We start from the raw sequence: 130,447 nt of genomic DNA, 5'->3' as shown, positions 1-130,447 counted from the left end.
CACCTGGGCGGTTTTAGTATTGAGTAGTCTTTGCTCGTTCAAATGACGACCGCGGACTTGCCCCGGGTACTGTATGAACACATGAACCGTCTTGAGAAGCAAGGGCGCAGAAAAGGAAAGGAGGGCATGAAAAGACAAAATGTGTGCTTGTTAAAAGCAATAGAGGACTTTGTAAAAAAAAAAATGTTCTCTCTGATAATCCCACCGAGAAGATAGCACATTTTGATGAAATGCAGAACATACGGAGTTAGCTACAGCTCAATTTAAGTACAAGATCTGTGTCACCAATCTATGGACTTTTAACTGAAGAGAAAGGAAATATTATTGACGACGCAGACTTTATTCTAACGACCTGCAATATGTTCGTTTTAAATGGATCATTTAATGTAAACTTTCTAAAGTATACCGTATTTTTATGCAAAAGGTAATTTGCTAGGACCCACGAGAGCCCTGATTCGTTCTCGTGACTTCCGGGTCCCGATTCAGTTGCTCGGTCGTTGTCGTGATGGACTGACGTGCCTGATCCGGGACTCGAACTCGTGACTTTGCGTTGCCATGGTTGATGGCGCTTCTGGTATCTCATTTGCATCCAAGCACGCTACCGACTGCGCCGTGACAGACCCGCCCACCCTCCGTACTTACGAGTTTCCTCTTATAGTAACCAAACGGAATATTCAAAATTTAATTTTGGAAAAAAGTATACGGTACTATACTTGGTGGGTCTCGAACCAGGGTACCAGTGTCTGACTGTATGCGAGACAGCATCGTTACCACGGAGCTACGCCAGCTTCGTTGATACGTAATGATCGGATGGGAACTTTCAACCTTGCCACGGAGAGGGCCAGCTTGGATGAACATGTGTGTATCTGCTATCCCATTCGATAAACCAGGTGCCGCATTTATCATGAACGGTAAAATTCATGATGTACAGGAACCCATGCGTGTTTCAGAACCCGACACGGAGCTAGGAGTTTGTTTCATACTCAAATTGATTTTGGCTTTACCCAAGATATTAAAGAGTACAATGGGATCAAAGGCGGTTCACAACAGGCGTGTTTTAATTTTTGCGAGATCTTAAGAAGAGAGGGGAAAAAAACATTCAAATGTTTACTAACTGGTGCAATTTCCATATAAGCAATTGCAGCGATGGAAATTTAAAATAAAACATATTTTGCAAACAATTCCACCGAGGAGATATCATTTTTCTGCTGAACACGGTTAACAGGTGGTATGACGTGCTGTTATACCGGAAAAGCTACTGATTTAATTCAAGTTCGTTGGCTTTCATTGATAGGCCTGCTCGGAACGTTCCTAGTTAGATGACTTCAGATACTTTTTTATTTTTTATTTTGTTTTGCACTGAGATAACGTTTGCTTTCGCCTTTGACGATATACAGTGCGACGAGGTTTACAGCTGTTCACACCTGGGCGGTTTTAGTATTGAGTAGTCTTTACTCGTTCAAATGACGACCGCGGACTTGCCCCGGGTACTGTATGAACACATGAACCGTCTTGAGAAGCAAGGGCGCAGAAAAGGAAAGGAGGGCATGAAAAGACAAAATGTGTGCTTGTTAAAAGCAATAGAGGACTTTGTAAAAAAAAAAATGTTCTCTCTGATAATCCCACCGAGAAGATAGCACATTTTGATGAAATGCAGAACATACGGAGTTAGCTACAGCTCAATTTAAGTACAAGATCTGTGTCACCAATCTATGGACTTTTAACTGAAGAGAAAGGAAATATTATTGACGACGCAGACTTTATTCTAACGACCTGCAATATGTTCGTTTTAAATGGATCATTTAATGTAAACTTTCTAAAGTATACCGTATTTTTATGCAAAAGGTAATTTGCTAGGACCCACGAGAGCCCTGATTCGTTCTCGTGACTTCCGGGTCCCGATTCAGTTGCTCGGTCGTTGTCGTGATGGACTGACGTGCCTGATCCGGGACTCGAACTCGTGACTTTGCGTTGCCATGGTTGATGGCGCTTCTGGTATCTCATTTGCATCCAAGCACGCTACCGACTGCGCCGTGACAGACCCGCCCACCCTCCGTACTTACGAGTTTCCTCTTATAGTAACCAAACGGAATTTTCAAAATTTAATTTTGGAAAAAAGTATACGGTACTATACTTGGTGGGTCTCGAACCAGGGTACCAGTGTCTGACTGTATGCGAGACAGCATCGTTACCACGGAGCCACGCCAGCTTCGTTGATACGTAATGATCGGATGGGAACTTTCAACCTTGCCACGGAGAGGGCCAGCTTGGATGAACATGTGTGTATCTGCTATCTCATTCGATAAACCAGGTGCCGCATTTATCATGAACGGTAAAATTCATGATGTACAGGAACCCATGCGTGTTTCAGAACCCGACACGGAGCTAGGAGTTTGTTTCATACTCAAATTGATTTTGGCTTTACCCAAGATATTAAAGAATACAATGGGATCAAAGGCGGTTCACAACAGACGTGTTTTAATTTTTGCGAGATCTTAAGAAGAGAGGGGAAAAAACATTCAAATGTTTAATAACTGGTGCAATTTCCATATAAGCAATTGCAGCGATGGAAATTTAAAATAAAACATATTTTGCAAACAATTCCACCGAGGAGATATCATTTTTCTGCTGAACACGGTTAACAGGTGGTATGACGTGCTGTTATACCGGAAAAGCTACTGATTCAATTCAAGTTCGTTGGCTTTCATTGATAGGCCTGCTCGGAACGTTCCTAGTTAGATGACTTCAGATACTTTTTTATTTTTTATTTTGTTTTGCACTGAGATAACGTTTGCTTTCGCCTTTGACGATATACAGTGCGACGAGGTTTACAGCTGTTCACACCTGGGCGGTTTTAGTATTGAGTAGTCTTTACTCGTTCAAATGACGACCGCGGACTTGCCCCGGGTACTGTATGAACACATGAACCGTCTTGAGAAGCAAGGGCGCAGAAAAGGAAAGGTAGGCAAGAAAAGACAAAATGTAAAAAAAAAAAAAAAAATGTTCTCTCTGATAATCCCACCGAGAAGATAGCACATTTTGATGAAATGCAGAACATACGGAGTTAGCTACAGCTCAATTTAAGTACAAGATCTGTGTCACCAATCTATGGACTTTTAACTGAAGAGAAAGGAAATATTATTGACGACGCAGACTTTATTCTAACGACATACAAGATACACTTTTATTTTTATTTTGTTTTGCACTGAGATAACGTTTGCTGTCGCCTTTGACGATATACAGTGCGATGAGGTCCACAGCTGTTCACACCTGGGCGGTTTTAGTATTGAGTAGTCTTTACTCTTTCAAATGACGACTGCGGACTTGCCCCGGGTACTGTATGAACACATGAACAGTCTTGAGAAGCAAGGGCGCAAGAAAGGAAAGGAGGGGCATGAGAAGACAGAATGTGTGCTTGTTAAAAGCAATAGAGGATGGACTACAAAAGGAAATTTGCTAGGACCCACGAGAGCCCTGATTCGTTCTCGTGACTTCCGGGTCCCGATTCAGTTGCTCGGTCGTTGTCGTGATGGACTGACGTGCCTCATCCAGGACTCGAACTCGTGACTTTGCGTTGCATAATTTTGGAAAAATATATACGGTACTGTACTTGGTGGGTCTCGAACCACGGTACCAGAGATGGAAATTTTGAATAAAACATATTTTGCAAATAATTCCACCGAGAAGATAACATTCTTCTGCTGAACACGGTTAACAGGTGGTATGACGTGCTGTTATACCGGAAAAGCTACTGATTCAATTCAAGTTCGTTGGCTTTCATTGATAGGCCTGCTCGGAACGTTCCTAGTTAGATGACTTCAGTTACTTATTTATTTTTAATTTGTTTTGCACTGAGATAACGTTTGCTTTCGCCTTTGACGATATACAGTGCGACGAGGTCCACAGCTGTTCACACCTGGGCGGTTTTAGTATTGAGTAGTCTTTACTCGTTCAAATGACGACCGCGGACTTGCCCCGGGTACTGTATGAACACATGAACAGTCTTGAGAAGCAAGGGCGCAGAAAAGGAAAGGAAGGCATGAAAAGACAAAATGTGTGCTTGTTAAAAGCAATAGAGGCTTTTGTAAAAAAAATAAAAATGTTCTCTTTGATAATCCCACCGAGAAGATAGCACATTTTGATGAAATGCAGAACATACGGAGTTAGCTACAGCTCAATTTAAGTACAAGATCTGTGTCACCAATCTATGGACTTTTAACTGAAGAGAAAGGAAATATTATTGACGACGCAGACTTTATTCTAACGACCTGCAATATGTTCGTTTTAAATGGATCATTTAATGTAAACTTTCTAAAGTATACCGTATTTTTATGCAAAAGGTAATTTGCTAGGACCCACGAGAGCCCTGATTCGTTCTCGTGACTTCCGGGTCCCGATTCAGTTGCTCGGTCGTTGTCGTGATGGACTGACGTGCCTGATCCGGGACTCGAACTCGTGACTTTGCGTTGCCATGGTTGATGGCGCTTCTGGTATCTCATTTGCATCCAAGCACGCTACCGACTGCGCCGTGACAGACCCGCCCACCCTCCGTACTTACGAGTTTCCTCTTATAGTAACCAAACGGAATATTCAAAATTTAATTTTGGAAAAAAGTATACGGTACTATACTTGGTGGGTCTCGAACCAGGGTACCAGTGTCTGACTGTATGCGAGACAGCATCGTTACCACGGAGCCACGCCAGCTTCGTTGATACGTAATGATCGGATGGGAACTTTCAACCTTGCCACGGAGAGGGCCAGCTTGGATGAACGTGTGTATCTGCTATCCCAATCGATAAACCAGGTGCCGCATATATCACGAACGGTAAAATTTATGATGTACAGGAACCCATGCGTGTTTCAGAACCCGACACGGAGGTAGAAGATTGTTTTATGTTAAGATTGATTTGGGTTTTACCCAAGATATTAAAAAGTACAATAGGATCAAAGGCGGTTCACAACTGGAGTGCTTTAGTTTTTGCGAGATCTTAAGAAGAGAGGGGAAAAACATTCAAATGTTTGATAACTGGTGCAATTTCCATATAAGCAATTACAGCGATGGAAATTTTGAATAAAACATATTTTGCAAATAATTCCACCGAGAAGATAACATTTTTCTGCTGAACTCGGTTAACAGGTGGTATGACGTGCTGTTATACCGGAAAAGCTACTGATTCAATTCAAGTTCGTTGGCTTTCATTGATAGTCCTGCTAGGGACGTTCCTAGTTAGATGACTTCAGATACACTTTTATTTTTATTTTGTTTTGCACTGAGATAACGTTTGCTGTCGCCTTTGACGATATACAGTGCGATGAGGTCCACAGCTGTTCACACCTGGGCGGTTTTAGTATTGAGTAGTCTTTACTCTTTCAAATGACGACTGCAGACTTGCCCCGGGTACTGTATGAACACATGAACAGTCTTGAGAAGCAAGGGCGCAAGAAAGGAAAGGAGGGGCATGAGAAGACAAAATGTGTGCTTGTTAAAAGCAATAGAGGATGGACTACAAAAGGAAATTTGCTAGGACCCACGAGAGCCCTGATTCGTTCTCGTGACTTCCGGGTCCCGATTCAGTTGCTCGGTCGTTGTCGTGATGGACTGACGTGCCTCATCCGGGACTCGAACTCGTGACTTTGCGTTGCATAATTTTGGAAAAATATATACGGTACTATACTTGGTGGGTCTCGAACCACGGTACCAGAGATGGAAATTTTGAATAAAACATATTTTGCAAATAATTCCACCGAGAAGATAACATTCTTCTGCTGAACACGGTTAACAGGTGGTATGACGTGCTGTTATACCGGAAAAGCTACTGATTCAATTCAAGTTCGTTGGCTTTCATTGATAGGCCTGCTCGGAACGTTCCTAGTTAGATGACTTCAGTTACTTATTTATTTTTATTTTGTTTTGCACTGAGATAACGTTTGCTTTCGCCTTTGACGATATACAGTGCGACGAGGTCCACAGCTGTTCACACCTGGGCGGTTTTAGTATTGAGTAGTCTTTACTCGTTCAAATGACGACCGCGGACTTGCCCCGGGTACTGTATGAACACATGAACAGTCTTGAGAAGCAAGGGCGCAGAAAAGGAAAGGAAGGCATGAAAAGACAAAATGTGTGCTTGTTAAAAGCAATAGAGGCTTTTGTAAAAAAAAATAAAAAGGTTCTCTTTGATAATCCCACCGAGAAGATAGCACATTTTGATGAAATGCAGAACATACGGAGTTAGCTACAGCTCAATTTAAGTACAAGATCTGTGGCACCAATCTATGGACTTTTAGCTAAAGAGAAAGGAAATATTATTGACGACGCAGACTTTATTCTAACGACCAGCAATATGTTCGTTTTAAATCGATCATTTAATGTAAACTTTCTAAAGTATACCGTATTTTTATGCAAAAGGTATTTTGCTAGGACCCACGAGAGCGCCCTGATAACTACAACGTCTAATCGTGTTTTTAAATTTTGTTTAAACCGGCGCCCCTAGTTTCGTTCACAATGGAAGATTAGATGGAAACTTTCAACATTGTCACGGATAATTCGTATTTCATCCCACGTAACCCCAGTCCTCGATCATGGACGTTGAAGTTCATGATGTAGGCTACAAGAAGCCGCGTTTGAGAACGCGTTTGAGAAGTTTAATTTTGGCTTCCCTATGATATTAAAGAGCCCTACAACTGGATGAAAGGCGGTTTATAACAGCCGTGGTTTAGTTTAAGCGAGTCCCCTTAGGGTCTTAATTAGTTAATTAATTAAGAGGGAATTAAAAATGTTAAAAATCAAATGTTTAATTACTGGTTTGATTTCCATTTAAGCAAATGAAACGATGGAAATTTTGAGTAAAACATATTTGGCAAATAATTCCGCCGAGAAGATAACGTTTTTCTGCTGAAGACGGTTAACTGGTGGTATGACTTGCTGTTATACCGGGAAAGGCTACTTAATCAATTCAAGTTTGATCGCTTTCATAGATAGGCTTGCTTGGAACGTTCCTAGTAGGCCTAAGAAGACTTCAGATGTTTTTATTTTCATTTTGTTTTGCACTGAGGTTTCTGTTTCTGACCATTTACTGCCTTACATACATTCTTTCGGGTAATTGATAAATCTTTAGTGTTCAGTGACTAAATTGATTAACATTTACACACGTCATCTTACAGTGGCGTCTTAATTGCGATTTTAGGGTAAAAAGGAAAAAGTCGGTTTCTAAAATTTCTCTTGTGCCTGAGCACCCACGATCCCCGTTTCAACGCTGAATTAATGACACCATTTAGTACTCCAAATCCCTGCCAGCAACTTTTCTAAAAATCTTAGTTCAGATTTTATTGTTGATAAAACAAAATAATGCATTTGTTTAATAAAAGTCTGTTATTAGGGTCTCATAACTCTGAAAAAAAAAAAAAAAGCACAATTAAACCAATAAAACGTCATGGGATTGTAGCCTATACACTCGTGGTCAATTTTTGTGATAAAATCTTGTTTAGGGATGAATTTACGTCGTTTGTTATCTCACCTCAGAATATAAAAGTGTTAAATTGACCATTAACACTTTGAGTTCCCCATGCGTATACATTGCAACAAGAAATATAAACGCCTATATTCTATATTTACTAGATTTTTATTGTTTAAAATCAGCACAAAGATAGATGCATTATTGAATAATTAGATGCAGGAAAACCTCATTCCGGTGTCTGGATGATAATTAAGTGTTACAAAACCCTTAAATTCAAATCAGTTGCATAGTTGAGCAACTGCTGGTCAAGATTTGGTTGTCTGAGAGGGAAAAGCGGTTGCAAAATAAACAACCCAACCCTTAATGTCAAGCTCCGAATTTTCCTCATGGTAAAGTGGAGATAGTCAATTTGTGGGTAATATGTACATTTGTGTTCTCAATTCTAAAGCTGGAGTTAGAAAACGGCAATTGTCTTGTAAGAGACCTGCCATTGAAAACTTATTATCATCACTTTACCATGTGCACACATAAAGAAAATAAGATGAAGAACACAACTGTCATCAAATGGGCTTTATTTCAACAAGATAATCCCAATGTTGTAAGTATTACAACATTCTGATTACATGTGATAAAACTGAATAATGAAACTACATGTAACCTCAAATTCTCCATAATACAATCTATTACACTCAACTACAGATATTGATTTCTAAATAAAGCAACAGGATATGGTCGCCCTCTTGCAGGATGCTCTTCCTCGTTTTCTTTTTTGACTACCTGTAATTTGTGTGATGGCTCAGTACTACTTTTGACGCATCAATATGATGAACATAGGATTGATACATTGTATACTTGGACTTCCTCTGTGAAATTATTATGAGCTACTTGTTCACATAAAATTACCTTAGAGCTAGCCAACGAAAATGCGGCAAGTCATTGACTGCGGGTGTAAATTGAAGATTCTAACATTGTATTTCAATGGGCTGGATTAAACGTGATTAAAACTAATAAAAAGTCCACAGGTAATTACAAAAGCATTTTATTTCAACAGCTTTGACATAGATGAACAATAAAATGTAAAAAACTGTTTGAAAAGTGAAAGTTACAGAAAGTTACAGGGTGGGGGTAATACGTTCCTCTCCAATATGAATTCCTTCATGGCTAACACACTGATAATTTCATGTGAACGTCCCACCACTGTCCCCACATCATTCATTAAATTTCTCCAATGTGTGAAGTCTTTCTCTTCTGGTTAGTAAGTTTTCTGCAATCTTCTCCAACTTCCAAGAAGTTGAGGAATCTGTACTCAGTAGCCTAGGCTGCACCTATCGTCTTATTGGTTTAAGTGTCATTATATTGTGATGAAACACTTCGTGTCATTAACATTAATAGTGTTACCTATATATGTAGATCTAACATGAAGAAGGCCCATCTAATTTGATTTTCAAACATTTATAACAGTTGAAAAAACTCCACACAACACTAAGAAAGTAGAAAGCGGATGTTGAAACTAGGTCATTTTGAGGAATTGTGGGAATGCGTGCACATGGCCGATCGGCGTGATTTTAAATAAATCAGTCATATTTTTCTCTCCTGATCAGCTTGGTTTTTGAATTTCCAAGCCCAGAATTTTAAGGGGTATGTAAGAAAATGGATCTGTTCTTGTAGCATGCGTCTTTATAGAATGCTTGTCTTAAAACGTCGTGAATGCACTCTAGTTATTTTTGCCGGGAAATTTTTCCTCTCATTTCCATTAACGATAGCGTTAGAAAAGAAAAGAGACTATCCTTTGCTCGTTTAATAGAAAAAACAGAGACATGAAATGAAATAGAATTATCATAAATCACCAAAATTCACGACAGTGGTTTAACAAATTGATTTCGTTGTTATATTTTTTATAATCTGGGTTAAACGATTGTTTAAAAATAACCCCCTTTGTCTGTAGAATTTTATCTACTAGTTTATAATGTATACTCTACGGAATCCCCTAATTTTCACGTAAAAGAAAACTTATTAGCAATGTTATGGTGATGCATTTTTTAATCTCTTATATCTCAAATTGTAGATTTACATTTATGTATTTTAGATCTTTAGAGTCGGAAGGTACAAGCATGGGAGACAGTGATGAAGAATACGACAGAAGACGTGGTCGTGATAAATTTCGCCGTGAAAGAGATGATTATGCAGGAAGGAGGGAGGAAAGGAGGAGAGAGCCATGGGATGACTCTAGGTGAGCAGGGTTTCTATGAGCTCAGGCTTTGGGGGTGTCTTAATTTGCAGGGATATCAAGGAGATTTTTCAACTGTCGGTGCTTTTCCGACTTTTTGGGAGCCAGAAGTACCCTTGGTAAAAGAGGCACCCTGGGCCCCATGCCATATTTATGCTAAATGGCCGTCAAATCCCTGTAAAGACAAGTTTTCTGGTCCTTTGATGTTTTCATTCAAGTGAACTTTATTTAAAAAAAAAGAAACATGCCAAATTTTTCAGACTTCTTTTACTAAAAGACAGTCTCATCCCTGATTATCTCCATACCTTGTTTTACAATCCACAGGAACAGAGACAGTTGGAGCAGCAGAAATCGTGAGAGAAGTCGAGATATGTACAGGGATTATGAGCGCGGAAGACGGGATCGATACTCCCCTTCCCGTCATGATGTCAGCCCCCCCATGAAGAGGATGAGAAGAGATTGGTGGGTATTTTATACTTTGAGAATGATGACAAGGTTTGAGGCAACAAGTAATGGCTTTGTCAACAGGCTATGAAATATCAATATCAATTATTTTGTAAATTTTCTGTCACCAGCTGATATTATAACACTCTAATGTAAGTTTGGATGTATATCTGATAACTGTCTGCAATGCCTTCACTTGTTGCTTGTGTCATCAGTTGATAACTTTGTTTTTCTCATTTAAAGAACCCTCAAACATTACATGTCTGTCTATTTTCAGGGACGATGCCCCCTATGGCTATGACATGCCTTATGGAGGTGGCGGAGGAGGAGGTGGGGGTGGGGGAGGACCCCCGGGCCCGCCCCATGGCTGGGGTCCAGGACCTGGTGATATGCCCCCTCCACAGCAACATTATCCAGGTCATAGGTAACTACTGCCTGGATTCATACCTGGGGCCATGAAGTCTGGAAACTCTGGCTAATATTTAGTCATGCTTTAAGGGTGCTAGAATAGTTTCAGATAATACTTTGGTAAGAAAAAGACATTGACTGAACAGAAAACGGTGTCCATTGAAAAGAATATATGTCTCTCATGGAAAACTTCAACCAAATGGGTTGCATTTTGTAATGAAGTATTATTATTAAGTATTATTATTATTATAAATGATCAATGGTCATTATTCTACTTCCAGAGGTCAGGAGCCGGACTTTCCGACCCAGCCTCCCATGATGACCTTCAAGCAATTTCTAGGTCAGCAAGACGACACCATTAGTGACCAGGATGCTGTGAAAAAATACAACGAATATAAAATTGATTTCTCTCGTCAGCAGATCAATGATTTCTTCCTTCAACATAAAGAGGAAGAGTGGTAGGTGGAATTAGTTTGGGAAATTTTTAAATAATGTGTTGTTGTTTTTTTTATCTTTTTTTTATCATGGAGTTATATGTTGCATGTAGTAGTTGTGAAATCTTGTTTAGTTTATGTTTGCATAAGCAAAAATACGAAATGCATAATCAAGGATTATACAAAATTCAAATGTTAAAAAAAAATTTTTTTGGGGGGGGGGGAGAGGGGCTTAGTGCCCCTTTATTTCAATTTCTCAAATAATTTATTTTTCAATAATTTTTTTTATTATTCACAGATATTATAGATATTTATATACATTTTTCTTGTATATTTATGTCCAAAGTGCTCCTAAAATAATTGTTGAATTTTCACAATTTTATCAGTAATTTTGCGTTCCTTATATAAATTGATGTCAGGGGTACAGTGAGACAGCTTGATGGCAGATGTTTGTGTGGTAGCCTTTCATATCCATTATACTTCTCTTTTAACAAATAAATTTTGATATTATCTTTGAGGATTTTGAATAAATTCATCTGTCTTTTTACATTAGTAACTTTATAGTAACTGAATTTGTCAATATGCAAATTCCATAACAAAATGGTGAAAATTTTCTATTCTTCAATTACAAGATGCTGAAAAATTATCATTTAATAATTCTGATAGAAATTTCAGATACGGTACATAAGCATGCTACCCTGATTTTCTGTCTTAAAAGCTGTCTTCTTGTCCCATGAGTGTCTAATCCAAATTTCTTCACCCACCAGCTCATCCACGACAAAGAAATGGCAAGAAATTTTATACCTTCGTAAATATTTCGCGCCAAAGACCTTCGCCAAAGACAAGCTCTTCGTTGGATTGCCAAGACTCGCGTTTATTTGTACCTTAGCTAGCTAGCAATCATCCTTCTGCATGCTTTTAATGCAGTAGCTGCCAAAGTGTTAGGTAGATAAATAGGTCAAATCATTTAAATCGCGTGGAGTTTTATAACGCTGCTTCGATGGAGGACTGGACGTAGGTATGGTAAGATAGTAAGGTTTGGATGGGTGACAGTGCATCTGCATAAGTGCATCATGGTTACTACTGGAGAACGATTTTTTTTTTGTTGAAATATGTGAATTGTGTGTAAAATTTCACTGCTTTAGCAATTTTGACTCCAAGTTTAAAGTGATGAAATAAAGCAAGTGATGTTGTTCCATAAAATACAGATATTCAGAAGTTTGTGAAATGACTTGAAGAAAAAGGAAAGAAAAGATTGAGAGGGATTTTGAATTAATAATTGGCATTTACTAGAAATTGTTTAACTTAAGTATTGCATGATTAAAAAAAATTGTTGGTAAACAGGTGGTTTCTGCCAGTCCAAAAATTGTTCACTATGTCTGTGTACACAGATGTGACCACCATTTAATAGTGTCCCTCACCCTTATAAACTCATCAGTGGCTCTCTCTGGTTGTCTTTGAAGGTTCAAGGCCAAGTACCACCCCGAGGAGTGCGACAAGAGGCGCGAGGAGATGATGGGGGCGCTGAAGTTTCGCGCGAGAGTTTTTACACAGCTGATGGAGATGGGCAAGGTGGACAGTTGTAGCGTGGATATCGAGAAGACGGATAATTTGGTGAAGTTGTTGGATGCAGGTGAGTTGTGTCTTCACTGGGGTAGGGGTATTATAATTTGGGAAATTTCCACTGTATTAAATACACAATTGTATATTCAGTTATCACAGCTATCACAATTTTCACAGCCAATTCCTTGTGTCTCACCTAACACAATTCAATATTACAGCCATAATACTGCTGGAAGGAGGCAATGAGCAGGACCTCAAGGTACTGGAGATGCCTGCAGAGAAACTGGAGGAGGGAAGGAGAAGCAGACCTAACTCAGAGTCACAGACACCAGATAAAGGGTGGGTACAAGTGGGTTTGGACACTAAATATGGTGGGTATAGTTGAGTTTGTCGGTTAGGCAAGGAGGATTCTGCACCATTCCCTGAATGCATTGCTGAAGTAGTATAGGGGCAGGTAAAAAGAATTTAGTTTAAAAACTTGTTTAACTAAGGTTATCTTTTAAAGCATCTTTGTTTATACACTAAGTTGTCTATATTGTAACCTTAGTATGATCTTGACCTTTAAATGACCTTGAACTTTTAAAAACAGGGCATCTGATGATAGCAGCAGAAGGGAAGATCGCCAAAAGTCAGATAACGTAAGTTTGCTTTTTATTTTTGATCAAAATATTTTGTTCCTCCCTGTACTATGTTTTGATATATATTTGATGGAAAAAAATCTTTGCTTTGGAAAATTTTTTTACAAAATTTCTAGTAATGTCAAGTTGTTTTTCTGGTATTATCTATGAGTAGCATACAGGTCTGATGTATACTGTTTTTATTTTTTCTTTAATAAAGCAGGAACCTGTTAAACTAAATATAAATCCAGAACAAGAAGAATTACAGAAAAAGGCTGAGGAATTCTCCAAGCAGAAGGACAAGGAAGAAGGGGAGGTAATAAAGAAAAACCATTTTGGAAAAATACTTGTTTAGCATTATTATTGTACAGCCATGATAATGTTTCACAAATCAAAATGAAGCATCATGATATGAATACCTTTTCAGGCACAATTAAATTCAACATGACAGTATCTTGTCTGAGAAATAAAACAAAATGTTTGTTAAATCATTAATAAAGCATCTTTGACAAAAAAAAAACGAATACCACAAATCTTAGAAATGCTTTCAAATTAAGAATTGTTACAATGCGCCAGTCTTTCCTTCCTCCAGAGTGAGAAGAGGGACAAGAAAAAGAAACGCCATCGTGACAAGACGGAATACAGCTACGAAAGTGGCTCAGAATCTGAGAGTGGATCTGACTCTGAGTCAGAGCCAGCGCCCCCTGGGGTTGATGATGAACCAGCACCCCCAGGGACAGGAGAGCAGGCCCCTGGGACGGACACCAAAGAGGAGAAACAGGGAGAGGAGAAAGGAGGTGGGCAGGGTTTTTATATTATCTATATTTTATGTACAATAATGCAATTTTGAAAGAAAATTCTGGACTCCTTGCATTTATGAATAACTGATATCTGTGGCTATGGTCCTTTTCACTCAAAGTGGTGTCTGCTAGATTGGACTGTTGGTATAAATTGTAACGATGGTGATGATGTTGATGATGTGCAATTTAAACAGTTTTTGATTTTTTAACCCAGTCTCAGAATCTGGGGTTGAAGAAGGAGAAGAGAAAGAAGAGGCAGACACCAGACCTAGACCTCTGCACCAAACTCTGTCAATATTCCTGAGAAATCTGGCCCCTACAATTACCAAGCAGGAAGTTGAAGCAGTGAGTGGTTAACTTTTTATAATTTCTACAAATAAATAAACAAGATCATAGTTATATACATATCCGTGTGTGTGTGTGTGTGTGTGTGTGCGTGCGCACGCGATAGAGCAAGAGAGAGACGGCAAGAGAGCTGCTCTGCATATCCCTTCCTTTCAGATATGCATCATGTGCAAGCATTGCACAAGGATCAAAACACAACCTGTGAACAAATTATCAGCCCTCACAATTAGTAATAATAAAAGCAGTACCTGTGACCTCTATACTGTCCCCTTACTTCTTCCAGATGTGCAAGCGTTACCCAGGGTTTATGAGAGTGGCGCTTCAAGACCCACAGCCAGAGAGGCGCTGGTTCAGGAGGGGCTGGGTGACATTTGAACGCAATGTCAACATTAAGGATATCTGCTGGAATCTTAATAATATAAGGGTAAGGGGAAGATAGTTCTTTACTCTGCCAGGAATTGAGAGATTTTTGCCATGCATAAAAGATGATTTAATTTGGCTACAAAAATGCAAATTTTTCCTTTTTTCATTAAACAAAAATTTTTTTTAGTAATTTCTTGGGAGAAACAGAGATGGGGATGCATTGTTTGTTTTACTTCATGTCAGATATATTTGAAAATAATAGATCTACAACAATTTCCAAATTTGTTTAGATAAAAGTGTCATCTTATTAAATATCTTGAGGAAGTTCAGACCAAGTTGAATTTTTTTTCTTACAGCTCCGTGACTGTGAAATGGGTGCTATAGTGAATCGCGACATTAAGCAGCGTATCCGCCCAATCAACGGCATCACGTGTCATCGCGCAATAATGAGACAAGATATCAAAAACACCGCCAAGATCATCCAGGTCCTGGACAGGAAGTGGGGGCTCTGGGAGGACGGAGACGAGAAGGGAGACAAAGAGAAAGAGGTATCGTAATAACTCAATCTTTAACAATGGGGAAAAATTGTGAATTTCACATATTGTATTTTTCTTTTTAAGGTTCACCTAATCTGTTCCCCATTCTCAGTTATTTGCCGTCAGGTTAGTCCAAGCCTGGTCTTTCTTGTTTTGAAAAAAAAAGAGAAAACATTGCATTTAATTGGACCACTGTGGATTTATCTAGAAATTCCAGATTTGTGGTCTTAATGTTCAGAGCAGTTTTAGGGATCTGAAGCTCTTTTTTGCAACAGGTTATTACTTGGGTGTTGTATTTGTACCCCCCATCCCCCCCCCCCCCCGCCCCCCCCCCCCCCCCCCCCCCCACACACACACACACACACACACACACACACACCACTCCCATATAGAGCTGCATTTATATTTTCAGGATTTTTTTTATTACAGAAGTCCACTCTGTATAAAGCTCTTTATAAAGAATGTCTCATGGTTTTCAGAGTTTTGGGTTAGTATCCAAAAACCCAGTGTTGAAGAACATAACAGACTACTTGGTAGAGGAGGGGAGTTACGAGGAGGAGGAGTTACTGGGAGAGGAGGCACTGGAGGAGAAGAAAGATGGCCAGAACGGGGAGATCACTCCAGAGAGAGATGAAAAAGTGATGAAGGTCAGTTTGCCGGGGAAAGCTTTGCCTTCTTGGCTGAAAAAAATCTTTTTACTTCTGAAGCAGCAAAGCAGGTCATTAGTTAGTTGATGAAGTCCCCTTGCAAACTGAGTTGACTGCTGCTGCAGGTTTATTAGATCTGAAGCTTGAGCATGTTTATTCAGCGTTAAATTGCAATGGCAAAAATATTCAGATGATCTTCAACATAAACATTTTGAGATAATTTTACTTGGTAACTTAGGCTAAAATATACTGTTGAAATGATAAAGTGACTTATTGCAAACAAAATTTTGTAAACAAAATTAAAAAAAATAGTTTTTTTCTATTTTTTTTTTCTTTCCTGATCCTTTAACTGCATACTTTAGGTACTGGACAAGATGATACTCTACCTGCGTATTGTGTTCTCTGTTGACTACTACAGCGGTGCAGAATATCCTCAGGAAGATGAGATGCCACATCGTTGTGGGATCATGCATGCACGCGCAGCTATCCCCATTAATAAGCTGACTCAGTCTGACAGTAAGTAGAGATGGATATCTTATTTAATCTTGCACATTTAATTTCTTTTATCTAATGTGTGCTTGGTCTCTAAAATAGTAAGTGCAATGCAGCAGACTCTTGATCCAAACTTTTTTTTTATTAATTTTGTTTTTATTCATCCAGCTCTCTGCTTAATGCATTTTGGACTAAAGTTGCATTGTGAAATCGTTGTGAAAGGGAGAATGGTCACTGTTATCATTTACAATAAGGAGCAGCAAAATAGATGTCACTGAGTGCAAGACAAGCCATTCTTCAACTATTTTGTCAGTCAACTGCTTATCAATTTGCAGTCCATTTACTGTATGCTGATCTTCATTGCAGGTGATTTATTCACTGTTAATATTATCTAAGTTGATTTACCTGCCAATCATTTTCAATGCATTTGATTCACTGAGTGTCAACTGCTTTTTCCAGTCAGTGAGTGGGTGAACAACTTTGAGCAGAAAATCAAGCACCTGTTGGAGATGAAAGGACAGCTAGAGGAGGAGGAGGCAGGGAAACTGGGAAAGAAAGACCCAGATATATATCCTTTACTCTTTACTACTTTACTTGGGTCAGAAAAGTTTTAGACAGATGTCATATTAGGAATTGTGAACTCCTCTCAAAGAGGCAGGGAAACAAAGAAAGACCCTGATGTATATGTTTTGCTGTGTTGTACTAAACATGGGTGAGAGTTTTTAGGATGATGCCTGATTTCATGATTTTCAGCCCTCATTTTGATTTTTTTTTTTTCATTTTTGAAGTGGTCTAAATCCAATGAGAAATTGCAAGTTATATCATCAGGCTTTACAGTTTCTACAACTTTCATCCATGTTAACATGTTGTTGTCACAGAATTATTTAAACAATATTTTGGATTATTTCAACCTGAAGTAGGTGATATGAAAGGATGTAACGGGGTTCTTTGTGCTCTGCACAGATAGCTTATCATAGTTATTGTAGTTCAAGAATGCTAATTGAATGTTGACTGGCATCTAAAAGCTCATTTGTGAATTATCTTAAGATGTTAGTCTCATCCTAGAATCAAGTTAATTCCACTTTCCATAAACTATTAAGTCACATATGGACATGTGACTTCTCCTGGTGTTGAAAATTCAGAAAGTGACCAGTAGGGATATAGTTTTTTGACTGAGAAAACTCTCTATAAGTCTACTAAATAACTGCAAGTACAAATACTTATCATCAAGTATTGGGTATAGAATGTGCACCAAGAAAAAAGGCATTTGATGATATTTTGTTTTATTACTGTAACATAGAAACAATTAAACAAGATGTGCATGCAACATTTGGCAGACATGAGACCTCAGATGTAAATACCATAGAATAAATAATTAGTCACAATGATAAGTGAAATGTTATGCAACCAGTTGTACATTTGACAAACTTTCTGGAGAAAAGACTAACTACCATTAAGATTGACACAGTATGAGATTTTGAAATGAAACATTGTATAACAGTATTATTACTGAAATCAAACCTCTGAACAAGATTCATTTTACATGCTTAGGCAGATAAATGTACAGATAGTTCCAATTTTGCACACACTGATACAAAAATATTTACAATATTAACATAATTAGTCACAAGTTTACATTTAATATTCTTTTGAAGTACACCATTTACTTTGTAAGGGGTTCTATGGCTATTAACAGAGGTTGTTATTTGGCAAGTAAAATATCACATTCTGACTACAAACAGTCCTAGTTCATGATTAGAATGAAGTGTCTTAGGCAGTCTTGTATTCTGATAGTACATACAGTTTCAGTTCAAGAGAAGTATGAGGTTTGTTTGGCAACTGTAAAGTTGTGATCATACGAACAGTTCTAGATTGTGACAAGTTCATGATAAGTTTGCTGCCCTTTTAGCAAGTCTTGCCCTCTGGTTCTCAAACCACCGTGTAACTTGAGTGACAGTCAGGCCCGTCGTGACAGACAGTTCCATAATAACCTTGTGACTAGGAAATAGGTTGTATCCATTCTCAGACAGCCATTTTCGAAGTGGGCTTGTGAAAAAGCTTTGGTTACTTGGGCGTGGAACGTATGGAGCTGGACGACATTTTCCTTTGGGTTTCCGCTGAGTCAGTGTGACTGTGGAGGACACGACTGTGCTACCACAAGATGGAGGAGATGTGGTCATGGGACTTGTAAAATTGTCGCAATTTTCACGATTGTTCGGAACAGGTGCTTTGTAGGTCTCTGGTATAGATGGCGCTTCAGGTGAAATGGGGCTTTCGTAGCTGCGTGCAAAGTCTGCGTCACAAGTGACAGTCAGAAGATTTGAGTGTTCCGTGTCTGTCCTCTGAGAGACGAACTGTTCTAGAAGCTGTAGACTCTTCTGCACACGCTCCACCAGCTGGTATTCAATCGTATCGTAATGATGATTGATAGCTTGTTTAACAGGGTCGGAGCCGGCACTGGTGACGGATGCTAGAGCCTGACGACGTTCCCCATCCAGCTGATGTCGTTGATCCAGATACACACTGCGTAAGTCTCTCACCTGATCCCTGGCTTTGAACTGGAGACGCATGAACTGCAGCTCTAGAAACGACGCTCGTGTTTTGATGGGGACTTGTGTCGGACGGGGGAGGCTGCAGAGAAGGCTGGAGGGCATGTTGGTGGAGTAACACTCTTGTTGCAGCAAGTTGTATAAAGCCATGTAGTCTGCCCCAGTGCCTACGCTTACTCCTGGTGCCTCTCGGGTAAGTGACGGATAAGAGAAATGCCCGACGGACTGCTCGGTGCTTGGTGAACTAGGCGTCATGGAGGAATCTGTTTGACGGCAGGAATAGAGACCTGGCGCATGGTCCGATGTAACCTGGAAGAATGAGGTGAAAGGATGCATTAATATATGAGCTGGGAATACATTATGCACAAAAATAACTTCTTTGCGGTTTACAGTCATAGGTGCAAATTGAATACAATAGGTTTTGATTACTTGGAAAAGGAAGTAACAGAAAGTGAGACCCGCTGTGACTTGTTAATGAATAAGGATACTGGGTCTATTTTTTTTCATTAAGGGCAACTATGGCTGCTTTGATTTGAAAAATTATTTTTGAATGAGCATGAAAAAACCCACATCTACTATTACTGTCTTTCAGAAAATATTTTTTGTATGAAAATGAACATGATCTAGAAGAGACAACAGAATTTGAATCGCAGTGACTCTCTATTGTACTATTAACCAAAAGTATTTATATCAGATGTTTTCATAAAATTGTTTTGCTTCAAGTTGAAATAACGATCATGTAATAGTTTATTTAAGGGGCAGCTCTATGAAAAACCATAAGACATAGATGATGATATGATACAACTGTCACTGGCAAAGATGACTTTTTTCAACTTTCTATGGATTTCCAACTAATTGGATATTTCCAACAGTGGATTTCCGAAATTTTGGTAGCCAAGAAGTCTCATCCCTGAACTGGAGATGTGACACTGTAACATCGTACATACCTCTGAGTTGTCACAAACAGGTGTCTTCAGCTTGCTCTCCATTTGGGGAAGTTGACACTATTTTTGGCAATTGACACTTCTTAGCAGTTGAGACTGGCACTGCTGGCACCTTGTACTTGATGGCAGTGTATCTTGATTCCACAACAATAACTTCTTGGTTCCTGACACAGAGGCTGACACTTGAGGCTGGCAGGTTGACACCAGAAATGTCACACATGCCATGGGGCTTCCCCTTTTATAACATGCCAACAACCTGCCAGCTGCCACTTTGTCTCCACACCTATGATTGGCCACCCTGTCAAGTTGACTTTGGACTGTTACCAGTGATTGGTTGATTGGATTTTAATACAAAGTTGGCAGGAGTGTTTGCGACACAGTTGATTAGCACCTAACTTAGTTGTTAACAAGTTCCAGGTAAAAAGTTCACCCATCCAGTTAAGAGGGGGATCAGGTATTGTTTACCTGTAGCCAGGTAGCCTAGGTAAATTGTCTTGATTGCAATCAAGAGTGACTATAATTGCTCACCTGAGTTTTGCACAGATAGGTGTGGTACACCCAGCCCAGGTAACCAGCTTAATACTGCAATTAAGAGTGTCACCTATTGTTTACCTAGGTACAGGTAACCCTGGATGGACAACCCTTGATTGCAATCAGGAGTGTCATTAAAATTTTGCCAGTCCCTTGGTCCTGATGGAAAACAGTGATATGGATAAGGTGGAGGGATGAGGAATGGAGATTATTGTCCTAATGCCAAGAGTTGTTTGTCACTGATTTGAGTAAAAGTGGTGTTTGTTTGTGTCACTGTTCTGGTAACATTGGTGCCTGGAGTTGTGCTTTGTTTACACTTTTAAAATGGAACTCAAAAATATTTATTTATATATTTATTTATTTACATACATTGTAATTGTCAGACATTGACACTGCAATTGTCTGTTTTTATTTTGATCAGTCAGATCTTACAACTATTGCATAGATTGTTACACCTAGTGAATACAGTTTTGAAAGACTTCAAGAAATGTTGGAAATTTTGTCTGGGTTGTTTTACACTGTCTGGAAACACTGTCTCGTTAGCTTCCTGCCATGGTCTAACCTGACTGTGAACTTCCGGAATGAATTCATATATTTCATAATTTCTTTAACATATTAAGTTAATGAATGTCAAAGGGTTAGGTGTGCAAATTTTGTCGGAAGTAATTAACACTTTATGTAATGGGCCTGCATCGATTTCAACTTGTTTTGCAGACACTGTAAGAAAAAAAAAAATTCCATTCAACTGATGTCAGTAAAATATTTAGAAAGATAAACTGGCAGTAGTGTCACCCTCCAATTAAAATATAAACTTCAGATTAGTACAATTTTTTTGCAAAATATTTTTTGACTTTCTGCACGAAATTGTAAATGCCCAGAAACATATGTATCCCTGTCTTCACATCTTGCAAAATGACTTGTCTTCGTAAGCCAGACCTAAAAATGATTTTGAATAATAATAATATTCAAATTCAGATAAAAGTTTAACTTAAAATCCATTAGATTAGGGTGTTCCGTAATGTATTGTGTAAATAATAATGAGAATTGATATACCTTGGTGAGGCCAGTGTAATGTGACAAAGAGTCCCCCATGATAGAGAGTCCAGTTCCCATTCATTTGGACAGTAAGCCTTGTCTTAGATTTTGACCCATTTAGGTGAGGCTTACCCTAAGGTGGAGGGTGGACCCTCTACTCCAGGGACCCTCGGTTTCATCACACTAGCACTCTCCAAGTTCTTTCCTACTTTTATACTAAACATTTAAATAACCAAAAGTTAAAAAAGAGAGACTAAATAACCTTAACAATTGTCACAGAGGTGGAAAAATTTGTGAACGCCAACACTCAGGAGCTTGGAAAGGACAAGTGGTTATGTCCATTGAGTGGGAAGAAATTTAAAGGCCCCGAATTTGTACGGAAACATATCCTAAACAAACATGGGGAGAAGATTGATGAAGTAAAACAAGAGGTTAGAAAAGAGACGGAAAAAGAAAAACAAATTTAATTTTTTCGTGAGAGAAGTATTTTGAGAGATTTAGTTGTTGAAAAAGAAGAAAAAGGGAAAACCTTTAAAAGTTTTTTCAAAGAAGCAAATAAAAACCTTTCAGAATTGAAGGTTTATTCTTCAGCTCTTTTATTAAAAGGCTGTATTTTTCTACTTCTTAATTTAAAGATTGTATTTGTTAACTCTTGTTAATTAAAAGTTTGTACTGTTCAACTCTGCTTGAATTATTGACTGCATTCTTCAACTTGTCTTGATTCATAGGTTGCATTCTTCAACAACTATCTTCTGGACACCAAGCGTCCCCAGCTACCGGAACATCCCGCCAATCGTCAGGGCGGCATGCCGATGCCCCCAGGGCGTGACAACTACAACATGCCACCAGGGGGCGGGTATGGGCCACCTCAGCAGGGGGTCATGGCCTACAATCAGCCCAGACCCCCCATGATGGGATACCAAGGTAAAGGACGTGATCGTAAGTTTTGGATTTGGTGACATCCCCTCCCCCCACCCCCAGTGTTATGACAAGAGATGAACCTCTTCTGGATTAATCTGAAAATCTGGATGTTGAGGTGTTTTGTCTGAGGTTCCAGAACTTTAACACATAGACCTTTGTGCTATCATGTGCATTTTCTTTTATATATTTCGTTTTCACTTTTATAACTTGCATGATACTATCAGCAAAAGACTTAAATGTTTTCTTGTGCTCGCTTAGATTTTTTTTTTTTTTTTTTTGCAGATTCCTTTTTTTTTTTTTTTTTTCGTCAGAATGGTATATACAGACTGCTTTTACCCAGCTAATAGTTTGTTTTTTAGGAAACAAATAATGTCTTCTAAGGGAAAATTATGTGAAAGTTATACCCAAATAAATAAATGTCTCAGGTTTTATATCTCTAGTTGTGGTAATACTGGAATTGTTGTGAGAGACAGAGAGAGAGAACATAGATTCAGTTCTTAAGTTTCTGTGTTTTTAAAGATGTCCAATGATGCTACTGTAGCTGCTGTTTGTGGTAACTGATACCAATCTATAGTCCTGTAGTAAAATGCCCTTCTGTATTGAAATAATAATTTTGCTTATTTATCTTCAGGAGGTCCCCCGCCCCAGTATCAGTCCCCTAACTATGGAGGGAGGAGAGAGGAGCCATACAGACAGGATCCTTACAGGAGACCTCAGTTATCAGCAAGGTCAAGGTGAGGTTAAGGTCACTTCATATTGATGAATGGAGAAAAGGAAGAGACTTACCAGATGTCACGTGTTTTAGTTTTTGGAGCCAGCATGGGAAATATTTATATATTTGCAATATTCAGTTTAATTTTAAGTGGTAAGTGAGTAAAACTTGCAAAAAATTTGAGTAAAAATATAATTTTATTGAAAGTTCTGTTTTTGAGGTGCTGATGTATATATCTGTAATCTTGGTATTTTTCAGACTGGGAGATAGACCTCAGGGGCGCAGCAACTATTCTAGGTAAGTTTGATTGGTTAAAATGTTTTATTCTTTGCATATATAAAATCTTTGGCAGCTTGATTAACTGAAGGAAATGAGGAATCCCAGGAGTCATTTTAAAAATGGCTGAGCTGATTTTGTTTACGACTGTCTATTGTGGTATATTTGGGAGGAAAAATTGATGAGGTGATATCGAGTTCCCAGTTGGGGGGGGGGGGGGGGGGGGGGGGGGGTGTGGAGAGGACAGTGGCTGTATGGGATGGATGGAGGGGGAGTTATGACATTTTTTTAAGTTCCCTTTTACAAATATTAATATGTCTCCTGATTTTTTTCCACTGGTCTCAAACAAAAGTAGTTTGTGCGAGGGACCCTTGTTAGTGTAATGTTTCATTGTGCGAATATGTGACACTTATTTAAAAAAAAATATTATCTTGTAGACCCAATGATCGACAAGTGGGACTGTCAAGGTAAAGCTGGCCTTGTTCTACCCCCAGTATTATACCAATGTTATTATTTTTTTTTTTAAATTTTATTTGATTTTTATTTAATCGTGTATTTTTTTTTTTTTTTTAATTTTATTTGATTTTTGTGTTTTCTCCTGTTATATGGTATATAGAAAAAGCTTAGCTAATACTTGGATTGATTGTGTTAAGTGTGCGTATTAACAGCCAAAGTTTTACATGTTTATTTATTTATTTATTTTGATAGAGGCACCTAACATGGCACTCAGAAAATAAATATCTGAATTAAGTCTTGTCTTAGATGAATATTATGACAACAAGGTTGGTGAAAAGGGGCATGCATTATGATAAAAGTTTTAGATTTTTGTAAGAGATGAAAAGGTTTTGATTTTGCATATTTAGTGTATCCAAAAGAATGAAAAGTGTACTTTAATTTAGTTCATACAAAATGTATCAATTGAAAGACTAAGTGGATTTAAAGCAGAAGGATTAATGATAATAACAATATTATTAAAATTGTATAAATGCTCATAGTTTTATGAGAGTCCAGTAGAATTTATCTTGAAAATTGGCAAAATGGATATTTTAGAATTATAAATGGCAATTTCTGGAATGGGGCAACACATTCAATTTGCATTCATAAAGCCATATAACTACATATTACCATCTTACTTTGCTAAATTGAGGGACATTTGACTTCTTAAAACTGTTAATTACCCAAATCAGTTGCAACAATTGTTACCATATAGGAGGACTACTTAAAAGTTTACAAAGTGTAGAACTTAGTTTAATGTTTGTGAAGCAATGTTTAGTCAGCTCATGTACCATCATCAGCTACACCATGAAAATGAGATATGGAAACCCAGAAACAAGGGAGCTTCATATAAACATTTGTAAATTTGACTGGGAACCTCTTTCTATATAGAAATGTATGTGCTGAAACACAAAATCAATTAGTTTAATGGTTATGTTGAATATGAGTGGACCATGCAGGACATTGTTAGATGTGTTGATGTTAATGCTGTAATATTCATAATTACGTGTGGTAGTTAGGTAGACCACCACAGGAGGAAAAGTGACCCAAGCAACAGTGCCACAGCTTATAAACAAGTGAAAAAGCAATTTTGTAGAATTCAAGCTTCTTTAAATGTGTTCAGCAATTTGTTACAAAATATAGGTGCTTGCATGGCATTAATTTATTTGTAATTATAGGTGGTATAATTTTCCCCCAAAATAGCACTTGTTTGGCTTGGAATAGAACCATATGAATGCACTTTTTTGTGTCGGATACTGAGTGTTATTTTATGAAGAGTAATTGCCTGTCAGAATTTTGGACCCCCTCCTACCCTTCTCCACCCTTACATCAAATTGGCGTCACATAAGATTATTTGCAGACTTTTTAGCAACCAGATATCAACATTTTTAACTTCTATTTTAATCTCTAATGGTATCAAACATTAGTTTTTTTTCTTCTTCTTTTATTCTGATGACTTCAAATACATTAATAAAAGAATTATATATTTTAATTTATACAGGTCTTATTATTTAAAATGTTAAATTTTTTAATCGCTGTTTAATAAAAGAACTATAGATTTTAATTTATACAGGTCTTATTATTTAAAATGTTAAATTTTTAAATCACTGTTGTATTTTGTATCATTTTTGTAGGTCAATTTACAGTATTCATATACAAGATACATGTAATTACCACACTTCTAAACAATTACCACTTATTATATTTTAGATCCAGAGAATCCAGGAGTATCATAGAGTACAGAGACTTGGATGCCCCTGATGATGTTGACATCTTCTAGTTGAATAGACTGTAGGGGGCAGTAGCAGACCGAGTATTGAATTTGGAGACCAAGAAAAGCCGAAAGTTAATACTTCTATGTCTTCTCAGGCACAGAAAAAAACTGGAGTATTACAGTTTATAGTATGTGAGAGCTTTGATGATTTTGAGGTTGTTGTTGTTGTACTAGGAAGTTGAACTAAACTTTCGAAAGGAGGATTAGAGTGGATGGAACTCTTCATTTTCTTGGATTTTAAGAGTACATCAGTAGAAATACAAACAAGAAGTCAAGTAGTCACTTAAATGTTATATTTTTTGTATGTAAGAAGTGAATATTAAGTGGGGTTTATTATGACCCTAGTGCATGCTCTCCCCCCCCCCCCAAACCCCCCCCCCCCCCCCCCCCCCAATTCCCAGTTTACCTTGATCAGTTTTGCCATCTTCAGTGTGATTAACAGGAGATATTTTTATCTTTTTTAAAAGGATTTTTACTTTCATTTGTTAGAAGAATAGTCAGTTATTTGCAGATTTTGTTGAAAATGTGTAAAAACTCTGTTTCAGTAAAGGCTGTCAGAAAGGTGGTCTGGTCTGTTTTCATTTGGGACACTTTCCCTGGAGAACTTTACCCTGAAGATTGGTGTATACTTTAAGGCCCAAATTCTAGTCCATGTTGAGTGAATATATATATCAGTTATTGTCCAATTTAGTGAAATATTGCACCTGTTTTATTACAAAAAAAAAAGTTTAGGACCAGTGCCAACTTTATTTAACAGGATTCCTATGAATTTTTATAATCAAAATCTTGTCTGAAAGTACCAATTTTCAGGTTTAAGTTTTTTAAGGATGACAGTGGCCTCTCCAATCCAAATAAATTTACACCTTTTTTATTTTGTCTGTCATAAAGGTAAATGTGTATATATGTAAACTTGTTGGTATCCAAAGTGGGGAATTGTACTTCTGTGGGTAATAATAGTAGATAATTAAAAAAATGAAAGGATCATTTTGTATATCAGGGATATTTTTGTGCTATCTTTGTGTATAAAACAAAGTTTAATAGATTTCCCTTAAGACAGTGTTGTTGATAATTCTGAATTCTTTTACATACTAGTGAAATTAATGAATACTGAAATAATGAATCTTAATAGAGAAATTTATGTTTGAATTTTATGTATAGTTGCTTAATATTCCATTCATTGGTTAAGATTGGGAGGAAATTAGTGCAGGCAGTTAACAGTTGAATTATGTGTTATTATTGTGAATTAAATAGATTCTGTGAATGTTTATCTGGAATATATTTGATGATTCATACAGTTAAATTGGCAAAGATGTTGCCCTCTAGAATAATTATTGCATAAGGTATGGTCATAGTTAAATGCACATTAATAACTTTTTCCTTCCCACTGACCAAGTTTCATTGAAAAGTTTGTATAATTATGACATTTCTAAAATTCGTTTTGTTACCTCTCAGCTGTTTTAATTATGTAGATATTTTTTTAACATTGCCGTATTGTCATTGTATGAACACGGAATAATAAACTTTAAAAAATTGGTAAACCATTTTTTTTTTGGTCAACTTTATATTTTTTACAAAGAAGAGACACAGTGTCTACTCTTTGTATTGTGTTCAGTATTTGCATATCAAAAAAAAACAAAAAAAAAACAAAGAGATAATTAAGACCACCATGGAATTCCTGGCATTTTGGAAGGAAATGCTAACATTGGGTATTTTGAGTTTTTGTCTTAAAAGATCCGCGTTAGGAAACAATAGCTTTGTAGGGCATTCAAACAAATAACTCTGATTTAATACAAAGAGAAATTTCTATAGAAAATCTATCACAGAAATCAAGAAATTTAGACGAAAGAAAGAGTCTTATTACTAAATGTTCTTGTTTTAAAAGGCATAAATGAAACCGCCATTAAATATAATACTCGATTCAAAATATTTCCCATGATTTTGCAAAATATAATTATCGTGAAAATATTAAATTAAATTGCCTTACAACTACCTAATAAAATATGGAATTTGAGCACCAAAAGTCACTGGCATGAACGCTATATTTTTGATAAAATTACTTTTCACTTAAAAGAAGTTTCAGAACTGTGATCAGCGTACATTTTAGTTTTCTTCCCCATGTCTTCATTTTCGTATAGTTTCTCGGATGTACTGAAGATGTCGACACCGTCGTCGTTGGCGCCATATTTGACGTAAGGCGTGCTAGGACTGGGACGTATGACTTCTGCGACTTGAAACCAGTGCGGACGGAACTTGATCAACAGGATATTCGCAATCACTACTAGAAGCATAAATCCCAGCCACTGAAATACAAGATAAATACACCCATAAAAACTTCCATAATGACTAAATAAAAGTAATAAACAAAAAGGGCAGACTTTATAATTAGGCCCTATGCATGCTTGTAACGTGAATAGGCCTAAGAGTGTGTGCGCGCGCATGCCTGTGTAAGATGATTACAAAATAATCACACCTGCTAAAAGGCTTTAAAATCTTCAACTGATTAACAGTTTGATGAATTAATTAATTTATTAAATGGACCTTTTCGAATTCGAAAACAGTTTAGATGTTTGGGACCCCTCTCAGCGTCACTCCAGTTGTAAACAAGCGTAAATGACAAGTTTTTACTACGTAACCAGTGACGTCACTTCATGAATGTATTTTCCATATCCGAAAAGAACCAAAAAATGGACGTCGCCGCTGCTTATACGTAGGCCTACCTGTACTATCGTGAGCATAAAGCTCTCCGCGCCAAACTCGTACCAACGCTGATCCTTCTCTTCTTCAAACACGATGAGGTCAATGGCCCACCATACCAGAAGCACCACGGCCTCCAGAGGCGCTATAAACCTGCGATTGAAGAAAATTGGTTTCAAGACATACCATGCGCGTCTGGACTTTTTTTTAGCAATAAATAAATAAATAAATAAATAAATAAATAAAAGATATTAAAATCTGGTAGATTTCAACAAATTAACATGTATAATCAAATATAACCTAGTCAAAGCCGTCCAGAAAGTTACGATCTATAAATCCGTCGAGTTCTCAATGTATAATTTTTACCGCCACGAATGAAAGTCGCCAATCTCCATCTTCAGTACAAGGATGTCTCAAAAACTTATATCAAGGAGTTATAACAGATATAACTCCTTGATAAGAGCGAGAAAAGGAAACGGGATAAAATTTAAAACAGAAATAACATTTTTTGTGGCTATGTAAAGGTCTAAATGTTTTGTGTTTCAGTCCTACGCGTACAGCCATGTACATACAGATATACTACTAAGAAAATGCATTGCAAATATATCACCTACTTGACTATCCAATGCCACAACTTCGGCAGATACCAGTCGTCTAGTGAAAAATTATTGAACACAGTTTGGCGATATGTATTGGCGCCGTAGAAGATAACAAGGCCCTGTAACATCAGACCGTTGATGAGCAGCGCGAACCCCCAGACGAAATCCTGAAGTAAAAGTGTTCAAAGGGTTATGTCTGGAGTATGTTGACGCCGAGAAAAGCTTGATTCGTAATCCATAATGAACAAGTTAATAGTTATGATACTGATAAAAATGATATGTGTTTAAATGAGAAAAATGCGTATAAAATGTTTAGCAATCAAGATAATATTAAAAAACTGACCACTTTACCCAAATGTGCAATAGCAAACTTCAAGCCAACAGTAAATTGTCTCTCTTCCGTATACTTAACCAAAAGTGTGAAAGGGCAACTTATGTTGATAAAATAACAAATTATGACACCTTGTCAACCCTTGCTAAACTACGTCTTAGTGACCATAAACTCCACATCGAAACTGGGCGGCACACCAGGCCAAAAACTGAAAGGTGCGACAGAATCTGTCGCCTGTGCACCCAAGGGGTAATTGAAGATGAATACCATTTTATATTCCAATGCCCAATGTACAAAACAGACCGAGTCACTTTTTTAAGTAAAACCTCAATCCTAAAAGCTGATCCCAGGTCACCAGACAGTCATTTATGCCATGTATTTAACAGTGCCAAAAAAGATACTCTAGTGTCCCTCTCCAACTTTATAATCAAATCATTCAAGAAAAGAAGTGAAGTGGTTGCTCTGCTTGGTAACTCTTAGCATATCCCTTAAAATGTCAGTGTATGGTCCCACTGTTGTGAGAAGTGACTCGGCAGTGGGACTGAACATGGCACAATATTTATATCTGTGTCACTTATTTACTTATCTGTCTTATGTAATTGTCATTAGTCGTAATTATCCATGTCATCAAACTGGCCTTAAACAGCTATGTAACCTTGGTTTTAAGTTTAAACATATTCTTTTTGTGTAACATGTTTATAGTATGTTTATGGTAAATTTAAAATCACACCAAGGTTTATCGCATTGCTTAGATAGAATATTTTATGAGTAATTTTACTGATACGTATGTCCATTATATAAAGATGGTAATGCACTAACTGTATTGTATCATCATTAGTATATCAAATTGTACAAGGTCATGACAATCTATGTACCAGTACAGAAATAAATTGAAAAAAAATTAAATGCAAAAAGATAACAGGCTTTGATTTTTTTTGGCTGTGTTAGTCAGAAATTATCCTAATTCGTCCATTATTATCCCTTAAGTGCCAAAAATCATAAAATAATACTATTTGAACTGTTGTCACACAACTGACATGTGGGCACACCTCACTTAATAAGCCTACTGAGATAAAACGACGAAATTCTTAAGAAGCTCTCACTTGCCTGGTTTGATAGAAAATCAAGACTAAAAGCCGACGGAAGCCCGATAAGAAATACCAACAATAGCGATATGGGACTGCCGAATTTCCTCTTAACTGAAGGTAGTAAGATGAGAAAATGGTTAGTGCAACATCTAAATAACTTAAAACTAAATTAAAATTTTAGAATATTACTTAAATAATGTGGTTACTGGAAAATCAGTGAGATGCAATATAAACACAACTTCCTGAGGTAATTAATGGAAAAAAAATCATGAACCGTTTTAGAAACGTGTTTTTTTTTTCTAAACAACAATGAAATGTTTTCATGGCGATCTCAAAAATATTACGATAAAATGTTTTGCCATACACATGTCTAAGACAGTCTTTAACGTACGTCCAAAATCCTCCATGGTTTGCGCAAGAAGTTCAACGTTGGATATTAAAGACGACAATCCAGCAAATGACAGGCACAAAAAGAAGAGAACGCAAAGCACGCGCCCAAACTCGTCCCCCGCAGCCTGGAACAACACCGGGACCCTAGGAAATCAAGAATCAGATTGGAATTATGGTGGGACTTGGGTTTTCACCGTTTTTTTTATAAAGTCAGAAAAGAAGAAAGCCAATTTTAAAGAAACTTTTTTATATTCATTTACGAGGTGTGATGTTTCGTTCCTCCACCAAACAAAGTTGATGTTTTACATGAAAAATAGGAAAAACGTCAAGTTCCTTTTCCCCAGATTGGAAATGCCCATCTACATATCACGGTAAAAAACGATGCAAAGCTGTTTTAAGCTTTTTTGTATTCTTAATAATTTGAATGAGTTTCCATTTTAAAACCAACCATTTATATCATATTATAGTTGAGGCAACAAAAATTGCTATATTGCAGAAGTATCAGATTCTTTGAACGGTTCTGTAGATGGCATATCGTTTTTAAGTGAAAAGTTGAAATTTCCAGGAAAACTATTTTACTACATGAACGTCGAAAGCTCCTTATACGCCTTTAAGTAGATACCAAATAAAAGTAACCCCCGTGCTTCCTGGTCCACTATCTTTTAAAATGTTGACGACATCTTCTTGGGTGATGGTTGGCTGAAGTGCAACTAGGGACGAGAAGGCAGTGGATATGATTGTCATCCCGCAGATTAGACTGAAATTACAAGCCATTGGTTTGTTAAGATGCAAATAAAATGAGATCTAAAACGTCCATATTGAGCATGAAAATAAAAAATATATATTTAATAATAATAATAATATGAAAAAAATAGTAATAATAATTAGATATTTTGACATTTTTACAAAGCAGTGACATTTACAATTTCCCCCCGTTTGTCAAGATTTGTTATTCTTAAATCTGCATCCCAAATAATTGAATTATTTTTAAAAAATCCGAGGTCAAACCTCTTAGAGAGTCACCGACCTGACCATGTTATTGGTGGCTGGTATCAGGGTCCCATATCTAACGATACCGTGATTGGAGGTCATGTAGGCCGCATACGGGATGATAAGACCCATCCCAGCACCCGTGTCAAACGCATTTTGACTTACAGCGTCCACCCAAAGACGTGGGTCTCCGAATGATTCTAAACAGAGGGATACATTAAATGAATATTTTGTTCTCTATATATTTTGTTTATTATATTTTCATGTCACGTTCATTATATGTCTCTCATCTATGATTGGGTAATTCAAAACGTAATTTGGAATGTTTGTTTTACAGATCTATTGCCTTTGGCCCATCGCCTTCGGGCACCAGATCTTGGGTCATATATTCACTCGGGACAAACAGTGTAACATATGACGTGACTTCGGTCAATATTTCAACAGAGTGCACACTAAAGAAGCAAGTAAACGGTTAAACCTTGCGATGAAAATTTGGTTCTTCAAGTTTTACTAGACAAGTTTATACAATGATTTTGTGATATTTTTAGAAAATGCCTTTAAATCAATAATAATAATAATAATAATAATAATAATAATAATAAACTTACCCCAACTTGGCGTGAACATATAGGTCAGCCCAATATTAGACCATTTCCTTGTGAGTGACCAGATAAATGTGAATATGACAATGACCAGAAGCGTGGGTACCATGACCATACAGGCCCTCTCTATGGTTTTAACACCTTTGTATGTAGCCACACCCGCGCACAAAATGGCCGCAGCGTGAAACAGTATGGGCCAACTGCTATGCTGGAAAGTATTTATAAAATTAATGATGGTTTATTCTAAAATAGCAACCAAGAGGGTTAAGTATTGCGTTTGTAATATAGAAAGCTAAGGATATAAAAAAACTTACAGAAAACTGGTTAAAATGAACATATTATATACAAAAATGCACAAACATTAATTTTTTTAATTTATTCTGAAATAGCAACCAAGAGAGTGAAGTTCCGAGTTCATAATACAAAAAACATGGGATATCAAAATACTTTAAGAAAACTGGTAAATATATCCATTAAAAATGCTATCGATCATATAATTATAAAGTCAGTGTGGAAAATAAGACGTATTTAAACGTTCGCTTTTTACTTTAGGTGAAACAACTTTCTGTATTATCGTTCATAAGAGCCCACAGAAAACCAAAAGGTTGAAAAGTTTTTGGCAATGACTGGTCTATCAAATCATCTTCCTCCGGGGATACGGTAAATAACTTCGATAGAAAGCTAAGGATATAAAAAAACTTACAGAAAACTGGTTAAAATGAACATATTATATACAAAAATGCACAAACATTAATTTTTTTAATTTATTCTGAAATAGCAACCAAGAGAGTGAAGTTCCGAGTTCATAATACAAAAAACATGGGATATCAAAATACTTTAAGAAAACTGGTAAATATATCCATTAAAAATGCTATCGATCATATAATTATAAAGTCAGTGTGGAAAATAAGACGTATTTAAACGTTCGCTTTTTACTTTAGGTGAAACAACTTTCTGTATTATCGTTCATAAGAGCCCACAGAAAACCAAAAGGTTGAAAAGTTTTTGGCAATGACTGGTCTATCAAATCATCTTCCTCCGGGGATACGGTAAATAACTTCGATTTTAGCTTTGTTGTTTTGAAGAAATCATTATCGTAACTTTCATCCCGAAATTTTATCCAATGTGAAAAAAATGATATCGTAGTAACAGGCTATATCTGAGAGAAGGGCATAATACATGACAAGGAATGTTGCAAATTCAAACGTGATAAACTGTAAAAGCAAAATATAAAGATAAGTTGATACCCTTTTTTCATCTTACAATTACAGCATATCTAAGGAAGATATAATTTGCAGGAGGACACTCACCACCACAAAATCGTCAAATATTTTCTTTCCTTCTTCGTTGTTTTCAGGAAGAGGGTTGCCGATAGCAAACCCGAAATAATAAAAGCACCATCCAACGACCACTGAATAATAGCAACTGTAAGCAAAAACTAAGGTCAATACGTGCAAATTAAGCACATAACGCCCTTATATTACCAGCGTATATGAAATACAACAGGTACCATCAAATGCGTATTGCAAAATAAGTATAAGATAAGAAGAGATGTATAGAGAGATATACACTATGCACCTTCAAAATCAAATAACACACGCTGTTATGCATTAAGACCACATATGCTATTACATATTACAGAAGCAACATGATAATGGTGATCTGAGTAGAGGTGAGGAATGGACGACTTCAACAAAACTTAAGTGAATGCCACTGAAACAGATCCGTTCATAAAACACAAAATCACATTGGAATTCGTTTGGAACCCCCAAAACAAATTGCTTTCCCGTGCCTTAACTGTTTCATGCCTTAATCCTTGTATAAAATGCTCACGTACGAAATGAAGAATGAAACCAAGGTAACCCACGCGCCAGCCCACGTGGCCTTGTCGCCATGGAAATGTCTAAATGCCTGGATGGTGGCTTTTCGCGTGTATCGTCCGATGGAATACTCGGTTAGCAACATAGGAATGGACCAGAAGAAGAGGAAGAAAAGCCATACTATCAGAAATACCAGACCACCTGGAAATATAGAAATCAGATCATTTGTATTCGTATTTAGAGAATAAAAATGATTAATGATTTCTCACTTAACTTGCGACTTTGGTGCACTGTGACTATATGTTTATGCTTCCTTAGCTATTTCATTTTTTTCAAGATGATATTGGTATTATATGAATATGCAAAGCAAAGCAATATAGAGTTGAAAGATAGAAACGACAGAAATAAGGAAAGGAGGGGAAGGAGGAGAAGGAAGAAAAGAGAGAAGGAAGGGACAAAAGAATTGACCGGAGAGACGAAGAAATGGAGGGAAAGAAAGAATTAGAAAAGAAAAAGAGAGACAGAGAGAGAAAGAAATTAAGAAAGAAAGAACGAATGAATGGAATAAATGAAAGAGAGGCAAGTTGTTTTACCTTTTGTGTCACTATTGGTGGCGAGAATCCTGGGAAACCTCCATATATTTCCTGTGCCAACCACAGTGCCGAGACAGGCAAATATCACCCCGAGTTTATATTTATATGTCGATTTTACCACCGTATTTTTCTGAAATTCACAATAATAAAAATGCAGTCATATTACTTATACTACTACTACTATTATTATTATTATTATTATTATTATCATTATTATTATTATTTGTGTGTAGAAAGTAGTCATAAAATCTAATCTAATATAACTTCGGCAAACGCTTTTTTCCTATATTGATTTCTTTTTATATTGTTTTTGATTTTGTAATGGATATCGCCTAACCCCATAGATAATATATACCCAATATCGCCACTGAGTCATATTATATCATATCTAGATTTGATAGAACTTTTAATATATAATCGATTTGAGGATAAATCACAAACAATACAGGGGTTTACAGATAAAAAAAGGAGTTAGTCAGTGCTACACTAACTTTTGCATACTTTTGAAAGATAAATCATCAACTAAATGTGACCGAATTATCAGCCGTCACGTGATAAAAACACTGGATACAAATAAAGTACTGTTTAATAGGTAACAGATGAATAGCTAAATAAATATAAGCAATAGACTTATATGTGTGAGCTGATACCCTAGATCTTAACCCAGGAAAGTTGTTTAATGGGCCTCAGCCTAGAGATAAACTGCATTAATGACTCGGTGGTCAGATAGGCTCTCAGTAGCGAGGTCAGGCTCAGGTCACAGAAAAAAATAAATTCCAAAACGCTACAGGCGCACCGTAGGTACCCACCAGTGTAGCAGTCCCTAGATACGGTACCTATCTTCAGATGTTATTCTTCAGCCAGACAAAAAATGGGTTACATTCTGCCTAGCATATCCAGGAATATGCTGAAGGGGGAAGGGGGGCAAGAATAAAATATTTTTCCGCGTTTGGTAAAAAAATAGCAGACGCGGGCAATTTTACTGTAATATGTATGGGAGTGGCAAATTGCTTGGTTTGTCGTGTTTGGTTGATTGTGAGGTAGAGATACTGTAGGTCGTAGCCGAGGGGGGAAAGGGGCGAAAGACGTAGGCCTATTACCGAAGCTTATGGATTTACCATAATATTGCCGAAAGCGTGTCCCTCTTGAAATGTCTCCAGGCCTAGGGCCTACAACTTATAGTAATAGGCCTATTTCATAACCTAAAGTTCTACAAAATCCATTTATCCACTTTAAGCACACAAATAAACTAATAAAAATCATCTGACTCTGTATAAAGATTTTAATCTTAAAATTCAACCATTTAAAAAAATTATTAGATTGTGAGAACAAAATATAAGGGCTCAAAAACTGAGCATTACTTCTGTGAATTATAAATTTAGAATAAGCATTTTAGTGCATATTTCCCGTGTGCCCCCCTTTCCCCCAATAATTGTCCTAAAAACCCCTGTGCCCCTTCGATCTCCCACCCCACCCCCCACCCCCACCCCCAGGTCAAACTTTGGATCTGTTAGTGCTTTCGATAAAGTAAACATACATGACGCTGCGTTTGTTAATGATTATATAGACCCTCTTTGGTCCTAGTGAATAGCCAGCACACAATTTATGATACAATTTATGATGACAATATTTATAACAGTTGCATACTTCTACTATATCATCTCATATAGCTCCACGGTTTTTGATCACTACCTGACAACTTTGGTGACAAGTATTCAGTTCACTCACCTCCTTGGCTAGGAGCTTTTCTTCGTCAGTCTCCATTTTGATCTTAGTGTGATCTCATGTGACCCAGCATGTGATTTGTGTAAGTACGCTGTACAAATACACCCTAGCTACCTGTATCAACTTGTCACCTGTTGGTATTTGCCTTGATAAGATGCTGAACGTGTTAGAGAGACGGGGGTCTTTCCCTCGGCAGGGTGTCGTTAATCAAAGGTTCACTACGCGTTTTTATCTCTGATGTCTTACAAAGCCACTTCTTATATTTTTCAATTCAAACGTTTAAAAAATCAAATCCATCAGATAAAAGTACCTAATGCCGATATTTCCTTCTGAAATGTAAGCACGACATGGCTGTCTACATGAAACATGTTTCCTCTAGGACCAATTTGGTTAATCTGGAATGGTACAAAATATCACATTCAAGTGCTGCGACGGGTCAAACAGTAGCAGAAAATTGCCCTTTTCAATTTCTTAAAGAAAATTTAATTTGGTGCTAAAACCAGGAAAAGAAAAGGGTTAAACTGCTCGTTTTCGCACAAGAACCCATGTGATAAGTGTTGACAGAGCGCTGCGCTGTGAACTGCATTCCTATGTGTAGGCTAAGATCTAATAAATGGATGTGTATTAGATCTTAGGTTTAGGCAACAATTAAACATAATTGTTAACTGCAAATAACCCCATTCATTTATAGTCAACAACTAGTCAACAAAAATGCTCAATTTACAAAGCTCGATTAATTTATGGACCTGTGGTTCTTAGATTAATTGTTAGGATACATTATGAAGCAATGACTGACAACAAGAAACTATGAAAAAAACGAATGCAATTTTATTGTTGCATTTCAAAAAAGACTATCATGTCGCTTTTTCTTTATTCAATGCACACATGCACACTCGACCACAAACAAAGTAATCAATGATATGTCGCACGAGCACTTTTAAGTTAACTATAAACATAAAAAAATATTTCACCATTATCTTTTGACATTATCACCAAGATCACTGCAGGCAACCCAAACCGTTATTCTCCTTTCCCCGTAACAAATGTTCAAAGCAATGGCATATATAGGCCTACGGGAAAAAGGCCTATGACATTAAACACCGGAGTGATTTTAAAGGCGTTCCAATATATATAGGAACATCAGACGCTAACAGGTAAGTAAGAACTCTCAGTGGCGTATACTCAAGTGGCGCCGAGGCAGGTGCACGTTGCTTCCTTAAAGACCCTTGCTACTCCACTGACTCTATGCCATAATGTTACAGTCAGGATAATTCTGCACTCTTCCCGGAAAGAATTCTAAGAGGAGGTATTTCTTCTGCCTTGATGAGAACTGTGCATACTAGCGGTGTCCGCATTATTGTCAGCTTTCTGTTTCTCGGACATTGTCAAATGTTCCATGATAGTACACGAAAGCATGGCGTTTTCACAAGTAAGACTGTCCTCATTTCTGTGCCTATTTAGGCCGCCTCTTGAACCATTTACTATATCACATTTTGACTCATCATGAGGATCTTTAGCGCCATCTATCGTTTCAGAGGCGTTGCACTTTAGACCTAGTTCACCATTAGCGAGAAATTCCTCTTTCTGGGAAACGAACGTGCTCTCTGGAAGGAGACCACCATTCAGACAGACAGCACGTGCTGCAGATAGATCCTCCTTTGCTTCTGAACTACCCGTGGACCCATATGACACCACGTCCACGTCATCATCACCAAATGACGTCACTACCACGTCATCAGGGACTTCCTTGACGTCATTGGAACCATACGAGACTTGTGAAGCACTACTACAGCTGGATCTTGGTGTTGAGGTTATACTCGTCGACATGAACCAAGATGGTTTGTACTTGAGCAGTAGAACATTGAGTATTATTAGGACGACCAATGCGATCAGCCACTGAAATTTAAAGCAAAAGACTATAACGTAATATCTTATACACGGAACCGATAATGATAAGCAAATACTCTTAATGAATAAAGATAAGTATCAAATTGACATACCGGTACATGAGAAAATTAATTTAATTGATTTATAACATTTATAAAACTTCTTGTTTACTAATAATGTATACATGTAGGTTATTTATATTTCTTATTTTCCAGTCGATTTTTGTGACCCACTTTCTGGTTCACATCACATCCAGAAAATTATTTCTATTTAGACTATCTTATAAGCAGGCTTTATTTTTCACCATCCCGTGAAGTCCACCACACCTGTACTATGGTCGCCATGAAGCTCTCTGTACCGAATTCATACCACCTCTGGGCCTTGTCCTCCTCGAAGACTATCAGGTCCACTGCCCACCAGACCAGCAGAACCATGGCCTCTAACGGGGCGACGTACCTGAGAAATAAACTACAACTAATTCAATGGTTCAGGGTAAAACGGCTGTTGTTAAGAAAAACCATTAGAAGTAAGTTAAATGCCAGTTGAGTACATGGACGATTACACACGTCCACAGAGAGAGAGAGAGAGAGAGAGAGAGAGAGAGTATTAAGGCAACAACCTCGAATAGCTTGCAATAATACTAAAATATTGTCATAACTAGCCATCTCCATGCACTGTTGTTCTCTACTCCCAAACCTGCGTACTTACATAACGATCCACTGCCATATTTTAGGCAGGTACCAGTCGTCAATAGAGAAGTTATTAAAGATGTTCTGGCGGTATCTGTTCGCGCCATACATGATAACGAGGCTCTGGAACATCAACCCGTTGATCACCAAAGCAAAACCCCAAACAAAGTCCTGAAAATAATAAAATATCGAAAAAAGCAAATATTTAAGTCTTTTTATTAACGTTATCAATGATTGAATTATGACTTCTGTTTTTTACTAAATTCATGCACTGCTAGTTACACTTCTTGGTACGTGTGTTACACAATTCCCACTACTTAAAAATAGAATCTAATTCTGGACATGGAACTTCATTCATCAATACATCAATACATCGATACTATGAGCGTATGGGAAACCAATCAGAAATGCTTTTTGTGAGTCTATAGGAATATCGTGCTGACATAATTGGACATACAGCCAGATTAAAAGCCAGTTAGAAATATTGATACAATAGTAAAAGGGACCTCTTACTTGATTGGACAATAAATCAAGATTATTAACTAGTCAGAAATGTTGATACAAATATAATAGGAACGTCTCACCTGATTGGACAATATATCCAGACTAAGAGCAGACGGTAAACCAATCAGAAACGTCATTCCCAACGTAAGGGGTACCCCGTACAGCCTTCGTACTGGAATGTGATAAGGATGGAAATATAGAAAATATAAATGTATATAATACGGAGAGAGGAAAAATATTTAGAAATATGAAAATATGACGAAAGCGAAATATGGCAGAAAGTTTGAACGGCATTTATTTAGTAAAAAAAGGATTAAACATAACTCGAGAAAAGACAACGCAGAGATTGATGTGAGGGAAAATACGTACATGTATTGTTAAAGTAGAAATGTGAAACAATACCTCCGAAATCTTCAATAGTCTGTGTTGTTAGTTCAACGTTACAGATTAGCGTGGACATTCCAGCAAATGAAAGACACAGAAAGAAGAGTACACATAAAACACGGCCAAACTCTAGCCCCGCTGCCCGGAACAACACAGGAAACCTGTAAGGACAATAACGTGGTCAGGAGTCTTTCCGATGAAAACTCACACTTTAAGTCAAGCCGTTCAAACAGTGTAAGGTATATTGGAACTCGAATGGTACATTTATTGTAATTTTCTCCGCAGTTTGGAAAGAATATGGTGATAAAGAAGAATTTTCTAAAGTTCCCATGTTTTTTTTTCTATATAAAGGTTCAACGCTCATTTTATGCCTTAAATGAAATTATGCCTTACACCAGTTACTAAATGTTAGCAAGGAGTTGTAACTCTTTGATGTTAGTTCCAGTATCAGATTCGTTTTAATATTAAAATATTCATCATTCTTATTCTACTGGTTGACTGTCACTACCAACATTCACATATACAGTAAGAGTTACAAAAAACTGAGGATGTACGTTAAAAACAGCAATGAGCTCGAGTTTACAGTAATTTTTCGAAATACTCCTCGCTCACCATATAAACGTTAACCCCGTGCTTCCTGGGCCGCTGTCCTTCAGTATACTGACAATCTGGTCCGTGGTGTAGGTCGGAGATAGCGCAATCAGCGAGGAGAACACCGTGGATATCACTGTCATCCCGCAGATCAAACTGGAACCGCCAGTACAGCATTTAATACATGAAAAATACTGCATTTAATATACTTGTGATAACAGTAATGATACGTTATTCTTCATACCAAAATGTAACCGTAATACACGGACAGCATTTAATCATTTAATTAATATGTTAGTAATTTCGTTTACCATTGTGGGAAGGAGTAAAATTGACCACAGGAATAATAATGTTTATGCTGCATATCAGACTGAAACCGCATTTTAATTCCAGCATTTAGCATATCTGGTATCTTGGTATCTCGTTTACTACTGTAAAGAAGGAAGACGTCAATTCGACCAGAGGAATAAGAAGAATAACAAGAATTTTACGCCATGCCTTAAAAGTAACAAAACAAGCCTTTCCTCTTCAAAAACGGTTTACTTTTGATATAGAATAATTTTTTTTCTACCTAATCATGTTGTTTGTAGAGGGTAACAAGGTACCATAGCGGACTATTCCGTGTTTTCTTGTCATATAGGTGGCGTACGGGACCATCATACCCATTCCTGCCCCGGTGTCAAAGGCGTTCTGGCTGGCTGCGTCCACCCAAGTTCTAGGATTCGCAAACGATGCTTTAATAAAAATAAAGAAAGAAAGAATAAGGGGGTGAATTAATGACTGAATATATAAATAGGTAGAGACAAACTATTGCATTCTGTAAAGAATTTTTATTAATTCTGTAATCCTTTAACGGGTAATTTATTTTTTAAACTTAACCTTATACAATTGACCCGATAAATTCTACAATGAAATGTTGGTACCCCGGTACAAGAGAAAACGCTACGTAGTGACCACAAAAATATCAAAAGTTTGTAAGTAGTTCATACATATGATACGTCATAATAGATACCACAAACCTCTGAAATTTAGGATGAGTACTTATAAAAATATTTCAATTTCAAATTTTGCCACATACCCCAATTTGGAGAATACATGTACTTCAGCCCGATGTCTGCGAAAGGTCTCGTGAGAGTCCACGTGAACGTGAACAGGATTATGGCGAGAAAAGACGGGACCATGACGAGATTTGCTCTCTCTATCGTCTTCACTCCCTTCGTCACCACCAGTCCGGCTAAAGCAACCGAGAGAGCGTGGAACAGGACAGGCCAGCGACTGTTCTACAATTGAAAAAGACGAAACCCTATTGTAATGAATATCGATGACATTTAATTAAAAAAGAAAAAAAAACATTCGCACAAGATATGCATTGTTATTGAATTAAGTATCATGTCCCCAACCATTTCAACATTAATTTGAATTAATTTGAATTTAATTTGTATGATTATATACTGATTGACATCATGTTTGATATGGTTGCAACGTCGAGAATCGACATTTTTCTTTCATTATTCTTCAAAGCTATAGCCCACGGCTTATTTTAAAAGAGTAGCTACAATTGTTTCACCACAAATTGATAGAAATCCAGAGTGAATTTCAAAAACTCCGAGTATAAATATTTATTTGGATTTAAAAAAAAATACTCTATAAAGCAACAAAATGCCCAAATGCATACGTGTACAACACCAATGTCTTACTACGGCAAAGTCATCAAATATCTTCTTGCTTTGCACGTTGTCGGTCGGCAGATCATTCAAGATGGCGTATCCGAAGAAGTATATACACCAACCTAATATCACAGAGTAGTAACAGCTGGAAGAATAAAAACAAAATGATCACTCCCCAGAAAAGTGACCCTCTTAAGGGACATTCAGATTTGATGATCCCAGTTCTAACTGATCTGCCGACTAAATATGGCCGACCACACTTCAAAAGCGATGCCGCTGATTCCCGATGGTCTCCCCGCCTCCACATATTAAACGGATTAAATCTCAGCTCCGAGGTTTAACTGCTAGGCCACTGCAGCGATCGGCGAGTGTGGAGGCGGGCAGACCATCATGGAATTAGCGGCATCGTTTATGACGTGGAGTCGACCATGTTTATTTGGCGGATCAGTTAGTACTGGGATCACCTATTCTGAATGGCCCCTTAGTCAGGTCAGTGGTACACACATTGTGTGTCATAACTGCATAACTCTTTTATATCACCTTTTAATTACTGTTGATTTATTTCTATATTGGAGCCCGGTATAATAGCATAATGAAGAGAATATAATGGGCCAAAACGTTAATTTTTTTAGAATTACCTGAAACAGTACAAGTTTGGGAGTACCTTTAGCGCTGATGGGTCTGGGAGATTGCTTAGAGGGTTGGAGGGGGATTACTAGGATAAAATTTTGTCGAGTGAAACGAAGCAAATATAAAACTAAAAACGAGAAAAACTTTACTCTAATATGTAGGATACAGGAATAAAAGACATCGCTTGATTTTTGCTTGTTCTGCTTTATAGAGAGCGGGATAGGGTTGAAAGGGGTCCACTGAATGAGGGGGGGGGAGTAATGGCAAATTATGCCTCTCGATAAAAAGCAAGATATTGAAATAAGCGAGGTGTCTGGAATTTCTTAATAATTACCGTACTTACGATATAAAGAACGTCACCAAGGTAACAAAAGCCCCGCACCACGTGGCCTTGTCCCCCACGAAGTCTCTGAAAGACTGAAGAACCGCCTTCTTCGTGTATCGCCCTATGGAGTACTCCAGCAGTAACATTGGAGAGGACCACATGAACAAAAAACACACCCACACGATAAGGAACACTAGACCACCTATAAGGGAAGAATTTCTGTTGTCAATCACGTCAAACCTGTGAGATTTGGAACTCATTCACACACACACACACACTCACACACACACGCAAAGGGAGCGGGGATACAGTGATAACAGAACAAGAGAGAGAGTGCTCGTGTATATGTGTGAGTGTGGGAAGGAAAGATAGGGAGGGAAAAGAAAAAAAGAAAGAGAGGGTTTATTCATTCAACAATTTTATAATATGCAAAATAACGTGTAAGGAGTTCCCATACATCATGCCTTATAAAAACACCCACACTGATGTCACACATGTCTTATTATTCCCTATAGAGAAAATAATCCAAAACAAAAAATGAAATAAGGATTTTAATCCATTTCAGTCTCACCTGTTTCATCACTGTTCTGTGCAAGTATCCTCGGAAACCTCCACAGGTTGCCTGTTCCTACAATGGTACCCATACAGCTGAAGATCACTCCCAGCTGGTACTTGTAGGTGGCTTTCCCGCCGCCAGTGCTTTCCTGGGAAAAACATTCTCTTTTTTTAATGAAGCATTTATCGAAATAGTAGACTATGACAAAAGATGGGTTAAATGAGCGGCAATGGTATGCGGATTGAATTAAGTTGAATTAATTTGAATTGAATTAAGTTGAAAACTAATTTACACACACACACACACACACACACACACAGAGAGAGAGAGAGAGAGAGAGAGAGAGAGAGAGAGAGAGAGAGAGAGAACTTAGATTATTTTAAAAGGAACCGAAATTGATCACTCAAAAGAGGTAGAGGCAGTTGACGGACAGACAAGGTAAGCACTTCTGTATATAGCTCATCCACACAGACAAATAGACACTTCAAGGCACACTGACATGCATGTACACCAGGAACAGTGAGAAATACTTCACCCGACGCCCCTCCTTTTATGGACCGTTTTTCTAGCATATCTATAAGTAGAACTACCCTCTACCAGGGCGACAGATTGATTTTTCACAATACATTCCCAGATTTGCCTTTAGATAAATAGACAGTCATTTCATTCTGTGCTATTCTGGCTTTATGGAAGTTTCCCTATAAAATCTGCCGCCCTGGTAGAGGGTAATGTACAACTAGGTCATATCAGGTAAGGTTGCAGCAGTTTGCTCTTCCCTGGACATTTGAACACACTGTAGATAATCCCCACTGAGACCTTTACTGTTTATATCAAGTCCTGGCCTGATTGATCCCAATAAGGACATGGTCTCAGGGTACAGGGGACAGTCTGGGTAACCCCCTCACACCCTGAGTTTCACAGGTTCTTGGGCACAGGGAATGAGGCTGCAGGTGTTATGGTCTCCTTTATCCATTTTAGGTGATGTCGGAAGAATATATTATTGTGAAAAAAATGAAAACTTCATTGTGAAAATAGTTTCACTGGATCTTAGTTTTGACTATTAAACTTCATTGGTTCTAAAATCAACATCAGAATTCGAGATAACATCGAAGGCTTGTTTTACAACTGCCTCGATCGACACTGAGCATGAACGAATATGTATAGAAAACCTGATCAAAGGCCATTTCATAGGGTATTTCGCGCCAAGAATTCACCCCCTTAAGATTTTGTATAATAATAGGGCCCTATTGGTGATTGAACAAATTAACAGCTGTGGGGATAGTGGTCAAAGGTGTATAAATGTAGAATAAAAGCTTGCGATCAGAATGTCATGAACAAAATACCGATCTTAATTTCAAACAAAGACTCTGCTGAGACAACGGTAGCGCTTAGGTTGTAAATGCCTCGTCTCCTTTCATGAGCATGCGCAGTGAAAGTATATCTTTCATGAAGTTGAGAATCTATCCAAATTTCAATTAAATTACAATTAGTGAATTTTGCTAAACTTGGCCCGGAAAATATATGTTACCTGTTCTATTAGACATTTTTCTTCTTCACATTCCATGTCGAAATTCCCTTCCCCATTTCCTCTGGGTTTCTCCATTGTAAAAGTTTATGGGTTCTATGATGACGGTTCGGCCACTGATAACGGGTTTACACGCGTGTATGTGGTGAGTGGAAAATCCCCAAGTGTACCACGGAACTATCTACAAGTGTCTTGATCGACTGATATACGTTAATCTTTTACCCGCCTAATCAGTATATAGGGCAAGTATTACATACTAAGAATTTTTCCTTCTCTAGTTTTTCTGGGTTCTGTCTCTCATTTTGTCGAATGTGTATAAGTCCAACAAAATTCATAAGCAATGAACAATTTCATTAAACGAGATCAGTCTCTTTATAATATCGGTCTTTCAATCGAACGTTTTCTCTCTGAAGTTGGGATTGGTATAGTTCAGTGTGTCTATAAAAGTTATCTGAGCGCTGTGTTGATGCTGTCGTGATGCACAACTAACATAATGAGCCACTGTCACAACTAACACAATCAGTACATCCTCATCCTAATATATCTTTAAACGTGTGTAATAGCTCATCTTCACGTTGAGGATGGTTTATTATCTTGTTTGAATTGTCATTTATGTGTCAACGTTTTCACCTCACCGTCACGCAACGTACCACAAAACATTATAAATCATGCTACAATACAAAGAAAATTGAGGAAAGAAAAACAAGAAGAACATCAACCTTAACAATGAGTAACAGAAAGCCGGAGTAGAAATATTGATAGATGTAGGGAGTAAGTAGTAAGGACAAAATAGAAATGAGAAAATGTTAAAATAAAACCTTGAGAATATGTTAAAAGAAAACCCAGTCAACAAGACTAAATTAGTCAGCGAGCGAAGCAAATATTTCCAGTAACGAGAGACCACACCGGAGTAATGCAACCGTTTTGTAGTTGAGTTTGTAAAACGTTGTTGCCATTTATCGTGTTCAGCATCTGCATTCTTTCCAGTTAAACGACTCTCAGTCGCGGTCCTATCTGATAAAATACAGGCCTGGTTACATAAAGAGGGTGAGGGGAGGTGACATTGGATTTCAATTAAAACTGAGAGTTGTTTTGGAATCAAAGGCTGTGTCTGGAATTTGAAGCAAGTTCTTTTTTGTTTTAGTAAGAAGGTTGACATTGAAAAAAACAAAAACAAGAAAAAACTACATTTGTTATGTTTACATCTTCTGTTTTGTTTATTTTCATTCCCTCTCCAATCCATCTCCGTCATGTCCCCTTTTTCTCCCCCTTTCTCTCTCTCTCTCTCTCTCTCTCTCTCTCTCTTTCCCCCTCTCTTCCTCTCCCTTCTCTCTCTCTCTCTCTCTCTTTTTCTCTTTCTTTCTCTCCATCTCTCCTTAAACAGCATTTTGTTATAATTGAAAATCACCTTCATATTTCTCCCCGTAATCGCTATGCAAACCAAACACTCTCAGCACTTTATGCAGACGTCCATCGAAGAACATTCGTAAATCACCACTGAACAAACGTACAGAAAACCATCGCGGAAATCCTTAAATCCATTTAGAAAATCAAATTAACCCAAACCAAAATAGAAAAAAGTCTTTAAACAGCGTTATTTCATTACTAAAACAGGTCCTTTGCAATGTTGAAAACGCCTAATCAATCAAAACAAGCACTTGAACTGTTTATTTTTCATCTTATAAGCTAAGTTGTGGAAGTTCGGATATAAACACAAGTTCTCTACCCCGCGGTGTATGTAAACTTTAAAAAAGCCTGGTCAATTTCTCGGGGACTTTTTGCGGGAAAGTCCCGAAAGAAATTTTATAGTGTAGCAATCAGGAGTTTGACTTCATTATTTCTTTGTTTATTTCTGTTTTCATTTCTCTGCTAGTTTCTTTTAATCATTCCCATTTTATAATGGAATGTTTTGAAAGAAGCGACGGATCGTAATGCTAGACAGTTTTAACCCAACCTTTTTTTTCATGCGTCGAAAAAATTGTATGAGTTAAAACGCCAGTCTCGTCTCTTGAGCAATATTTTTACACGAAGTCTTTCTCTTTCCATCTATATCATTATACGCCATCTTTTTCTTCCAATATTGCCTGACTTCCTTGTTATCTTGGGTGATTTCAAGTGCAAGGGAAACAAAAAAACTTAAGTGCAGTGAAAATATCAAGAGGATTCACCTAGCCTGAACCTGTGCCTGTTTTCTGTGATGTATCGCTGCCTCTCGAAGTTGTCCCCTTATCAAGATAACAGCCTCCCTCCCTGTTCCTCTCTCTCTTGCACGGGAGAGAAAGAAAAATGGAAATACTAGTAGGATCTAGAAATGTGTAATAGAATATTATTGCTTTGATAAGCCAGAATGACGTCATTTAAAATATCACTTCAAGTCAAAGTAAGTCAATCTGAGCATCCGACACGACGCATCTGGTTCATTTCACGAGCTCTTAAACTTTACCATTAAGGACATTATGGGGACCGCTCAAATAATCAAAAAGCGTAATTCACTAATCTGAAATGTCGCTTTTGGTTTAGAGTGAAGTAGGAGGAGATCTAATCGGAATAAAATCCGGTTCCATTTACCTCAACTCGTACCCGTTCTGTGGGATGGGGATAACCCACTACCAGAATGGAGAATAAGACCCCATTCCCACACCTACATCGATCTAGCAAGATCGATCCGTCTCCGAGGGGTTTCTTGCTAAATTGCACTCAGCTTAAGCGGCTTTGATGTCTGGCACACCTTCTGAAGCTGTTAGGGGGGTAATTAATTATCGTTTAGCAGCTTCAGTAGGCGTGCCAGACATTTAAGCCGTTTAAGCTGAATGTAATTTAGCGAGAATTCCCTCGGAGATGGGTTGATCTTGCTAGATCGATCTAGGTATGGGAATGGGGTCTAAGGTGAGTTTTCTATCTAGTTGGTACGGCTTAACTTAAAACCACGGTTAGAAATCAGCTAGAAATGAATTTTGATACAGTGGTTGTTGATTACTGAATGTTAGGGCTCATTCCCAATGGAACTATCGTTCTACGAAGATGAATCCAACTCTGCGGGGAATCTCACGGAATGCAAACAGATCAACAAATTAACACGCCTCCTCTTTTTTCCATCGGTCTCGCACAATCACCAGCTTCTCTGTAGTCTACTCAACGCCAGGAAGAAGCGTGTTATCAGATTGCATTCAGCGAGATTCCCCACGGAGTTGGATCGATCTATGAAGAACGATAATTTCATTGGGAATGAGCCTATAGTTTGATTTTAATTTACCGGTGAAAAAACGTTTGTCCCTCCTCCATTAGATCCACACAGGTTAGGATAAGCGTGACGCAAATTAATCAAAATCTGAGACGAGGCTTGTCTGTAAAATTCACCCAGACCCTGTACCACGGAAGGGAGGGAGAGCTCACGTACATGACACAAGCTTTCCATTTTACCTAGGACCTATCAAACATGTTTGGTGGGTTCCAGATACTACACAAATGTCTAAATATAAACTAAATATGTTACAATTAGGGTTATTGACATTACACGTCAATTGACGCAACTCAGTTGCATGACCATTGTAAACTCGACTGCCGAAATGAACCAAAAAATAGATAAAAAATAATAAATAAATAAATAATTATGTAAATATGAAAAAAAAGATATGTAAGGATGTCAAACCTTTTTTTTACAATGTTCTTTTTCCAGTTTTACACCACTCTGTTGAACAACCAGTGTAAATCCGAAACTAGCACACACACAGACGGACGAGCGCGCGCGCGCGCACACACACACACACACACACACACACACACACACACACACACACACACACATGCACGCACACACACAGACAAACACATACACTTGTCGTATCTCCCAACAGGACCGCACGTTTTCTCAGCTCAGGACACCTGGCTTCCCCCCTATTATTACACCCTAATCACTTTCGGATGTTCTTTATCATCCCACAGAACAACACTAACACACCTGGCGAGATGAAACTTGTGGGGTTGGGGGTGTCATGACATGACGAACCGCTATCTAATACTATTGTCATGAGTGAGAGGTAACACGGCTCGTTCACACTAGCCTTATTTGGATCGGGCTAAGTTTGATCCAGAAATACCTGTCCCGGAAGCTTATCTGTATGTAACGGTATGTGATTTCTGTGTTTTTGTTCATTTTTTAAAGCGTTTTCTCAATAAACAGATAAGGCAGTGGTCCATTTTCACATGGTTAACTTTTGTTTAAATCAGATGAGCCTAATACTAAGCAGGGGTCTGTTACATTTCCAAATGCCAATGATGACGTCAAAAATAAAATTATTCCAGTATCAATTTGATGCATTTTAACTCACGTTTTCTTTTATTTAAGAACGCTGGATATTGTTCATGAAAAGATGTTATAGACATCCATGCATTTTGGTAACATCATGTTAGCAATCCCATTATGATGGAAACTGACGGATTTTGTGTCACTATGATGAGACCGACTTCACTTTAGACCGAAGTGCAGTTAATTTTAACACAAGATCCATGGAATATTGAATTGAAATATCACTCCTGTTTTGTAATATAAAAGAAATTGGTAATGTAACAGACAGACCAATGGCTACTTTACTTCAGTGGATTAATAGTTGAATCGAAACAAGGAAATGAAAATCTTTGAAAGGAACTCCTTAGTTGAAGATGACAAAATTAGTCGGTTCCCTTTTTTATTTATTTATTTATTTATTTATTTATTTATTTGTGGCTAAAGATCTTTCGAGCTAATAGTGTGAACGTGCCCGGTTTCTTCTACAGATACATTCCAATGCATCACATCAAAGTACCGTTATCATGTGCTGCACGCATCGTTTCCAACAATAAATCTAAATTTCATCCAGCTCCACAGGTGTTTATTTTCCGGGATTATTTTTTTATTTTTTTTTCTCCAAAAGGAACACAGATGTCAACTACGCCGATAAATTTGCTTTTCATGTCGATCTATTTTGATCCGATAGGTATGAGAGACTCCACACATCGCGCGAATAAAGAACCCTGCGGGTTTTCGCTCATAAAAGTGAAAGGCAGGCGGAGAGAGCACTATTTATCGCCCACTCACCTGTAAACAACACGCCGAACACAACAACCCGGCAATTGTTTCGCTAAGCGGACGTCGCTCAAGGGGGAATCCCGCCTTACTCAATTAGGGCCAATTAATTTCATTGTTAGAAGTAAATATTGAGACGCCCCCTGGCCGCATATCGTCTCAATCTCGCATGCGCAGACGAATTAACATGAAGTACACGGAGAAAAGTGTGCTGGACGCTGAATGGTTACGGTTACTTCAAGTTTAATTTAACCCCAAATGAAGTCTGTGAGTTACTTATTTTAGGAGCTGATAGTGATTCACGGGGAAACCGGTAAGTCTTTTAACCGCTAATCGCCCTCCGTGAGGCGGGTCGAATATTTTACTTACTTAGGCGGTCTCCGCAAGTCGAGGAAGAGCCCTAAGCACGCGGAGAGATAGATAGATAGAGAGAGAGAGGGAGGGAGAGAAAAGACAGAGATATTCAGTGACGAACAGGGTGGTCTTGTTTGTTGCATAGCAACCAGTGTTATGGAGTGGCTATAACAAGTCATCTCGTTGAACACGACAAATAAACGGAGAGAAAGACAAGGAACGGATATTTTCACCTCTCGCCTTTCCCTCAACGACGACACTCACGACAACGGCATAATTAACGTGCGAGCAAAACTGAACGGGAACGTGCTGGGAGTTTTTGTAATGAGGTTTTCTCAACAAGGAACATGTGTTGAGCCAACGAGCACAAAATTACTCAAGTAGAGAAAGAGAGACAGCGAGCACTGAAATTGGGGTTTACAATCTCCAACACTAAACGTACGACTTCGATAACGCCGGCTCTCTCTTTCTCTACCTGTCGACCTCCACACTTCACTGTGTTATGAGGAATTATTGAATAGAGGCATTACAAGAAGATTAACCCTCCCCGATTATAACACAAGGATTGCACCGGATTAATGGACCTGAGCCGCGAAGCCCAGAACACACACGCGTAGCGGGAGGGCCGACCAACACAAAGAAAGGTTATACTAATTTATAGCGTTGTCGCGGCGCGTTACATTTAGGAGCAGGGGCGACCCGTGTTTCGAAGTTCAGCTGCCGTTAAAGTCCGAGGGGGAATATATTGACACAGCGTGGCTTAAAGGGGACCAGACAGAGGTCGGGGGACGAGAGAACCAGCAAAGAGGGAGAAGACAGAGAGCGAGGGACTCAAGGATCACAGCGCACAGAATTTCGCCGTGGATACGACGACAGGCGAGTTGTAGAAGATAGATTGCCTGAGTTTTATTCGTATGTTCACGTGTGAAAATCGAGGTGTGTTTTCAAAGAAAGTGAAATTGGCTATCCTTGTCCGAACAGAAGAAAGTGTTACGTTGTAGAGGACGCTGTTGTTGAAGAGAAGTTGTACGACAAAGACAGACGAAGGAATTACGACGAGAAGCGACAGAGAGACTCGTCTTAACCTCTTCACACAGAACGCAATAAAACTTCGTTTGAGATCTACGTAAACTATTTCTCAGCGACGGCGTGTATTCAACGTGTGCCAAGAGAACGGTGATTCAACAAACGGACACCGCCGTAAAACAGGTACACATTAGGAGAGGGGCTTTGTATGCTGTAATATCCAGCAGCTTAAACGGCTCAACTGACCAGCGGCGTCCAGTGTGTGTTTGTGGTGGACAAAGTTTACTCACACAGGAAGTACATACGGGGATATTACAGGCTTAGGCTGTGATACCTGCAAAACACGTGCGATAGGGGTCCTACACGTAATACTCGTGCTGCGGAATTTCTGCGGGTGATTATCCGCAGAGCAAAGGGAATTGTTGTGTATTTTATTCTACAAGTTTTATATCGATCTACACGTGTTGGAAGAAGTGAGTGGATTAGTTTGGTTTTCTACAGATTTTGTAACGATCTACACCTGCTTTGATAATAGGATTTATCGCAAAAGTCTGTGCCTTCTACACTTATCGGACGGAGAAGTTTTATTGACTTATTATCTACGGAATTAATCTCTAAAGTTGTTAATTGAGGAGGATTTGTCGTCCTACTTAACAGAGTTTTTCATAAATCGTATGAGTGTTAGGAAAATTGGGTTTATTTTAACTTCGAACTCAAAGAGGTTTATTAAGATTTAAAATTCTGTTGAATGAGAAAAGTGCCGTGTGTGTAATATTGAGAGAATTTAGAACAGTGGTCTGCCTTTTGGAAAAGGAAAGGGAAAAGTTTGCTTTCATGATGTACTGCAGATTTTTGATGTAAGCACATAGACACAGGGCGAATAGGATTAAGCTTGCGTAACAGTCTACAGGTGGAGGAAGTTTTAGCGAATGAAAAAAAGATAAAACGTTAACGAAACGCATACAATTAAAGGAAACTGATTAACAAAGAGCGAACTAAAGGAAAGAGTTTTTGTGAGAAAATCCACTGCAGTTTGAGAGCATTTATATTTATATTATTGACGATTTCGTTGCAGTTCGTTAAGTAAAAGAAAACTGATTTTTACATCCAGTAAGCGGATTGTTTCATCCATCTGGTAGATTGAGACAAAAGATCGGTTTGTCCTTGCCACAGACGACTAAGCGTGGGAAGACAGTTCATTAAAACTTCATCTCCTTCAGCAATAAATGTGCGGTGAATATTTTATTTTAGATCCTAGTTCAGTCAGAGAGGACAGTATCATCAAAGCACAGCATTTCTGATATCGCCTAAGCCAGGACAAAAAAATCTTGTTTTAAATTTGTTTTTAACCTCAGTTCATCACAAATCGATTCTCCACCAACATGGAAACGTCTCACAGACTTCTAGGGAGCTTAATCGCCTTTTTGGCGTTCCTTACACTGAGTGGACATGCTTTTGACAGTGGCTTCTACGCCGACAACGGCGTTTACCAAACGATAGCAGTGGATCGAATGCGACGGAAAGAGCAAAGAGAAATGCAACAAGAAATTCTCACTCTTCTGGGACTGCACCATCGGCCGAAACCGTTAACTCACGGGAGTGCAGAATCAGCGTCCGCGCCCAAGTTCATGTTGGATTTGTATAACACGCTTAAAGAAGAGGACGGTTCGATTGATGAGAAGTTGTTCACGGACGCGTTAAAGGAGAGGCATCTGAACAGCAGTTTGGGGAATGTGAAGACCATTGATGACGCTGATATGATCATGAGCTTTGTGAATCACGGTAAGTCTAGTAATTTAGCATTTTTTTTCAAAGAGAAATGTTTCCACTTTTCTTCTTTGCATGAATTGTGTACTTTTTTTTACAATCGTTTCTCCCTATTGTGTCGGAAAGGAGGACAAAGCTTTCCGTCACACCCCAACCGAAATCCCCTTCCTTAAAGCTAGTGGACGCAAGCACACATACATCAATCTCTTTATCTTTTACCGCTTTATCAAATTGAATTCATATTAAATGAACCAACTTTCTTACAGTGGTACGCATCACGATAAAACTTCTTTTGTTTTAAATTTTACCCCATGCGAAACATGAAGAAAGGGCAACGAGATCAAAAAGGGGATCTCTGGCACACCCAAAGTTTCACATATAAACTTCTTTCGGGGCCTCCTTTACTCAGACAGAAACAAAAGCACTATATCTAGATAGATAAATTGACTAACAAATACACCATCACTGTCTAAGAGCCCATTCCCATACCTAGATCGATCCAGCAAGATCGACCAATATCCACCGAGGGGATTCTCGCCATATTACATTCAGCTTAAGCGGCTTAGATGTCTGACACGTCTACTGACGCTGCTAAACGATAATTAATTACCCCCTAACAGCTTCAGTAGGCGTGCCAGTCATCTAAGCTGCTCAAGCTAAGTGCAATTTAGCGAGAATCTCCTCGGAGGTGGAAAATCCTGCTAGATCGATCTAGGTATGGAGATGGGGTCATATGTATCAGCACCATCTTAAGCTCTTGTTGGTGCTATGTGATGGGCGAGTTTAGTGCCGCCCCTAAAACCCGATATGCACGTACACACAAACGCCATATGCTCAAGTAATAATATTTCACACCAGCATGAGCGCTAAAAGACAAGTGCAAATACATTACTTGGATACACTCACGCACACGCGCGCGCGCGGGCACACAGATATTAATGGCAACCAGACGCAGCACACCGACAAACACATATCGCGAATACTAATACACACACACACACACACACACACACACACACACACACTGCATTCCAACCACGCGTGAACTGACGGCTTCAATTTTCACACCATTCCTTCCTCTCCCTTTTGCAAACATTGGCCGGGGTGTCAAATACTCAGCTTGGTACAATTTAATCGGCTTGTTTAAGATGTTAATAGTCACAATTGAAACAACACACCTGCATCATTAGTTTGCCACGCAGCTATCAGCCTGTCTGCTGTCTTCATCAGTGTCAGTGTCAATTTTTCCTGTACCCTCTCGCGAGGGCTCAGGCTGAAGGTTAATTCATACGATACGTTTTTTAAAAGGAAAATGATAAGCGTAAAGCTGGTTTAATCGGTTGCGATGTCGTGGATGTGACAAATTGTTACCAGTATGCCCCATACATTGATGTCATTATTGGCAAATACTTTATTATTGGATTGATAAATATAAAAAATGGATATATAATGATGAGGAAGCAATAATGAAGGGAGAGCTAAGCCGCTGCGTGGGGTTATTTTCTGAATATGAAAGTAGCAGTGGTTTAGTACAAGATAATTGAATATAAAATGACATAATTATATATGAAAGGGAAGGTAAACCATTTTGCAGTATTAAAGGAATTGCCCATTCAGTTGCTCAGGTCAAAAATTTACAATTTTATCTGATTCTAGATCTGGAACTTTGTGCCGTAAAACATATGAAATTTTGTCATTTATGTTTGCTGAGGAGCAAATGTTGGTGACAGTTGTAGGACGTCATTGTGAGCATGAGTATGGGAAAGTTCTTCGACGTCTGGAGGAGAGACTATTGACTTGCTTTTCGTTGAGGAAAAGTGACAATAACTAATGTGAGGAGTTCCTGCAAATTAGCACACCGCCACAATCCAATGTCTGTTCTCATTACGGAAAGTGCCGAGTTTTTACTTTTTTCTTTTTTTTAATATATTTGGTTACTATCGATCACTGATTCAAACTTTTTCGCATATCCATGTTGTAGTCTCTCACGTTTTTGGTGGATGTTTTAAAATTGAAAAAAGCCGTAATACTTTAAGAAATATAAATGGAACAGCAGGTTATTATAAATAGCCAAATAGGGTAGACTTATAGACGAATTTTAATTCTGAAAAAATGAAAGTTAAAATGACAGACGAAAGATTGAACGAGAGAGAGAGAGAGAGAGAGAGAGAGAGAGAGAGAGAGAAGAAGAAGAAGAAGAGAGAGAGATCCCGAATTCGCAGAACGTCCTATATATAGGGCCTACACATAAAATGCGTCTGGCCAGTCGGACAGAATTTTGTAAGTGCCAAATCAGTTTGGCAAAATTTCCCCTCACCAAGCCTGCGGCTGATATAAAGTTATGGACAAGCTCTGTACTCAATATTACTGCCAAATATAACACCTGCGGCCCCCATCCCCCCCCCCCCCAAAAAAAAAAAAAAAAAAAAAAAAAAAAAAAAACTCCTATGAAAATGGATTGCAGTCCAGCATATGTTTTCTGTGATGAGGACTGAAACGCACTCTGTGAAAATGACTCGAACCCGGCACATGAAGACATCAAATCTTTTTTCAAGTAGGCGTTGGCAACTGCACCGCAGCTACTGCCATAAACTGTCAGCAGTAATCATCTCAGCGTTCAGTCTTTACTAACACTTGTGTTCAGAGGTACTTTAAAGAGAATAGTTTGGTTAACAGTCATCTTGAGAGAATGGTTCCACAGGCTTTTGGTAGGAAAATGTCCGCTCTGAACCAGAACTCGGTTAAGGTTCTATACCATTTCTCAAGTTGGGTCTACCGAGCGGAAAAAGATTTTTTCTGAAAAAAAAAATTGTCACTTTAAAATTGCTCGCTGCGGGTCTGTTTCATATGTAATGATATAGTTAGGTCTTCACAGATACTTGACTTTAAAGACAGCCTGAGTGGGATAGACCCTTCAAATAGCAAGAAAATGAATTGTCCTGGAAACCTCACCAGTTGATTCAGGTGATTCAGTCGTCATTCATTTAAAGGCATCCATTAGACATGTTTGCAGCACAAACATAATTTTCCTGGTAATTTTAGTCATGTTATACCCCATCCAAAACCATTGAAAAATCGTTACCTATGAATATTTATAATTTTTGTTATATAGAGGTCTAACGCCCATTGTGTAACTTACAGATGTTGAGCACATCAATTATGAGAAAGAAAAGCAAAAATCATAAGACAAAAATCATAAAACGCCCTTAATTAATGTAGACAAACAAAATGGTTTAAAAGTAGATTTTAACATAGAGAAACTGTTTCTATCAGATTTTTGCCACTTCAAGTTAATGTTCGTATACATAACTTTTTGTTAGTTACAGCTGACGTTTTGCACAGTGGTAGGTCAAGGTCAAGGTCATTTGGAGTTTGTTGAATATTCCAGTCAGCGTCTGTTGCAACGCAAGGTCAAAGCAAAAGTCATTCGAATCCCTTTAAATACCCATTACAAAGATTTAGACGTGTGCAAGACTTCTAAGTTAGCGTGCTAGAAGTCTCGTTGTAGCGAGAGGTCATGCACAAGGTCACACACAGCCCTTAAAATAATCACAGCAAACCTCTTAAAGTGTTCATGATTTGTTAGATAAACATTTCCACATCCTACTAGTGCTTTGATTATAGTAGGTTGATTTTTTTCGATGCATTTGGTTATATTGTCGCAAGTAAACTGTGTAAACAAGAGGAAGCAATTTTTAGAAAATCGCAAATGGTCTGAAATTCTTATTTCAGCTGTTTCGTGCAACCCCTGTTTTGGAGGTGACTGTAAACGGCAACAGCATGCTGCTGATAGTATAGTAGTTAGCTGCCAAGAATCTCTGAAACTCAGAGAGTTTTTGTGCCCGCCGCAGCGTCAAGTCTCTCACTGAAAAATATCTAACACCAAATTACCTGATTATATAAATTTGATTGCTTTGGAAATAAAATAAGCGCTCTTCGTTTGGTCGAACGCTGTGGTCTCTCAGGGATGTTCTGGGAACAGTCCCTCTCTTCACGTTTCCATATTGCAAGTTGAGGTTTGTGCCTCGCACAAATTGGTATTCTATCTCAGCAAGGAGTTTTCTTGATATCAGGGACATCCTACCGTCTTTGAGAATGCAGATACCAGTGACAGGTGTGTGTATTGTGTGTGTCGTAGTATTTTGTTTTTACAATTTTGGTTTTTGGATAAAAAAAATTAACGGCGTAGGGCCAACTGCGGTATCCTCTATTCCAGGATCACAGAAAAATGAAAAACCACTAAATTTTCAGAGATTTTTTTTGGGGGTTAATTCTCTGAACTTTTGTCCGGTAAGAATTTTTTAAGAAAAAAAATGGCGTCATCGCTCAGCTGGTAGAGAGTCGTAGCACGGTCTGTCCGCAAACCCGTTCAAATGCACTGCACGTGCGAGGGGGCATGGGGCAGAGAGATCCCTTTGATGCCTTATCTCCATCCACGTGCTGAGCAAAAACAAACAGTGACCGCTGGCCCGTTAATTTGTGAAGATAACCAAACCATTTAACGCTGCGTTACGTCTTCGCTCGAAGGCGTCGGCTGGTGTTTTTCCTTAAGTCACTTTGATTGGAGACCGTTGTTGATTGCCTTACGAACAAACACAACGTGTAAAATTTAGCCCACAGCAAAATGGATTCATTTTGGGTGAAGGAAAGTGAAAAAGGAGTTAGTTTACATTTTTGGACTAGTGTCTGAAGCCGTTTGAACATAATTTTCGGGTCCCTTGATTAAGTGATTGTTGAACGAACCGGAAATCTAATTAGGGGCCGTTTCATTGTCATCGGTGTTGAAATATACTGAATTTACTAAACTGCTTGATGAAGAAAAAAGACAAAAAACTATGAAATTCGCGTCATAAGGCCTATTTATGTAATTTAACTAGCAGTTTTTATTTGTTTCTATATATCAGCGGCTGTAAATAAGGGCAGTGGACGATATTTCTGCGTGTCGGAGAACACGTGAGATTGGGGTGTGAAAAACCAAAATATCAAGTTCAATAGCTGGTTAATGATAATAGATATATTGAAAATTTAATTTATGAAGCTTCAAATGGTTTTACGTTTTTAAGCTCACTTATGTACTGGCTTTAGTATGAGGATCACAAAAATAGACAGAAATTGTGTAGTGTGTTTTCAGAAGAGATATTTTCAATTATAATATATATAAAAGTATGGTATTGCATAACAGTAGGTCCAGCACATTCCAAGAAGCACCTTGTTTCCATACAGTACGAACACGTTCCAAGTTTTGCCTTCTCGTAAACTCAACGTGAGCATGGCATTCGTCGAATTCCACCCTGACAGGTCTATATGACCCATAACCGGAGAACAGCCAACAAACATGGAACGCTGCATAAACACGTGTGCGTCGAAACCATAGCCTCTGTAATAGGTAGAAACGAATCTCGGTGTAGGGATGCGGTGCACCCCCCCCCCCCCCCCCCCCCAATCCATTTCAGAGGAACATTGGCAGTGCACCGCCATCCACTTCTAAAATAAAGGACGGTAGAAGATAGACGGTGAAACTTAAACGGATCTGGGGATATTGTAACCCCCCTCCACCCCCCCCCCCCCCCTCTAAGAAAATAGGCTGATATATCATCCCCATTTTTACAAAAAGGCAGAAGTTCAATACCAAGTTTAAAGAAATGAGGGAGAGAAAGGGCGGGTAAGGGGGGGGAGGTAAAATTATTTTCCCGCCCCTTTTCTTGAAATCTTACATTCCCGTATATATGGGTTTTTAGACCTCCTGCACAGGGGAAGCTGGCGACTTTGTTGTTGTTAAAAAATTAATGAGTAAACACCAAAGGCCCGTGAAATGTGGATAGTGTAGTAAAGTCAATCGTACGGAACATTGGTTTGATTCGAGAGAGAGAGAGAGAGAGAGAGAGAGAGAGAGAGACTGCCAGCGAGCGATAAATAAAAGACAAAATAACAGAGTCAGAGAGCATCAAAAACACCATACCCCCCCCCTTGCTCCCCGATGATATTCATCTTCGCGGTCCCCTGATTTGACAGGTGAGGTGGAAGGCTGACACCAGGGTTGACAAGCAGGTGTGCGACATGTGACATGTACAGGTAAGAAGAGAGGTGACAGCAACAGGTGCGGTCCATATATCAACCCGTGCCAGGAAGTTTATACCGTTGACAGCATAGGGGTTGGTTTGAAGCACTAACTCTATACTTAGAAAATTGGTCAGAATCTTAACACTGAAAATTCTAGTCCAGTAAAGTTCAGGATAAATTTGTAGTTGTGCAGTGAAATCAAATAGCAATTGGTAAAAAACAACACGTTAGGCAACTTTAGGGTTGATGAAAGGAGTGAGATGTTTTAACATCTAAAATCTCAAAATCTCGTGCAAAAATTGATGGCTTACAACGTAAAGTATGCACCACCAACGAACACGAAACTTTGATGTTTAAAAGAAAAAAACTTCTCTTACGACATGTCAGTAATAAACTACTATATAGCTTCAGGGAAGAGATTGAGAGGCCGTACGTGCAAACGAATTCTTACAACCTGTAAATTATAACGTACACCGTAGTAGTTTTACCACTATTACAGGATTTCTAATCAAATGCAGGTGTTCGCTATCACGATAGATCTACAGTCACCCGTTACCATTAAGAAACAGGAAGGAAGGTTTACACACACTGTTCTGGATCGTGTCTCTCACAGTTCCCTTCAGCTTGGACCAGATTGTGTTCAAACCCAGATAATAAATGTAACTGTGAAAACCAATCGCTGTATGAATCGAAAACCTTGACTTGGATGATTTAACTAAATTATCACAGTTGTTGTTTTTTTTTTCGATTTTTATGAGACTTTTACAAAAACAAATAAATAAATAAATTAATTAATTAGAAAAAGAAAAGAAAGAAAAAAAGAAATGACATTCACAGGTTAAGAATTTTCATGGAATTTGAACCCCTTGTAATGCAATTAAATCACCCGCTGCAACACATGAGCACTCTTCTAAATAGTCCTAAAGAGTCCACACCGCTTTCACAAAACAAGAAAAAAAAACCCTTCCATCAAAGTTGGGGGAGAGTTTTACATTCGGTGAACCAGTAGCGTCTTTGTCGCTCCAAACGGGACAGTGTAGACCGACCAATCTATCTCGTACCTGCCCGTGTCAGCAGCAAATTTGTCCATTAGCGACTGGTAGATGTTACAGCCGATGAACAAGGAAAAGGTGACTTAAATATCGTAGATACCATCTAATTAATTCAGGTGCGTGGTAGCGTCCACAAGGTAAAAGGCGATATCCAAAAACGCTTAAGCCTAGGACTAATTTTGTTTATTAAGAAATGCACGAAATTCTTTTCTCATCAATGAGTATTTGTTTACTGTGGCGATAACCACGCTATGCATACTTGATAATATCCTTTAATACAAAATACATCTAAGCACAGTTCATTCATAAATCTGAGGCCCGATCACGTGGTAGGATTTTAACCGGTTTTGGACCGATCTGAGTTTTGAACGACGCGCCATTTCTTTTCCTTTTTGTTTTTAGCAGATAAATATCAATGGGTCTATCGAGAGTTTGTCTTTCAAGCAACAGCCCGAAGCCTGATGCAATTTCAAAATTAACTACTTGAACGTTAATAACACTCAACACAGAATGAAGTTTAAAATTTGTGCATTTTTTCTATTGTCCATTTCATTCTCTCAGGTGGTTTTCTGCTGGTCTTACGACTATACAATGATTGCATGTAATTTATGAATCAACAGATAAACTGTACCTAATAGACCTTACCGCAGAAATTGAATATGTTTCTAGATTAAGATAAAGAAGAAAAATATTAATTCTTCGACTTATAGGCCTGCTTAACTGCGTCGAACGTTAAAAATAAAAGCAAAGATAACTGAAAAAAAAAGAGTATAGGAGGCGCTTTCACATACAGTGTGTACATGTTTAATTTTGGTACTTTAGGTTTTGAGACGGCCCCTACAGTTATAGCAGCGTTTCCGGTGTCACACTTGGACGCTATGTCGGCCTTCCTCTTCGCTTTAATTTGTGAAAACAGTGATTGCTACCCGATAGCAAACTATTTACGTTGATCCTAAGTTTGCTTTCGCGTGTTTAAGTTATTTCTTCAAACAAAACCTCACCTCATCGCGGGCTGGGGGCTAAAAATAGCGGTAAATGAAGACACAAGAACTGCGAGTCGTTATACTGTCGGTAATTATCTTTTTCTCCCCGCTGACTTGAGAGAGAGAGAGAGAGAGAGAGAGAGAGAGAGAGAGAATGATGCTGAAAGAGTGTTATAAATCGAATCAAATAAAACACACTGTCAAGAAAAAGATAGCAGTAGCGTATGAATGATGCGATAACAGGAGACTATTAAATGAAATATTATACCTCATACAGACCCTGTTAAGCCAAAACAATATCACGGGAAATATTAGAAGACAAATTTACGAAGCGCTTTGTTAAGCTGTTTCGGCAATCATCAAAGCTATGGGGGAAAAGCCGTCGAAATGCTGGTTTTATTATGATGACATCCCCAAAACATAAAAGACTTTTTAAGGCTATTTATTCTCAATAGGCATGATGAATGAAGCCATACGAGCGGGACAGAAAACACCCATTTAAGCGAGGCTCACTTACCTTTTAAAATCTTCCATTTAAACCGGGTGAGTTAATTCAATCGGTGCTTTTTGAAACTAAATAGCAATCTCTTAATATCTACCGCAGTAGTGCGCAGTCGGTCACATTGAACACTTTGGATGTGAGAAAATAAAACATCATCAGTTAAGCTGAAAACGGATTGCTTTACACGAAAAGAACCGGTTTGAATCTAAGGAGCCGTTCACAGTGAATTCCATCGGCCTATCTACCACGTGCTAAGTCCACGAGGACTTTCGCTGAATGCAATCAGATTAACATATTGACATATACGCCTCCTCTTCTTTTCAACGTATTCGTGGAAATCCTCGGTGTAACCACCAGCTTTACTCTTTTCTACTCAACTCTAGGAGAAGCCGTGTTAGACTGGGTTCCCATGCCTAGATCGATCCATCTGGATCGGTCTTACTCCCTGCGGAGTCTCACTAAATGCTATCAACTTGCCGGCTTAAATGTCTGTCACGCCTACCGAATCAGCCAGGGGGCAAAGATAATTACCCCCCAACAGCTTTAGTAGGCGTGACAGACATTTAAGCCGGTTTAATTGATAGCAATTTAGTGAGACTCCCCAGGGAGATAGATCGATCCAAATATCTATGGGAATGGTCCCTTATTCTGTCAATTTGACGGCAATTCAACGAAAGTCCCCGTTGAGTTAGTGCTAGACCGATATAATTCATTAGCTACAGTCCTTCACACCACGACGGGGCTCTTGGTGGCTGCGATTCTCTCTGTAATGACGTTAACTGACTGTCAGCAGACCTAGTGGACCACTTCTCTTATCTACTCTCCATTCGTTCAGGACGGGTGGTAACTCATCAAGGATTTAGAGAAAGATTCCGTTCCAGGGCGTTGTACTTAAACTTCTTACGTTTAGGGTTAAGTCGGATTTATTGATACTAATGTGAGCCCTTTTACTGTTAATTAATTTTTATCATATATTAGTAAAAATGCGTGATGTCTTCATAAGTAGAAAGTTATGAGAGTAAGGAAAGGCGATGTAGCGGTGCTAGAAAAAAAGACACCTCTTGCTGTGGCAAGACCTAAGACGCATTACTCGTGTTGGAGGGCTTTTAAATACATCAAAAAGTTGTCGGAACATATTTGCGTTTGGATGTCTCGGGGGGATATGGCAACACGAGACAGTCCCAGCTCCGCAAACAGACACCCCTCTCTCAAAAAGGACTATAGTGAGTGGGAGTTTACACTTGGGGTAAAACTCTTCCGGTGCCCCCGGCAGGAAGTCGTAACAGTACGGTAACTGTTGTGACACCTTATGTATTTGTGCACCGTTTATTCACAGTGGCGCTCGGACCCAGGGGGTAGGAGGCAGGGGGTGGGGGGTAATTCTGATATATACAATCTGCAACACTGAATTGTCTACTGACAGCGCTATCACAGATGCATTCGCATTGTGAAATTTTAACAAGTTTGGAAGTGTTTTAATAACGACATTCAGCATAATGTCATTTAGGGCAAGCGGAAACTTTGTGAGAGGCTCGGTTACGCGGACCTTCAGATTTTTAACACCGGACTTTCTTTCTTTCTTTTTTTTTTTTTTTTTTTTTTTGGGGGGGGGGGGGGGGGGGAGGATCAAAGCTTCTAATTGTAAAAACCCAAAGCGGTTTTTGATAAATCGGTGTGAGGGCGGCAAAACACTTTGCGTGTAAACAAAAAACGAGAAGAGCTAACAGCGGACGAAATCCGACGCAAAGTTATCGGTGTCACTCTCCCTCGGGATACAAACGGGCTCGTAGTGTATTGTAATGATAGAATAACATCGCAGCGGATCGTTTACCCTTTGTACCGGAGGACAACAGTTTGACAAGCAAACAGCGTGAAACGGCGATCAAATAAAGATTATTGAAATGTAATAACTGGGGTTATTGTTCGGTGTTTCTTGACTGAAAAGCTGATTGTGGAAGGGTTGGTCCAAAGTGAATTTTCACACGTGAAGTTGATAACAGTTGTCAATTTTGACAGTCGTTCATTTTCACTGCCAGTTCTAGTATACTAGGCCTATAATCAAATGCTTTTCTATGGTGTATGCAGCAAAAAAAAAAAAAAAAAAAAAAAAAAAAAAGAAAAAAAAATCAAAACAGTAAGAAATAGACTACGGATTATGTAACAGAGACCTTATTTCTGAGATTAAAGAAATCCGACGGAAGGACATTTCTTTTATTAAACGACACAATTTAATTTAGACCCCCTATTTCAAAACCAAACCAAACGGTACGATACCGATAAGAGGCTTTTATTACATAGACCTCATTTCTCAGATTAAAGGAATCCAACGGAAGGTCATTTCATTTATGATACGACACAATTTAATGGAGGTCCCCATATTTAAAACCCATCTAGAGGGCACGAAACCGATAAGAGGTTTTTATTTCATAGACCTTACTTCTAAGATTAAAGAAAACCAGCGGAAGACCTTGAGACAACAAACATTAAAATATCATTACCCATCCATTTATCTTACTGTAAATCAAGATATATAGAAAATGCACTGTTCCCAAAGTATCCACACATGGGGGAAAAGCATAGTGGCCTATTCTCAAAAATAGAAATTGAACAGCATTTTATTTAACAGGAATATTGATAGATAGGCCTAACATCTTCATTGTGATTCTGGCCATTTTAATGTTTCAATAAATACATAATTCCTTTGGGGTTATAAATAAGAAGAAAAGAGTAAATATACAAAAAATATCACGAATACGCTATGCCACAAAGTACAATATTTTTATTCTCTCGCCCAACAGGGGCAGTTGAATCTCGGCATGCTTTCTGCGTTCTGGTTGCGCCATAGTTGATCCGCGGACTAACTAGTCCGCGGGTCTACTGGCTCTGAATGCGTCCTTAAATCTCTTAAATTTAAACTCATGTTGTACAAATATTAAGTATTTGCAGTATTTTGTAGTTAAGCTTGTAAGATAAGATGGGATACTTCCCTTAACTTCAATACGTAATGGGGTGTTTTGGTTCAGGATTGTGCCATGAAGCGGGGCGAGTTCTCGTTAACACTGACGTCATATCATGTCGCGAGCATGCCCTGAAGTGCTATTACTTACGTCACACATACGCCACGTTATACGTTACGAGGCCCTACCGTAACTCCATTACGCCCTGACATGGATAAATAGTCGGTGGCTGTTTATCCATGTTCTTGGTTATTGGACTTGTAGTTGTGCCCGGGATATGGATACCCTTGCTTAGTGACCCAAAGTTTATCACCATCACGCAGGAGAGCACTGAATAAATCATTAAGTAATGCATTAATTGATTAAATTTCAAGTTGACGATGCATGTAAGTACTGTAATTGGACGACCCACTGCTTTACGACGTATTTCAGTTACTTGTTAAAATTTATTATACGGTTGATACTAAACAGATTGTGACTGACTGTGGATACTTGTTTTCCCTCTTTTTTATTCGTATTCATTGTCATTCTTTTGAAATGTGTCTCATTCTTTTGACAAACTTTTGTAATATTAAACAGAAAGGGATATTTAAAATCTCTCTCTCTCTCTCTCTCTCTCTCTCTCTCTCAGGCGACTCTCCGTGTTTTCAAGCCTGTTTCCTATAACTCCAGTTCTAACGTAAGCTAACAGTCAAATCAGTGTACTTGAAGTATTTGAGGCAGTAAACAAACCACTGCTTTATGTCATGGGCCAGGAAAAGGAAACTTAAACATCTTTAGTAAAGGTTAATACACTGGATTCACGTGTTACTATTTTGCAGTTATATGTGATTTTTGTCAGTATCCGGTATGCGTCTCGTCTTCGTTATATGTTTTCGTTTAGCAGTACTATTCTTGAAGAGAGAGAGAGAGAGAGAGATATATAACGCTCTGTTTTACATAAATGACACAGAAAAACATGAGAAAGACAAGAAAGGAACCGAATAAAAGAAAGGAGTATATGACTCTCAGACAGTTTAGTATCAGAGATTCTAGTATAAGTTAAATATTATGTCTCCATAAGTAGGCCTAACAAAAGGTTATCGAACATTTTTCTGAAATCTAAATTGTACTATTTTGCGCTAGGTTTAATTTAACACTAACCGGATCTCTTCCAATAGTTACATATTCGACAAACACACTAGTACTGCGTTATACTCAACGGCCATGCGCCTTCAGATTCATTTGAGATGTTCACACGGTCCAAGTACCTCCCCCAATAAGAGTATGTTTTAAACCCCTAGTTGGTTGTCTGTCTATTTCTTTAATTGATTGCAATTTTCGTTTGTCAAAGGCTAAAATTATCGTCATTCAAACCCTTGAATATGAGCAGTTGAATATGGTTCTCTGCTGTGTCATATCTTTCTTTTCGAGGTAGTAATGTAGATCTGGATGGAGTTTCTTCAATCTCTCTCTCTCCCTCTCTCTCTCTCTCACACACACACACACACACACACACACACACACACTACTTGGCACCAAAACAAGTTTCAAGCAACTCGAACGGGTCACATTTAACAACAGCTACGTACCAGATTCCCTAAACACGTTCTTTATCGTGCGTTTCCAAAAAGTGACAGTTATTTTCTTGAGGCAGGGGCAATGGGCAGTTAATGGGTAACACTAATCACCGCACCTTAGAATAACAAACTTTGCTAAATGAACCTATTACTAGAAGCTGACGGGTTTATGGCAAGGTCAAACGCATGAAACCTTACCCTCTTGCACAGTGCTCAACACGTCGCTGGAATTCTTTACGTTTATACATGTGTTATTCTTTTATTATAGACATGTTAAACCATAACCCATTGATATCTTTTTTATTTAATGAAGGAGTTAATAATAAAAGTAACAATGATAATAATCTTAAGTAATGAGCAACATTGTGTTTGCTTCATTTTGTTTCTTTATAGGCCAATAGTTTCTCCAAAATGGTCACTACTGAATGAATAAACAAACAATCAAACACTGAGTAAATAAATTGAAAATAGTGAATAAACTGATGAATATTGGACAGAAATTAGATATTGGAAAAAAGAAGAATGAAAAGAATCAGAAATAAATAGGGAAATATTTGCCAATAAATAAAGGTCATTCCCACGAAGCGAGACTTTTTTGAAACACACACAACATAACTGTCAGGTTCGTTCAAACATTAAACATATAAGACGTTCAAAACACTTGAACCTAAGTACCGCATTGTAGGTTTTAATGGAAATGGATATATAAAAACAGTGTTGCAAATTTCTTTCGGTTTCCTTAGCTCTTTTCTTTACTTGAATTTGTTCAGAAAATAAAGTAAGTACTATTGCCTACGACTGTATAATCGTAAACACATAATTACGAATTTGATACCTAAGAAAGGTATTCATATGTAATGATTCCGACTAACATTTCTTATTCCGCCTGACATCATTCCCAGAGATTAGATCGATCCAACTAGATCGACCTAACTCCCTGGGGGTTCACGCTAAATAGCTGTCAGCCGAGCGGGCACGAAAGTTAATTACCCCCTTACAGCTTGTAGTAGGCGGGACGGACATTTAAGCCGGATTATCTGACAGTAATCTAGTGAGACTCCCCACGGGGATAGATCGATCTAAAATATATGGGAATGCGCCCTTAAAATCTTACGTCGCAAATGATCCGATTTTTTTCATGTTTACTGACACTTAAACGTGCAATATTTTCTTTTCATTATTTTACTAAAAACATGTAGTTCTAATGCGCTGTATGATTTTATTACATTTAACCAAAGTTTCAGATCCGATGCGTGCTAGAAACTTCACTTTAATATTGTAACGTATGTCCGCTAATCGGCCGAAAAGCGTGTACATGCGGAGATTTGAAAATTATAGTAATAATCATAATGAAAATGTTGGAGCGCACCGGAAGTGTTATTTGAGGTACTAACAACATATTAAGCAAAGAGAAATTTACTAAATATCCATTTTAATTTTACAGCCGAGACTCAGCGGCCCATAATACGCCATGAGAGAGACAGGCGGTTTTACTTCGACTTCAGCGAGGTGCCACTGGAGGAAACGATTACCGGAGCTGAGCTGAGGTTGTATAAAACACCGGTAGAGGGCGCGCTGCCGAATACCTCGTTTACCATTCAAGTTTACAGAGTAGAACAGGGGCAAGATCCAGAGTAAGAACAATTAGATTTTTTAGAAAAAAGAGAAAAATATAAATTCTTATTTTTCTCCTTAAAATGGTTTAGATCGATTTTCAGAAATATATTTGCGTATGTTTTTTTTTCCCAACTTTTTCGTCGTTTCTTTTGAATTGATACTTTTCTGGCACTTGAGATCGGTGTCATTCGGACAGTCTCGGCCGATTCCGCACATGATCGACGGTGTTAACCAATGTACGGAAGCAGTCGATGAACGTAGAATACTATTGATTGTGTTAGAGGAGATGGCTTATCCGAACAAAGTAAAATATTTGTAACCTAAATATTTTAATAATATTTGTTACCTGTTCAAATTTAACACTATTGGTTATGTTTTACATAGTGGTGTGTAATGTAAGCAGAATGGTGTTTTGTCTCTTCGTACACGTTTATTCAAAGCGGTGTTCCTAAAATATGAAGTCTGGCGTTCTTCGGCAACAAGGTTCCCTGGAAAATCATCGAATATGCATTTTGTTTCAAACAACATTACTCTAACGAACACTCAGTAGGAAGAAATTATACTTAATTCGTAGTCTATACTTCAAAAACTCTAGGATTGACATACAATTGATCCCTCTTTGAACATTGTAATCGATAGATCAACAAAAATATGGCTTATATTTATTTATTTATTTATTTCCTCAGAGACAAATTTCTTAGGATTGAATCCAACCAAACTGTCCTGGCATCTATGGACGGATGGATCCTCATGAATGTCACACATGCTGCCACCTTGTGGCAAGCTTTTCCAGCATACAACCTGGGACTATTTCTTTCTGTCCACAACGAAAAAGGTAATCTTTATGGATACAATTACAAACGTGCAAATTCATAGTGCACAATTTTGTGGTAGCACTGCCCTTCGGCTCTCTGGTTTTTTGTCTTTCTGTCAGTCTTTCTGTCTGATTTTGTTAAATTGTTAATTTATCTTGCCTATTCATCATCGCTACAGATGCTCATTAGGTCTATCAGCCACGTTTTCTTAAACTCTCCAGTCGTGGCAACGTGCTTGTGCCAAAAAAAAAAAAAAAAAAAAAAAATCAATTCTCAATTTCTCTCTTCGCGCCACATTAAATGACGGTAATGGACCAAGTAACCAAATTGTTGGGTAACCTTAGCCGATGTTTCGGCAGACACCCGTGGCTGGGAGACATGACGCTGCACGCGGACCACACACCGTTAACCGCGTGTTTCGTCACTGATAACGAGCGCTGACACCGAGGCTTGTTGATTTCACTTAAAGAGTAATCGACACCGGTAAAATTGCTCGAGTCCATCCACGTGTGTATATCGGATCATTGTTCAGCGTGACCCGAGTTTTGTTTTTTCAAAGTTAAATGTATGTAGAGAAAGAAAGAAAAAGAGAGAGACAGAGAGAGCTTATAGCAAACACTTTTTGAGCGTTACTAAGCGTGTTTATTTTCATTCTCACTCGGAAAGGATTAATGTCTTCATCTTTCTTTTTCTTAGGAGAAGATGTTCACCCTTGGGAAGCTGGGATAGTTGGAAGAAAGGGAGCAGACGACAAGCAGGCATTCCTGGTCTCCTTTTTCAAGACGGCACAAGAACTTCACGTTCGTCGCACGAGGGCAGCACGTGCCGCTAAGCGGAAAAACCTCGAAATCAGTTACCCTGACGAGCCCCTACAGATGTTTGCGCCACCTTCATGTGAGTGAAATTTTTGGCTTTTTTAACGCAGACGAGAATTGCTTGGCCCCTCTAATGTGATGGTTAATACTGTTTAACACTTTCGAGCTGTTCGGCTGAATCAATACTTTACAAAAAAAAGTTGCATGTGACATATTGTAACTACTATAAATTTTCTGACGGCCACGTCAACTGGTCCATATGTAGAATTGTACTTTTTTCAGTGTATGGGTATGTCTTGTTAACATTCAAAGTAAATTTTGTTTACTCTTTGCGTTTCAGATAACATAAAGTCATGCAAAAGAAAAACACTTTATGTCAGTTTTAAAGCCCTTGGGTGGCAGGTGAGGCAATCTCTCTCTCTCTCTCGTATTAGCTACTTTACCGTCTGTTTCGTACGTCAGTTATTCGACATCTAACACCATTATCTGCATAATTGAATATACTTGTTGTAAACGAGGCATCTTTTCGTTATTTTCCGTTAATGTTTATTCATAGATTTGGATTTTTTAACCGTCGGAACTTTTCAAATTTATGTAAAATAATATTAAGTATTTCGCTGTTGAATGATTCATGAACGGTTCGGGTGTTTTTATATTTGATGTATCGTGTATTCATCCGATGACATATTTATTTCATTTTATATTAAGGAATCGTCATAATTTGTTATTCAAAGATCGATGTAATTTTTTAGTTACCGAACATTTAATTGATTAAATCTTGTTTGGTTCTTATACAGGACTGGATTATCGCTCCGGACGGATACTCAGCGTTCTATTGTGACGGCGAGTGTGCTTTTCCACTGAACGCTCAAATGAACGCCACAAACCACGCCATAGTTCAGACTCTAGTTCACCTCATGGAGCCGGAGAAAATTCCAAAACCGTGCTGCGCCCCCACCAAACTGACGGCCATTTCGGTGCTTTACTTTGACGACAACTCGAACGTGATTTTGAAGAAATATCGCAACATGGTTGTCAAGTCTTGTGGATGTCATTAGCAGCGGGACTTTTTTGAAGCAGGAATATTTTTTTAAAAATTGATCCATCACCTTTTTGTTTCTATCAAGAAATCCCTATGTCAACTCAAGTTAAAACTGATGTTTTATTTATAGTGTATGTATCTTATATTGTAAAAGAACTGTAAGTGGCACCTTTTTTAAACACAATTCGATGGTACAAATATATGGACTCAGGTTGACTTCAGCAAGTGCATAGTTTGACAAACAAAAACGTTCTCCATATCGCGAGATCTCGATGTCACCATGGCAACGTCGATTTCACGAGAATCATCCGCGGGGTCAAGACTTCAGTCATGGAAAGGATTCAACAGGACTTCAGTTTAAGTTTCCATTAACCTTTATTTATGTAAAGACAGAGTCGAAAATGTAAATTTTGTAAACATTTTTCTCGACCGTTTTAAAGATAACGAAAACAAATGTTTTAACAATGTATATAAATATCCATGTATTTTTATGAAATAAACTATATTTGTGAATCTGAAAAGTTGCCTGATATTCACGAGTGATGAACTTCTAATTTCACCCAAAGATAAATGATTTGGAAATTTTGGTTTCGTTTGCGTAAATCTCTGTGGCACATTCCTACAATGGTTCTCGACTTAAACTTAGCAAGAAATAAATACTTTTCAAAACTAATCCCGCGTTTCAACATCCTCGTTCTCTTTGTCCGTCCATGTTACAATCCTTGTGACAGAAAGTTTGCATATGAAAAGTATTCAATTTCTTCATGCAAATTCCGACTCCACATATGTGATAAATGTGCATCTCGACTTAAACTTAGCGTGAAATGAATATTTTTCAAAATACATCTCGTGTTTCGACGTCACATCATTCGTTGCAGATTGTATTTTATCATACGCAGTAAGAGTCCTTTTTTGTATTGGTTCCAGCAAAAGTTCGAAAATGTTTTGGTCATTTTATACCAGCCATGCGACAGTAGTGCTACAACTTCTGCACGCCATTTGTAAGTGGCTCCACCTTTAGGATATATAACTTGAAGTCCGTCACACGTGCCATTGTGTAAGAGGCCTTACACGTTACGCTGTAAAGCTGGGGCAACATCATATATCATACATGTCAAACAATTAAAGCTAACACCAAAACACAAAATGAGTAAAAACTGACTTTTATTTTCGAATGGGCCTGTAACAGGATTATTCTATATGGCGTGTATAAATGTACAGTGAGGGATGCACTTACATTATCAAAATGCACCAATAATAATCACACAAACACACGTATTTTTAAATTTATCTTGGCGTCTCCAATATATAACTACAAATGTCATACTAGTTATAACTTCAGCATGGGGATCACCAAATGAACTAGAAAAAATTTAAAAGGGGTCACTAGGGTACGATTTTATTCATTTTATCATGGGCCACTGATTGAACTAGGGAACTTATGGGGTCACATGGGTATGGTTTATAAGGTTGCAATTAGGTACTAGAGTCATGCGTGGGTAGAAAAAACTTCTAAGTGGGACCTCCTTTGGGTGGTGCCCAATACAATGTTGGTTTTCCAGGGAAATATTAAAACAAGTGTCATTCTCTGCACCTTGGAACTTGGGGTGTAACACAGGTATTATTGCACCAAGGGGTTTCTAATTATCATCAGATGCAGGTAATAATAATAATAATAATAATAATAATAATAATAGCATTCTCAGTGGTGTCCCTTTTTGTTGGCATCAAAGACACAGCGCCAAAAAATTCCACATCTTTAAGACGCCACCTTGAACTGCCCATTAAAATTTCCTGACAACCCATCTACAACACAACCAGGTTTTCTGCAGTGACCTAGAGGAGTTCTCAATCTTGGCCACTGGTTTAAGAGAGACATCTTGAATCAATCAAGTGAATATCTTATATCTGCGGTACATAGGCCGGTTAAGAGATTTTTATTGGTAAATAGACTGCAGCTGGTAAAACATAGTTGTTGTGTATGTGAACAATCCCTCCCCCCCCCCCCCAAAGCCCTTCCCTTTACTCAAAAGCCAACAAAAACTTTATACATGTGCCAATTGTGAACTCAAAAGCAACTGCAACTGTTCAATAAATTTCAATTGAAAAAAAAAAACCTTCCCCCCATCCCCACCCCCAACCTTGGCTCCTGCATCGTGTATAGTGTGTATTCTGTGTTCATTATCATACTGATACTAACAGTAATCACATCTCTCCATGCTTTGAAGGCAGCAGTCCCCAAGCCTCATTGTAATGTACAGTAAAACAGTACCTGGATGATAACCACTGCTATTCATAATTACTTAAGATAATGTATAAGTTAAGAATATGGCTGACATTTCAAATCCTGGACTATCAGTTTCTGATCATTTGGGTGACACATTGGAACAGGCATTGGAAACATCTTCATTACAGTTGCAGCAATAAATAGATGACAGTTTTTTTTCAGAATTTTGTCATAATCGTTTATCAATTACAGTGAACTTTGCAATGCTATAAAATCTACAGCAATAAAATGACAGGATCCAAATTTGAATGAGTTTTGGGAAAAATCTACCCATAACCACATTATTTTTCCATTAATTAATGATGAATCAAGAAAAAATGATTGAATAAAAAAAAAAAAAAGGGAAATTAGGCCGAAGGTTGGTTATGGAAAAGGTCAGTCCAGGTCAAAGGTCATGAGATCAAAGATAAACAGCAGTCATCACTTTTTTCAGAAATACTGGAATTTGCTGTTTTTAAATTGAATTACTGAAACAAGAAGCTTGTGATGCTGGTGTTAACAGTTGATGGATAAAAATTTAATAAATGTTTTACATACACACACATCAATGGTATATTTACTTAAAAATCACTCTTCATGATGACAAAAAGAGGTTGTGACACAGCTCAGGGAGAGGACACTAGGACCAACTGACATACTGTTTTCAATTGTAGCCAATAACAAAACAGATAAAGGTGGAACCAAAAAGTTGACAGGTGGCGGGTCTGGGGTGCATATTTACAACACCCAATTTATCCATATTTGCAGACCCAGAAAACTTAAATCTCTACAACTAATAGATCTAGTCAAGTATATCATCGATGTTATTGTGACAAATAAAACATGGGTAAATGTAATCACTTGTTGATTGCTACAGACATATAAAATCAGAGATCAATCCTCACAGATCACTCAAATGTATAAAAGCAAGCTAAGAGTTGTTGTGCCTTCTTTGTTTCCATTCAGTTTTATCTGTAGATGAGTAAACCCCTGGTAAGGGTCATAACCTTTCAAGGTCATATCCTCAAGGTCATGACCTTCCTGTAAAGGTCATATCCTCTTTAATTTATCTTTATGATGGCTATGGTATCCCAAATAGTAAATAAATGAATCCATAACTGTGCATCACTGTGGACCAGCTTTGATAAGAGACATCATATTTTTTAATTTATAAAATCACATCAAAAATGTTCCTTCAGTTTTACTGTGTTATCCACAGCATCCTCAATAATTTCTGCTGAAATATATGTCACTTGGCAGCCGAATAACACTGAAGGTCAAGCTTCAGGTCAAGGTCATGACTCCTCTGGTCAAGGTCATGACCTTCCTAACAGTAAAAATTATACCAAAAGTCAATTGCTGTGTTGTTTTTTTCTGTCAAGTGAAATATAAACTGTGCCAAATCAAACTATCAATGGGCAACAATCTGTCACAAAACCAAGCCTCCAGCGAAGACGGTGAAATTTCAAATTGTGTCACAAGTCAAACTGTTGTGTCTCTTTCCCTTCTATTGCAGCTATAATACAATGATAACCAAACTCAAGATGAGTTTCTGCTATCTGGAACATGTGTATATATATAAATACATTAAAAAAAAGATATCAAAAGTCCCTTTGCCTTCTCTTTTTGGCATCTATTGCATCTAAAATTGGCTGTCTCTTTGCCTGATAGCGTTTCCGAAGCTCTTCAATCTCACGCTCCATCTCTGGGTCTAGTGTTTCCCAGCGCTTCTGTAGTTCATCAAATGTGAGGTTTGATAGCTGAATAGAAAAGATACAATCATGAACATAACTCTAAAAATCTAGCTTATTCTTTACTTCTTATATACCATGGCAGACATTAAGAACAAAAGCTCTACCTCTTTTCCTGTATGGGAGGGGTCAATGACTTTTAACTTTTTTTTGGCATTAAAGTGCAAACAAATTAAATGAGATAAAAACACCCTTTTAACAAGAAAAAAAGAACATGTTTAAGAATATTTAGGTGAAACAGTGTGAACCTAGTTCTAAAATATGCCATGTCCCAAACTTACAAACTCAAAGTCGCCGTCCACAAATGACCTCTGAAACGACCCTCCTGGCTTGGGAGGGGTCACATTCTGCGGAGTGCCATTACTGGTCACTTTAGACTCCGCTTCTTTTTTCTCAAAGTGGTCAAGAAAGGCTGGACGGTACTTTGCCTTCATGTTGGGGTCAGTGTCATGTCCTGAAATGTGGATAAAAAGTCCGGGTTAGGTTTCCTGGACAATCTATCATTACAAATCAAGTGTGGGTTTCGAAGCACTTTTATTAATGTGATTAGTCAAGTGGTGTTTTCATTAAGATAAATAAATCAATTTTAAATGTGCAAATAAATAAATATTAAATAAATTAATAAACTTAAAAAGAAAAGTTGGGTCTTTACTGTTTGACCAAAATTTTGGTGTACTTAAAACTTAAAATCAGAAAAAATTTTTCGTATTCAAAAGCCTAGTACAGCAGCCACATTTATCTTGTAAAAAAACAATTACGGTGTTTCATTTGTCTGTTGTTGAGTTGACTTGATTGCCAGTGTAAAATCTAAAACAATCCCTCCTCCATCAACAACAAACACTATTCACTATTTTCCATCAGTATTAATCAACCACCAAATTGGCAGCATTCACAGCAGCGGACTAACTAGTCCTGGGATCAAATATGGCCGACCCACATGAATGCTTGCTGCGAAATCCCTGGCAGGAATCTATTCAGTGTCTATTATGGGATAAGATGGCAGCTTTTAAGTAGGTCACCATATTTGTTCCGCACACTAGTTAGTTCACCTTTGGGAAAGCAGCCATTGTGACTAAATTGGAGCAATTTCAAGGATAAGAAAACTCACTTTTCATCGTATCCTCATCAGAATCTTCCTCCTCCTCCTCCTCACTGTCATTTATCACCATGGTACCCAGCTCCGATACCATGGTACCCGACTCACTGTTGACAATAACAGTACCACTGTTACTGGGGACTATTGTACCTACAATGACAGTAACAATATAATTACAGTAAGGAATACAATAACAATATCAGTAAATTACAGAAATATGATTTATATTGAGTTCATATGAAATTTGCTAATACACCCACACTAAGAAAGAGAGAGAGAGAGAGAGAGAGAGAGAGAGAGATGGGGGGGGGGGGGATAAAAGGAGTGAGGGGGTTTCAGGGGAGGGCTGGATGGAGACAACAAGTACCTGTATCTGAATCTTTAGCAATCAGGGTACCAGAGGGGCTGTCTCTCTGTACCATGGTTCCACTTCCTTCTTCCTCCTCTTCATCCTAGACAGAGAGATAAAACAGAATACATGACACTGTCTACTTTAAGTTATTTCTTTAATAAAAAAATTCATTTTTACAATTATTTACTAAAACATTGGACAAAATGTGTAAGTTATAAGATATGGACCTTAAATATCCAGAAAAAGAGTTGCTGAAGAGACATTAAAACAGCGCCCATTAATCTTGATTTCTGGTATAAAAAAATTCTTAGTTTTCAACATATACTTTGTTGACTATGAAGCAATCTCATTATCCCTGATCCTTTTTTTCAGCTTATCTCCAAAATGACCCCAAAGTTCTATATCTACATTTCAAAAACTTTGTACAAAACTTATTTGACATTCCAGTCAGTTTCACCTGACAGTTTCTGTGTACACCTACTTACTGAGTCATTATCAATATCATTTTCATTCATCATTGCCTTGGCTTCCTGGATCTCCTTGGCCTCCTGAATCATCTTCATCAGAATGGAAGACCCTTTGGTTCTGGTTATGAACTCATGCTGGAAAAGAAAGGCATTGAGATCTTGCATTAAATTTTTTGTAGTATATCTATCTTTACTGCAGTAGTTGGAAGAGAGAAGGGGAGAGATACATATCTCTCTCTGATTGTGTAAGCATGGTGTGTGTGTGTGTGTGTGTGTGTGTGTGTGTGTGTGTGTGTGTGTGTGTGTGTGTCTGAGACGTCATGTTTTCCATGTAATGCACAATACTTCATCTTTTAGACTACGACAAATTTATCGTGGGTCAAATCAAACTGTCTAAAAACAACTGTGAATTGTGTTAGGTGTGCCTGACCAGTAGTAATTGTGTTAGGTGTGCCTGACCTGTAGTAATTGTGTTAGGTGTGCCTGACCTGCAGTAATTGTGTTAGTTGTGCCTGTGACCTGCAGTAATTGTGTCAGGTGTGCCTGAGCTGCAGTTTGTGTTAGGTGTGCCTGTGACCTGCAGTAATTGTGTTAGGTGTGCCTGTGACCCGCAGTAATTGTGTTAGGTGTGCCTGACCTGTAGTAATTGCACTGCGGTGGCCCTCTCCTCAGGGCTCTTCACCAAGCACTGGGACACAAAGTCAATGAACTCTTGCGACCATTTGTCTGGGTTCCTAAAGGACGGCGGGGGCTTTGTAGGGATCATAAATATGGCCTGTAAACAATTAATATGAATAAGATAAATGTCATAGCTAAACAATACAATAAAATGGATTAACAATTTTCAAGCTAATCAAATTTTATACTTTGGTGAAGTTCTTTTGATATATTTCATAACAAGTGCTTCTTTTAAATCACCAATCAAGTGTTCAGCAGAAACACATTTTACTCACTCTCATTGGATGAATATCACCATATGGGGGTTTCCCTTCTGCCATTTCTAAAGCAGTGATCCCTAAAATATATATTATACAAAAATAATTATTTTAAACAAAACAATGGAAAAGTCTTCAATTCTCGGGCACACACACTTAACCATATCAGCAATGGATAACGCCTAAAAGAAACAAAACAGCTAATTTGTTGGCAAATAAAATAAACACATCAAGTTTTTAACAAAGTTTATAAATAAATGAAGTTAACAAATGAAATAAATAAACAATTAATAAATAAATAAAGTTAATTTGCTTTTGTCATTACAAGATTTCCCATTGTGACATAAACTGAAAATGTGACAGGAGGCTTTATTTCCCAGAAAACATCAACAGAAGGTGATAGTTCAATGCTATAAAAACCACATGCTCGTCAACTTAACCAGCTGTGGCCAGCTAATTGAGCCAACTTAACACAAATTCTCCCGTGTTGATTAAAACGGTTGACAGATGGCCAAAGGCATTGGTCATACATGTTCAATTCCTTTTTTACATGTAGGCAATTAGCCATATCCCTGATTTAGGGCCATCAGTATCAAAAAAGGGAGAATTTCTCATGGTGATTTCAGTCAGGCTATCTATGTCCCAAGGGTCCAAATATATGTGATAGCATTCTTAGCCTGGTAGCTTTTTATGATTATCCTCAAAAACAGTATTAATTGTTTTTTTTTCAAGTTACTCACAAAAAATGTTTTTTTCTAAGATTTGCTCAAATTGCCTTTTTGAGCTCATAACTCAAACTTGAATGTGTATCATTTTTTAGTCACTCAACAAGACCTTCTAAATGACATAAACACACACTGCTTTTTCAAAATATCTTCTCTACAATGACTAAGTTTAGAAAGGCTTAAATCTTATAGCCAATTTAGCAAAGTCAGCTGGCAATAATGGCCAAAGAACTTATAAAGAACAATAACTGGCTTTCAAACTTTTTTTTGTGAAACAGACCAGCAGACCTTGCAAACATACAGACACTAAACAGGGAAGAAAACACTACAACAATACTTTGTCTGCATATAAATAATTACCTAAACTCCAAATATCAGCCACACAATCGTAGCCTATTTCCTGTATCACTTCTGGGGCCATCCAGTATGGAGTCCCAATTACTGTATTGCGCTTTGCCATTGTGTCCTGAAACAAACAAATGATAAAATTTGATGAACAATTTCTTTTGCTATTTGTTGGCTTTTCAAATCTTCATGTCAACAGCTTTGATATTATTATGCACCAGAATTTCCCAGATCCTTTATTTCAAAAGTATCATGTCTGGTAAATATCTTATAAGAACCATTGCAATTGATACAGTGCACTGACACAATCTATTGCTTATTCAAAATGTTACTTCTCTGTAAAAACAATTCCTTCGTGTCAACAACAAATATATAATAATGTAAATAATAATCATCAAACGAAGCACATAGCAACCCTATGACTCCTCATAGTTTGATCACTTTAAATTCCCAGATTCGGGTTGAATGATGAGGGAGACAAGTTTAAGTTAAACACATTGTGAACTGGATGCAAGTGACTCAACCACACCCAGTGGTTGCGTGTGACTCATCCAAACCCAGTGGTTGGGTGTGAGTCAACCAAATCCAGTGGTTGAGTGTAACTCACAGTTAACTGTCCTGCCACACCAAAATCAGCCAGCTTAGCGTGCCCTTCTGTATTCAGTAATATATTCCCCGCTTTGATATCTCTGTGGATTTTCCGCCGCTGGTGGAGGTATTCTAAGCCTTTCAAGGCATGGCACAATATAAAACTTATCTCATCTTCTGTTAACTGGAAAGAATATGAGAGGTGTAATATAAAACTAAGATTGTTTTCTGTTAATTGGAACAAATTCCAGACAAAGTATAATATAAAACTGAGATTGTCTATAGTCATCTGACAGTTCAGCATGAAACTGATTCTAGGTTCTATCAATCTATAAAATGGAAAAGATTAGGACCAAAAAAGAGTGGCGTCAATAATGTTTCACTTACTGTTTTGTTCCTGAGTCGCATTATGTCTGAAACTGAGCCAGCACCACAATACTCCATAACAATCTGAAAATAAAACAGACAGACATTAAAGTCCTTCTCATATTCTGAAGAGAAGATACTGTCCATCCTTCACAGGGGGCACGGCTTTGAAACCGGCAACATATTTTGAAAATGAAAATAAAATGGAGAAATTGTACTATTTGATACTTTATTGGTGAAACCTTAATCATCATCCTTTATCAAGACTTATAAGGCAATGTCTAACATTATTAATTTATTTAATGTAATGTAATATAAACCAATGTTTTGTGCTTAACTAGTCAGTTTTATACTTATCTTCAAAGCCAAATTATACAATTACAATACAATACAATTGTTCTTTGACCTTTTAGTTACCTTGAAGTGAACTTTCCCCCAAAATCCACTTCCCTAGCAATTCTACTCACCCATAAATCTGTATTTTTGAAGTAACTTCCATAATACTTGACAATGTTATACCATGGAATTCATTGCCCTAGCATTTCTACTCACCCATAAATCTGTATTTTTGAAGTAACTTCCATAATACTTGACAATGTATCTGCTGTCGCACTGCTGCATAATAGAGATCTCCTTGATAATCTCCTGGAGGTCAGTGTCTACGGGCACCTGCTTGATGGCCAGAACTTGACCCGATTCTTTGTGAAGAGCCTTGTACACACTGCCATAGGAGCTGAAATGATATGCAAGAGGAGTAAAAATTAATAGAATGTATAAATCTACATGTCCTGACGAAAAACTGTTACAAAGACTCCACGTCTTCAGGGGTTCTGAAAAGGGTGCATCATTTTCTTTGTTATAGCATATTCTTTGTGAAAAGCCTTGTACACACTGTCTTATGAGCTACAATGAGAGCAAAGGAAGTTGGAGTAAAGTTTATGTCTAAAATCCTATGAAAATTATAAATTAAAATCTAAAGACTTGCAGTGTAAAATGTAACAAAGTCAATGTGGTCTTCTCTTCAAGTTAAAGAGAACTTCAGAAAAGGTTCAGTATTCTCTTTGTTATAACTCTCTTTTTGAAATCCCTTATAGACACTGTCATAGGAGCTGGAATGAGAGCAAAATGACTTTGGGTATAATTAATATCCCTAAATTTTCTTGTAAATGACAGTATATATAGGTGCATCAAATCTGTAACAAAGACAAAAGGCTGTCTCCACTTCAGCAGGAGCTCAGCAAATGACACAATGTTTTCCATGTTATAACAGACTTATTTTGGAGTGCTAAAAGTAATGCCAATGAAAATTGTAGTAAACAATATTAATTTATATTTCTTTTAGCCCATTGCCACTTTCAAAAACTCTCTTTGTACATATTGCAGCAGTTGCTTAAATGACACTCAGGGAAGTTGTGGTAAAAATGCTGGGGGGGGGCTTGACTTTTAAACATCTAAAAGTAGTGTCTCTTTATATCTGGAAATTACACCTAAAATGTGTTAATAGTAACATATATGTATATTCATTTCTGTTTGTATCTTCTCTTTCAAATGACAAGATAGTCTTTCATGTCCTTGCCAGATGTGTGTAATCCTGGAACATTTCTAACATGGTGACATATTGAGATTTTCTTGGAAAAGGCAGAAATGAGAGAAGAGAAAAATTTGACCCAAACATGGAAACTTCTTTACCTAGGGTTTAATTTTAATGTTGTGCTTTGACATCATCATATTTATACCATGGACATTTTAATGCAAATAAGAATATATATTATTCAGCATTAGTTTCAATGCTAAAAGAGTTTGTATTGCTATTGCTGTACAATAGATCTATTTAACAAATATCTTCATTCAAAGTCAATGAAAACCTTGTCAAGATGTGCCAGTATTGCAATTGTTGATTAATTGAAATAAATAAATAATAAATGACTAAAATGTTTAAGTTTGCTTTCCCTTTTTTAAAGAGGGTGAGTGATCCAAAGCAACTGTGCATCACCTGCCTTTTCACATCTTTATTCTAATTCATATTTTTATGTAAACAATTTACTAAGAAAAAAATACTCTTAATAATAAAACATGTAAATCTGAATTGCTTGTGATAAAAATGCCTGTTTCATGAATGAACTAAATAAAAATAAATTATTTTAATTCTTATCCCCTCTCTCTCTCTGTCAAAAAAAAGGTAAAAAAAAACATTAAAGAACTTTTAAATAAAGAAATGTGAAAATGTTTGTTCACCTCTCTCCCCCCCCCCCCCTCTCTCACTCTCTCTCTCTCTCTCTCTCACTCTCTCTCTCTCTCGAAGATCCATCATGTCACATCTTGGCAACAAGTTACGGTAATTCTCCAATCTATACGAACGATTTAAATTAATTATTTTTGGAAGATAATCATTTTGTTCGTAAGACTTGAAATTCAGTCTGCTAAAAATTGCCACGCGTTCGTATCCATTGAAAAACGAATGGAATACGTCTGTACCGGAAGTTATCTCCACTTACCTACATTGCTAAGTGTAAGCATTACTTTCAGATTAAATCACTGTGATCAGCTTTTAGCACAAACAAATTATTCTTGCTATATTGCAATGAATTAAAACAAACTAAACAAAAGTCGGGAATTCAAGTTAAGAAACAATTTCTTCATACTAAAGAGGTACATTTCTCCCAAGACAAGACAACATCATTTTTCCCTGTTATGTTTTACCAAGACAGGACAACATCGTTTTTCCCAACTTCTGTCAAAAACAGACAAGAATATTTGCGTATCCAGTTGCATATTTTATTTAATGCGTGTTTACTTTTAATATGATTTCACATATAGAAAATTTGCAATATTAATAATGTCACCACCCCCCGGCCTACATAAATTTCTTCCGCCAAAACAAAATACTTGAAACTCCTCACAGTAGATATCACTGACGTTAATAGAGATTATACTTGATATAAAAAATAACATCAGCTCAATTCACGTCTATTTATGAAAGTCTTTTACAGCATATTAATTTGCACGCAATCAATGTAAACTTAATTAGAAAAAATACAGAAAACTGCAGGCAAATTTGTATAAAGTCATACGGCACCTTTATTTTTCACAATCACCAATATCAGTAAGGTTTACCTAATAGTTGTTCATGATACAAGGTCTTTAACAAGGAAAAACAAACAAACAAACAAACAAAAAAGCATGAACTTTATCACAACTCAAATTAGAAAAATAAATACAATACAAGACAGAACTCCTCTTAAAAATTTTAATTTCCTAATGACTACCAAAAACAAAGAAAAACTCGATCATTGACTATGGATTTCTCATACTCTTCTGTTGTGCGTAGATTTTACTGGAAACCAGTTATCGGTGAAACACCGATGGTGGATGTTGATGATCCAGTCGGCCGGCAGAAGTTAAGAAATGATAATAAACAGTAAGTAATTTATGTGTACTGATGCTTTCAATAATTTCTAAATAACAATAGGGTTTTAAAACTGGCCTGCAGCTGCCGGCGGGCAGGTTAAGTCCTTCTATCGTCTCATTCAAAAACAGCACAAATACATGATAACAATCTCTCCTGTCAAGTGGCAGTTCCTTTGTTTGGAACGGTGGTCTGAAAACTCGCTTTGACGAATCATGGGGCGAGTTTCAATTGGGCACACTTTCTTGCGTTCGGAAAATTTAAATTGTGCCCAAGGTGAGTTTAGCGATCGTTCGTACAGAACGGAGACAAAAAATTCAGATTCAGAGAAAAAATGTTTCGTTCGTAATTATTGCGGCGTTCGTATAGATTGGAGAATTACCGTATATTTGTGATTCAGAACTTCTCAATTTGACCTAAATTCCCATGGCTCTAATTCTTAAGATTTGATAAAAGTCAACATGATATCTCTTGACTAATTCACACTGGAACTGGTTTTACATTAGTATAAATTTGACCCCATTTCTTAATATATTGTCATTATTCACATGCCAAAAAGAAAAGAGATAGAAGAAACTTGATACAAGGGAAAGTTGAAGAAAATAGACCTCCATTTATAGATAAAGTGTATACGAAGGGGTTTTTAGTAAAATTATGTTTCTGTGACATTGACAGATGAAGATATAGTGTTCTCCTTGAGTCAAAAAACAGAACTTGGGAGAGATTCAAAATGAGTCAGTGTTAGGTTAAGAGTGGATTTAACAACACAATAAATTTCATTCATTTTTTACTGGAGATACAATTTTGGTTAAGACGTTTTATCTCCCTCACGACTACAGTAGCTTTCAGTTACTCTCTCTCTCTCTTCCTCTCTCTCTCACTCACACACACACATTCTCTCTCTCTCTCTCTCTCTCTCTCTCTCACACACACATGCTCTTTTTCTCTCCACACACACACACACTCTCTCTCTCTCTCTCTCTCTCTCTCGCTCACACACACATATGCGCTCTCTTTTTCTCTCCACACACACACATACACACACACACTCTCTCTCTCTCTCTCTCTCTCTGTGTCTTTGTCTCATAATACAATGTAAAGAGTACTTACCCTCGTCCAATTTTACATATAATATCAAACACTTCATCTGGCTGCCTGGCCAGACTCTCATCACTCAGCTTGGTTAAAGTGCTGCAATAACAAAGGAAGAAATAACAATACAGAATAATAAACATACTAGTAGGTAGAAATATGTGATATATAACAGAATAGAATACAGATCTATTCAATATATTGAAATGACCATCATTTAACCTTTTCAACAAAAACAAATAAGAACCAGAGAGCATGCAGAGAGCACAGAACTGTGCTAAGGCAAACTGTGAATGAGAATTAGATAAATAACAATTTTTAGGAATAATAAAGACACTCAAATTGGTGATATCGTTGGATGAGGCAACTAAGCAACTGCCAACAAGGAAGGAAATCAGTTTGTGAAGTATCAGGCCATCACATCTGCTGTAAAGAGATGTATTTAAGGCATCTGAATGTCAATTTACTTCCGAATTAAGTGCAGAGAAAGCAATTTGGTCAATTAGCCAATGCTAGCAATTCTGCTATGCTCAATTGTTTTGGTATACTGTAATGTATGTCACCTTATTTGTGACAAGTATATTTGGTGTAAAACTAGTAACAAACTAGGATATTTTTTAAGTTACCGGTCTGGTAAAAAAAAGGAAATTCTAAGGTTTTTTAGAATTTTTTTCATTATGTTTAGACATTATCTTTAGACTTTTCAGTTTTCATTTGGAGGTATAGTTGTTTATGCATTTAGTCATCAAAAGATCCATGTCCCTGCATTAAATTTGTTTTATCATTCTTTGTCTGACTTTGCAAGTAAAAAAATTAGTTGTTTAAGATAAAGTATGCCAACTTTTTTTTTCTGAATAAACAAGGTAGTGGTAAATTTACATACAATAAGAGTTCTAAAATTTAAAAATAATTTCTATTGTGCAAGGCATTCTTTTTGATGCATCTTACACCACTTCTCTTTTACTAATTCTTCTTTACTTTCACTTTGTTTGAAAGCCATGACATTTGACATATTTTTGCACTTTCCTTGCATCTCAATATTTACATAGTAAACATGCAGTCTTAGTGTTCTAATGCTTATAAACAAATAGGTCATCTGAATACAGAGCTTATATATAATCAGGTTTGAATTTTAGTGAAGATCAGTTGTACAAGTCTTTTTACCAGAAATTTTATGCCTATTCAAATACAACGAAAATTGGATAAAAAAATTCCGCAGACGCAAAGACAAGAATGGATTTAGAAAAACATTGGAAATCAAATCAATGTGTGGTGGATGTGTGTGTGTGTGTTGGGGGGGGGGGGTGCAAAACTGCCAAAAGTTGTTTGTCTTCATGATAATCTGTGAGAGGACTGCCTGCAAGCTGTACATAAGTCCGCCATAATAGATAAATATTCGTTTGAGCTACGGTATTCTAGACCGAAAAACAGTGAAACAGATTAAATTTTCAAGATAACAAATCTGACAAGTTTACACAGGCACTGATAAAGGCACCAATCGATGGAAATCTCGACGCAAGTTCAACTAAGCCGAGTGAAAGGGTAGTCCATTTTCACGAAGCATATATGCTCTAGGTGATCTTCTTACCTTTTGTTCGACATTGTGTTGTCTGCTTAAGTCTCTGTTTTAACCCTGGACGCTCACATCACTTCCTACGTAAACAACTTAGCCCAAAATTTATCAAAAATCCCATTCTTTGGCTCCAGTCCCGAAATTCCGGAAGTGCACTTTTGGCATCTCAAATCTCGTTTTGTGGTCTCTATTCTCGCGAAGGTGTTTGACCCATTTTATATAAATTAGGTCAAAACACGCATGCTAGATTACAACGCAAAACGAAAACTTCTCTCTGTGTAACGATATCTATTAATACACCAATCGGAAATAAACAATTTAATATATCTCCCTAACCTTTTTATCAAACTGACCTGGCTGAAATCTTCATGAGGTCTAAGGTCACATGATCAAATGTGGACAAAATGGCGAGCATCTTACCCAGAGTTGAGCAGCTCTCTTCTCGGGTTGTGCGTCTCCTTGGGTGCAACCCCGGCCCTATGACGCTACAGGGAACGAATTCCTATCTTATCGGAACTGGTGAAAGGTAATACACTGTCAGTAAAAGCTGTCAGCGGTGGTGAGAACAGAGGTTGTCTTAAAATCGGGAGACGTGACTCCTGCCTGGTCCTGGGATGTTGTCTTGGAGTCTGACCAAGTTATAATTCTGTTTCTTATCCAAATTAGAAAATGTTTTGTGCATGCATATGCCGGATTTAAGATTTGCTCCGTGATTCTAATGCACCATTCAGTGTCAGGTTCATTTACGAACTAAGGGGATAATAAATAAATTCATTTTAGGGAAGCAAAATATTTTGATAATTAATATTGTGTAGTGCCAGGGGCAGGTAGAACCGGCCGGGTAGCACAGTAGGTAAGAGCACTCGCCCTGTAAGCGAGGGGTCCCGGGTTCGATTCCTGGTCTGGTCGGTGATTTTTCTGCACTCACCCCAAATCGCTACAATGGTGGCAGCGGTGTTGCGAGATAGGGTAGGTATATCAGAAAAATTTTCAAACTGATCAGAAAATTAAAATACTTATATCATCTGAAAGGTAATGCAAAAACCGGATGAAATCATTTGGAATTTTTTAAATATTCCTACAAGCAACAAAGATATTGAAGTTTTTTAACTGCAAAAATCCACCAAAAGTGTCCACACTTCTCAGCTCAAAACCTGTGCCCACTGACCAGCAGTGATCGCTCAGGCGCAGCAGAGCACCCTGTGTGTCTTTGTGTGCTCAGCCTATTGTCTGGCTCACATAGCCTGTGACTAATCAGGGCAGAGCTATTTCCCTGTGGTAATTTTCACATCATGTAATATTGCGGATTAAATTAACTATACTTCGCAACCTTCAAATTTCATGATTTTTCTACATAATATAGCAAATTTCATAAACTTTGCTGGATATAAATTTCAAAAAGATGATACCAGCACTTACCTGAAATTTTTTAGCATTTTGTAGAGGCAAAACTTAAAACAAGCAGAACCGAAACTTGTCAAAGACTGCAACATGGGAAAATCACGTGACCGGATTTTACTCTTTGATTTACAACTTATTTAGTTAATGGCTTGTATTAGTTTTTTTACGCAGCGCTAAAAGAGAGATTTAAAAAAGGGGTTCCATAGGCGAACTGTCAGCAGGCCGACTTCAGTTTAACACTTCACTGCCCGTGGACAGTTACGATTGTAGCGCCCCTAGCGGATTGTGATCTACCTAGATAGGGCTCGCGTCTTTCGGCATTTGGGGGGAGGAGTGTAGTGCCAGGGACAGGTAGAACTGGTCGGGTAGCTCAGTAGGTAAGAGCACTCGCCCTGTAAGCGAGGGGTCCCGGGTTCGATTCCTGGTCTGGCTGGTGGTTTTTCTGCACTCACCCCAAATCGCTACAATTGTTACCCAGAACATTGATAGAATGCTAGGTAATGCTAATGACAAGCAACGCAAACATTTTTTCACCTTAGCCCTACGAATACAATGTACCTCCTCCTTCAGTAGCAGGAACCTCCCCCAACCCCTTGACAAAATTTTTGCACCATGTTTCTTCTGTATTTTGGCTGGAACTTTACAACATTATGGGCTGATTATTATAGTGTTAGGATTCTGAGTACAAGTATTGGTAGCCTTCAAACCACATGTTCAGTGTTCATGTGAAAAACAATGTTTTATTTTATTTTATTTTTTATTATTATTATCATCATTATTATTATTATTATTATTATTATTATTATTATTATTATTATTATTATTATTATTATTCCAGGAGGATCCTACTGGACACCAGTAACCCAAACCACCCAGAATACCTCCAGAACTTAAAGACGGTGCTGCGTGATCAGAAGACTGGCATACAGGAGATCCTGCTGACACACTGGCATCTGGATCATGTTGGAGCAGTCCCAGAAATATGCCAAGACTTGACTGACTGTAAGGAACATTATTTATTTATTTATTTATTTATTTATTTATTTATTTATTTATTTATTTATTGTTCCAGGGAACCTCTGGGGATGCACTTTTTTTATGTGGGAGGGAGAGGTTGAAGATGGGAGGGAGCACACAAGAAGCGGGCCATTTTTCTGTAAATTAATTTTTGTGTGAGAGGAGGAGGGAGATCAGGGAGGAAGAAAGGGGAATTTTATTTTCGTTGAGGAATACAGCTTAAATATCAGGTAAAGTGGTACACTTCAGATGTAAATGTTGAATTGAAACAAAAAAGGTATTATTTTCAGTCTTTGGTAATCAGTTTCAAATGTTGAGCCAAGAAAGAAATTTTATTTTGTTTTCAGTGCTGAAACAGCTGACCACTCCAGTGGCTGGATTTATCCGATTCATCGGATGGAAACAGTGAAAATATTGAAATAAAAAGAAGACACAAAAGAAAAAAAGTGGAAAAAAAAGGCCATTGTACATAATTTTAAAACTTTTGCCACCAGGCCTAGCGTTCAACTTTCCTTGTTTTTTTTTTCACATTTTTCTGAAGCTCTCAACAATTTCCTGAACCTACCAGTGCTATTTCCACTTACTTGCAGTTCCAATTGTGTGAACTTGTATTACAGCTTGCATAAGTTGACCCATTTCCACTTAAGCTGCAATCCTGTGCATTTCACAACCCAGTTGAATGGAATATTGTAAAATATGATGAGATATACAAAATATGTTTTCTTTAAAATATCTATTGATTTTGCATACATGTCAAATTGAACTTCAGATTTAATGATTATAATTAATCAATTGATGATCAGAAACGTTTTTTCAGAAATGACTTTTAGACCTGAAATTTACCAAACCTGAAGTAGGCTAAGTATTTTCTTCTGCCATAAAATCTTTTTATTGTTAATTAGTTTTATAATCATGTTGATTTTATATTTTGAAAAAATTGTATTTGTGCTCAGTAGTTTATTATAAAATAAAATGAAATTTATGAAAATATGTTTCTGGTTGAGTTACTAGATTTTGGACTCGCTTTTCCCTCATAATCGACAACGAATAACCTGATATCCTTGTTAAACACAACCAAACAGCTTTAAAATATATGAATCTGGGCCAAAAAGTGCCAAAACTGGAATCGGACATCGACAAGTGTTTGCTATAGAGGACTGACCAGTAAATAATCATGAAAATGTAGATGTGGTACTTCATGTCACATGTGACCAAAGCACAGGATGTTATTATTGGTCCATTGGGGGAGGGGGGGTGTTCTTCTCCTTTTGCTCCTTTATTGTGAAAAAAAGATTATTTGAATTTTTTTTTTTAAGTACCACGTCTGCAAATAAATAAAGGTCAGGTGCCAGATATGCACACACCCTCAATCAAAAAAAAAAATATATATATATACTATATCAGTAATTTTATCATTGTATGTTTTAAACTAAAATCTGTTTACAGCGTCAGACTTGCCAATCTCCAAATACCAAAGAATCAGCAAGGAAGATGTCCCACTGGGAGATGGACTGAAGTACAGCTTTATAGAAGATGGGAAGGTGTTTAAGACAGAAGGTGGAACGCTAAGGTGAGTCATTGTGCTAGGTGTGACAGAATGTGTTAGGTGTGACATTGTGTTGGATGACATCATGTGGTACATTATGTCTGGTGTGATGTGTTGGATGTGACTGTGTGTTAGTTGTGACATATTGTTTTAAGTGTGAAACAAGATGTTCAGTGAATTAGGTCTGAAAATTTGGGATAGGTTCCAAAGTACTTTCCTATTAGCTAGAAAGGGTCCCCTCCATATCAAAATCTGTTGCCTGGGTTTCTATGCCAGCTCTCAAGTTGGGTCAGTTAAGGGGGTAAAAAGGACCCCCTTTTTTTCAGAAAAAGACCCCCCCCCCCTTTTAAAATTGCTGGCTACACTCTGTAGATTCACTTATTTTTTTTTATGATCTCATTCCAGGGCTGTGTACACACCTGGGCACACAGATGATCACCTGAGTTTTTACCTGGAGGAAGAAAATGCCTTGTTTTCTGGAGATTGTATTCTAGGACAAGGAACTGCTGTAGGTTAAATAATAATAATAATAATAATAATAATAATAATATTTTATTATTAGTATTATTATGAGAAAGATGGTTTAAATGATACCCTTTAGTGCAAAAAAACTTTGATCGAGCTTACTTGGTGTAAATTCTGTTTTGATCATACAAGTACTAGTATAATATGTCACATGGGCTTGTTTCATGTAATATTTTGAATCAAAATGTGTAAAATCATTGGTCCACTTGTCAGCATATATATATATGGGAGCACATTATTTTCTTCCTTCAAGTCTTCCACTTCTTGTTGCGTGAATGCTAGACTGTCTGTGAGGTCACTTATCTTCACTAGCAGTTCTTGAAGCATGTTTTTGTTTGCTTCTGCCGTGTTTGTGATGTAGTCTATTTGTTCAAGTTTTTGATCTATCAATTTTAGGATAAATGTGAATTTTTTTTTCTGTATTACACATCGGCGCAGGACTTTCTTCGTCACTGTCCACGCTTTCGTTCCCTTTTGGGGACTCTGATATTCTGATTTTTCTTGGCTACTTCATCAATTAAAAGTTTTGGAGAGGGGGTGGATCGTTGTCTTTGTCTTTTCTCCATTGTCCTAGGAGTGCTTACTAATGTCTCATGCAATTTCGAGGAGTTTTTTTTTTTTTTTTTTGACTGCTTTTGACTGATTGACATTTTCTGCCCTTTTCGATCACTTGTTTTGCTCACTCAGTTGCATAGATGAAGTTCATACCTTTAGTTATCTGGTTTTTACTTGAGATTTTCAAGAGCATCAAATTTTTGTGTCCTCCTCAGCTGTGCATTCCCCCCTATTTTCACAGTTTTAGTTATAATAATGATAATAATAATAATAATGAAAATAATGATGATGATGATGATAAAAATAATGATAATAGTAATGATCATAATACATTGTTCTTGTTATATAGAATTTAATTAATGATTTCATAGATGAAATGATGAATACAAATGGTACATGACACAAAGAACTAATGAGAAAAAAAAAGTTATAAATGATACAAGCATATTCATGTTCATGCTTTGAATTTCTAGGTTTTTGAAGACTTCTACACGTACATGAAATCTTTGGAGTTAATGCTGAAGATGAAACCCACCATTATTTATCCCGGCCATGGGCCTGTCATCACCAACCCTGTAGAGAAGATTAACGAATATATCGCGCACAGAATGCTGAGAGAGCAACAAATTTTGGAAGTTTTTGAAAAGCACAAAGGGGTTTTCATGTCTTGTATGGACCTAGTAAAGATTATCTATACAGTGAGTGAAAATGTTGGATTTTATTTTTTAAAATTAGTTAAATATTTAAATGCAGTAAAATGGTGTTCATTTAATTTTGTGTTTATTGGAAATGTATGATAATTAAGTGTCAGTTTTATGTAACAGTGAGGTAGCACTGTTCACAGACTGTATGCGTGTTGTTACATTTGGTTTACTTATTTAAAGAATTGATGCTTTTTACGTAATTGACAACTTTTGCAAATCTATTTTTAGTTAAGGTGAAGTGATGGTTTAAACCTAAAAATGTACCATATTTTTAAGTTGAATAATTCCATTTATATTTTGATCTTTTATTGACACATTTAAAAGAACACTGACACAAATACTTGTATATAACCTTGACATTTTACTTGACAAGTTGTTTTGCTTCATGGTTTTTAATACTGTTGAATTCAGTAGGGGGGGTCATATAACTTGTCACTCAGAGGTGTGGTCAATATTTAATATATTTCAGGAGACACCTGAACATCTCCATAATAAAGCTGCTGACAATGTCTGCCACCATCTTGAAAAACTGCTCAAAGAAAACAGAGTTGGTAAGTTGATAACATGGATACGATTGAAAACGTATCAGTTTGACTTAAAAACTTATTATATAATTATTATATAATAAATCTCCTCATTCAGAACAGTCTGACCTTAAAAAAAATGATATCTTTTTAGACTTATATAAGAATGTATTTTACCTGAGAAGCATGACATATTTTACCATGAGACACAATTACGATAAATACCATTTCATAATAATAAAAATAACTCTTCATATGAGCTCTATATTTCACAATAAAAACATTGTGAACAGCTCATAGAAATATAATATATTCTGTTGTACAAGAAAAATGACAGTTATAGCTATTATTCTGATATCTGAGCTTGTCTTCAGATTACGTGACCTCCATTGATAGCTATACTCTGTTATAATCTCTTAAGAGATTATAAAAAAAAAAAACTTTTTAGAAAAAAAAACAGGGACTAACTAACTAATGTAAAAATGGATTCATTAACCATTGGTAAGTACGGGAAAGTTGTTGTTTACTCCAGGAAAATTCATTTATTTGCCAAAACAAAGAGTTATTATCCCTTTAACAGTTTTGTTGATTACTTATATACAAATTGTTATAAGAAAAAATTTCCAAAATACTGAAAATAAAGAACTTTGAATTTTAAACATTTATTATATGGTTGCTTAAAGGGGAGGCATTGCATGGGTTGCAGTCCTTTAACTCTTAAAATGAATTTTTCTAGTCCTTGGATATCTTGATTTATTGTTACTTGTATGTAATAGTGGTTGTCTTTCATTGGTGAATTAAAACATAAGATTCAGCTGTGTAGGTTCATGAATACGCCACAACTTGTATTAAGATCAACAAGATTTTTTTTTATTTTGTTCATGTAACAGCATCTTATTTATTGTATTTATTTCATTTGATTACATGATATTTTATTTGTTTATAGAACATGGAGTTGAAGAGGAAGGGAGGAACATGTGGAGGCTGAAATGTTCTTAATAGACTGCCAAGAATTCCAAATAAATACAGTCTGTGTCAAGAGTCAATCATGACGAAATAGTCGGTCCAACCAGTCAAAATTTTAAGGACTGGTAGAAAATTGTGTTTAGTCCGTCCAAGAGACTGACGACAGTTATAAGAGCTGCTGTATTGAACTTGCTATCTGTCTGTCTGTTTGTCAAGAAGTTATTCATTATGGCAATTTTTTCCCCATAATTTATAATTGCTGGTCCTAAAGTGACTTTTGGCACATCTATAAGCTATCAGTCTGGGGCTGTTGACTAATTAATTTACTGTTTAAAAAATTGGATTTTAATGAAGTTTTTACTCCATTTATACCTCTGGAAATATTAGACATTCTTTGAGATTATTTTTCCTTTAAGTGTAGTTTTCTTCTAAGAACTCGTTAGATTTGACTCAGACATCAGTAGTTTTCTCTGGCCTTCCAGTTTTAGCGGCAACTGTGCTGAGAAGTGAAAGACACAGGCTTTGACTCTTTGGATATTTTGCAAATAGAGGCGAACATTCGCGATAGATTGTTTAGTTTAACTGGCAGCATTAAAATTGGTGCCATATTGTTTCTAATTATATTTAAACTCTTTTTCAGCAACTCAATGAAATTTGATTAAAAAATAACTTATTTTTACTTTGGTTAAACTTATTTACAAGTGATGTTCTGTATATTTTATATGAGAGCTAGCCAGAAAAATGTTTTGATAAAGAGTTATAACCCAGTGGAAAAAACAGTTACTGTTCTATATGCTTATTTCTAATTAGTCATTTTAAGATGGTCTGCCAAGTATATTTGTATCCTCTATTTCGTTAGTGTACAACACTTGCCGTTGGTATGAAGCAAAAGACTAATATGTTTGTTATCGGACCAGCAATAAATAATTCAAAAAAAAAATTTACTGAGTAACTGGCCCAGTAATGTAATTTTGAACATAAAATGGGTAAAAAGTAGTTAAGTATTGGTTAATTAGTAAGATGTTATCAATTTTAAGTTACTATAAAAGATGACAGAAATACATATATTTTCCTGTCTTGGACACTGTAAACCTTTTTGTTAATGATAAATAATCTGTAATTCCCAAGTCCACAATAATTTTATATTCTTTTCCTATATGGGAATGATTAGAAAATTCGATTTTCATCAGTTCTCTAACTTAACATATATCTTAATCATAAGGGTACAGTGTTTACAGTGGTTTCATATTGTATTTAGAATAATCATCTGTGATAGTGTGTTTCTTGTAATATTTTATACAGCATTACACAATGTTAAATAATTGTTGATTATTCAGGTTGTTGCTAATTCAAACATGATCGCTCTCCATCTTGAGGTGTTAATATAATATGAATTCCTTATTTGTACATGGCATTTTATTTTATGATTATTTTTTATTTAGGTCATAATAACAGAACTATAAAAAATGTATTTGTTGAGTATCTGCAATGTCAAATTATGCAATATTTTATAACCAGCATTATAATCATCAATAATTGTTTTAGTTATAAATTCAGCCAGTCTTAGCACAGAACCATTAGATAAATTATTATATAAATTAAGTCTGCATTTGTTTTGATGCAAAAACTAATGTTATGTATTTGCAGATGCTTTTAAGTAATTTGTGACTTATGACTGGATTGTTAGTAAAAATATTTAATTTGTTAATAAATTGTAGGTGAACTAGTCAAGGTTTATCTCTGTACACTTTCACAATTACTACTACACAAATAATGCAGTTAATAATAAAGTTATTGCAGTGATTATTTCCTAAATGTTGATTTGTTCCAAATATTCATTGAGGATATAACGAAAAACAAAAACAATAAAACTCAATAAAGCATTATTTTAACCATTTTATTCCTGTATATATGTACAGTTCAATATTAACAGTATGTGCAGTTCATAACATATGGTACGTTATTATACATATAAAAAAGATAAATGTTATGCTAATAGCCTGTCTCCAAAATATATAATGCATATCAATAACATATGTCAGTGATAATATCACATGTAAATATTGCAATATCTTTTAAATCAATAACAACTGTTTTTCAATTAAATTGGCAAACTGATTATTATGTGATTATTGAGTTTAAATACAAATAGTTAAATATATCACCAAAGTTTTTCATTATCCATGACCAATTATGATCCACAAATCCGTAAAATTCTGTCCTTCTTTTATGAAAGTGAATAGAAAACTAGTACTCAGTACTGGACTATAGAGTCAAAGGGGCCATTCAGAAAAGATGATCAGAGTACTAACTGATCTGCCGACTAAATATGGCAGACCCCAGTTCAAAAGCGATACATGATTATCTCCCCGCCTCTACACACGGGGTCTAGCATTTAAACCCCAGAGCCAAGATTTAATCCATTTAATGGCATATGTGGAGGCGGGGAGACCATCGAGAATCAGCGGCATCACTTCTGAAGTGGGGTCGGCCATATTTAGTTGGCGAATCAGTTAGTACTCGGATCATCTATTCTGAATGGCCCCTATCTCTAATGAGGTGAGACTACAGAACTAGAACTGAAAACTGGATTTATCAAAGTTCAATGAGCAGTATGGTGTGGTATACCTTGGTACTTGAGGGTGAGGGAATCATGGAATGCGGATTGCTCAGTTTGTTCATCTTTTACTGGAAGTCAATACGGCATATCACTTCAGTGGTTCTGTGACAAAGAGAGGCCATTTTGTCTCCATGTGATCTGGTCGTCTGCTGGTGAAAATACAACCCCATTTCCACAACATAAAGAAGGTCTTCATCCTGAGTGTAACTTAAGATGCCTATTCCTGATAAAATCTTGATGACCCCCCCCCCCAAAAAAAAAAAAAAAAAATTGCACGGGTCACTCTCTTGTGCCAACTGAGTTCCATTAGAGTCATGATTTTGCCTAATAAAATTTGGATCAATCCAAAGAAAATGCATGTCATCTGATCTGAGTTCACTTCAGTCTGTCTGGATTTCATCAAAAAACTTGATCAAACCAAAAAAAAAGCGTGTCATTTAAGCTAAGTTTAGTCAGAGTCAGGGTCTTGACACTGCGAGCAGTCGTCCATGTCGTCTTGGTACGCCTCCACCTGTACCGTGGGCTCCTGTATGCCCATTTGCTGTATGAGCAACGATGACTGACGCAGGACTGTCTCATAGTCAGTTTGTTTTAAATCTGAAAAAAAAAAAAAAAAATTAAAAAAATGAAAGAAGATGCACAGTTTAAAATTGCAATTTTTGGTTAAATATTTTGGACGTTAATTGGTGTAACTGCTAAATAGGAAGAATTTATAAATATGAAAATAAATGGAAGCAGTAGATATACTGTAACTTTATTTCTTTAGAGTTTGTCCAACTTTAAATAAAAGCAGAATATATCTTTATTAAAAGACTGACACAGCTCACATAGTCTTCTTCTTTGAGATGTAAAAATAATTGAAAAAGAAGATACTCTGTTATAATTTTAATGTGCTTGTATTTTATTTCAAACTGATCAAAATTTAAGGATGAAAAATGCCAAAGAGGCACTTATCTAGAATCAAAAGGAAGCAGCAAACATACGGTAAAATATTCCTTTTTATTCAAAGTTGTTAAGAATCTTTGAACCTTAATTTGTGAACTTGCCAAAGTGGTATACAAATTTTTTTCTGATCAAATTCAAATTTGTAGGTTACTTTCTTATTGTCAATACTAAGTGTCTATTACCTATAGCTATATGAACTGCTAGGGCAAGCTTTGATGTGGTTAAAGACCATATTCGTAGATTATGCACCTCCCTGGCTCCGGGGATTTCTAGAAAACTCTGCTTTACAGCCTTAAAGTCAATATTTCTTGGAGTTGCTGGAATAATGAAAGAAATCCTGCAATGGTTGTGTTTTGTTATTTTTTTCAAATCATAGACAGTTTAATGTTCTTTTTCAAATTTTCAATCATTTTTTGACAATTTACAAGGCTAATGAGTATCTTTAAGAAAGAAACCTTAAGTATTATTTCAGACAAAGCATGCACCTCACATAAACTTCTGCCTGTATGGTAAGAGTTGAGTAGACCCAATCAGAATCAAAGCTTATCAACTGTCACACCTAACACATTATTTACAATGCATCACACCTTACACATGACTGCTCAGTAAGACACTGTAACACAGAGAAAGTCTTGTATTTACAATTATATTTTCTCTGACATGTTGAAGAAAATAAAGCACTTGTAAAAAAAAATGGAATCAAAATCTTTTTAATAAAATGGTTTAAAGCCCACAGAAGAAGAAAAGGCTGAAGCTGAGCTGGTGTAAAGCCTCCACTAACCTTCCATTAAAACATACACTGCATCTTTCATCACTGATATAGTTGTGAACAAAACCAGAACTGAAAACAGGAAAGTGCAAATGGGATCTGCTATCTTCCATTCAGGCTGGAAATGAAAAAAAAAAAAAAAAATAGAAGTTAAGACACTGTGATCATTGTCACAAAAAAATAAATAATTAAAAATAAGTAAATATGAACCTAGCCAATGGAATCCTAAATCGGGAAAATTTCAAACTTGCTTCATAGTCAACTGAAAAATATCCTACCTTAAAATATATAATATAAGAAGCTATCAAAACACCAATGCTCTGCAGAAGGTCTCCGAGGACATGTATAAATGCTGCTCTGACGTTAATATTTTCATCATGTGAGTGACTGTGTTGACTCCTATATTCAACTGGCGAGTTGGACAAATCAGACTCTGAGTCGCCATCATTGATGCTATGGCTATGAATGGTGTGGGAGTGTGACAAGGATTCCGTGGAAGAGTGCGAGTGTGACATGCCGCCATGACTGTGTCCGTGTCCACCTAGTGTTAATCCCAGACTAGAAAAAAAAAGAAGTCTCTGGTTTAAACTTTTTAGACCATTCATTCTAACAGATCTTCTAGTGCAACGCAAAATAAAATATTCCAATAATGAAATCTAAAGAGAATTGCAAAATAGGCTAAAACTGCTACCAAGTAATTCTATTGGTCTGCTGGTCCACATAGTATGTTTGAAAAATCCTTGATGTCAATCAAAATAAGTATGATTCGTACATCATTTATTATTAAAATCAGTTGTCTTGCCAAATCAAGGTATCATGGTAAGTATAATTATCATGGTAAGTTTCATTTCACATTCTTCTTCTAATAATATCACACAAATCCATCACAAAATGCCATATCAATTTTGACACAACAAATTTGCCCCGTCCACCAGCTTATGACCTACATCAAGTTGACTGCCACGCCCACTCCTGCCGTGATCAACATGACCTTGGCATCTATATCGTAGTCCTCATGGATACACCTCTGAATGGCCAGGTATACAAGTACTCCTGTTACTATCCATATCATCAGCACTGATACAACAGCCCCCATCACCTCTGGAAATAGGTCAAGTTATGCAAATAGGTCACTCATGTAATTAGGTCAAATATGAATTCGAAATGGGTCATGTTATGGAAATAAGTCGATCATAGAATACTGCCAAATGTGAAAATATGTGAAGTTGCAGAAATGTAAAGATTTATAAGCTTGAAAATCCTTGAGGTCAATCATAAAAAACATGATCCCAACATTTATTATTAAGATCTGTTGTCTTGCCAAATCATGTAAATAGGTTAAAAAAAGGTCATAAAATTAAGTCAAGTTATCAAACTAGGTCAACTACGAAATAGACAAACATGAAAGAATTAATCCTGTCTTCATATGAATGGTAAAAACTGAGAGAAATTCAAACTTCTCTTAAAGAGAAATTTGCTTTTTAAGAGAGAAAGAGAATAATATTGAATAAAGCTAGTATTACCTGCTCTATACCATCCGAAACTCATCTTTTTGGTCGCAGGTCGAGATGAAATGTACAACGCAAACAAACTGATCATGAAGCTGGCGAAGTCCGTCATCATGTGGGAGGCGTCAGTCATGATAGCAAGACTACCAGCTAGAGCGCCACCTATGGAGAGAATAATTCTTTAGACCTCTGACAAGGTAAAAAGGCAATATTTTTTTTAAATATTAGGAGGTCTGGATTCAGCTGAAATTCTAATCACTTCTTTCCCCCTTAAAGAACAGTCATTGCAAAAAAAAAAAAAAAATCAAAATTTGCAAAGAACAATTTGATATAAACAGATAAATAAATGCAGAGGAAAACATTACATCTTTGAAGGTGGAGGTTAAAATAATTTCACAACCACAACACTCATAAAAAAATTTGTGTATTTACTAGAACACTAATGAGCTCTCAAATCAAAAAAATTTAACATATACTTGAATCAGACACTTTATTTTCAGGTCAACATTTTTCTTTGCTTTTTTTTCTTCTTACTTCTTGTACATGTTAATTTCTCATCAACCATTTGAAATACATAGGATAAAATGAGATTACAGGAAATCACGCAGTTCCTTCATTTTCAATTTTTTTATCATATTTGTCTTTCCTTCTTCTTTTCCAACCCTAAAGCTTAGGGCATTAAAATCTCACCCACAACTTCTCCAATGGTAAAAGCGAGACACAGCACGCTTGCCATAATTAGCTTTCTTCGCGCCCTACGATCCACCTCATTGGCCGTTCTGAACTTGTTATGGCAGTGGCTTCCTATAAAATAAGGAATGGAGAAACAAACTTGCTACACCAATGGCCATGCACCAGTATAACATAGCATGGAAAAACAACCATGTACTTCAAATAATGGAAAGAAAATCAAATCAATACAATAACATACACTGATAAAGAAATGGATAGATCACAGTTAAATAATAAGAAGGCAATGTTTAGTAAATAATGAACAAAGGCAAATAAATCCTGTAAACTGTACATTATTTGTATCGACACCACAAGACCTAACACCTTCCACATGCATAATTCCAAAAATCTGAAAAGGATAAGTTTGTAATAGTGGTACTTTGAAAAAGGATTTTTGACTTTTAGAGCAAACAACTTGCATTTATGAATAAGCAACAGATGCAGTAGCTCAGTATCTATTTATGACAAACATGTACAAAAGAAAGAAAGCTTGAGTGTCACAAATTAATTTCAAATTAATACTTGACTCTTATCAAAGCTTGAGTGTTATAAAAACTAAAAAAAAGTTGAAGTGTAACGACAAGCTATGTTTGATACATATTATCCAATAAATACTATTTTAGCTACAGAGAAATAACATTAATTTTATTTTTCTCTTTTTTTTTTCAAAAAAAAATGCAAATTGTTGGAAACAATGATGCTGGATAAGCCCCAGAAAATGTGTGGGACTCAGTCATTATATACATGTTAATATGAAGTTAAATGAATAAGGGGGCATTATTTATTTATTGGCTGCAGGCCTGACTAGATTCTATTTACCAGAACAGACTAACATCAAAAGATTCATCATAAACAAGGCCATAAAGTATGTTAAGGTTAATCATAGAATAAGAAAATAAAAATAATACTAAAAATTAATCATAAAAAAGACTATTACAGAATAAAATCAAAACTTAATATTATTATTTAAACATAAAATATAGTTTTTAAATAGTAAAATCAGAAAGTTAATAAAAAATAAATACCCCTAAAAAACATCAAAAAGTTAATCATAAAATAAGGACACAAAAGAGTAATGTCACATACTTTATAAAAGATACTTTTAAGGTTTTAACAGAGTAATTTCAGAGAGTTAAAAATTAAATAAACCCTTAAAGATTATCATCAAAAAGTTAATCATAAAACATAAAAAGAGTAAAATTAATATCAAATAGTCCATCACAAAACAAGTCCCTAATGGAGTACTAGTAGTATCAAATAGTTAATCATTCCTAAAAAAGTGCTGACTGCTACTATTGACAACAATCTGTTTTGCTTCATTTTTTTGGGGGGAAATATTGTACGTACTACAGCATGCGAAGCAACTAATCCTGCTAATACATCTAGCGTAGAATGCAATATGCATCTTTGAGAGCGAAAGGTGTTCACTGACAGAACTGGTCACCTAACAATACAATACGGGAGAAAGGAATGACAGTACAAATAATAATAATAATAATAATAATGATCTATTTAACACTAATACTTTAAGTTATATTGAGACCTGTCATTAACTTTTTTTTTTTTTTTTTGAAGCACTGCAAAATATTTTTTGTAAGATGAAAAAGAGACTTTTGATAATTTGTTATCAATGTGACAATGACTTCCTGTAAATATAATGGCAACTTTTTAATTATGTGCCAGAATAACTTTTACTGCTTGTAGTATACACTTTATTTTTTATCAAGCTAGTTTTCATTAAAAAAATGTGACATCAAAAATAAATTGTTTGGTTTAAACATATCAAGAAAAAACTTTACAACCTAAGTAGTCTAATAATTCACAAAAAAATTTATCACAATCCAAACACGAGTCCATATACAAATTAAAACAATTCAATAATTTGACTTCAGCTTCTTATGCTAATCATCTTATATTCCACTTCAGATATTCATAAGATATTCAGTGCAGGGGGTCATGACTTCACATTAAAATATTTATGGCCCCTTTTCCACAGACACTTTCAACTAAATCAGTGGATCAATTAGTCCTTGGATCATCTGTTCTGAATTTATAATTTAAGAGAATTCTTACCTTTGGCCTGAGGAGGCATCTCTGGCTCTGTAGGAATTTGCTGGTACGGCGCCCCATAGTTCCTAGCATGAAAAATCGTTGTTAAATTTTACAGATATTGAATTAAGGATAGTAGGAGTGGACAGAGAGAGAAACCAGATTGAAATGAATGGAAGTCATTAAATGTGAAAATCAGAGTGCTGAATGTGTGTATGTGTATGAGGTGTGTTAAACAGTATATTTCTCAGGGAGAGAGAGAGAGAGAGAGAGAGAGAGAAAGAGAGAGAGAGAGAGAGAGAAAGTCTGGCAGCCAGACATGTATTTTGCTTATTTTCATGTTATATCTTCACCATCAAACACACTTATCAATTATGTGTGTGGGCAACACTATATTATCACAAAGACTATACAATAAAACAGCACAGATGTGTCTTTTAAATCACCACCTTCCTCCGTTAACCAGCATGCCTGACTATATCATTATAACCATGTTTGTGTTAGAGAACTCACCTAATGAGGTAATTATATCAGTAATAATTTATAACATGAGGACCTTTTCTGAAGGATTTACAGACAAATCTGTCTCACAAAAGTTCAGAAAATTTGGGGGTTTGTTCATGTAGCTTCTGTCAATAAATTTTAGCTTTCTACTACCTGTCTTATATGTAATTTTAAATAAATAAATAAATAAATAAATGAATAAATAAATAACCTTTTAAACCTTTTTAGCCCTTTTTACTAAGAATATCTTGGCCCAAATCATGGAGCAAACACAGAAACTGAACAGAGATAAAAGTTTACTGCGCCCTCTTTGATTTCACTGGCATATGGCTAAGGGGTAGAGGCGAAGTAAATTTTCCATAATATTTCAACACTTTTTCTTCAATCACCAAGATAGATGTACGTATATAGACATACCCAACAACTTGAAAAAATCTTAATTACAATCTATGAACCTGTTTTTGAGTTCTAATTTTCTCGCTTAATTACTGTCAAAAGTGAAATTTCCCAGACTGTATATTACTATAATACATAACCTGCATAAACATTACGTTTTTGAGACACTGCGACCACGTTGACTGCACAAAACGTACTCCAGCAATATGTTACAATGAGCTGAACTTTTTTGCCACTGAATATTATGTCTATGTTACATGAATTCTTCATTATTCTATTGGACTTCCAAAGTTACAATGAGATGACACAATGTTTCCTCATCACACTAACCTGTGTTGAATCATATTATTTTACCATCTAAAATAACTTTTTAAGTCAAATATATACTTATATACATTATCTGACCTGAGCGTATAAATTCCTTAGTTAAGAGATTTATCACAGATGAATATTTCCATCCTATGACAACACATATACTCATATTGTCAATATAAACTGAACATTATCGTCACTCTAACATCTAATCATACTTCTACAATCTAAAATATCTTATAAGTACTAGTAAATACTAATATACATTACCTGAACAGCACATCTAATTTCCTTAGTTAAGAGACTTATCACAGATGAATATTCCCATCCTATGACAAAACTTAAACCCATATTATCAATACAAACTCAACATTATCGCCTCATATTTAAACTTAGAATAATACCTACTTCAAATAGACAGTAACTGCCTCGGCTCGCTTACAATTCATACAAAAGCAGCAGTGAAGAGAGAGAGAGAGAAATAAATCTGATCCAACTGAAACAGAGCACCAGATGCCAGAACCATCATCTTGCCAATCCTTTTGTGGTTGCCATGCTCATTAAATACTCAGAACCCTGATATAGTATTTATTACTTAAGCGGCACTTTTGTGTGAATCAGAATCATATCATGCTCCATTTTATCAATTGTTCCATTTGAGTTGATCTGAATTCGTTAATATGAGAAAAAAAAAAAAAAAGAGACAGAGAGAGAGTGTAAAAAAGGGAGGTCTAACATTTTCAAAATCTGTCCAATAGTCACTTAATTGTCTCACGGCTTATTCCCAATGATACTATAAATGAAAATGGCATTGGTGGATGGGCCAAGCACTACAGATTTATCCAAAACTGAACAAGGCCAAAAAATTGTACAAACAAAGTAAATTGTTTCTTAACAGTTTAAACACTTTTTTTACCAATGAGGCATAATGTTTTGACTTCTCTTTAGAAAAGATTCACTTTTGTACCATCACTTTACAAAAAAAAAAAAATGAAAATATATTTTCCTGAAGACCAAAACAGTCAGAGTTAACAAATGGGACAAAATTTCAACATGATTGTTGGGGGGTTAAACAGACCAAATTGCACAAGACTATATAAAAACAGTATCACACAAACTTCTGATAACAATATTATTTTTTAGGATACTCATTTTAATAGTGAAGGTTTTGTATTGTTATGCCAAATTGCTACTGTCACATCAGGCCAAAGAGACCATTCCCACAGATATTTAGATCAATCTATCCCCCTGGGGAGTCTCACTAGATTGCTGTCAAGTTAACTGGCTTAAATGTCTGTCCTACCTACTAAAAGCTGTAAGTGGGTAATTAATTTTCTTGCGCACAGGGCTAACAGCAATTTAGCGTGAACCCCCAGGGAATTATGTCAATCCAGATGGATCGATCTAAATCTATGGGAACCCAGTCTAAGGGACCATTCACAATGAATTTTGTCGACTTAGCTTACGCACACTAAGTCCACGGGGACTCACGCTGAATGCAATCAGAATAACAGGGCTCCTTATCTCGAAAGGTTCGCTATGTTGCGCACGTTCGTTAGTGTCTTGATTCCATAACCAATTCTATTTCGCGATACAGGGCCATGGAATCGAGACACTTGCGCACGTGCGCAACATAGCAACCTTTCGAGATATGGAGCCCAGATCACTTAGTAGCATGCCTATGCCTGACATTGTGTAGAACAGAAAAAGCTGGTGATTATATGAGGTGCGTTAGTAAAAACTTTTGTGAGCAGGCCCTTACAAGAAGCAGAGCCACCAATATGACCTTCAATCAATCGTAAAAAGAATTAGATAAGTATTTTCAGCTTATCTTATCATATGTAAGGACATGCCCTACATTTTCTTGAATAATTATGATTTATTAAAATGAACATGGTACAATAGAACATAACTGTATAGGATTTAATGGAACATGAAATGCACATAATTTTGTAATTTATTTAAAAGAGCACGGCCTCCAAGAGATCTGATGCCTGTAATTATACACATTCCGTACATAAAACATGCTTGCAGACCTGGAAACTGCTGCTGAACATGTTGACTTCATAACAATTCAGTTGATGTAATAATGACAACATTTCTATTATAATGACAAGAACAAATATGACATGAACAACTATCAATTCAGAGTTTTTTGTGTGTGTGTGTATTTTTTTATTTATTTATTTTTTTTTTGTGTAAGCTGAAATCACAATGGAGCTGATCTCCTCTTGCACTTTTTTAACACAGCTTACTAGTACACAAGTGTGCATGATATATTGCACACAAACACATTGCTAAACACAAATGTGCCCACCCTTACACATGCACGCACCCATGCACGCACACACACACACACACAAACACACACACAAAATCTGTTCCTTTGCTTACAGAAATGGATATTTTTCCTCAACTTGATAACAACTAACAACCATTACACAAATGCTTGGATTATGTATGTATATTTTCTTATTTTGACTGAGGACTTTTTAAGAAGCTGAGTTAAAACATACAATTGTCAAAATGAATTCTTTTCTAATATAAAATAATAAGAATAAGAATAATACATAGAAGGTGAAGAAGTCAGGGTACTATTAAGTTTTTCCTGCACTTTAACCTTCTGTGCATCATTGGTTAATAAATAAACACAAGCTGGGGCCTCCCATGACCCTTTCTGCATGCTTAATGGCGTTTTCTTCAAACTACTAGTATATGGAATCATTAATAATAGAAATAGAATAAAAAGGTTTTATCCTGTGAAAGGTCATGTCCTATGAAGGTGAACTTTGCAGAAATTTCCAGAAAGGTATTGATTGGGGGGTGCAGATCGTCCAAAATTACCACCTGTAATTTCCTACAAAATTTTAGGGAGTCCATGCCATCTGTTTAAAAAAATTCATAAGCTGTCTTTGAAAAAATAGGCCATCCAGTGATGCTGTTGGTCGACCAAATGATGACTGAAGAGTTTGTTAGGAAAAGCCTTGCTGAGAGGTAAATGTTCTAGGCTAAACACAAGCATAGAAAATATACACCAATGACTTCAGGTCATATATTATGTGAAAGGAAATGTTGAAATATTTTGCTACTTTAAAAAAAAATTATTAGTGAATTTTCAGAGACATTTATAACCATGTGGCTAATGATTAAACATGAAAGATATACTAGTTGGCATATATGTATTAATGAAATTATGTACACAAATTGATAACTAGTACTGTCCTAGTTTTTAAAATTAATCATGGTTGATAAAAAGCTAAATATCAACCAAAGATAGCAAAAATATATATATCTATCAGGTATTAATCTTATAAAATGAGGTCAATCTTTATAAAACAAAACCTCTGATTTCATCGTTAGTGATCTTAACTGATTTACTTTGATGTTAATTATTTCTAATTTTACAATTATTTCTTGCTTTTCAATTTTTGGTTGCACGTTATCAAAAAATAAATAAATAAATGAAATGCCAAATGTAACATATCTGATATACCGGTATCTCAAACTGATTAAAACACAAGATCACAGTCATAATGAGAAAAGCAGATTGTTCTCATATTTATCTTTGAGCCAACTTAATAGCTTTTATGAAAATTGGCCAATAATCAAGCAACTTCACACATAGTCAATTATAACAAATCTGTTGCATTTTGAATAATAGAAGATGTACACTGTCATGCCTCAGCTATCTTCGGCATGAATAAAACAATTTTGAAACTGACTTTTCTACCTTCAGTTCCAAAAGACTGTGAACAGCTGACACTAACAAAAACTCTTTGACTGATTACATACATATACTTTAAAAAATGCAATAATTGCTACAGATATTAAGTTACAGTTAAAATGAACTATAAAACCAACACTGTCACATTTATTTTGAACTTTAAACAAATAAGTAAAGCTATTGATAATACTGGCAATTAATAATACAGTAATTATAAGTACTCAATACATACAAATAAATACACAAATTGGATGTAAAATATTCTTTAAAAAAGCATTTCATTTTCCTCCATTTTCATTCCATATGTTTGTTTGTTTGTTTGTTTGTTTTTTTTTTTTTCAAGCACAATGAAAGCACAAGCACTCTGACTCATTTTCCTACCCATAAAAAATACCAGTATCTCATATCATCAGCTGACTAGGTAATGAAATTGTCTGCATATTTAACAGAATCTGTCCATACCAAAGTCACAGTTTTATAACCAATTCATTAATAACAGAGTGATTGTGCAAATTCTTTTATCTTTCCATCAGCAACAATAAAATAACTTGTAAAAAGTTCACCATTAAAGTTGAGTGTCACTTTCCTCCAGGAAGTTTTCGTGTCAAGGTGGCAAAGTTTATATTATAACATCCCATGCATATTCTCGTCTTATATTTCCATTTCCTAAAAGTTTTTACTGCACTAAAATACAAAACGCGTCTTCCAGGGCGTTTTAGTGTCAAGGAGTGAGCGAAGTGGCAAAGATATATGATGGGGTGTATTTATTTAAATCCCATATTTTGTCTAAAATCTCTGTTCCCAAAAAGCTTAAACTGCGATTTTGATACAAAATATGCCTGTAAAAGTTCCTGCAGAAGTTTTTAATTCAAAATAAATATTTTTTAAAAAATAAAAGTAAATGCGGAAGTTGTCACCTTGAGCCCGCCTCCGCCAGAAGTCGGGCGACAGGATTCCCTGGCTGTGGGACGGAGGTACCGAGCAACAGTGGGGTGCCTTCGTTCGCCGCTTCCGACTCATCGTGGATAAGAGACATGGACGCACAGCGGTGTCGGGACCCTGGCCGGGGTCTTCCTAGCCTCGGTGAGCCGTGTTCCGGCATTTTGGGCGAGCAAACCGAAAGTTTATTTAATTATAAGCCTCACTTCAAGTTCATCGCTTGTTTACCCTCGTGCCAAAGTGAAATGAGGTCAAGTTGTTTGAATGGGTAAAAAGATAACCTCTGATGCTATGACGTTAAAAATGTTATATTTCTTTGCAGCAGGGAATTTTCATTGTTTTTTGATACTATGAAACAAATCTGTTCTTTTTACCTTTGCTCTATAGAGCGTATTTGTAGCATGCAATTTTGAATCAAGTCCTTAAGTCATAAAAATATGTATCTGTATAACCTGATTTCAGGTGCATCGGCACAAAATTAATACCTATTTTCTCGCGTCACATGACAGAGGCGGATGAGTGCAGATAATAAAAATGGTGAGTTTTAGCTTTAATAAGTGACCGATAGCTATTCAAGGAGGGTAATCGCTTCATTCAGTTCTTAAAGTTCAATATTTTGGTGTTAAATTAGGTTATTTTTGTTTATAATCGGATTCTTATGGCCCAATATCGGGGGCAGTTTTCATGGACGTGCTTTGCATTTTATGCCCATGGTCATAGTATTCTTTGAGTGTGACTAATGTTTGTTGTTTTGTTGTTGTTGTTTCTCACAAAGTGTGCAGTTTGATAGTCCTCGAAGACAATTCAAAATACGTCCTCCATTTTATCAATTAAGGTCATCAATAGGAAAACAATCAGATTTCCTTGTAACCATTTAATTTTTTTAAAATTTAAAAATACATATTATCTCACCTTTATATTTCACTCTAGGAATGTTTTTTTTCCAGTGCATTATCTTAGAATTAGAATTATCATCATAGCATATTTAGAACATTTTCACTCCCCACCTTTTATCTTTTACATTACATATACAAATAGACTGTCAGTCTATTTACATTGCACCTTGTACCATGGTGACTTGGGGCATTTATAGCTCAGTGTCAACTTACATGTGTCTCACTACATCCAAAGTCCAGTTATTAATGTACCATAGTTGCTTTTTATGGTTACCTTACAGGTACAAAATATTGTTAACTTTGAGATGTTGTAAAACCGCTTAGAAACAGAGAGAGATAAGCTTCACATATGGAAATGCACATGCACACACATACATACATACATATACGTGCACACACACATACATATACGTGCACACACACATACATATACGTACACACACATACATATACGTGCACACACACATACATCCATATACACATGCACACACACATACATATACGTGCACACACACATATACACATACATATACGTGCACACACACACATACATCCACATACACATGCACACACACACTACACATCCACATACACATGCACACACACACACACATCCACATACACATGCACACACACACACACACATACATATACGTGCACACACACACACACATACATATGCTAAGAAGCCCCAGTGTTTTTGTATGTTTGGTTAAGGGTAACATTGATAAATTCATATTTCCACTTTCAGTCCTATGACGATGAGGATGGGTATGGCTATAGTGTAGTCGGCTCATTTCCTAAAGATTTTGGCTATGGCCCCGATGACACAGACAGTGATGCCGTCGGCATTGTGCCCACGGAAAATAAACCAAGAATTTTACTTATGGGACTACGGAGGTGAAGTTTATTTTTGTTCTATAAAGCAGGTTTATATGTCATTGATTAAATCTTGTACGATTTCCTCCACTTCTGGCTTTTGGCTAATGAGCAATTTCTGCTACAGGTTTTATTAAGTGAAGACTGCATGAATGTTTTTATAGACCTGCTGATGTCCAGATTTGAAAAAAAAATAAAAATAAAAGCACTATTATATGACAGCATATAATAAATAAAAAGTGTAAGGGCACATGTTGGTTGGGTAAGAGTATATTGTGTAAGTTGTGACAACACATTGTTTCAGATGAGACCACCAGTTGCGTAAAATATGAACAGCAGTTTTTGAGAGTTTTAGTCTGGCTCAGTGTGTAATATATGACGAAACAAACTTGTGTTAAGTGTCTTGATCATACATTGTGTTAGATGTGACAGTACATTGTGTTAGATGTGACAGTATATTGTGTTAGATGTGACAGTATATTGTGTAAGGTGTGACAGCACATTGTGTTAGATGTGACAGCACATTGTGTTAGATGTGACAGTATATTGTGTTAGATGTGACAGTACATTGTGTTAGATGTGACAGTATATTGTGTTAGATGTGACAGTGTCTTGTGTTAGATGTGACAGCACATTGTGTTAGATGTGACAGTTTTTTTAGCAATATGACTTTTGCCCTGGCACATTGTGTGTTGGTTAAGTTAATGTGCTCTGTCTCATCACCCTCACTTAATCCACTCTATCACAATCATGATCTTGTCTCTTGCAGGAGTGGGAAGTCCTCCATTCAGAAGGTTGTATTCCACAAAATGTCTCCAAATGAGACTTTATTCCTAGAGAGCACTAACAAAATTGTAAAAGATGGTAGGTTGTTCTTCCATCTCTCTCTCTCTCCCTCTCTCTCTCTCTCTCTCTCTCTCTCTCTCGATGCTATGATGCCTTCATCAGTACTTCACATGTCTCTCTCCATTTCATTGAAGTACATGAAACAGCTTAAAATTTACACATTGTTAGTTTTTATTATTGTACCTAGAAAATCAATATATATATACAGACAGAAAAGCAACACGACACAAATATAACTCTCACTGTTACTTTCCCTAACTGAGTTAATTACTAGTTCTAATGATCCTGAAGACTGTGGTATTCTGCTAAGGTATATCCTGATAAATTCTAATTGTTTTCCAGATATATCAAATAGTTCCTTTGTGCAATTCCAAATCTGGGACTTTCCTGGACAGATTGATTTTTTTGATCCCACATTCGACTCCGAGATGATCTTTGGAGGGACGGGAGCTCTGATCTTCGTAATTGATGCTCAGGTAATTGGGACACCATGCAAATAATTGATGAATAGATGGCTGGGAGAGTGTGCAGATATGTTGCTGGTTTTACTAAGAAAGTTAAGGCACAAGTTGGTTGGAACTTAAGACTAGATGTTGACCTAATTTGACCCATGCTGATTTAGTGGCTCACTCTATTAAGGACATTAGCCTTGCTTTACAGAGAGAAAGAAATTGCAAATGTTAAAGATGGACATTTCAGCTTGTTTATTATAGTCGTCTATTTGCTAACAAGCAGAGATTATTAAGGCATAACTAAATCCTGTTGGCAGTTTGTGTTTGTTTTAATACAAAAAAAAAATTAAAAAAAAAAAAAGAAACATAAAAAGATTTTTTGGAGACAAATAAAAAGTTCACCTCAGAAAAAGTAAAAAAAAAAACAGTACAATGTTTTATTTACTCTACTATAAAAGAGAGATTTCTTGTAAGGTGTAAAAGTATTTGTATCTGAAATGAACATAAACCAATCAATTGCAATGTTTCATTAACTGCTGCCCTGGTTTCATCTACTGCAGGATGACTACATGGAGGCACTGGCTAAGCTCCACATGACAGTGACCAGAGCCTACAAAGTAAACCCAGATATCAAGTTTGAGGTGTTCATTCACAAAGTAGATGGGTTATCTGATGATCACAAGATAGAGACACAGAGAGATATTCATCAACGGGCGAACGATGATCTGGCTGATGCGGGGCTGGAAAATTTACATTTAAGGTAGAGTTGCGATTTTGTTTTTCATGAATTTAAATTAGCTTGAGATTTCATACTGTCAATATCCTTATCTTAAATTAATCGAATTTAGAATTTCATTAAATTTTTTGTTATATTTATATTTGTAAGGCACTGCATAATGTAAGTTAATCTCCTTTCGAAATTTTTTCTTTAAACGAAAAATATTCACGTTAAGATCTTTTACAGTACATTTCAGCTTTTTGAACATGTGGTTATGTAGTGCATTTGTTACATCCAATGCATGTATGTTAATAGATTTTTTTATTCTGTGGCTTAAATAAATTTTTTTTATATTCCAGTTTTTACTTGACAAGTATATACGACCACTCCATATTTGAGGCATTCAGTAAAGTGGTGCAGAAACTTATCCCACAGTTGCCGATACTGGAGAACTTGCTCAACATTCTCATTTCTGTGAGTATTTTATTGTAACTCGGCCACATTTAACCATCATGTTAATGTCCAATACATAGATTATTAAATTGTCTTCCAGATATGTCAAATAGTTCTTTTGTGCAATTTCAAATTGTGACTTATCTGGACAGGTTCAATGACGCAACTAACACTGTAACAGCCAACACAATGTCACACCTAACACACTGTCACACCTGACACAATGTCACATCTAACACACTGTCACACCTAACACACTGTCAAGCCCAACACTATGTAACATCTAACGCACTTTTGCATTTAATCAACCATTGCACTAAACTCACTATAAAACCAAACATACTGACACATCTAATTTTTTCTCACTTTAAACACTTTTGCATCTGAGTCAACTCAATGGTTTTGGTACATGACTTTTTATATTATGGCATTTTCATAAAAATAAAAAAATGAAAATTTTTCATACTTCCAGAACTCTGGTATTGAGAAAGCTTTCCTGTTTGATGTCGTAAGCAAGATCTACATTGCCACGGACAGTTCTCCAGTGGACATGCAGAGTTACGAGTTGTGTTGTGACATGTTAGACGTAGTCATTGACATTTCATGTATATATGGGTAAGAAAACTTTGGATGTGAATGTCATAGGGGTTGCAAAAAAAATTCATCATCTGCAAACCTCTGCACGGAAACACCCATTTCTGCAAGCATGCACAAATGCATGCATGCGTGCGCACGTGCACACACACACACACACACTCAAATTGTAATGGACAATTTATGTATATATAAAGTTTTGATCTAACACCAGGACCAATTTTTGTTATGAGGTGCTCCTAATTCACTCTATCAAGAGAACTCTGAAGTAGCATTATGAATTTTGCTTTGGATAAAAGACCAGAAAATATGCCCCACTCCTTCTTCTTCTCAATCCACTAGATTCACCAGTGTGTGATTTGTAATTTTAAGACTTAAAATCTTAGACAAAGTGATAATAGTTTTAATGTTAGTAATGATAATTCCAGCATGGGTGAGGATCCCGAGGCCAACCCATTTGACAAGGAGTCTTCCTCCCTTATTAAGTTGAACAATGCCACGGTGTTGTACCTGAGAGAGGTGAACAAATACCTGGCACTGGTTTGTATACTGAGAGAGGATAGCTTTGAAAAACAGGGTGAGTATTGGGGGGGGAGGGGTTAGAGAAGACAGCTTTGAGAAACAGGGTGAGTATTGGGGGGGGGGGGGGGGTTAGAGAGGACAGCTTTGAAAAACAGGGTGAGTATGGGGGGGGGGGCAATTTTGGGAAACAGGGTGAGTAGGGAGGCATCTTTGAGAAACAGGGTGAGTATTGGGGGGGGGGGTTAGAGAAGACAGCTTTGAGAAACAGGGTGAGTATGGGGGGGGTTATAGAAGATGGCTTTGAGAAACAGGGTGAAGAGGGGGGCATCTTTGAGAAATAGGGTGGATGGGGGGTTAGGGAGGAACGCTTTGAGAAACAGGGTGAGTATGGGGGGCAATTTTGGGAAACAGGGTGAGTAGGGAGCATCTTTGAGAAACAGGGTGAGTAGGGGTATTTCACCATATATATATATTTGAAGAAAAGCTGCATGAGACCTCTTTTTGTTGACATTTCAAATATCATAGACTACAGCAGCAGCATTGTGTTTAAAAAGATTTTTGGAAAATTCAACTTAGTTAATTAGTGTTTTGACGATATTTCAAATTTCACACAATAATTTTATCCCACACCAGCTTAATCTCCTTTCCGTGCCTAAAATAGATATTTTCCATAAAATCTCTCCATTATTTTTATTATACATTCTTTTCCTTAACATTACAGGTATAATAGACTACAACTTCCATTGTTTTCGCCAAGCCATTCAGGAGGTGTTTGAAGTACGAACCAAAGCCACAACACAACAGCACGGCGCTGCCGCCATGAACTCCACGGCCATGTTACAAGACTCGATGCAAAGTAATGGAATATCAGAAAGACCCCACTGAGATATACAGGAAAAATATGGATGGCAAAATAAATGCCACCGACTTAGTTGAATGAATGAGAGTTTCTGGATATCGAAGAGTTAAATGAAAGAATTTGACAGGAAGATAATGGAATTGTTCATGAAAAAGATCTCGCGGAGATAGAAGAGTCTGTTTACAGAAAGAAATCAGATTATATGTAAAAGAAATATTACCATGTTAAACAGACATATCCTGTGATACATGGAATTGCCTGAGAGAGAGAGAATGAGTAAGACAGAAACCTTGCTGATGTAGGAGAAATACTTTTTACTGCAGTATATGGAATTGCATATGAAACATATTGCAGATAAAGAAGAGGTGCATCACTGAAATCTGATAAATTTGGTGTATGAGCGAGATCTTACAGTTGTACAACAAACATTTTGTGATAAGTGAAAACGTGTATGAAAGAGATCTTGCAGATAAAGAAAAAATGCATCCAGAGAGAACTGTCTATGGCAGAGATCTACACAGGTAGAGGAGAGATGATTCACTGTAGTAGAGTGAATTATTTATATCAGAGAAATCCAAATAAAGCATGAAAATGACTGGGAAAAGTTTTCCAAGTTTTAAGGACTCCACAAAAATAAGCCAGAAAACACAGGTCAAGTTGGATCCTGTAGGTGGTAGAGTAGATGATTCATGCCATAAGAGAGAGAAATTCTGTGTCTGCGATATATAAAAAAACTCCGTGTCCACTCTATAATTCTATACTGTGTAGTAAAAGTGGCACAAGTTCTATGTAGAAATATGATTTTTGCAGTTATAAAATTGTGTATCTGAAAGTTTGATAATTTTTGCCCATTGAAAAAGTCCTGTAATTATAAAAGGGAAGGATTGAGATCTTTAATGTGGAAAAGAGTTATGTTCGAAAAATCTCACCAGCTATACATGTGCTGGAGTTCTCTGACGTCGTGTGATAGTTTGAAAACATACAGAGAAAACTGTACGATGATATAGTTACAAGTAAGACTGAAATGAATTTAATTAAAGAAAGATTTTTAATGAAAGAATATTATAAGATCAAGTTATGTAATTGTTTGAGTATTATTCTAGACTAGTAGAGGTGGTATGTAAATGTGCATGGAAAAAAATGGAATAAAAATGAAGAGATCCATCATAGATAAGAAACAATATTCTCGTAGAAAAACTTGAGTTTTATATGGAGAATACTATGGAGATGAATATAATTGCTGTCCACATTACACTTCAGTGTGCTAGTTTGCTTCAACTGAAGCTGAAAAACAAAAACTATTATAATTTATATAATTATTTCTTTATTTTTCTTCATTTTATTGAGCTCTTCCTTGTCATTTCATTTCAAGCACGAGTAATAACTGATAGATTATTGTCAATTTCTTGTATTATTGAAGATAATATTTTTCTTCAGATTTCTTTCTGATGAATCCAATTTTGTACAGTATCCAATGGAAATTGTCTGAGATAGCCAAAAGTCTCGCGAGACTGGGCAAAGTCTCGCGACTTATTTATGATAATGTATACCCACCTTTGTATTTTGATGTAGCATATTAAAACGATGGTTTGGCAGGAACGGCAGAAGTTTGTACGTGTGCTGTTCTCTTTGTAAATAATACGACCAATGTGATTGGCTAATTCGTCCAGTTTTTTTTTCCTCCTTGTGTGGTAACTGGTGATTGGATGTGGGCCATATGATGTTAAATGTGTCATTATTATTATTGAAAACGTATCTAACTATATAGTTTTATGCATACATGTATATTAAATCAAAACATTATGTAAACAATTTTAATATTGCACATGTATCAGAAATTTATGTATGCTATAATATTTTGAAATTTAAAACGTCTTTAGCGTTGTTATGTTATGTTATGTTATGCGTGTGTAGAGCTGTAGTTTGCAGGCAAACCCATTTTGCAACCAAGCATTTTTCTAAGTCACTGAATCGGTTTGGAGAAGAGAGCTATAAGTAGGCTAGAGATGGGGTTACTGGAACATTAACGCCATGCACCGAATCGGGGGCGGGGGTGTAAGGAACTTGCTACTTCTTCGAATTGAAAAACCTATAATCAGGAAATTACGACGGTCTTTAAGAAATTATATACGACTAAGGGGGTTTCCGGGGGAGGATTTTTTTTCACATTGACCTTGACAAGCCATTAATTGGACAACTATTTGGTCTACGGTCCTCAATTTATGTACGGGTTTCATCATTACACGCCGATGTCTCTTATTGATTTGAAGGTCAAAGGTCAAGAACATTAAGGAATTTCTTGTCCGACCAATAAACAAAGAATTATTTTCTCTCTTGGGGGACATCTGTGTTCGACAAACACTTCTTCACAAAGCTTGTTTTGACTTTCCAAACAGTTGCCGTTTGCATACTGAAGTATCCGGTTAATTTGAAAGATAACTTCCGTTCGTTCCAAAACGATATTGCTACTTGTGACAGTTTCTTCTTAATTGACTTAGAATATTGAATTTTGTGATTGAATTTTCACTAGATATTTACAGGTAAATTGACGGTCATTCTCCGTACTGTGATGTCTCAGAGAAAATGTCAAAATAATAATAACTGCGGATCTGGTGGAGGGTAATAAAATGTGCCGGAACTGTTTGCATATAGGCTTATTGAAAACCAACGTGCACAGAATTTTGATTTTGGTGTCTCTCAAATTAAATAAGGTTTAATCAAACGAGCGAGTTGATTTTAACAAAGAAAATTAATATATCGCTTTAAACGCTGATATTTCATTATTAAGACATTTTTGCGGAGTCAAATCGCGATGGAGGATAGTACAATCTGCCCTCAATCTATTTAATCAACTCTCTCTAAAACGAAAAGTCACACTTCAGCAGACAACTTAGGAGCGACAGTCACGATGGAGTTCTTCGTTGACATCAAATTCATTTTAGTTTGTGCAACTTTAATCGCGGGAAATTGCCGCTCAGAAGAAACGGGCCTTTCCTCCATTATTTCCACAAACTGCTGTGCCGATGCCCAAACAAGACAAGCTGTCCTCGATGGATTTTTGACCAATACGGTCCAGCTTACCGACCTTAATCGCTGAGTCAAAAACTTCAGCACAATGCCAAGAAGGGTGTTTAAGTCTACAGACCGACCTGGATAAAGCGACAAGCAGGCTGAACCGCGTAGAATCGGAGCTGTCAATGCTTCTCCTCGAACGCACCGTCCAACGCAATGAGATCTAGGTCCTGAAAACGTACACTTTTCCCAGCTTCTTCTGTGATAACCCCAAAAAACGAAGCAGAAGACCATGTTGACAGCTGTAGCCACTGTTGATTAAACCGCCCAAACGTTTGCGCAATATTTTACATATTCCTGGAAGAAACTTCTGTGCTCCATTCTATCTATAAATAGAAACGCTCATACTATAGCTTTCTTAAAAATTTAAACAAGAAAATTTAACTTTATAATTATCTTCACATACTGATCAAATCTTCCGTATGAGTTCCTGGGTAAAACTAACTCCAGCAGGAAGAAAGAAATGTAAGAAACTCATTATTTTCAGAATGTTTTGACTTTCTTAAAGTAACTGTTATCCAGCTGTTTCATACTCGTGTCCTCAGTGTGGAAGATAATCGACAATTGCCCTCTCTCTTGTGTCAAAATGTCAAACTTTTAATCTAGTTAAACTTACAACAAGAAAATACGTTATCTGTGTTTGCCCACAAATATTTAAACCCAAGTAACACAAAGATTTGTCTACGATGTCTCTCAAATTTCCTAACAAATTGTACATCATAAGACTTAAATCAAACAGCAGGCTAATAACTGACCAAAGAATATTAATATTTCATTTCGAACACAGGTATTTCAATGCAAATTCAGTAACAATTTGTAAATAATTAGATTTAAGCAAACACAAAGTTAATAACTGACCAAAGATTGCTAATGTTTCATTTCAAACGCCGGTATTTCAATAATAAGACATATCTGTGGAGTCAAATCGCGACAGAGGCGCTTCCAAAAACTGTCTCTCAAATCTATTAAATTTAATCTCTCTAAAACGGCGGCTGCAGTTCAGCAGACGATTTTGTTGAGACAGTCACGATGCAGTCCTTCGTTGGCATCAAATTCATTTTAGTCTGTGCGACTTTACTCGCGGGGAAATGTCGCTCAGAAGAAACGCGCCTTTCCTCCAATGTTTCAACAAACTGCTGTGTCGATGCCCAAACAAAACAAACTGTCCTCGACGGAATTTTGACCATGACGGTCCAGCTTACCGACCTTAATCGCAAGGTAGATTTGATCACTGAGTCAAAAACTTCAGGGCAATGCCAAGAAGGATGTTTAAGTCTAAAGACCGACCTGGATAAAGCGACAAGCAGGCTGAACCGCGTAGAATCGGAACTGTCCACGCTTCTCCTCGAACGCACCGTCCAACGCAATGAGATCCAGGCCCTGAAGAAACAGGTGGCGCTTACCTCATCCTCGTCATCCCGTCATGTAAAACAGTATGTTTGGAAATTCCATGGCTATTCCGAAGATAAAGGCGTCATTAAGGTAATTCTTTTACCTTTTTCTTTAATGCTTATCTACTTATTATAATTAATTATTTTGTCTTCTACAGTACTAGTGGGTAACAAGATATCTAATTTAAAAATTCAACCAAGTTGTGACAAAAATTGCCGCCTAAATCATTCTTTTTTTAATTTTTTCTGATACGTGGCAATTCTTCTTTCTTCATTGGAGATGAGTGTATTTTCCATAAAACATGTTGTCAATATTTGCAGATTTTACATTAACAATCTAACCATTAAAAAATGTGTTGCAGCTGTCTCACGTAGAATGAATGGTTTAGTGTGTTCGTAACCTCGAAACTGTACAACTACCAATTCATGGGTGGCGGTTTGGTTTGGTTTGATGAACTTTAACTTTCTTCTTTCAGACCGTATCCTTCCCAAAAATTGACAACTCGAGCGCTCTTTGGGTTCAGTGGGACGGTAATTTACGTGTCTATTTGCCTGTGGGGACACCCCATAGCTGCAGCAGGTGGTTCTTCACTATTGACGGCCAGGAGTGTAAGAACCCGGACACCCTGGATGCCGTGTATTATGTACATGTCGATACGAGCACTGCGCCTTACAACGTTCACAACCCTAGCTCATGTAAGTCAGGTACATTATAGATAGTGTATGCATTTGAGACAGAGAGAGAGAGAGAGAGAGGTGTAGCAACTGCACAAAGAGATCAAATCACAGAATAAAAAAGAATGTAGGAAAATAAAAAAAAATGGACGTAATGCACGACCACAAAAAAATGAGATTATTAATTATGCTCACCTTTTCTAATTTGCTCTTGCTTTCAGTTGGCGGACTGTGTATGGGAATTCCCAGCGGCGACCTGCAGGTGGCGCTGCACGTGGGGGCTTGTCCTGGTACCCCATACCCCTTAGGAGACGGACACACCGGGTGGGTCAGTACTTCAAGAATCATCATAGAGGAGATTGATGTGTAGAATGCGGTCACTGTGGCTGGATTCAATGGACGAATAGAGCTGCTTTGAGTTCTAGAGCTTACTGGACAAAGGAAGGAGTGAGGCTCCAGGAACATTGAAACTCAGTGTGTAGCTAAAAATACACAAAATATTGTACAATAGATTGTAATTCTACAGAAGTTAAGGAAAAAACAATTATGTAATTAAATACATTCTGCCTACTTTTATTCATTGCCGCACTGCACTCGCTAGTCTGCCATAATTTCTGGCCCCGCTCTCCTCCAAATCCCGCAAAATCTCGTTTGAATTCGCGTTGCAAAACATTGAGCTACCTTGGATGATTTCTTTTGTTATTGAATGTCTGGTTCATCGGAAGAAAAAGATAATTTCTCCTCTAAATTTGTATTAGTAAGTATAAAATGGCACCTTTTCCGAAGAATATACAATATTTACAGAATATCTGGTTAACCTGAAATAGACAAATACGACAACTTTTCCGCCAAATTTGTGTTAGTAAGTATATATACAATGGCACCTTTTCTGAAGAATATGCAATATTTATGCTTCGACTCTAATAAATTAACGAATTTCTTGGATTTGCCTTTTAGCCTTCATTTGTTAAATAATAAGAAGAGAGGAAAAAAACATTCAAATGTGTAATAACTGGTGCAATTTCCATATAAGCAATTGCAGCGACGGAAATTTTGAATAAAACATATTCTGCAAATAATTCCGCCGAGAAGATATCTTTTTTTCTGCTGAACACGGTAAACAGATGGTATGACGTGCTGTTATACCGGAAAAGCTACTGAATCAATTCAAGTTCGTTGGCTTTCATTGATAGGCCTGCTCGGAACGTTCCTAGCTAAATGACATCAGATACTTTTTAATTTTCATTTCTTTTGCACTGAGATAACGTTTGCTTTCACCATTGACGATACACAGTGCGACGAGGTCCACAGCTGTTCACACCTGGGCGGTTTTTAGTATTGATTAGTCTTCACTCTTTCAAATGTCGACTGCTGACTTGCCCCGGGTACTGTACGAGCATATGAACAGTCTTGAGAAGCAAGGGTGCAAAAAAAGGAAAGGAGGGGCATGAAAAGACAAAATGTGTGCTTGGTAAAAGCAATAGAGGCTTTTGTAAAAAAATAAAAATTTTATCTCTGATAATCCCACCGAGAAAATAGCACATTTTGATGAAATGCAGAACATACAGCGTTAGCTATAACTCAATTTAAGTACAAGAGCTGTAGCACAAATCTAAGAACTTTTAACTGAAGAGAAAGGAAATATTATTGACGACGCAGACTTTATTCTAATGACCAGCAATATGATAGTTTTAAATCGATCATTTAATGTAAACTTTTTAAAGTAAACCGTATTTTTTTGCAAAAGGTAATTTGCTAAGACCCACGAGAGCCCTGATTGGTTCTCGTGACATCCAGGTCCCGATTCAGGGGCTCGGTCGTTGTCGTGGTGGAGTGACGTGCCTCATCCGGGATTCGAACTCGTGACTTTGCGTTGCCATGGTTGATGGCGCTTTGGGTACCTGATTTGCATCCAAGCACGCTACCGACTGCGCCGTGACAGACCCGCCCAACCTCCATACTTACCAGTTTCCTCTTATAGTATCCAAACGGAATTTTTAAAATTTAATTCTGGAAAAAAAGTATGATACTATACTTGCTAGGTCTCGAACCAGCGTACCAGTGACTGACTGTTTGCGAGACAGCAAAGTTACAACGGAGCCACGGAAGCTTCGTTGATAAGTAATGATCGGATGGAAACTTTCAACCTTGCCACGGAGAGGGCCAGGTTGGATGAACATGTGTGTATCTGCTATCCCAATCGATAATCCAGGTGCTGCATTTCATCCCACGCAACCCCAGTCCCCGACCATGGTTTATCATGAACTGTAAAATTCATGATGTACAGGAAGCCATGTGTTTTTGAGAATCCGACACGTACAGAGCTCGGAGTTTGTTTTATACTAAGATTAATTTTGGCTCTACCCATTATATTAAAGAGTACAATGGGATCAAAGGCGGTTCACAACAGGCGTGTTTTAGTTTTTGCGAGACCCTAAGAAGAGAGGGAAAAAACATTCAAATGTGTAATAACTAGTGCATTTTACATATAAGCAATTGCAGCGACGGAAATTTTGAATAAAACATATTTTGCAAATAATTCCACCGAGAAGATATCTTTTTTTCTGCTGAACACGGTGAACAGGTGGTGTGACGTGCTGTTATACCGGAAAAGCTACTGAATCAATTCAAGTTCGTTGGCTTTCATTGATAGGCCTGCTCGGAACGTTCCTAGCTAAATGACTTCAGAGACTTTTTAATTTTCATTTCTTTTGCACTGAGATAACGTTTGCTTTCACCATTGACGATACACAGTGCGACGAGGTCCACAGCTGTTCACACCTGGGCGGTTTTTAGTATTGATTAGTCTTCACTCTTTCAAATGTCGACTGCTAACTTGCCCCGGGTACTGTACGAGCATATGAACAGTCTTGAGAAGCAAGGGTGCAAGAAAGGAAAGGAGGGGCATGAAAAGACAAAATGTGTGCTCGGTAAAAGCAATAGAGGCTTTTGTAAAAAAATAAAAAATTTTATCTCTGATAATCCCACCGAGAAGATAGCACATTTTGATAAAATGCAGAACATACAGCGTTAGCTATAGCTCAATTTAAGTACAAGAGCTGTAGCACAAATCTAAGAACTTTTAACTGAAGAGAAAGGGAATATTATTGACGACTCAGACTTTATTCTAATGACCAGCAATACGATCGTTTTAAATCGATCATTTAATGTTAAATTTCTAAAGTAAACCGTATTTTTATGCAAAAGGTAATTTGCTAGATCCAGGTCCCGATTCAGGGGCTCGGTCGTTGTCGTGGTGGAGTGACGTGCCTCATCCGGGATTCGAACTCATGACTTTGCGTTGCCATGGTTGATGGCGCTTTGGGTACCTGATTTGCATCCAAGCACGCTACCGACTGCGCCGTGACAGACCCGCCCAACCTCCGTATTTACCAGTTTTCTCTTATAGTATCCACACGGAATTTTTAAAATTTAATTCTGGAAAAAAGTATGATACTATACTTGCTAGGTCTCGAACCAGCGTACCAGTGACTGACTGTTTGCAAGACAGCAAAGTTACCACGGAGCCACGGAAGCTTCGTTGATCAGTAATGATCGGATGGAAACTTTCAACCTTGCCACGGAGAGGGCCAGGTTGGATGAACATGTGTGTATCTGCTATCCCAATCGATAATCCAGGTGCCGCATTTCATCCCACGCAACCCCAGTCCCCGACCATGGTTTATCATGAACTGTAAAATTCATGATGTACAGGAAGCCATGTGTTTTTGAGAATCCGACACGTACAGAGCTCGGAGTTTGTTTTATACTAAGATTAATTTTGGCTCTACCCATTATATTAAAGAGTACAATGGGATCAAAGGCGGTTCACAACAGGCGTGTTTTAGTTTTTGCGAGACCCTAAGAAGAGAGGGAAAAAACATTCAAATGTGTAATAACTAGTGCATTTTACATATAAGCAATTGCAGCGACGGAAATTTTGAATAAAACATATTTTGCAAATAATTCCACCGAGAAGATATCTTTTTTCTGCTGAACACGGTGAACAGGTGGTATGACGTGCTGTTATACCGGAAAAGCTACTGAATCAATTCAAGTTCGTTGGCTTTCATTGATAGGCCTGCTCGGAACGTTCCTAGCTAAATGACTTCAGAGACTTTTTAATTTTCATTTCTTTTGCACTGAGATAACGTTTGCTTTCACCATTGACGATACACAGTGCGACGAGGTCCACAGCTGTTCACACCTGGGCGGGTTTTAGTATTGATTAGTCTTTACTCTTTCAAATGTCGACTGCTGACTTGCCCCGGGTACTGTACGAGCATATGAACAGTCTTGAGAAGCAAGGGTGCAAGAAAGGAAAGGAGGGGCATGAAAAGACAAAATGTGTGCTCGGTAAAAGCAATAGAGGCTTTTGTAAAAAAATAAAAATTTTATCTTTGATAATCCCACCGAGAAGATGGCACATTTTGATGAAATGCAGAACATACAGCGTTAGCTATAGCTCAATTTAAGTACAAGAGCTGTAGCACAAATCTAAGAACTTTTAACTGAAGAGAAAGGGAATACTATTGACGACTCAGACTTTATTCTAATAACCAGCAATACGATCGTTTTAAATCGATCATTTAATGTTAAATTTCTAAAGTAAACCGTATTTTAATGCAAAAGGTAATTTGCTAGGACCCACGAGAGCCCTGATTGGTTCTCGTGACTTCCGGGTCCCGATTCAGGGGCTCGGTCGTTGTCGTAATGGAGTGACGTGCCTCATCCGGGATTCGAACTCGTGACTTTGTGTTGCCATGGTTGATGGCGCTTTGGGTACCTGATTTGCATCCAAGCACGCTACCGACTGCGCCGTGACAGACCCGCCCACCCTCCGTACTTACCAGTTTATCATGGTTTATCATGAACGGTAAAATTCATGATGTACAGGAAGCCATGCGTGTTTGAGAATCCGACACAGAGCTCGAAGTTTGTTTTATACTAAGAGTACAATGGGATCAAAGGCGGTTCACAACAGGCGTGTTTTAGTTTTTGCGAGACCCTAAGAAGAGAGGGAAAAACATTTATCTATAGACATATCTGTGAACATCTGTGGAAAATCAATCTGTCGCCCTGGTAGAGGGCACCCCAGTGGCACGTTAGAGGTAGCCTGCTGTTTACCCAAGCCTAGCCTACAGTAGTGGACCTTTACCCTGTGATATCTAGGGCTTCTAAAATAGTATGCAAAATCAAATATGTACGATACAATAATTTTGCAACAGCATACTGTGAACAGAGAGTAGTAGAACCTTATCAATGCGTCCAGTTGACCGCGCTTGGTCACTGAGATGTATAATGTCTCCCACCACTTGGTCAGTGCTGTTTCCAAGGGTAAATATTGGCAGGAGTCGCCGAGCCGTAAGCAAATGGAAAGCAGAAGGCTCTGTCTAGCCTAGAGAGGTTTGCATGAGTATCCTATGTGACATCGCTTATACGCACAGCTTAGAGCGTATGAAATCACCCCATTTTCCGCCTATTAAAATGAAGACAAAAGCAGTTTTTTATTGACGTAAAGTTTTAAAACGTGCTCAAAAATGTTATCTTCCTCTGGATATGCGGATGTACTAACGAACCTCTTGGATTTCTCTATATAATGGCAATTTTTCTCCTACATTAGTGGTATACGCTAGCTGTAACAATGCCTGTAACGAAGGTAGCATTCATTTAGTTTGAACTTTTATCCTACCTCCATAAACTCTACGCCTCCCATCTTCCCTCCCACACACACACACACACACGTGGGCTGCTCACATCCGCAGTTGGTCTGTTTGAATTATGTATCTTTATACGACATATATCTAATAAGAGTAAGTGTTCATATGTGCAGTTCTGTTCTTTTTTTCTTTCTTTTTTACTCTTTCTTTCGTTCTTTTTTTTTTTTTTTTTTTTTTTTTTTTTTTTTTTTTTTTGTCTCTTTCGTTCTCTCTATGCCCCTTCTTTACGTTGTCATTTTAAGAACACTGTCATTCCATCCTTTTATTCCATGGATTAGAATTGACATTTTACGGTACACCTAGGATTATTTTTAAAGAAAACCTTTGAAACACTAACAGTAAAGAAAACGTGAATAAAACAATCATTTTGGAGAAAAATACTGAACACCAAAGTTACAGAAAGTGAGACAGGAAGATTTGTTACAGACAGAAAAGACTATTAAATTTAAAATGTGGCATAATCGTAGACACCAAACAGCGTAATCGTCTAGACTTTTGGAAAAAGAGCTGAATATTGCTTCTTGATTTTGCGATAACTTTGAGGGCACGCCTGATTTCACTGCTGTATCAACAGCTCACAATGACGTTGTTTTGGTTGGGTGGCGATTAGCGAGTTCGGGTGGGAAGAAGGTCGGGACATTCCGTGACCTCGAACACGACCGATTGCATCCGGAGACTAACGGAGTTGACAGGGTGCATGAGAAAACCAGTGCAAGGTGCTTTCTTCATTTGTCGTAGCTTCCACTTGCACCGCCAGAAATTAAGCCGCGGGAAAGTGTGTGCGAGAAAGTCGAAGTGCGGGTGGAATGCTGCTATAGAAAGGTGTTCTACCGCTGGGCTGGTGCTTGTCCAATTATTTTGACGTCATGAAAGGCCTGTGACCATTTATGTCTCAATTGAACGCGATCTATACGTCGGGCCATGAGTACATTTCATGAGTTTTTTACCGACTTAAATGTACTCAAGTCAGGCATGCGAGCATAAATGATCAAGAAAAAACAAAAGATCACAAAACAATTTGTAAAATGTATGTTTTTAGAGAGATAAAACTTTATTGTAAAATTGTAAAAACGCAAGAGCACTAGGGGCATTTTTTCCTTGTTCTTTCTTTATGTTGTTATTCTCGTCTTTACACATGAAATGGTGCGTACCTCAAAATGTACTATAATTAGCAGTTTTTAATATTTGCATTGCGGATTGCGTTTACCACCTTTCATACAAACTTTTCATTTCTACCCAGCTTAAATTTGACATTGAGGTTTGAATAATGGCCCGCCAAAGCGACTGTCGGAAGTATGGATGAAAGCGTGTGTTCGTCTTCATTTTCACCTCTCGACTTTATTAATAATACTGACCTTAGATTATTTTTCTGCACATAATTGTTGTTCCTCCCACAAAGGTGGCATTGTCCTCAAGTCTCGACCATACAAACAATGCTTGTTGACACAGCACGACTTTTGCGTCCTCTCACCGATGAGAAAGAAAATGCGTCCAACATTCCCAACTATAGCAATGGGGGCCGGTACACAGTCATTCGATGCTTTGTAAACAGTCCATTGTCATACGAGTACATAAAGTCGTTAAATATAGCACGAGATTTTCTGTCACCAGCGAGTAACAAAGAGTCATCGGGTCGAGATATGGTAAAGTGATATATTCTTTGTAAATTTCCATCTGAGTCAGTTTTTTTTTCGCAAATCTATTAGAATTGGTCCAGTGGAATGGTTTCATCGCAGGAAAGCTACTGGTCGAAGGTAGGCGAGGATTGGATTTTTGAGTAATTGTTTAAGATTGTATTTCTTAGAGTTGTAATGTCATGTGTACATTGTTGGTATCATGTTGAGTGGTGAGGTAGGTTATATGGAATGGAATTACAGATATAATACAAAGATGAACTATCACAAACAGAAATGAGATCAAGTGTAGACATGGACTACGTGCGTGAAAGGTATAGGCCTATTGTAGATTCAAGATATGAAGAAGAAAGAAAGTAAAAATGAGTTTTGATGTTTCACGTCTCCATATTCTGAGTAAAATGTCTGGTTATATATTTTCGTGGATCATAATGCTTTTCTGGTCTCGAAAAAGTCAAAATCATTCCAACACATTTTATGTTAATATACTCTCTCTCTCTCTCTCTCTCTCTCTCTCTCTCTGTGTGTGTGTGTGTGTGTGTGCGTGCGTGCGTGCACGGTAATACCCCCCATCACCAACAAAATAGGTCCATTTTTCGTTCTCCGTAATGCCCCTGCACGCTTCAGTTAGCATATAGGTATACATTGATTACCTGTGATAGCACTCCGCGGATGTGTCAACCGCAATGATCCCCTGCCTTTTCATGTAACACTGCCCCTAACAAACGCAACACAGCAAATCTATTGATCCGGCGGATAAACGCACCGATTGGCAAGTTCATGTTAATGCGACATGCTATATAGAAAACGACGCTAAGCAGCAGTTGCAGCTGTCAGCACTGCGAGAGCATCAACGCCAAGGACGACATCGACGACTTCCACGTAAGGAATACGAAAACAGCAGATGGATTTATGAGAAGAAGTCGAAGTAAATGAAGGTTTATCACCAAGAGGTTTCAAGATCCGACAAGGTGGGGAATGGAAGCTTTCCGAGGTCATGTTTTTTACCGAAGTGACTAACAGATGGGTAGCACATAGCGTTGACAGGTAAGACTGACAATGCTGGCTATGTTTAAACGGGGGCAAATTCTAGGCGACATGCGTCGTCCGTTGAACGTGTGGTATAGCTCCCAAAATGCGACATTTTAATTTGGTAGAAAGCGTTGTTTGGCTGTGAGAATTTTGGCTTAATTTTTAGTAGTGCTGGTGTTCTACGTTGTGTGTATTTGCGTTCTCAGCTGTCAGTAATTATGTCATGGTTTTCTGCACAACAGGCTTTTGAGATCGTTTTCATTGGTGCTCTCTCTCTCTCTCTCTCTCTCTCTCTCCAGATTGACATGGCATGTACAGTGTGATAATTTTTACGGGCATATCAACATAATCCAAAGCATTTGACAGTGTATATTTCTGCGGTCATTTTATATTCAGAATGCCTCAAATGTTTCTGCATCGTAACCTACTTTTGATTCAATAAACGTAAAACTAAGATGGTTAAAATGCCACTCACAAGCAATATATACTAAAAAATATTAAGAGAAAATACTGTTTAAATGTTCAGTACTTCATATTGCTATCGGTGGTTAAGGAAAATACGCTATTTAACAGCAGAATATATTGCCAAATAAAAATATGCAAGTATGTTTAACCATAAAAACATGTAGTAGTCTAACGAGAAAGGAGTTGTTTTATGCTTCATTAGTCTTCATATATCACCATGTGCTATTAATCATATTTAATCATGATATAACAGCATACAGTAGTATCTATGTTGAAATATTATATAGTGCAATATGCCAGTACATATAGAGTGAAACTTAAACTCAGGGTTACTGGAAACTGCATGGGAATACTGATATTGGAGACGTGTTTTCCCAGCTACCTCTTAAACTTAGGGTGCTACTGGAAACTGCACAGGAATACTGATATTACAGAGTTTTTTCCCGGCGATCTCTTAAAGTCATGGTGTAACTGGAAACTGCATAGGAATACTGATATTAGAGAGGTGTTTTCCTGGCTACCTTTTAAACACAGGGTGCTACTGTAAACTACATAAGAATACTGATATTAGAGATGTGGGTTTCCAGTGTTTTCTGAAACACAGGTCACCTCTGTTTCACCTTTTTACCACAAATGCCAGCTTGAAGGCAAAACACATTATTCAACATTAGCGTGTTATAACATAATGTAATATCATAGGCATAGAAGGTCGAGACAAGGGTAAAAACCACTCCGTAATTCGATAATTTACTTTCATATTCCACACCACGTTGTATTAAGCTGTATGAAGACCGTTGAACCTTTTTGTTGGAACCAGACTTGTGCACACATATTTCTGAACAACGAGGGTAATTTGAGGGTGCCTTGTTCCTGAGGTTTGAGAAAAGGTTTCAAGGGGGTGGCTTGCTCCGGGCGGTGTAATGATATGTGACACTTTCATAAACAATTTAAGAAAAAATGTGCTGGTATTGTGGGGGTATTCCGTATGTTTGACAATAGTAATGTATGCTAACAACACCACCCTCGGGATACGGTCCTGCTTGTTAATTTTTTTAAAAAGTTTCTTCATTAATTAATGAAATGTTGTAAATAAAGTTACGTGTATTTTATGTAAATGAATTCAAGTTTTCGAATTATTCAACATCGTTTGAGTAAAATCTGTCAAAAATAGTAGGTATTGCTGAGGGGGGGGGGGGGGGAGGTCTCAAACACATTTATAGAAATAAAAGATTTACCCGTAAAGAATTTTAAGCCAACAAGTTGGCAATGAAAAGGAGCAAAATCTCAAGCAGACTGCAAAAAAAGTTTAGTGCCGTTAAGGAAGGAACACGTAACTTGGGATTCCATTATAGTCTTAAGAAGTGGATTTCTTTTGCCTCAGTTTTGCATGTATGTAACTCTCGTCTGTAACACTTCCTCGTCAATCTGGCGCACGTCATAAAATGTGAAAATCTATCTTAAACCATTAAATAACTCATCTGAACATGTCTCCTCGTTCACTCACTGAAAATTAACAATAATGGACAAATACAAGTCTGATGTTCGAAATTTGACCGGTGATTGTCATATTTATTATAAGGTCCTTCTATTAAAAGAAATGATGTAATTGCGTGGATAACAATGAATGACGTTGAATAATAGCATTTACGAAATATTTAGGCATGGAAAATTGCATTAATATTTAATTTGCAAACAAACAGTGCAGATGTTTCAGTTTTTTTGGGTTGCAGAGAGAGAGAGAGAGAGAGGCAAGTTTTGATGGTGGTGGAGCAGTTAAATAAATATATATATATATATGAACTCTGGTATGGTCGACGATGCCGAATGTCCTTCAAAACAGGTGCATTTTTTCGTTAATTGCTTGCGAAAGTTATCAATGCCACTAACCCGGGTTCCTCCGTAGACACACACACAAGACACTAAACCCTCTCATATACGCCACTGTATGAAATATCACTCTCCAATATCGATGTTCGCCAACACTGTATGGGGGATATAGGAAACTAATTACACGAATCGTTATTCAATAATATCTATTACCGCTCCTTTTATCCAAGTGCAGAAAGGAATGTGCGTAATTTTTGGGCTTTTCGGGACTGGCTCGCTGCGACGAGTGGCGTTGGAGTTTTTGAGGTCGGCCGTGGAAATGAGTATTGTAGGTGGCAAAGAGATCCCAATTCAACATTTTAGAGACATTTTTGTGGCATTTCCACTGTTTTTTTTTTTAATTGTTGAAGGAGGCGATAGGGCCATAAACATCAACTGGTTCGTTTCTATGGGAAAGGTCGCAATATTTCGTGTAAGAGGACGAGTATTGATCTGTTTTGGGTCGAAGTAGGCTAAATATTTTGGTTTTCAAGTTAAGACACATGTTCGGTCTAAAGTTCTTTTGTGAATACGTAGGCCCTAGAGTGCACCTTGTGACACGCAACAATAACAAAACGCGTTGTATCACGTAATATGAAAACACATTACACACGTGTGTTTGAGTTTTCTTTCACGGCGCATAAATGGGGGAAGGGTTTGGAAAACGATGAATACATCGTCACAACTGACTGAGCCCCCCCTCCCCCCCCCCCCCCCTTTTTAGCTAAAGATCTTCTTACCGCCCAAGACTAGAGCCTCTGTGACCATTGAAACAAATTGCAGATGAAGTAAAAAAAGCTTTGGCTATCTGTGAAATCAACGCGCTCAGGTCCCGGTTATATTGAGATTAATTATGAAATATTTTGTGTATTATGCGGTGAAATAATTAGAAACGGGTTACTTTTTA

General features: G+C 37.1%; 10 protein-coding genes across 19 annotated transcripts in view; 5 read left to right on the top strand and 5 right to left on the bottom strand.

The window, feature by feature from the left end:
- Positions 1-8,934: 8,934 nt before the first annotated feature.
- LOC106181150 (serrate RNA effector molecule homolog) lies at positions 8,935-27,108 on the top strand. 5 transcript variants are annotated; one of them, XM_087018996.1, is made up of 22 exons: positions 8,935-9,092; positions 9,541-9,684; positions 10,006-10,143; positions 10,403-10,549; positions 10,815-10,991; positions 12,431-12,600; positions 12,749-12,869; positions 13,120-13,168; positions 13,371-13,463; positions 13,740-13,944; positions 14,162-14,292; positions 14,576-14,716; positions 15,012-15,203; positions 15,671-15,838; positions 16,201-16,354; positions 16,790-16,899; positions 21,668-21,820; positions 22,118-22,328; positions 22,942-23,044; positions 23,281-23,319; positions 23,736-23,765; positions 25,504-27,108. In XM_087018996.1, exons 2-22 carry the CDS (start codon positions 9,566-9,568, stop codon positions 25,571-25,573), a joined length of 2,721 nt encoding a protein of 906 aa, XP_086875122.1. In that variant the 5' UTR covers positions 8,935-9,092; positions 9,541-9,565; the 3' UTR covers positions 25,574-27,108. The 5 variants fall into 5 exon arrangements, with proteins under 5 accessions (XP_086875122.1, XP_086875120.1, XP_086875123.1 ...); XM_087018994.1 differs by having other exon boundaries at positions 13,368-13,463; XM_087018997.1 differs by having other exon boundaries at positions 8,936-9,092; positions 13,368-13,463; positions 22,118-22,313.
- Positions 17,597-20,427, bottom strand: LOC106162408 (uncharacterized). The gene is made up of 2 exons (XM_013539701.3): positions 19,827-20,427; positions 17,597-19,188 (listed from the first exon to the last, which is right to left on the bottom strand). The coding sequence occupies exons 1-2, from the start codon at positions 19,866-19,868 to the stop codon at positions 18,214-18,216; spliced, it is 1,017 nt and encodes a 338-aa protein (XP_013395155.3). The 5' UTR covers positions 19,869-20,427; the 3' UTR covers positions 17,597-18,213.
- A 223-nt stretch (positions 27,109-27,331) lies between the features above and the next one.
- On the bottom strand, positions 27,332-36,543 carry LOC106155279 (uncharacterized). Its single transcript, XM_013530021.3, has 12 exons — positions 36,403-36,543; positions 34,675-34,804; positions 34,099-34,282; positions 33,572-33,686; positions 32,268-32,469; positions 31,697-31,859; positions 31,292-31,426; positions 30,671-30,813; positions 30,299-30,390; positions 28,876-29,027; positions 28,285-28,414; positions 27,332-27,867 (listed from the first exon to the last, which is right to left on the bottom strand). The coding sequence occupies exons 1-12, from the start codon at positions 36,436-36,438 to the stop codon at positions 27,628-27,630; spliced, it is 1,722 nt and encodes a 573-aa protein (XP_013385475.2). The 5' UTR covers positions 36,439-36,543; the 3' UTR covers positions 27,332-27,627.
- Positions 36,544-37,207: 664 nt separating this feature from the next.
- Positions 37,208-44,605, bottom strand: LOC106155280 (uncharacterized). The gene is made up of 12 exons (XM_087018787.1): positions 44,540-44,605; positions 43,648-43,780; positions 43,095-43,278; positions 42,152-42,266; positions 41,533-41,734; positions 41,026-41,188; positions 40,476-40,610; positions 39,882-40,024; positions 39,560-39,651; positions 38,995-39,146; positions 38,613-38,742; positions 37,208-38,295 (listed from the first exon to the last, which is right to left on the bottom strand). Exons 1-12 carry the CDS (start codon positions 44,603-44,605, stop codon positions 37,696-37,698), a joined length of 2,115 nt encoding a protein of 704 aa, XP_086874913.1. The 3' UTR covers positions 37,208-37,695.
- Positions 44,606-50,396: 5,791 nt separating this feature from the next.
- Positions 50,397-71,289, top strand: LOC106155281 (bone morphogenetic protein 7). Of its 2 annotated transcripts, none has more exons than XM_087019006.1 (6): positions 50,397-53,381; positions 67,924-68,113; positions 68,783-68,931; positions 69,611-69,805; positions 70,067-70,128; positions 70,524-71,289. In XM_087019006.1, the coding sequence occupies exons 1-6, from the start codon at positions 52,982-52,984 to the stop codon at positions 70,782-70,784; spliced, it is 1,257 nt and encodes a 418-aa protein (XP_086875132.1). In that variant the 5' UTR covers positions 50,397-52,981; the 3' UTR covers positions 70,785-71,289. The 2 variants fall into 2 exon arrangements, with proteins under 2 accessions (XP_086875132.1, XP_013385477.1); XM_013530023.2 differs by having other exon boundaries at positions 50,399-53,381; positions 69,608-69,805.
- Positions 71,290-71,915: 626 nt separating this feature from the next.
- On the bottom strand, positions 71,916-85,932 carry LOC106161431 (serine/threonine-protein kinase 4). Of its 2 annotated transcripts, XM_087019003.1 has the most exons (13): positions 85,746-85,932; positions 84,176-84,256; positions 80,212-80,392; positions 79,681-79,743; positions 79,313-79,477; positions 78,721-78,826; positions 77,654-77,715; positions 77,338-77,475; positions 76,719-76,835; positions 76,249-76,333; positions 75,894-76,031; positions 75,067-75,239; positions 71,916-74,794 (listed from the first exon to the last, which is right to left on the bottom strand). In XM_087019003.1, exons 1-13 carry the CDS (start codon positions 85,757-85,759, stop codon positions 74,636-74,638), a joined length of 1,482 nt encoding a protein of 493 aa, XP_086875129.1. In that variant the 5' UTR covers positions 85,760-85,932; the 3' UTR covers positions 71,916-74,635. The 2 variants fall into 2 exon arrangements, with proteins under 2 accessions (XP_086875129.1, XP_086875130.1); XM_087019004.1 differs by lacking the exons at positions 80,212-80,392; positions 84,176-84,256; positions 85,746-85,932 and adding an exon at positions 80,127-80,190.
- Positions 85,933-86,085: 153 nt separating this feature from the next.
- Positions 86,086-94,694, top strand: LOC106161440 (endoribonuclease LACTB2). The gene is made up of 7 exons (XM_013538400.3): positions 86,086-86,256; positions 87,970-88,133; positions 89,595-89,718; positions 90,100-90,202; positions 91,248-91,472; positions 91,948-92,029; positions 92,949-94,694. Exons 1-7 carry the CDS (start codon positions 86,135-86,137, stop codon positions 92,999-93,001), a joined length of 873 nt encoding a protein of 290 aa, XP_013393854.2. The 5' UTR covers positions 86,086-86,134; the 3' UTR covers positions 93,002-94,694.
- Positions 94,695-94,851: 157 nt separating this feature from the next.
- LOC106161401 (proton-coupled zinc antiporter SLC30A2) lies at positions 94,852-107,711 on the bottom strand. 2 transcript variants are annotated; one of them, XM_013538350.3, is made up of 9 exons: positions 107,445-107,711; positions 101,616-101,677; positions 99,501-99,614; positions 98,826-98,972; positions 98,250-98,403; positions 97,581-97,860; positions 97,315-97,420; positions 96,716-96,850; positions 94,852-96,185 (listed from the first exon to the last, which is right to left on the bottom strand). In XM_013538350.3, the coding sequence occupies exons 1-9, from the start codon at positions 107,627-107,629 to the stop codon at positions 96,037-96,039; spliced, it is 1,332 nt and encodes a 443-aa protein (XP_013393804.2). In that variant the 5' UTR covers positions 107,630-107,711; the 3' UTR covers positions 94,852-96,036. The 2 variants fall into 2 exon arrangements, with proteins under 2 accessions (XP_013393804.2, XP_013393812.2); XM_013538358.3 differs by lacking the exon at positions 107,445-107,711 and adding an exon at positions 103,212-103,298.
- A 217-nt stretch (positions 107,712-107,928) lies between these two features.
- Positions 107,929-115,560, top strand: LOC106155286 (ras-related GTP-binding protein C). The gene is made up of 9 exons (XM_013530032.3): positions 107,929-108,003; positions 109,114-109,262; positions 110,011-110,105; positions 110,430-110,563; positions 111,100-111,299; positions 111,617-111,731; positions 112,183-112,325; positions 112,733-112,881; positions 113,548-115,560. Exons 1-9 carry the CDS (start codon positions 108,001-108,003, stop codon positions 113,709-113,711), a joined length of 1,152 nt encoding a protein of 383 aa, XP_013385486.1. The 5' UTR covers positions 107,929-108,000; the 3' UTR covers positions 113,712-115,560.
- Positions 115,561-126,133: 10,573 nt separating this feature from the next.
- LOC106161482 (uncharacterized) overlaps positions 126,134-130,447 on the top strand; it is a 33,099-nt gene continuing 28,785 nt past the window's right edge. The window contains exon 1 of one of the 3 annotated variants that reach the window (XM_087019292.1): positions 126,134-126,297. The gene's annotated coding sequence lies outside the window, so the exon portion shown is untranslated. Of the gene's footprint in view, positions 126,298-126,955; positions 127,225-130,447 lie in introns of those variants that run through there. The other 2 variants (XM_013538443.2, XM_087019293.1) reach the window with 2 other exon arrangements.

This window comes from Lingula anatina, chromosome 8 (assembly GCF_051362555.1).
Source record: "Lingula anatina isolate TDL-2025a chromosome 8, LinAna3.0, whole genome shotgun sequence".
NCBI lineage: Eukaryota > Metazoa > Brachiopoda > Lingulata > Lingulida > Lingulidae > Lingula > Lingula anatina.
The sequence above is the reverse complement of the archived record's forward strand: the minus strand, read 5'-3'. Positions and strand labels throughout refer to the sequence as shown.

Excerpts from the sequence above, each read along its gene's own strand:
- LOC106181150 (XM_087018994.1), top strand. The coding sequence starts at position 9,566 with ATGGGAGACAGTGATGAAGAATACGACAGAAGACGTGGTCGTGATAAA. Across the intron at positions 10,992-12,430 it reads CAACATAAAGAGGAAGAGTG|GTTCAAGGCCAAGTACCACC; the intron begins GTAGGTGGAATT and ends TTGTCTTTGAAG. Across the intron at positions 15,204-15,670 it reads AGGGAGACAAAGAGAAAGAG|AGTTTTGGGTTAGTATCCAA; the intron begins GTATCGTAATAA and ends CATGGTTTTCAG.
- LOC106162408 (XM_013539701.3), bottom strand. The coding sequence starts at position 19,868 with ATGGAGAGCAAGCTGAAGACACCTGTTTGTGACAACTCAGAG. Across the intron at positions 19,189-19,826 it reads CTGTTTGTGACAACTCAGAG|GTTACATCGGACCATGCGCC; the intron begins GTATGTACGATG and ends TCATTCTTCCAG.
- LOC106155279 (XM_013530021.3), bottom strand. The coding sequence starts at position 36,438 with ATGGAGACTGACGAAGAAAAGCTCCTAGCCAAGGAG. Across the intron at positions 29,028-30,298 it reads TTGATTTTCTATCAAACCAG|GATTTCGTCTGGGGGTTCGC; the intron begins GCAAGTGAGAGC and ends CTTTTACTTCAG. Across the intron at positions 27,868-28,284 it reads TTATGCTCACGATAGTACAG|TGGCTGGGATTTATGCTTCT; the intron begins GTAGGCCTACGT and ends CTTGTATTTCAG.
- LOC106155280 (XM_087018787.1), bottom strand. The coding sequence starts at position 44,605 with ATGGATAAAGGAGACCATAACACCTGCAGCCTCATTCCCTGTGCCCAA. Across the intron at positions 43,279-43,647 it reads ACAGAACAGTGATGAAACAG|GTGGTCTAGTGTTCCTTATC; the intron begins GTGAGACTGAAA and ends CTTCCCTTATAG. Across the intron at positions 38,296-38,612 it reads TCATGGCGACCATAGTACAG|TGGCTGATCGCATTGGTCGT; the intron begins GTGTGGTGGACT and ends TTTAAATTTCAG.
- LOC106155281 (XM_013530023.2), top strand. The coding sequence starts at position 52,982 with ATGGAAACGTCTCACAGACTTCTAGGGAGCTTAATCGCCTTTTTGGCG. Across the intron at positions 53,382-67,923 it reads CATGAGCTTTGTGAATCACG|CCGAGACTCAGCGGCCCATA; the intron begins GTAAGTCTAGTA and ends TTAATTTTACAG. Across the intron at positions 70,129-70,523 it reads TTAAAGCCCTTGGGTGGCAG|GACTGGATTATCGCTCCGGA; the intron begins GTGAGGCAATCT and ends GTTCTTATACAG.
- LOC106161431 (XM_087019003.1), bottom strand. Across the intron at positions 79,478-79,680 it reads TGCGACTCAGGAACAAAACA|TTAACAGAAGATGAGATAAG; the intron begins GTAAGTGAAACA and ends TATTCTTTCCAG. Across the intron at positions 77,476-77,653 it reads GTGATATTCATCCAATGAGA|GCCATATTTATGATCCCTAC; the intron begins GTGAGTAAAATG and ends AATTGTTTACAG.
- LOC106161440 (XM_013538400.3), top strand. The coding sequence starts at position 86,135 with ATGGCGAGCATCTTACCCAGAGTTGAGCAGCTCTCTTCTCGGGTTGTG. Across the intron at positions 88,134-89,594 it reads ATGCCAAGACTTGACTGACT|CGTCAGACTTGCCAATCTCC; the intron begins GTAAGGAACATT and ends ATCTGTTTACAG. Across the intron at positions 92,030-92,948 it reads GCTCAAAGAAAACAGAGTTG|AACATGGAGTTGAAGAGGAA; the intron begins GTAAGTTGATAA and ends ATTTGTTTATAG.
- LOC106161401 (XM_013538350.3), bottom strand. The coding sequence starts at position 107,629 with ATGCCGGAACACGGCTCACCGAGGCTAGGAAGACCCCGGCCAGGGTCC. Across the intron at positions 101,678-107,444 it reads CTGGCGGAGGCGGGCTCAAG|GAACTATGGGGCGCCGTACC; the intron begins GTGACAACTTCC and ends TTTTCATGCTAG. Across the intron at positions 98,404-98,825 it reads TTTCGGATGGTATAGAGCAG|AGGTGATGGGGGCTGTTGTA; the intron begins GTAATACTAGCT and ends ACCTATTTCCAG.
- LOC106155286 (XM_013530032.3), top strand. Across the intron at positions 110,564-111,099 it reads TCTTCGTAATTGATGCTCAG|GATGACTACATGGAGGCACT; the intron begins GTAATTGGGACA and ends CATCTACTGCAG. Across the intron at positions 112,882-113,547 it reads GGATAGCTTTGAAAAACAGG|GTATAATAGACTACAACTTC; the intron begins GTGAGTATTGGG and ends TTAACATTACAG.